This window comes from Cryptomeria japonica, chromosome 7 (assembly GCF_030272615.1).
Source record: "Cryptomeria japonica chromosome 7, Sugi_1.0, whole genome shotgun sequence".
In the NCBI taxonomy this organism is placed as follows: domain Eukaryota; kingdom Viridiplantae; phylum Streptophyta; class Pinopsida; order Cupressales; family Cupressaceae; genus Cryptomeria; species Cryptomeria japonica.
Window position 1 is genome coordinate 646,481,450 of NC_081411.1, and position 144,179 is coordinate 646,625,628.

General features: G+C 35.9%; 1 protein-coding gene across 1 annotated transcript; it reads left to right on the forward strand.

The window, feature by feature from the left end:
* The first annotated feature begins 14,805 nt into the window (after window positions 1-14,805).
* Window positions 14,806-116,124, forward strand: LOC131057410 (fatty acyl-CoA reductase 3). The gene is made up of 10 exons (XM_057991588.2): window positions 14,806-15,051; window positions 15,165-15,268; window positions 15,354-15,553; window positions 15,654-15,754; window positions 15,899-16,112; window positions 16,204-16,365; window positions 115,072-115,153; window positions 115,283-115,552; window positions 115,626-115,759; window positions 115,858-116,124. Exons 1-10 carry the CDS (start codon window positions 14,976-14,978, stop codon window positions 116,006-116,008), a joined length of 1,494 nt encoding a protein of 497 aa, XP_057847571.2. The 5' UTR covers window positions 14,806-14,975; the 3' UTR covers window positions 116,009-116,124.
* Window positions 116,125-144,179: the final 28,055 nt, after the last annotated feature.

Here is a 144,179-nt window from a genome sequence, read left to right on the forward strand (position 1 = left end):
TATGTAGAAATGACGATTGCCATTTCCTGGTCTCTCTCAAATGAAAACCTACTATACACTTTTGGCTCTCCTTGACAATCTCCAAAGATCTTGTGGAATTTCAAGTCAGGGCGATTTGATTATTGCAAATAGGGAACAAAAACTGAAAAAGGAAAGCTTTATTTACATATCCCGAATTTATTCACGGGTTCAAACCAACAACTGATAGAATAGAGAAATGAAACAATTACATTAACAACATACATGAAACGAACAAAAATGAAACTCTAATTGAAAACCAGAAAATGGACTTCTCTATTGCATTTCAGAAAAACAAAATGTGTTCTCCGAGGCAATCGGCAAACAACGATCAATGATCTACGATTAACCATTAGCCTCTTACAGATGCCCGTTGGGTCTTTTTATACATACATCCCCTATTTGGAACTCCTCCTATTGGACGAGATAAATCTCGTTACCAACGGTCTCCATTTGCAACTGCACCAACGGTTTGAAATTTAACCGTCAGATCTTCCTTGATCTCTTTCTGCACTCTGCCACGTGGCACCCCCTGATTGGCTATAGTGTCCCTTCCCTACCACCTTAGCACAACCTCAGTAAGCACCTGGAATGAAGTTCTTCTTTGTCATTGGGTCGTGATGGATATTCTAACAAGTAGTTTCCCATCGCAACCTAGCGATCACCGTTGGATCAACCTTGATTTGCTTGACTATTATCTCCCCTGAGTTGCTCTCTTTTCGGGCCCCACCACTTGGTCACCAAGTCATGGGGAATAAATTTCATGCATCTCTCCATTGCAGTATAGTGACCGTTGTTGATCCACCTTCAACCTGCATGATTATTAACTCGCCTCTTTTTGCATGTGCTTTGTCGCCAAGTCGTGAGGATTATTTGGCGATCATCTTCCCATAGTAGTATAGCAACAGTCATAGGATCATCTGTGATCACCATCTGAATACAAGTAAAGTTAATCATTGGGGTAACTTGAAACCCCTCCTTCTGATACTCGATAGAACCACTCCAAACTCTGGTGAACTCATCAGGGTAAGATTTGCTGATCAAGGTAGGTCTTGCCGATAAGAGACATTTTAAAAACTGCAACTAAACAACCATACAAATGGACTAGAGCCAGTACTTATGTATTTACATGACCACTAGAAGGTCTCACAATCCAAAAATTGGTTAAGGGAATTTCAACCCTTAGGTGCTCCTGCACTAGTTTCGTTCGGCACGATGAAAGATAAACTCCCTCAAGAGGCTTCCCAATCATACAAAGGATTTTCGTATCTCAAGGATACTGGGGGAAGACTATTAATGCACATTTCCATTAGAGGGGATTTTCATCATCCTCCACATTTGATTATAGTAGGTTGGTAAACTCGACTTTAAAGCTATTTCCCACTTAGGTTGTTCCCCTCTCACTGACCTTATGGCCTTCTCGAGAGGGAGAGACAGGAGACATGCATCTAGCGATGGGGTCATGGGTCCTCCACCACCACCAGATAGAGGGGCAGGAGAGATGATCATGGGGTGGGTCCTTCTAGTGCTTAGACTCCATTGAGGCCAAGCGGCTCCGAGGGAGGGAGTTCATCATAGTTTTAGAGGGCTCCCTATGTATCAGTTTTGTACCATTTTGTATGATGACACCTTCAGGTGATTGTAGCCATATGTATTTTGACATCATTGTATCATGACACTTGTGATTTTGAGATATATATATATATATATATATATATATATATATATATATATATATATATATATATCTATATATATATATATATATGAGATGATTCATCATTGTGGAAGCTATATGCATCTGTACCTATATGATGTTTCTATGTGATGCATGTATCTATGTGATGCTTATGATATGGATGTAAATATGTACATGATGCAATGCAATATTTTTGTTCTTTTATGTTTTTAATATGTTATGTATGATGCAAATGTAAATGTATGAAATGAAAATAAATATGACAATGCAAATAACTATTGACATGATGAGAATGTTAAATGTGCTAACATGTGTTGCGTGCAAGATGTGATGCAATTGTGATATCTATATATATGTATGAAATGCTTAATATGTCGTAATGCAGGTGCAAACTACATGAAATGCAAATTTTTTTGGTGTGTCATTATACTCAATCATGTGATAGTGGGCTACATGGACTCAAGAAGGACTATGGAGATCAATAAAGAAAGGGGGATGGAAGGTAGAAGATATGGAAGTGAAAGAGATTCTTGTGCATTATCATCATTGAGCTTTATTATGGCAAACAGGTTATGACAATCCAGATATATGTTTGACCCAGGAAGTCATTGTACCCATTTGCATGGAGATCAGATAGTTACAAACAAGGAATTCCCCAGTTCATACTAGACTCACAGTGTCCTCATATCCTTGGACAAGTCATAGCATTACTAAGAGACAATCCACAGACAACAAAAAATAGGTGACGATACCCCATCATCGCCTTTCTAGTCAAAGACATCCTAGAGATAGAATTTCTACTCAGAGACATCCCGAAAAAGCTAAAAGACATGTCACCAAAAGATAAAATCAAAAGAAAACCAAGACTCGACACCAACATCCACTGTAGTTCTCAAGTTTAGTGTCTCTTGTCACTTGTATAAGTCTATTTGATTGTGGTCACACAATGTTTACTTTCACAAAAGGATAGATAGCACTCAACCATAATGTTGTCTGAGTCTATTGAAAGATTTGATTTGTTGAAGCCCATTGCTGTTGTGTCTCATCTGAAATTGATTGAATCCATGCAATTGATACTTTATTGTGGAGAAGATGAAACTTTATTGCGGATTGGTGATACAAATGCTTCTTTATTGTGGATTGTGCGCGGATAGACTGAAGAAAACTTGGAAGAAACTGTACTCCTTGAAAGATGTGATGCTCTCAGTTCCACACCCATCACTAGACATAGGATTTTCCTTAGCCATAGGTAGAAGTTGATTTATTATGAATGGAAAGGGTGAAAAGGAGGGATTATTATGAATGGCTAACTAATCTTGGGTAGATTAATAATAAGCCATGATGTGAATGGGTAAGTTTATTATGGATGAAGAGGTTGTGAGTGTGTGCAAAGTGAAGGATGAAATGGAATCCTGAAGGAGGGAGGAGAAATGTCTCTACACATGGCATCGGTGACCTGGTTTTCACCATGGTACTTACCCAAGGCGCCACCAAAGTGGTTTTCACCGTTGGACAAAATATTTTTCTGTTTTTACTTTTTTCGATTTTTTTCCATTTTTTTTGTGTCACAAGGCGCCTATTGCCAGGTTTTCACCAAGTAATGATTTTTTATGTTTATGATTTTTTTGTTTTTTTTAATTTTTTTTGTGTTTTTTGATTTTTTTTTTATATTTTTGAATTAGGATATTTTGAAGAGCTATGTGTAAAACCTGCCAAGGTGCATGTTGTTGATAGGATCCTCCAAAGGTTCTCCCTCTGGGGTTGAGAGCTGATATGCACCAGATCCATAGATTGTTGTGATGATGTAAGGACCAAGCCAATTTGGTTCGAATTTGTCCTTCTTCTCTCTGTCTTGCTGATTCTTAGGATTTTCTCTGAGAACTAAGTCACCTACCTCAAATGTGTGAGGCTTAACCTTGTGATTGTAACTGCGACTCATTCGTTGTTGATAAGCCTTGAGATGATTAAAAGCAATTTGTCTTCGTTCATCCAATAGTTCTAGTTCCTGTAAGCGAGAGACCCTGTAGTCTTCATCACTGATAATGTTTTGCAAAGAGACTCGTAAAGATGGTAACTCGACCTCAATAGGAAAGATAGCTTTAGTGCCATAGACAAGTGAATAAGGTGTGGCTCCTGTAGGTGTGCGAATGCTTGTGCGGTAAGCCCAAAGTGTGGGACTAAGTTGGATATACCAATTGCGGCCAGCGTCATCAACTGTCTTTTTGAGGATTTTAAGGATAGTTTTATTAGATGCTTCAGCTTGACCATTATCTTGGGGGTAATAGGGCGTAGAGAAATGATGGGGAATATGGAAGAGATCACAAAGTTCATGAACATCTTGATTTTTGAAGGGACGTCTGTTATGGGTGATGATGGAAATAGGAATACCGTACCGACAAATGATGTAGTTGAGAATGAATGTAGCAATCTATTTTCCAGTGACTTGTGTAAGAGGCATGACTTCAATCCATTTTATGAAATACTTTGTGGCAATGATAATGAATTTGTGGCCATTGGAAGAAGGAGGGTGAATCTTGCTTATGAGATCGAGTCCCCATCGACAAAAGGGCCAAGGAGTTGCAATTGGTTGAAGTTCTTGTACTGGTGCATGAATAAGGTCTCTATGAATTTGACATTGCTTACATTTCTTGACAAACTGATATGAGTCTTTTTCCATATTGGGCCAGTAATATCCAATCCTGATGAGTTTCTTGGTTAAGGTAGGACCACTAGAATGTGGACCACATATCCCTTCATGAACTTCACGTAACACAATCTGAGCTTCGTTCCTTTCTAAACATCTAAGAGGAGTGCCATCTAGACCTAGACGGTATAGGATATCAGCTAAAATGACGTATCGAGAATATTGGCAACTGAAAGTGCGATGTTGGTTGTTGGATAAGTCAGAAGGAAGGATATTATTATGAAGGTATGTGAAAATGGAACCGTATAACTAGGAGTCAAGACCAACGATACATATCATCTCAGTAGGAGTGATCTCATACGAGGGAACCAAAAGGTTATCCACCAAGAACTCATAGTGGGTTTCATTCTGTGGTAGATTGATCAGCGAGGCAATAGTAGCCATGGCATCTACAGCTTGATTCTTCTCTATTGGTATCTGCTCAAAGGTTAACTTCAAAAAATGTTTCTTTAGGTCATCCACCATTTTTTTATAAGGCATTAATTTTTCATCCTTTGTTTGGTAGTCATCAGTTGCTTGATGAATTACAAGTTGAGAGTCCAAAAACATGAAGTTCCTAGATATTCCACTGAACTGCAATCCACAATCCAGTTGTTAATGCCTCGTACTCTACTATGTTATTAGTGCAAGGAAATGATAATCGATATAATTTGGAATGGAATCCCCTTGAGGTGTGATAAAAAGGATGCGAACTCCTGCACCATGTTGTGTGTATGAGTCATCAAAGTATAGTTGCCAAGGCTTTGTGTGTGATACCATCAAGATGGATTCATCTGGAAATTCTAAAGTTAGAGGAGCATCATCTATCATAGGAGCATTTGCTAACTGGTCTATGATAGCTTGTCCTTTTATTGATTTTCTATCTACATATTCAATGTTGAATTCACTCAGAAGCATCACGCATTTGGCTAGTTGGCCAGTAAGCGTCGCTTTATTGAGAAGGTACTTCAATGGATCAATCCTTGTGACCAACTTATTTTTATGAGTTAGCATGTAGTGTCATATTTTATGTGAAGCAAAGACCATAGCGATACATGAATGCTCAATTGGTGTGTAGTTTATCTCATAGCCTACTAGAGTACGACTAATGTAGTAGACTACCTTTTCTTTGCCCTCAACATCTTGTTGCGCTAAGAGTGCCCCTAGTGTTGTTGATGTAGCTAATATGTAGAGTAATAGGGGTTGTTTTGGAACTGGTGGCATCAAGACTGGTGGATTCAAAAGATAATCTTTGAGTATCTGAAAATCCTGTTGATAGTTATCATCCCATTTGAATTTGATGTTTTTGTAGCAAGTGCTGTAAAGGATGACATTTATCTGCAAGTTGTGCTATGAATCTTCGTATGGACTAGAGTCTTCCTTGCAAATATCGAAATTTATTGATATTTCGTGGTGGTGGCATCTCCAGAATCGCCTTGACTTTTGTTGGATCGGCTTCAATTCCTCTTTTTGAGACAATGAATCCTAGGAGCTTCCCAGAGGTTACTCCAAAGACACATTTCCTGGGGTTTAATCTTACTTTGTATTATTCCAACTATTCAAAAATGACTAAAAGTATGTCCAAATGTGTATCTTTGTCTATTGATTTTCCCAAGAGGTCATCAACATAAACTTCCACAGTTATGTGCATGAGATCATGAAAGATAGTAGTCATGGCTCTTTGATATGTAGCGGCTGCATTATTTAGCCCGAAGGGCATGACATTCCAGCAGAAAGTTCCCCAGGGACAAGTAAATGTTGTATTGTGCTAATCCTTGGATGCGATTCTTATTTGATTGTACCCAGAGAATCCATCCATCAATGATAACATCGCATGACCTGCTATGAAAACTACGATCAGGTCGATATTTGGTAATGGAAAATCATCTTTAGGACAAGCTTTGTTGATGTCTCTGAAATCTGTGCATATTCTAATGCTACGATCTAGTTTATTGACTGGTACTAAGTTGGAGATTCATTCAGGATAATCAATTGGGTGTATGAATCCGACATCCAATAATTTTTCAAGCTCCATTTAACTAATAATGCCACTTGTGGATGTATCTTTCTTAATTTTTGTTTCACTAGTTTTGCCCCTGGTTTAACTATCAAATGATGCATTACTAAATCCAGATCCAGTCGAGGCATATCAGCATATGACCATGCAAAATTAATTTGTCACTTTCTGAAGAAACTTATGAACTTCGGTCTTTCTTTCTCTATCAGAGATTGTGCTAGGAATATGTTATGTGGAATTTCTTTTGTACCAATGTTTGTTTTGATGGTCTCCTCTACTAACATAGATGATTTTTCTTCATATGATGTTGGGAGAATGTCGAGCCTTCCATCTTCGGGTGCCTCGAAGAGGTTTTCACCCTTAGATACGTCCTTTCTTTTTACTTTTTTGGGGTCAGACAGTGCCACAATGTGGTTTTCACCATAAGACCCATGATTGGTTTTTATTTTTACATTTTTGCGACTGGAAGGCCCTACATCCTCACCTAAATATGCCACGTTATTGAGTTCTATAGTTTATCCTGCCTTATGGTCCCCAAGTGAAAGATCATCTCGTATACCTAAATAGTCAATAAAGGCTTCATCATTTTGGAATGTGTCAAATTGTACAGGTCCTTCATGGTCCCAATCAATAAGTTGGTGGTGAACAAGGGGAAGGCCTTCAATGTTTTCAAAGTCAGCAGGACTAAGGGTGAAGATGCAGTTATATTCAGGTATGTTGAGGTATTTGTCGAGCTCATCATTGGCACTCTCCTCATCTATCTCAATCATGAACGAGTCCGAAATGTCATCAATAAAAGCGCATTCGGGGACGGGTGTCCTCATCCTTCGTGATTTTGACCTAGAACCTAGAGGCAAAGACTGTGTGGGATCCTTAGGGGTTGTTTCTTGACTAACTTTGAATTTTCTATAAAATTCCTCTTCTTCTGTGGGTTCACCTAGTTCTCTGAATGTCTCCATGAGTTCATAGTCACTGGAGGATTTGTCCGAACCCCATTCTCATTCACTAGGTCGATGGAATAGTGGTTCTCTTGTTGATCTTTGGAAGCTTTGATTTGTAATGCTTCTTCTGCCTTTCAAGTATTTACCCTGGAAGATATGAAACCAAGCCCTTTTGAGTGCTCTTTTTTAAATGTCAATTCTGGTTGTAAAGGTTGAATGATACCTTCCTTTCTTAAGCCGAGAGGACTTTTACCATCATACCCAAACTTTTGTAGGAACTTGAATCCTTTTCCATATTTTTCACATGGTATGTTGATGTGATCTTGTGCACCATCTTCAGGGTCTTTGTAAAGCATTTTGTATGTCTTCTTGTTCCATTTCACCCCACTTTTGGAAGATAGTAGGATCCCATTTGAGTGTAATGATAGATACCCATTTAGAAGGATGTGGTCGTCCATATTCTTTTGGTGAACTCATAACTTGTCGTAAGCACATGATTTAATTCAAAGTGTATTCACCCATGCCTTTGTCCTGATATTTCCCTTTAAGCTCACCTTGTTTTGATGTTGAAGGTTTTAATGATTCAGGGTCAATGTATGCAGAAGAAGGGATAGCTTCTCTATTACTTGGAATGATTGTCTCAGTTTTTAGTCTCAAGTTATTGCAATATATAAATGGATTAGGATCACCATTAACTATTACTTCAACTCCATTGTGAGGAAACTTAATGCATTGGTGGTATGTAGATGGGATTGCCCTCATCTCATGAATCCAAGGACGTCCTAGCAATATGTTGTATGTGAGATCGAGGTCTAGGACTTTACAAACCACATCCTTTTTAATTGGCCCAACTTTGAGAGGCAAGGTGACTGTGCCTTTGGAGGATCGCTCTTCATCATCATATGCCTTGATGGTAATTTTGTTTGTAGCATTCACAACTTTATCAGAATATCCCAATTGTATTATTGTGTTCAAAGTACATATATTGAGACCAACTCCTCCATCTATTAAGACTCATTTTATTCGATGTTTGTGTAGGAAGGCTTCAATGTGTAAATGTACATTATGAGGTTGGGTCACAGAGATATCGTCAAATTCTATGAATGTAAGAAAATGTGGAACAGAAAGGTATCCCACCATGGCTTGAAACTGGTCCACGTTCAGATCAGTGGGGAAAAATGTTTCTCTCAAAGTTTTATCAAGGATGGCTTTATGTATGGGGGATATGCGTAAAAGCTCAAGGATGGAGATAAGAGTTGGCATCTACCCTAATTGTTCTATTAGGTCGTACTTAGGTTTGGTTGCTAAGGAAGCAGTGGTTTTAGCCAGAGCACCTTGCAGGGTGACTTTACCTCAACGAGTTGTGACATTACATTCAGATTCAAAAGAAGGTTCAATGCCTTTTAGGACAATTTTAGGTCTTTGGGCAGAATTTTCAGGCGTTTTGTCCTTTATGATAATGGTAGAGACATAATTATCCATGGAAATGCGATTGACAGTTGAATCATAGTTATAGGATGCTTTGGTATAGTTGGTCTGGTCATCTGTGGCTTTAGCTTTTCCCTTGTCATGTTTTGGGAATGGTTCCTTAAACATCTCATGTTCTTGATTGGATGCATGTCCTTCGATCTCATTGTCACCTCTATCAATAAGATCTTGTATGATGTTCTTTAGTCGATGACAATTTCCTATTTTATGGCCCTTGCTCTTGTGATATTTGCAGTATTCATCATCATTCCACTAGTTTGGTTTGACCTTTGGCTCATATGGAAGCATATATGGAATTGTTATTATTATTTTTTCCGCTAGCTTCTTGAAAGTTGATTCAAGTGGTTCTCCCAATGGGGTGTATTTCCTTCATGGTTTTGAAGTTGTTTGAGTATTGACTTGATTGTTTGTAGAGCTTGATCCAGAAAAAATGATTTTGAGTCGTACTGTATTGGCATCAACAACACCATCATTAACTGTGTTCTTGTTTTTATTCCAAAATCTTGGCTTGTCTTTTCCCTTAAAGTCCTCTCTATTTTCTTTGAATATCTTGATGATGCCTTGCTCAATTAGGACTTTCTCCATTGCTAAGCCTTTTTCAATGACGTCCTTGAAAGTGGACAAGCAAGCTTTCCTCAAGTCATAACCAATGTCTTTATTAACATTTTCGGTGAACATCTCTACCATTTGTTTTTGTGGAATTTTGCAAGAGCATCTGCTGGCCATATTCCTCCATCTTTGTAAAAATGATGAAAAATATTCTCCATCCTTTTGTTTGGTGTTGCACAAAGTGGTGACTAATATATCTGTCTCTATGTTGTATGAGAAATGTTGGATAAAATCTTCTGATAGATCAACCCATGACTTAATTCTAGGTGCGAGTTGGGAAAAACATTCCATAGCTTGATCACCTAAGCTCTGTGGGAACAAGCTCATCAAATATGTCTCTTCTGCTACTACCTCAATGCAAGCCATGAAAAACTATCTTATATGTGACTTAGGGTCTCCTTTGCCATTGTACTTATCAATCTTAGGTGTCACGCAATGTGTAGGAAAAGGAGGCATTGGAATACTTTTATCAAATAGATAGGGACATATGTCTCTCATTGTGTAAGTTGTCTTCAGTGTATTTATGTCCTCCATTTTCTTTTGTAAGTCTTTTATTTTCTATTCCAAATTGTTCTTAGGTGGAGATCGACTTCTTAGACCATATCCCATGGCTGAGCCACCGGGTGGAGGAGGAGCATGTTACATATATGGATGGAATTGATCATACACATGTTCATATGGAGGAGGTCTATAATGATGTTATGTATAAGGACCACTTGGTATAGAGTCATGATGAGGAATGGAATATCTATTTTGTCCATTTATACCATACTCTACAGGCATGTCATGATTTTGTTCTAATGTGTTGCCCCCAAATTTGACGCGGGGTTTCCTTGTGTCCAAATTTTGATCATGCCTTTGGATATCCAATTGCTTTTGAGGTTGGTCCATAGCACTTGTATGTGATTGAGTATATTTTTCTACATAAGAGTTCTATAATGGTCTGCAAAGGTGAGCATCATATGCTTGACCATGTATATGTGGGACCTTAGGTTTTTGAAACAAAGATGATGGTGATTCAGGAACAATGTGTGGTCCTCTATTGCCTCCACTATTAGGCCTCCTTTGATCCATGTTGAGGCGAGGTTGTTGCAAAGGTTGATTTTCCATTATTTGAGACATGTCAAAATCATGAGGGATCTTGGTTCCACTTTGTGCCATCACTTGTAAGAAATATTGTCTATCTCTCCTCATTATTTCCTCGACCAATCGATTGAAACAAGGATCCATAATGGAGTCTTCCACTTCTACTGAATGTACAGAAAAGTTGTCCATATTGTCATTGTGTGTAGCATTATTGTTTGTAGTGTCCATGTTCTCAAAATTTGGAATGTTTCTATATACATCCATGTTTCTATATACACACACACACGCATATATATATACAAATACTTCATATAAACATTCACAAATTTGGTAATATTTATGCAGAAATATATATATTATATATTATATATAAACAAAAAATATATATTAAAAAGAGATTTTTAAAAAAAAATTTTAAATAGTAAATAAAAAAAAGGAAACTTAAAAAAAAGGGGGCTCGGCCCCTATAGATATTCACACAAGGTGGCCTCCCCTCTAAGCCAGTGGGCGGAGCCACCGAGGCTGCGGGCCGCGCCACACAACGGTGGCCAAGGCCGCCACTGTGGGACACGACCCGCAGGGCTCGGTTGCGTCCGTCCCTGTGGGGAGACCCCCCCGTGCCCTCCGCCCCCCTTTTACGCCACCGCCTCCTCAACCCTCTCCGCCATTCCTCTTCTATTCGGCCCCTGCAAGATCAAAGGAAAAGTGAAACCCTAACCCAGTGGGGTTAGGGTATTCCAAAGAAAAAAAATAAGAAAAGGGAAATAGTATAAAATAAGAGAAGTATAAAATCAAAGAGCAATTTTATATTATTATAAATTAGGGTTTTAATAGACTTTTCCATAGTGGGATATATATATATATATATTTAAAATATATATATATATATATATATATATATAGAGAGAGAGAGAGAGGGAGAGAAAGAGAGAGAGTTAAAATTATTTGAGTGTTTAGGGCAAAATAAGAGATTAAAAGGAATATAGAGTTGAGAGGGGTTTTGTTAATTATAAATTAATTAGGTTTAAATGTGTGATGCTAACCATATAACTGGAGCACTCATATTTTCTAATGAGAATTTTATTTATTAATATATTAAGTAGGTTTAATGGACAATTTTAATTATTTTATTGATATCCTAGGTTTCTTATTTAATTGATATACTCATAATTTATGACCTTTTTACATAGACATTAAATAAGATGGTTTTTTTTTTAAAGAACAATTGTAATTATTCATGGAGATTTATTACTAGAAAACTTATAATAACTTGATAAAATATTAGTACTATAGGAAATGTTTTAGTCCATCTAAATATAGGTTTTAGAGATTAAACCTTATAGAATGAATTTCGTTATGGATTTGATCGACCCTTCAGTCAATTTAGTTTAAACTATACTTTAGCTATGTAAAAATAAAATATAGACAGTTAAAAAAAAAACCAAATGTTAGGACTAATTTAATTAGTTCCTAAAATCAATTAATGATTATTGAAGATTATTAATGTCTTTGTCAATTATTTTAGAGAGTTTTGATTAAATCAATCTATTGATTAAATTTGATGAGATAATAAAATAATACATGAGTATTCCGCATTTAAATTATTTTATTAAGAAAGAATGTATAAACCGGATGATGGGAACTTGATATTTGTTAAATAATTGATATCAAACCAAGTAAGTTTATTAAAGCCTATTTGAAGAAATGGATCTAATTAAGTACTAATAAGCACAACTGAAATGAAAAGGACTTTCAAGTAAATTTAATATTACCCTTATAAAATTTATTTGTACCGTTTAATAATAGGAGTTATCGTAATTAGTTATGTCCGAATTTAATATCAATTAAGAATTTATTTGGAACAATTTGGTTAGATGTCTTAACTAACTAAGCAATGGTTGCATGAAATTTAGTGTTTTAAAAAAAAAATAAAAAAAAATTGTTGTCTATGTTTTGCCCAAAGTTTGGGCATGATACCATCCATCTCCTAATATTGTTCCATTTTTCTCTATCTCCAAGGATCCTTCAAATCAAGGTGGTTGTCAGCTTGGATGAGAACTTGATCTCTAGGATGGCTACCTAAAGAATGAGGGACATGTAATCAAAGATCTAAATGCAAAGCAACTAAGATCTTAGCATGATATTGATATTAAATTATCTATGATATGGTGCAAGATGATGAGATTAGTATGATATTTAAACTAGCATGGAATGAAAATAACTTGATATATTATGAACATGATAAATCTATGCTATGATGCTACTAAATGATCTAATTACTATTATCAAAGAGAGGTTAAAATGCTTGATGAAATGAGACTATAACTTAGATGCATGAAGACTTGGATTTTTAATAATGAAGGAAATGAAGCCTATTTATAAAACAAATGGGCAATTGGAGGGTTAAGATTGAGTAATCTTAACAAGGGTTAGGATTGAATGATCTTCAATCTTTTTGATATTTTCAACCCAATCCTAGGCTGACAAGTGTCACCCTGAGGAGGCTTGAGAGGAGATGTAAGAGGAATTAAATGCCTCAGAAGACATCGTGGTTACCTTGGGAGGTAAGGTTAGGGTTGAGTTATTGGATAATCCTTTTGTCCAAAGGATAAACTCTTGTGTAAGAGTTAATGGATAACCATGGTCAAAGTGATGAATGCTTGATAAGACTCATGGGTTAGATAAGGGTTAAGTTAAAGAGAAAGTCTCTAACCAAGGTTGAGGTTAAGTTAACCATTAATGGTTATTGAAGACTTTTGAGGTTAACTTGATGGAGACACAAAGCCTTTAATGGTTTATGAAGACTTTGGGGGGCTTTTCAGAAGTGACCATTTTTCTTAAGGAATGTGAAAATGATTATGATGGGGAATATGCTTAATTAGAATGGTTTAGAAGAATCTAGAAGGGGGATTAGACATTGAAGTGGATTTGTTAGGAAGATGCAACTAGGAGAATTTTTGGATTTAATTTGAAATAAAATGATTTATTTCAAAAAGGTGGATGAAACTTGCATTTGTGGAGAATCGCAACTGGGAGGGTAATTTATAAATAAATATTGATTTATTTATATCGAAAGACAAATTTAATTAAATGTAAATTGAATTAAATGTGGAAAGGGGATTTAATCAAATAAATTGAATGTATTTATTTAACATAAGAAAGGGGAATTAATCAAATGATGAATTTGATTAATGGGTGGATAGAAGAAAAGGGGATATTAATTAAACCTTAATTTAATTTATAGGTGGATAAATGATAATTAAATAAATAAAATTCATTTAATTAAGTGTGCATATTTAGGTGTCTACAATATCAAATTTAGATTGTGGATGATTTTTCTAATACAATTAAATTATTAATTCACTAGGTTGTAAGGAGAATTGCGGTCTTTATGTAATTGTTTGGTTTTATCTTAACAATTTGTCGGTGCAAAATAGTCTCATTTATCATTTTTTTACAGCAAATTCATAAAAAACAAAAAAATAAATAGAAGTGCTTGAATCATTTAGGTATACCTACAAGTACTCCATAATAAACGGTTGATGACAACATCTAACAAACCTTTCCATTAATTAAAAATTGACAATTCCATGAAAAGTGGGTATTTTTTTTTATCTTCCATTAAACCTATTCACCTAAAGGTTGACAAATAGAATAGATGCTTTAAGATTTGTTGACTTCTAAGTGTAATTCCTTCTCCTCCAATTGCAATGCTTTTGGATCATTTTCAAGTTTAGTTATTTTACTCAAAATCATTGTTTGATGGACTCCAATTCTATACTAAATGAAAATCAATCTTCAACATATGGATAGACATAACATTCAAGATTGCTACAATGACTCATACCAAGACTCATTACCTTATGTTATATCAAAACATATACATGATTAATAATTATTTTTTTTATTTTATTTTTATGTTGTATCATTTTTTCATAAAATACTATCAAATTTATAAGACATTATATATAAATTATAATCCAAATAAATAAAATACTCCACCTCTTAACATTTTACTGCAAATATATTAATTAATTATCACGTAATCTTCGCACCTCACATATCCTTCTAATACATCTGTCAGTTTATACATTTATGAGAATTGACATTGAACGGAAAAAAAAGCAATAATTTCATTTTCCCTTACCAGTTGCCCTACCAAAGGTGGCAACAGAAAATGAAATCATCGACTATGCTTGGATATTAAGAAAACACGTTTGGATGGCATTAATACGCTCTGACAAGCCGATCTGTATGCTGAAAGTGTACACAATTTAATCTAGAAGCATCAAGAGAAAGGAAAGGAATGTTGGAATGTTGTAGGCAATATTATGAAATCAATTTCGCCTCGCAGGATCTTCGAAACATAAATTTAAACAGACCGGCAGCAACTAATAAAAGTATTTCTACGTCCTTCGAAACTGTGTCCATAGCATGAAAATGGAGACTGCTGAGTTTATCAGGGGTAAAACCATTCTCCTCGTTGGCGCGACGGGCTTTCTGGGCAAAGGTTTGTGTACAACGGGGTTTCCTGTATCGACTACTATACTAATCTTTTAACGTTATTGTATTACTACTCATTTATTGTGCACTCACGCAATTCAACTGGAATGAAATTTACAGTTTTTCTAGAGAAAATCCTGCGAGTGCAACCAGATGTGAGATGTATTTTTACACTCATAAGGTCTACAAATGTGGAGTCCGCTCAAGCCAAACTCCAAAGCCAGGTAATATATTATAGCACAGGTTGATTGATAAACTCAACCTATATAGACGGGTAATTGTTTGGCGTGAGATGTTGTTTCTCTGTAGGTTATATCAAAACAGTTGTTTGGGCTTCTTCAAGGGCGTTACAAGGAAAGCTATGAAGAATTCATGGCAAGAAAGATTGTTCCTGTTGTTGGAGACGTGGCACTTGACGATCTCGGTATCGAGGAAAGTTTAAGGGACGAACTCTGTGCAATAATCGATATTGTTGTCAATTCTGCTGCCACCACGGACTTTAATGAGAGGTCAGATATATATTTGTATATAATTGCATGGATAATTGATGTCAATTCTGTGGTAAACACTATAATCATTTTCTATTGAAATTTGCATTTTAAATTACAGGTACGATATTGCCATGAAAGTGAATGCATTGGGATGTAAGAATGTTACCAACTTTTGTAAACGTTGCTGCAACCTTCAACTTCTGTGCCACATTTCTACAGGTGATTGGAATGTCCTGCATTAAGCACTGATTCTACTTCAGTTATCCGTTTATGTGATCAATATATATTAATATACTTATACGATGCGATCTTATCTTCAATGGTTACTTAATTCTCTTTTTGGTTGATCTCTACGTATGTCAGCTTATGTCAATGTTGGCAGCGTGGGCATGGTGAGAGAAGAAGTCGTAAGGATGGGAGAAAGGGTTTCGTACAGCGGTGGAGAAATATCAGTCCCTGAGATAGAGTCCGAATGCAATTTAATAGACAAGACCATGGAAGAGTTCAAGATTGTTTTAGGTGAAGCATGGTCATACGAAAAGGAGTCCAAATATATGAAGGAATTTGGGGCACAAAGGTAAATGAATTTTGCTTGTATTTCAAGGATCTACATGGCTTGCAGTTCTTAATGAAAAAGAGATTCGACTTACCAGTGTAAATGTGAACAGGGCGATGAACTTTGGTTGGCCAAATGCATATGTTTTCACAAAAGCAGTTGGAGAGTTGATGGTGGATTATTTGAGGGAAGATATACCAACTGTTATCATTCGTCCAATAATAATCGAGTGTAGCCTAAAAGAGCCATTTCCGGGATGGATCGAAGGTAACAGGTACAAAAATTTGGCCAAAAGTAAACAGCTATATGTTCTAGATAGAAATCCATTGTTTCCTTTTGCCATTTGAAATGCATTAGAAGATTTAAATTTTATTTCTATGACTACTATGAATCTAGATACAATATGCAATTATTAAAACTAGCAATTGCACCTTGGTGTGCAATGGGTATGCTGAAGAGGATTAGAGGGTTAATTAGGACAACTTCTGGTCTATTAGTTGCATTCATTTGTGTACTACATGAGATCAATAAGCAAACCCTTTAGAAAATGATTTTGCTTGTGCAATAAAGGGGTCAATGGAGAAGTCCACTTACAATTATCATTTAAAAAATCTTTGAAGGAGAGGGATACGGAGAGGAGAGAACTAAAGAGAGAGAGAGGAGAGGGAAAGATAGATATGGAAGAGGTAAATATACTATGAGTGAGGGAAAGAATGATAGAGAGAGGGAGATATATAGGAGTGGAGAGAGATGGGTAGATAAGAAGATAGAGATAGAGGGATACATTGAAGAAAAAATATGGAGAGATAGAGATAGAAAGGCTGAGAGATATAGGAGAGAGAAATAGGAAGAAGGACAAGGATGGATGGATAGAGATGGGGAGACATTTTTAGAGATAGATGGGAAATAAGACATTAGGGTTAAGATGAAGATAGAGGGACATAGGAAGTAGGCTAGAAATAGATAGAGAGGTACATATATGAGCAAGATAGATAAAGATAGGGAGATATCAAGGGGGAGATAAGGAGAAAGAGTGAGAGATACAAAGGGAGAGGGAGAGATGAAGAGAGGTAAGATATAAGTATTTATAAGAAGATGTTGAGAGAGATAGTGGGGGGATAGAGACAAAGAGTAGAGATAGACAAATAGAGATGGAGCAAGGGATAGAAAGGGAGAGAGAGATAGATCAATTGAGGGAGATAAAGAGAAGGATAGAGAAAGAGGGAAAGATAGAGATATATGGGAAGAGAAAGAGATAGATGGAGGTATATGGGAAAATAAAGAGATATATGGAGGTATATGAGAAGAGAAATGGAGAAAGGGGCAAAGATAAATAGATAAATAGGGGGATATGGATGGAGCAAGGGAGGGAGAGATGAGGAGAGAAGAGAATGGAAATATAGAGGAGAGGGAAGCGAGAGAGAGATGGGTAGAAGCGAAGAGGGAAGAAAGAGGGGGAAGATATATCCTAATATATAGAGATGGAGAGGGAGACAGGGTAAGATATAGATAGAGGGATATATAGAGAGACAAAGAGATAAATACTAGGAAAGATAGAGGGGTGAGAGATATATTTATATATAAAGAGGGAGAGATAGAAGGAGAGAAAAAGAGGGAGAAGGTTAAATAAATATAGAAAGATGGAGTCAATGAGAGGAGGAGATGAAGAGACATGAATATAAAGATATATGAAGTAATACATATAGAGGTAAAGAGAGGGATATACATAGATAGAGAGAGAGGAGGTCTGAGAGACAATATAAATTAATTTTTACTATATTAAAAATATATTATATACTAATTATATTTATTAATATGTAATATATTCTATAATAAGTATAGAATATAATATCAATTATTAAATATAACTATAATATTGTTAATAGAAGCCCTATTATATTTAAAGGTGACCAATGATAAAACTCAAGTAAAAAATCATCATGAAAAACCCAATTATCTCAAGTGAAATTATTTTGAATCAATCAAAATATAAAACTTATAATATATTTTAGAAATAAATATTATAATTTACGCTATATAATATTATATATAATAATACAATTCAATTTGCAATATATAAAATGTATATTATTTATTAATTATGTGTTTTTATACAATATAAATAAAAAATATAATTTATATTAAATAAAATATTATATAAATAATTAATATAATTATATCAATATAATTTAATTTGTAATTAGTTTTAAACTTTTTTTTTTAAAACCATATAAAAATCATTTAACTACATTATCACAATTTTATAAAATTAGTCTTATGTAACTAATTTTTGTATATATATTTTAAAGTGAAAATATACCCTAATAAAGTACATATATTTTGAAGTGAAAATAGACCTTAATAAAGGAAGAATAAGTAACAGTGAACATTAAATTAGAATTAGATTATTAAAATAGCCTAGCAGACGTGGATTTGAGTTGTTCATATCCAACATGCTGCAAATAATATGTTTAATTCGTTATTTTTTGGTCTTGGTTGACCACATAACTATGCTTGACCCTCTCACCCAATCAGAGATCAAGATAAATATACAATGGGTATAGTGAAATCTAAATCTGAATCTAGTGTGTTGTATCCACCCTACTCTAGCGCCAAAATACTATAGCCATGGTTAAATTTTGAATGTAGAGCAGGTTTTAGGTTTGCGCCGCCGCCCTCAATCTCCCTTCCTTTCCATAGTAAAATCATGCGACAGTGCAACACAAAATATGAAAGAATAATGAATTAACCCCCATTTCACTCACCCATCAAATAGTACAAGAGACCTATTTTATTCTAATCAATACTCATGGCTATAAGCCTTTGTAATTATCGAAGACCATACTATTTCCTGACCCTATGCAAGTGGGGTGTTTCGATCAATGCAATCCTGAGGTAAAACATATGACATAGAAATCATAGAGAGATCTACCACATAAAGCAAGTGGTAAGAAAAAATCTTTTTTTTAACATTATTAACATTAATGGGCGCTTAAACCTCAGCGGTGACATCAAATACGGTTGTCATGTCAGTACCATACAATTGTCATGTGTTAGCGAACTTCAAACGCCAACGATCTTTGAGTGCTTGAATAATATCAATATGGTTGTCATGTCACCATTTCCTGTGAAAGTTTTCGAGGAAAGCGCTACCAAAATGTTAAGAAAATCGATCAACGGTGGCAGACGTTTGAATCGTCTTGCATGCCTCTACGTAAATTATATTAGATTATGAAAATAGCCTAGCAGACGTGGATTTGAGTTGTTCCTATCCAACATGTTGCAAATAATACGTTTAATTCGTTATTTTTTGGTCTTGGTTCACTGCATAACTATGCTTGACCCTCTCACCCAATCAGAGATCAAGATAAATATACAATGGGTATAGTGAAATCTAAATCTGAATCTAGTGTGTTGCATCCACCCTACTCTAGTGCCAAAATACTATAGCCATGGTTAAATTTTGAATGTAGATCAGGTTTTAGGTTTGAGCTGCCGCCCTCAATCTCCCTTCCTTTTCATAGTAAAATAATGCGATAGTGTAACACAAAATATGAAAGAATAACAAATTAACCCCCATTTCACTCACCCATCAAATAGTACAAGAGACCTATTTTGTTCTAATCAATACTCATGGCTATAAGCCTTTGTAATTATTGAAGACCATACTATTTCCTGACCCTATGCAAGTGGGGTGTTTCGATCAATGCAATCCCGAGGTAAAACATATGACATAGAAATCATAGAGAGATCTACCACCTAAAGCAAGTGCTAAGAAAAAATCTTTTTTTTAACATTATTAACATTAATGGGCGCTTAAACCTCAGCGGTGACGTACTTGAAATACGGTTGTCATGTCAGTACCATACGGTTGTCATGTTAGCGAACTGTCAAACGCCAATGATCTTTGAGTGCTTGAATAATATCAATACGGTTGTCATGTCACCATTTCCCGTGAAAGTTTCCAAGGAAAGCACTACCAAAATTTTACAAAAATCGATCAACGGTGACAGACGTTTGAATCATCTTGCATGCCTCTATGTAAATGTAAACCATTGCTTTGTAAAAGTTAGCCGGTGCATTCCATAGTAAGAAACGCCTTCGGTGTAAAAATGATTTTTCAAAGTCATACAATTTTTCTTAAAATCTAATAAAAGGTTATTGCTTACTTAATAAGTATATTCTAATGGAAAGATGAAAGATAAATTAATTCTAGTTACAAATGTGCTTGTCCACATTTTATGGCCACCTTTAAGCAACCCACACTAAGCTACTTTGACTGCTTATGTGTGGGCCCGTTTCTATGGCCAGCGCCCCTTCCCATTCCTTTTAAAACTGTACCAGTCATGTATGGTCCATTTCTGTCACCAGCGTCCATTCAAATTGTACTCATTGTTTCTGTCATGACTCACTATAGGCCATTGTCTATGCAACACCAGACTTACCATTTGATCGTGTTTTTTAAATAATAAAAAATTAAAATATAACAACAACCAAAAAAAAAACATAATCAATGATAAATTCTAGATGTTGAATAGACGTTGCCCTTTAAACAATACCCCATAGCCTAGGCCTTAGACTTTACAAATGCTCCATAGCCTAGGCCTTAGATATTGCAACTGCGAATTCCTTGGTAATTCCTCCAGTCCATATACCGTGTACTCCCCTTCACTTCCTGTCAGCGTTACACGGCGGCATGTCGGCCAAAAATTTAGATGCATTCTTCCCTCGGCAGTTTCTCTTCGTTTTTTTCTCTTTGTCCCGCCAGCATGTTGGCTAGGCCCATGAGGAGTCCCACAAGGCAAGTCATGGGCCTCGCCAACATGCTGGCGGGACAACGGGCAAAAAAAACTTTATTTATAATTTAATATTTTTTTATATATTTTATTTAATAAGTTTTTAATTATATTATTAATATTTTTTATTTATTTAATAATTATTATTTTTATTTATTCTATTTAATATTTAATATTTATTATTTATTTAATAAGTTTTTAATTATATAATTTAAATATATATTTTTTTAATTTTTTCTATTATATATATATCTTATATTATTTTTTAAATATATTTTCTTTGTTTTTTAATGAATTTTATTTATATTATTTTTTGAATTTTTTAATAATTTTAAATTTTATATGGATAAAAGCACAATGTCGTGTCACACTTTTATAAAGGCATCGGTCAACAGAACTAAAACTATTTAACTTCGATCGTAGGAAAAGTGAAATTTCTAAATTGAATTTTGAAATGATGTAAACTGATCAAATGTAGAAATATTAATGAAATTTATTTCTGTTATTTTTCAATTTTTTAAGGAAAAAAGTGATATTTTTTTTAGAATTTCAAATATAGATTTTTCATTGCTGAAAAATGATGAAAATCAGGGGTTCTAGTCGGCGTCACAAAATAAAATGAAAATGGACTTATTTTTTTCTTATTTATTTTTCCAAGTAGAGAACATGTATATGGAGTGTTAAAAAAAATTAAAATTTTTGATGTATCTTTTTCTCTTTTTAATATTTTGAAGTCCAACATAGCTAAATTTGACAGTTTTTGGTCAGTGCCACTTCTTTTGTCTAGTGAAAAATATTTTTAAATTTAATTTCATATTTATTTTTTAATTTCTAATCAACTTCTTTTTTTACTTTAAAAAGCTACTCGCAATGTTTAATTAATCAAAAAATATTCAAAATTATCAAAATAGTAAAAAAGTTATATGACAGGAATCGTGACTTCGAGATCTAGAAAAGTGTATTTTTTTATTTTTTATTTTAAAGTTCAAATTGATGAAAAATTAGCTAAAAGTTGAATTTGGCAAAAATGCACAAAAAGTGGCCTTTTTAGTGCCACATGGCAGGGCACCTCGGCTTGTTCGACCGAACACTTGGGCACCAAACCTTGGCCCCCACCCGACCAGGGGACAAAATGATTTTTTTTTGTCTTTTTTTTTTTGTTTTATTTGCAAAGTCAACGGCTGGGTTATCAGGTTGAATTTGACGACCATTTGGACGTATTGGTGACGATTTTTACAAGGTATTTTTTATTCAATTAAAAAAAAATTGATGTTAAATTTAATTTATTAACATTTTAATATTTAAATTATGTGTACAATTTGAGTTTTTATGCATTTTTCGTTTAAATACTATTTGAAATTTTGTCTACATGACTATTTGTTTTTCCTTTTTAGTTTAATTAGACTCACATATTTATTCCATTTTGGGTTTGATTAGCTTTCTTGAAGTGTTTTATGCCTTTGGAATGCTTTGTGTTTAGATAGAACCCTAAAGATGATAACAAAAGTATTTGAACTCCCCTCGTCTTCCATTGGTCATTGGGTGTAAAAGAAATTGTTATCATCTTCCTTTTAGGTAGAAGGGCCTACCCTTCCAAGAAGCCCATAAGGTCGGTGAGAGGGGAACGACCCAATCAGTACTTTCTTCTACCCGCTATATAAATTAATATGTTAGGTGAAAGCCACAATGCCTTGGTGACATGTATCTACACCGACGGTACTCCCTAGTATCTTCACTATGTGTATGCACTTGTCTGGAGAATGGGGAGTGGGTTCTTGAATGAGCTGCCACTGCATGGGTAGACACCAAGTTCTAGAGAAGTTCCCCCACTACACACCTTAGAGTAGTGGCCCACCCTTTTTTTGTCTAAACATCGTGATAGCTTCAGTGCAAGAGGATAGATGGTTTCCCCCTAAGACACTCACCATAAGCCTCCTATGGGATGAAACAAAAATCCTTGGATTAGCATAAGATACTTGTATCTTTCCAAGAAGAGGGTGATAGGGTCATCCTTCCAGTCCTGAAGGCCCCTAGCTGCCCACTCGTGAAAAAGGCAAAATTAGTGAATACACCCCTCAAAGTGTCCCTACACTTGAGCTGACGGAGATTCCAGGTTGTGGGCTGAAGTTACTGCCATTAGAACATTGACCTTAGGATAAGAAAGTGACTGATGTGTTTCCGATTGTGTTTAAAGACCTGTGGAAATTGAGTTGAATTTGGCCTATGAACATACACATTGGTCACGTTAGTTTTTATATTATCACTAGTTGCAATGATCTTTGTGTCTTCTTCTTTGCGATGTTTGAAATGGCTTAGTATGTGTGTGTATATGTATGTGTGCATGTATGGGTATGTGTATGTGTATGTGTATGTGTATGTGTATGTGTATGTGTATGTGTATGTACATGTATGGTTATGTGTATGGATGTGTATGTATGTATATGTGCACATGTGTGTGTATGGGTGTGTGTATGTGTATTTGTATGTATATGTGTATGTGTATGTGTATGTGCATGTGTATGTGTATGTGCATGTGTATGTGTATGTGTGTGCATGTGTGTATGTGTGTATGTATGTGTGTATGTGTGTATATATGTATATATGTGTATGTGTGTGTATTTGTGTATGTGTGTATGTGTGTGTGTATATATGTGTATGTATTATGTATGTGTGTATGTGTATGTGTATGTGTATGTATGTGTGTGTATCTGTGTATATGTACATGTGTGTGTATGTGTGTGTGTGTGTGCATGTATGTGTGTATGTATGTGTTGGTTAACAGATTTGTCCTGTCTTAATTTTATGATGACTGGCTCATGTTACCCTTATTTTTTGAAAGACAAATTAAACCAACCGTTGGGTAAATTAATGAATAATTCACCCTCTGCATAAGGGTGTAGCTTCCCGTATGATATTCAATGATTTTTTTAAAAAAACATACACAAATTCTAACTTCACTTTTAACCAAAAAGCGAGTAAAGGCATTCACATTCATAAGTCAACACCACATGAATAGTACGAAGATAAATATTACGTATGTAAACTCACAGACTTACAACCAAAATAGCTTCACTTCTCAGAAAATTCCTCTTAACATGGATCTGATCGAGTCTCCCTCATGTCTCACAGGACAAGGGGGATCAGAACATCAATGCAAAATTACCAATAGACCTACTTATTAAATTCATTCACAAACTTATGAAAGTGGAATTACCAAAGAAGCAACAGATGCTGCATAAACAAATATATCCCAACAGAGATTTTCTATTCACATTCAAACACACGATTTGAAAGCTGTGGAAAAAGTATCATTTTATTCACTGATAAAATGTCTTCCTTGAAAATTCAACACATTCAAAAGAAAATAAAGTCTGCTAATCTATCACCACCAAAATTTCTCAGACCTTATCAAAGTCAAGTAAATTAGTTTTTATAGTCACAACCTAGCAAATAGTTCATACGGGAAACACGGAAAACAAACAATTTCTGCCTCGCGAATGCAGAGAAACCAGTGTTTAAAGAAAAAAATAAAACTGCTTTCACAACTAACAATTGAAAAGAGACATCACGTCATAGAACATTCCTAAGCAGTTTTGATAACTGCTTTCTTCTTCCAATCTGCGTAAGCAATGACAAAGTGTTGAATGATTGCGCTATGTGGTAGCCCCACGTGTGTCATTCTTTGCTTCCATACTTCCTTCTCGCGGTGTATTTGCGCTACTTTATCTAAATGCTCATCTAGGTTCTGAATGTATAAGAAAAGAAGGGATTTTGTTTTAGACATGAGGCTCGTGTCATTTGAAACCAAGCCCTTGGCTTCTTTGATGTGGTTGATTTTCTCTTCTAACGACCTTGTTATGACCTCAACTATATCTAGAGTTTTTCCATCATCTTTTAAACACTTCAAACCAACATAATGAAGCTCATTGTGCATGGAAGATACCAGTTTTGCAAGTTGATTCACTAATTTGGTAGACTCTTCATGTGCCTGTCTCACCAACAAATTTCTCCATTCTACGTTTCATTGGCATACGTACAGAATATTGTCATCTAAGGCAGGAACTGGCTTCTCTGACAAGAACTTCATTACACCATATTTTTGGACTTCTCTCATCTGAGCTGCCCTTTTCACCCACTCAGCTTCTTCATTCTTCCATTTTACAATTTCATTCTCTAGTTCCTTTGTTACCATGTTTGCATCATCATGAACCTTACTCAAATCCACAAAATATTTCCCTCCTGCTTTTTGAATTTCATCCAGCCAATCCATAACAACATTTGTCATTAATCTGCATTTTTTAATTTTCTCAATTGTTTTTTGATTGGCAGGGGACTTAAGGTCAAAAGATGTAGGAGTCTGAGAAATGGGCTGCGGATTAGGATTATTGATGGCCTCAATGTATTCTACCATGCTCCTCATTATCTCTTTCATTTCAGACTTATCTTTTTCATCCTTCCCGGATCTTTTCAACATCTTCTTGGTTGAAACTTCCAAATATAATGCATTTGTTGAGTTCTTGCCCCTCAGTTCACTTTTTCCACCGTGAAATCTTTACTTGTTGGATCGGCCATAGTTTCATTAGTTTTTGGGCTGGCAATCTCTGTGGTCCAATTACCTGTATCTTCATCAAAATGAATTTTTGATACAGTCTTTAACCTTTTGGCTTTGGAAACCTTTCCTAGACATTTATTGGCCATATCCTCGATTGGGATAGATACTTGAACAACGTCCTTTTCTTACTAGCTAACGCATTCTTCAACCATGTTGTCCCTAGGGTTGTGAGAGATTTGTCTGAACCAATCTCTTCCTCCTTTTGATCCCTCACTACTAAGGTAGTGACCACATTCAGGGCTTCACCTACCTGTTGATTATCACCCTCATCATCTAAATCCTGTCCTCCCAGATTTTGATTTGAAGAAGAAATATCCATCTCGGGTGCGGTCTCAAGGTCAATTATTGTATCAGTAGGGGAAGATTTTCTTCTACTCTTAGTTATAGAACAAGTGATTCTACCCGTTGTTAAATATTCTTTGCTTTGTACCCTTTCTATTACCCACTCACCCCTCTCCTTTTTCCTAGAAGGAACTAAACAAGATGGAACAAGGGGATTTAGTGGGAGAGGTTGAACTTTTTGTTGAACTTTTGCTCAATCTTCGTTCTCTAAGCCACTTTTCTATTCTTTGGATAACCGAGAACGTGCTGGTTCAAATATGCTCCTCTTCATTCTTTCCCCAATCTATTTCTGAAATTATCACCTTCTGCCTATCGTCAACAAACTAGGAATCAAGCAAATCACTTTCATCATCAACAATATTTGCAGTATTCATCTTCAAGCCAAAAAATTCCTAATCTGTTGTACTAAGAGTCTTAAGTGATCTCTTCTTCTAATATCATATTCATCCATGCAATCCGCCCAAAAGTCTTCTAGGTTTGGTATATGTTGAAAATCCTTCCTAAATGTAAGGTGAGCCGCTGCAAACCCCTTAGCATCAAAATCAATTCTGGGAGTATACAACTAAAAGTTGAGTTTATTGAACTCCAATTCTAAATTCAGGGCATCCGAGACATTATTACAAGTGTAATAAGTCAACTCAATGGGGAAAGAAACTACTGTTTGGTGCTTCACCCTATATTTCTTGTCTATATGAGAACATTATCTCCATACTTCAATTAAAACTTGTCTATCAAAGACATATATTGGCAACTTATATGGTTCACCTTCAAAACCGCCAACCCTCAAATAAGTGAATCTAGAGAACTAAATATAGAAGCTCTCATATGTGCTTACAAAATGCATGGCTTCCTCAATCAATCTTGTATGGATATCCCCTTTCAAATCAAACACTAGTTTCCCAAGGAAAACATCATGGAGCTTGTGATAATTCTCAGTGGCTCTGTTCTGTTGCAAATGCGGGTGATAGTCATATATCCTCATGTCATTTCGCCAATTTTCATGATATAAGCCAACCCATTAGCGAGTGTAAGCTAAACAATATATGAGGTAAGATGACATATAGAAATTTTTGTTACCAAAACAACTTAAACCCTCATGCATCCTTTCAGCAATTAACTCCACCCAATCTATGTATCTCTCATCATCTGAAATAACCTGAACAAAGAAGTACATCCAATCTTCCCAAAAGAAGGCCACCTAATTCCCTCTAATCCTATGAAGCAAGATGACAATATCTCGCACCTATCTAATCAAATGTTCCCTGGTTAATGGTCTAGGTAAATGAGAGCCACCCCTCTGATACTTCAATAACTCATTCTGGGCAATAACACTTCGATACATTGTCTTATTTCGGAGAAGAGCCCCCATGACTTAGACATTGTCGAGACTTCATATCATTCTTTCTCAAGAATCTTCATGACTGCAATAATGGTTTCCTGATTCACTTTCAGCAGAACTTCACCATTTGAGTTTTTGACGCTCCTCTGAACAGGGTCATAGTAGTTCATTAATTCTTGGATTAATTTTGGACAAGGGATGGCTGGTGGAAAAGTTGTCGCTTCTATTGACCCACTATCAATTATTTTTTGTATGAGAAGGGAATTTGTAAAATCCCGCACTCTCTCATGAAATTCCTCTAAATCTATTGATGACAGAAAAGTATCACCTAAATCTGGGTGTGAACAAACTAGCCATGAGCTTTGGTCAATTTTGGGAAATGGCGATCTCATCTTGGGTTTCTACACTGGACTTAGAGGTTAAAAAAAAACTTTGCAAGAAAACAAATTAACAGAGCTCCAGAATACATGGAATGACGAGGATGAGGGAAAAAGAAAAAACTCACCTTGAGAGAGGATTTTGGACTGCATAAACATAGGACAATTCACCATGCGTAGCATCCAACACTTGCTTAATTGTGAAATGGGCAACTATGAGAAATGATTTTAAAAAAACTCAAGTAAGGGCGAGATAATTGTTCACACAATTCATTCAGGATTAATTAACTACTTATCCATGCCTTCTTACTCTGAAAATACCTTTTCGTGACATCTCATTAATTATTCAGCTTATTCCTTCCTCTCCATGATTACCATGCAATATAGTACACCTCACAGCTTATTATCTTGGGTTCTCTTTAAATTTGGAATATTATTTTTTCAAAACAAACGCCAACATGATGCTTTCCTTGTCCGCTTGAAGCTACATTCATCCGATGTTGAACCTCGAATCATGAACCTCTTCAACGGTGGTTCAAGGGTTCAAGTTCAATAAAACCAAAATGGTCTATCGACGAACCAACATAAGAATATACAACAGACCTTTCTAAAGACAAGACTTCAGACCAAATTCCAGTCTCAGACATATTGAACCTTGAACCTTGAACTTTCTTCAAATATTATTCAAAGGTTCAAGTTCAAAGACCCACCAGAAAAAACTTTACTTAAGACATGACCACGAAGTGACAAGACTGATTGAACCTGAACTTTGTACCCTGGAGGAGTTCAGCAAAAAGGTTCAAGTTCAAATAATTTATGACCCGACATATAACTAAACTTTACACAAGGCTTCATAGAATTAGCAACACCCTGGAAAACACCCTAGAAAAAATCAACTAGTTTCTCTTCTGGAGTCTGGCTGGCTTTGTTGGCTTTGTGGGGAATTTGCCAGTTTTCTTTGGTTTTCTGTTGGCTTTTCAATGGTCTGTTCCTTTTTATTTCTTGTCACTTTTTCTGATTAAGTTCCGCTTGTAAAGGGTTTCGAGGCGCCTTCAAAACCTATTTTACCTTAATCAAAAACTTTACACAAGGCTTCACTCTAAAGAACAATGCCAAGAATTGTTCAACTTAACAATTGAGAATTAAGGGAGGGTAACAATATGTATGTATGTGTCTTTTTTTTAAGCAGTAGTGGCACTGGTTTTTATAAATTGTAATATAATGGTTCATATTGCCACCTTAGGACGTGCAATATCACTCCTTAGGACACCATATGATGTTGTTAGGGGTCTTATTACGTTCTAAGGGGTCATGTGTGTGTGTCTACATGTATGTGTTTGTATCTATGTGTGTGTCCTTAGGACACAATATGACCCCTCAGGACACTATATTATGTCATTAGGGGTCTTTTGCCTTTTAAGGGGTCATATGTATGTGTGTCTACACGTATGTGTGTGTCCTTAGGACACAATATGACCCCTCAGGACACCATATGATGTTGCTAGGGGTCTTATTATGTTCTACGGGGTCATATGTGTGTCTGTGTCTACATGTATGTGTGTGTCTATATGTATGTCTGTGTATGTGTATGTTTGTATGTATGTGTGTGTATGTGCAATTTTAAAGTTGTGTATGTGTGTCCTTGATAGTCCTTAAACATGTAATTGCATATTTAAAGTTGTGTATGTGTGTCCAATAGTTTTTAAACGTGTACATGCATATTTAAAGTTGTGTGTGTGTCCAATTGTTCTTAAACATGTACATGCATATTCAAAGCTGAGTCCAATTGACTTGACATAAATGCGCATGTGGGCATGTCTATTAGGGGTTTGCAGATTCAGATTGCTTCTCAATAGCAATTTGTCAATGGGCAATACAAGAGCTAGACTACGGAAGTATGGTCGAATAAAAGTGACAAAAAAAAGTCATATGACAACTTCTCAAGAACAATTTCCCATTGACGATGAAGTAGTCCCAATTCAGGAAAGAGAAGTAACTGGTCCCAGTCAAACCAGAAATTTTTTATTTGGTAAGGCAAATTTGATAAAGATGGATGAAGACACTCTTTTCAATGAGATTTTAGATGAGGATATGGTACCGGAAAGCACATTAAAATTACACTCCAAAAAAATTTGGGATAATATTTTCAAGACAAACCTCAAATTGGAAGGGCACAATTGTTTGCAAAGTTTTTTAGGAGAAAATAAATGACTGCCATTTTGGAGTTTGTGGGTGTTGATAACAAGAAGAAATCATCAAAGGGATCAGTAAATTAGACAGTGATTGAAAATTTTTAAGAATCTTTGAAATGTATTGAGAGCATGAGTCGATACACATACACATACACATACATGTATGTATGCATGCATGTGTATGTTTGTATGGGTGTGTGTATGCATATGTGTTAATGGGTGTATGTGTGTGTATGGTTTAGGGTGTAGGGTGTGTGTATGTGTGTGTGTATGGGTGTATGTGTGTCTAGGGTTTAGGGTTTATGGGTGCATTGGTATGTGTGTATGGGTGTATGTGCGTACACATACACATACACATGTACACACACACATACACATACATGTATGTATGCATGCATGTGTGTATGTGTACATGTACATATGCATGCATGTGTGTGTATGTGTACATGTATATGTATGTATGCATGTGTGTGTATGTGTATATGTACATGTACATATGCATGCATGTGTATGTGTGTGTGTATGCATGTGTGTATGGGTGCATGTGTGTGTATGGTTTAGGGTGTAGGGTGTGTGTGTGTAGGGTTTAGGGTTTATGGGTGCATGTGTATGTGTGTATGGGTGTGTGTATGTCTGTATGGGCGTATGTGCGTACACATACACATACACATACACATACACATACACATACACATACACATACACATACACATACACATACACATACACATACACATACACATACACATACACATACACATACACATACACATACGCACACACATACACATACACATACACATAAACATACACATACATATGCATGCATGCATGCATGTGTGTGTATGTGTACATGTACATGTACATATGCATGCATGTGTATGTGTGTATGGGTGTATGGGTGTGTGTATGCAAGTGTGTTTATGGGTGCATGTGTGTGTATGGTTTAGGGTGTAGGGTGTAGGGTGTGTGTATGTGTGTATATGGGTGTATGTGTGTGTGTAGGGTTTAGGGTTTATGGGTGCATGCATATGTGTGTATGGGTGTGTGTATGAGTGTGTATATGTGTGTATGGGCGTATGTGCGTACACATACACACATACACATACACATACATTTGTATATGCATGCATGTGTGTGTATGTTTGCATGTGCATGTACATGTGCGTATGCATGCATGTGTATGTGTGTATGGGTGTATGGGTGTGTGTATGTGTGTGTGTGTATGGGTGCATGTATGTGTATTTTTTAGGGTGTAGGGTGTGTGTGTGTGTGTGTGTGTATAGGTGTATGTGTGTGTAGGGTTTAGGGTGTATGGGTGCATGTGTATGTGTGTATGGGTGTCTGTATGTGTGTATGGGCATATCTGCGTACACGTACACATACACATACCAATACACATACATGTATGTATGCATGCATGTGTGTATATGTGTACATGTACATGCATTTATGTGTATGTGTGTATGGGTATGTGTATGTGTGTGGGCATGGGTGCACATGTGTGCATATGTGTGTGTGTTTGTATGGGTGTATGTTTGTGTGTGTAGGGTTCATGGGTGCATGCATATGTGTGTGTGTGTGTGTGTGTGTGTGTGTGTGTGTGTGTGTGTGTATGTGTGTGGGCATATGTGCATATGTGTGTATGAGTGTATGTGTGTATGGTGTTTTATGTGTGTATGTGTCTATGTTTTTAAATTTTGGTAAGTTTAATTTTCCTAATGTTTTAAAACAATAAATAAATAACTTTTTTAATTATAACTACAAAAAAAATAAAAACAATAAATTAATTAATTTTTTTAATTATAACTACACTAACAAAAAATAAAAACAATAAATAAATCAATATTTTAAATTATATTTACAAATAAAAAAATTTAAAACAATAAATAATTTATTTTTTAAAATTATAACTACAAAACGAAAACAAAAAAACAAAAAAAATAAAACCTACTTGGCAAGAAGGGGGTTCGAGTTAAGCTCTTTTTATGTTTGGTGGAACTCCCAAGGAGCTCATAGTGCAAATGAGGGGGGTCGACCGAATTTTGGGTTGATAAAGACTTTTGTCCGGCTGAACTGAGTTCAGCCAGACAAAAGGGACCATGCGTCACCCAAGGAGTCCTACTGAACTAAGTTTCGTCGAACATGCCCGAGTTGGCCCCATGTGTGACACACCTTTGTGCTTTGGCCCATATATTTTATTTAATAAATTTTAATTAAACTTTTAGTAACTTTTTGTTGTGATAAAAGTTGTTGATTTTATATCCATACTTATTGATTTAGTGTTCAAATTTTTTTTGACAACATTGCTCCAATAATCGTTACTTTAATACCCATAACTGAATTAAATGTATGCCTAGTTGTAAAAACTAACCAATCATGTGATGCCACATCATTTGCACAAGTATGGAGGGCCCTTGTGCTGACTATTGGTCTCATCTTTTTTTTGGGCTTTTTTGGACACCTTGGAAAAAAGCATGTTGATGTGGCATCATATTTGATGGTGTGGCTCTGAAACCTTAGTTATAAGAAAGGGACTTGCCAAGTAAGCTACTGTAAAAAAATTAGGAGTAATTTGAAATATCTATGTAGGATAGAAGCACAAAGTTAGGGTGATCAACTACTAGGTCCTCTCCCCTATCTATCATATCTAAGTTTGTATCTACCATTATCTTGGATTGGCATAAGCCTCTAATGAACTTTGTTGTTTGCACCTTATTATATTTATTTATTTATTTAACATCTAATTAGTACCATAATTATTGAGATATAGGTCCTCTTCAAGCAAGTGATATCAAGAACATCTATAATTGTAGAATTTGTCATAATTACATTTTATACAAACATAAAGTAAAATTAAATATTGAGTAGATTGATTAAAATTTATCACCTTATATTTTAGCCATAGAAGAAAAATTCAAAATCATGTCAATAATTTTATTAAGGTTTCTTAATTATGGCATTGAGATCAAGGTTCATTAATGACTACATTACAAACTTTCCTTAAAATGTATAGAAAAATAGAAAATTTAAGCTATCTTTGCCTAGAACTCTTGAAAGACTTTGTCAATCTCTAGTCCCTTGTAATAATATAGAACAAAAAATGAAGACAATTCTATTAATGAAGTTATCCCAACAACAAATAAAATAGTGTTTAAACAATGAGTCAATTTAGTCAATGAGTCAATTTTATAAACAATTCTATTAATAAATATTACATTAACTATAATCAAGACAATGAGCCAATTTTGTACATATATAATAAGTCAAAAGTATAATACATTAATAATGTCTCTATCTTGAATTTTCAAGCTATCCCATCCAAGCTCCTGTTGTCAAAATGGAAGGTAATTACACATTCACATTGAAAGAATATCTTTCTTCCCAAACATTAGTGTAGCACAAAGTATCTAATAGACTATCAAAATTTTGAAAGTATAGTACACTATATTTATTATTTGTAATAATGTTGATCAGGATCAGCCATTGCAATGTCATCAAAACCTGTACATTACATGAATTAGTTATAAAATGTATTTATAAATGTAAATTTAAAAATTGTTAGAAAATAATTCCAAAATTGTTTACCATCTTCTATTTCAATTGCATCCACTATCCGAGGTGTCTGGTTAAGATCAACATGAAATGGTAACCTATGTTGTCCACTATTTTGCTAATCATCTAAAGATGCAAGGACATTTATATTTAGCAAATTTGTTAAACAATTCAAATAACTGGAAGGCAACTGAGAGGGGGGGTGAAACAATTGTCACATATTGTCGGAACCTTAAGCAATTTAAACTTTAATACCGGAACCCAAAAGATCAATACTAGAATACTTAAACCAAATACCAAAATAGAAGATAAACCAATTAAGCATAAACAATAATCAGAGAATAAATACCATCCACATGACAACAAGATTTATACGTGCAAAACCTGATAAAGGGAAAAACCACAGTGGGAAGCCTACCCATAGTCAGATAATACTTCTGTAGTAAGTATGTGAATTACAATTGATGGGCCTACACTTGCAGGAAGGCCAATAGCCTAGAACACACTGTTCATCACAAAAGGAGTCTCACTGACTACATAGAAATTCATACTGCAATCTGGAAGAATGAATGAACTACAAAGATAACATCTCCTATGTTTGAGTACAATTCTGGTTAAGCTTAATACTGGAGGACTAAATCCTCTTACATAAACCCAACTGGATCATCAATGATCAACCAAATCCTCTGCTTGAATGATTATTACATTATTCGCACATACACATCCTCGTATCTCTTTCCAATATGATCTACAATGAGATCTTACATCAGATATATACAAACCCTCGACCATAAACAATAAGGTCAACCACCAGACAATAATACTATTACATAATTACAAAAAAATGTCAGCCTTAGACAAAATAAATAATATCCAACCCATAAGACATCCCGAAAACACATCAAGAGGTCCAATCCACACGTTACATTAAGTCAATCCATAACCTAGATAATACCAGGACCCAATTTAGGTCCACACACTAAAGCAATGATCTCAATCCACCAAGCCTCGAACATGATCACCATCAGTATCTTGAATCCATACTAGAAGTCACACCAACACCACTTATGCATATAATCAAAGATATTCATCAAAGCTCTGTTGGTGAAACACTCACCGGAACAACAAACCAAGCTTGCTAGCAAACATGATAACATTCGATCACTAGATCAAAACCAATTGACTGAACATGAATTTGAGTAGCATGAATAAGACAATTCCATAACCCAAACATATCGCAGCATACCCGATCATACCAGATCCAATCCAAGAAGAAACCACATTACCTACCGAGACCAAAAGGGTGCCGGTACAACATCGAAAACAACTAGTATTGACATTAATGACAAAACATCAATGCAAAACATAATCAATTCGTCCAAATGGCCAACAATCTCCCCCTTTGGAATTGATGGCAACACTAGATGTGAAAAACATCTAAGTATCAATAAATGCCAAATAGGTCTCCCCCAATGCAAGGCAGTCAACAATCTCCCATATAAAGATATAAAAATGAAGTTCAGAAACAAAGACCAAACTCCCCCTGTGAATGATATCTCTATAAAGCTCTGTATTACACATATATCTCTCCCCCTAATGTATACAACTCCTTAAGTTTTTCACATTAATATCTCTCCCCCTTTGACATCAATGCCAAAAATTTGACAAAAATATCAAAGCAAAAACCAAAAACCACTGAATCACAAAGCTAACTACTCCCCCTGAGCAGTAGCATCCCCACATCAATGCCAAAATGAATGATATCTCTGATAATACATACTGGACTAATGCCAAATAACATCAATCAGTTCTCTGCCAGAGGGGCAGAAACTTGTAATCTGCCTCTGAGGTACTCAAATGATTCCTTAGGCAAAGAATTAGTGAAAATATCTGCAATCTGCTCTTTAGTGTTCACATAAACTAGTCTAACTTCATTCTCTTCCACCTTCTCCTTCAAAAAGTTATACTTGATAGATATGTGCTTTGTTTTAGAATGAAATACTGGATTCTTTGATATGTCAATAGCAGCAGAGTTATCATAGTGAATAACTACCGGTCCAGTGCAATATACTTTGATATTCTTCAACATTTGCTTCATCCATAGAACCTATGTACAGTTAGTAGCAGCAACAACATACTTAGCTTCAACATTAGATAAATAAGTACACGATTGCTTCTTGTTGATCCATGAAACCAACTTCTTTCCAAGAAAAAAATCTCCACCGGAAGTACTTTTCTGCTCACCAACATCTGTATATGTACATTAAGTAAAGTCATCATCCTTAGGGTACCAAAAACCATATTCAAATGTACCTTGCAATTATCTAAAAATTATTTTCACCGCACTCTCATGATTTTCTCTAGGATCACTCTGATATCTAGATGCAATACAAACAACATTCATTATTTCAGGCCTAGTTTGAGTCAAATAAAGAAGACCTCCAATCATAGATTTGTATCTTGTAGGATTTACCAGTGTAGAAACATCTTTCCTTGTCAATTTATCACTTGTAACCATAGGAGTACTTACGGGTTTAGAATCCCCCATACCAAATTTCTTCAACAATTCCCTAGCATACTTAGTTTGACAAATGAAAATACCTTTATCAGTCCGCGTAATCTGCAAACCTAAGAAAAATTTCATTTCCCCAATCATAGGCATTTCAAATTCTTTCTCCATATTCTTAGAAAATTCCATGCACAACTTATCTTCACCTCCAAAAATGATGTCATCAACAAATACTTCAATAATCAGTATATCATCATCAATGACCTTCTAATATAGATTACTGTTAGCATTACCCTTAGTGAATGCAAGCTTCAAAAGATATTTATCCAATCTTGCATACCAAGTTCTAGGTGTCTATTTCAATCCATATAAAGCTTTCCTTAACCTGGAAACCATGTTTTTATCATTTGAAAGTGAAAAGCCATCAAGTTTCTCAATATAAAATTCATCGTCAAGATCCCCATTCAAAAATACACACTTAACATCCATTTGATAAACCTTGTAGTTCTTATGGGCAACATAGGCAATAAATAATCTTACAGCTTCAATCCTAGCTACAGGTGCAAAAGTTTCACCATAATCAATTCCTTCCTTCTGAGAATATCCTTTACAAACCAATCTGACTTTATTCCTTACCACTTGACCATCTTCATTCAATTTATTCCTAAAAACTCATTTAGTTCCAATCACATTCTTATTTTTAGGCCGGGGAACTAAAGTCCATGTGTTATTCTTCTCAATTTGATCTAATTCTTCTTCCATAGCTTTCAACCAACATTCATCTTTACGTGCTTCAATTACCGATACTAGTTCAACTTGAGAAATTAAACATACCTCATTAGATGTCGGTCTCCTTCTTGTCATCATTCCATTGTTCTTATCCCCAGTGATATGATCTTTTGAATGATTCAATCTCGCATATCTAGGAGTCTTCTGACTCTCTATTCCTCTTCCCAGTTCTTTAGTTACTGAAGAATTTTTTGATACTACTGGATTAACTGGTTCAACATTCTATTCCGGTAACGGTGATACTCAATCTGATATAATCATTTCCACTTTCAGTTCTTACTCATAAACTCTGATTTGACCTCTATTAAGCTCATCCACCTTGACATTAGGACTCTCCACAATTCTCTGCAATCTCTTGTTATAACATCTATATGCTTTGCTTTCATTATAATAACCAGCAAATATTACTTCATCACATCTAGGATCAAATTTGCCAATCATATCATCTCTCCTGATATAGAATTTACTACCAAAGATTTTGAAATACTTAACTGTAGGTGTATTGCTAAACTATAATTCATAAGGTGTCTGACCGATTTCTCCTTTGATATGTACTATGTTGAATGTATAAACTGCTATGCTCACTACTTCTCTCCAGTAGATATGAGGTAGACTAGCTTCCATCATCATTTTTCTAGCAGCATTCAAGATAGATTTGTTTTTCATTTTCACAACTCCATTCCGCTGAGGTGTCCGGGGAGCAGAAAATTATCTCCTTATACCATGCTTCTCACAAAAGTTATTAAACTCATCGGATGTGAATTCTCCACCATGATCTGAGCTCAAACATTTAATCTTCAATCCTTTCTATGTCTCAACTTTAGCTTTAATTATTTTAAACTTTTCAAAAGCCTCAGATTTCTCCCTTAGAAAAGTAACCCACATCATTCTAGAATAATCATCAATGATTAGAATAAAATATCTATCACCTTGAAAACTTTTAACTCTAGCAAGGCCACATAAATCAATATGAATAAGATCAAGAACATCATTAGATTTATCTTGTATACTCTTAAAAGAGGTTCTGACCTATTTTCCCATTTGACATTCTTTACATACCGGATTGTAGGGATTCACAATCTTAGGTATATCTCTAACTGCCTTAGTTGAACTGATCTTCACAATGCAATCAAAATTCACATGACATAGTCTTTTATACCATAGCTAACTCTCATCGATTTGTGCAATCAAACATGTCTTCTCACCAGAATTCAAATGAAATATATTACATTTTTTTTGTGTACTGGTTTCAATCTCCAAACCAAATCTATTAATGATTTTGCATTTTCCATCCTTGAACTATAATTGAAATCCCTTATCCACCAATTGTCCTACACTCAAAAGATTATTCCTTAAACCTTCAACAAAATAAAGGCTATCAGTATTGTTCTTACCATCCAATGATATAGTTCCTTTTCCCTTGATCATACATGCTTTGTCATCTCCAAATCTAACAAGACCGCCATCAAATTCTTGCAAAGATAGAAACTTCCTTTTATCTCTAGTCATATGATGTGAACATCCACTGTCAATTACCCATTCAACCTTATCTTCAATTTTAGCAGCAAGTGCCTTCTCTTCAAGTACATTCTCTTCCAGTGCCGAAACATCTTCCTTGATAGCCAAGAACACCCATTCCTTTCCATTGCCGGAACCACTAGCAAAGTCTTTTGTGAGTACATCATCAAAATCAGTCACACCTTCCTCGTCTGCTATGTAGCATGATTTGTCTTTGTTTTTCCTGTACTTATACTTGTTCTGATATCCATGGTTAGTCTTAAAACATCTTCTAACTCTTTCTTCAAATCTTGAATTCCTTTCAATACATCTAGGTGCATTATTACCTATCTTATTACATACAAAACATTTAAAAGGTAATTTTCCTTCATACTTACTTCCCACCGGTCCTTTAGGTACTCTTCTAGCAAATGGGGCTTCAAGTTGCTCAAATTCTTCCTCGTCTCTCTTCATATCATCCAATTCCTTTGCATATAAAGTTGTCCAATCTTTCTTGCTGGTTGATGATGTTGATGCATGAAAAGAAAGTTCTCAACTCATTAATTGCAGTAGCCTTCATCTTGTAAGCTGGTGGTAAAGTAGAAACTATTTCATCTTCACTCAGAATTCCACCACAACATTGAATTCCCATAACAATCTCATTTACCCTTTCCATGAATGCAGTAATCCTTTCATCTCCTTCCATCTTCAATTTTTCCTATCTCACCCAATAAGCATCAAGTTTAGCAATCTTCACAGTAGGATCACCTTCATTAAGAGTCTCCAACTTATCCCATATAGCCTTTGCAAATGATTTGTCAGTTAATCCAATTATTTTTTGATCAGTAAGTGCACATAAGAGGGCTTATCTTTCTCTACAATCATTCTCAAGCTCCTTATCCAAGTTTGTCAAAGAAGGGTTGCCAGATGTTGGATTATGAGGTGTAACACCATTCTCTATGATCTCCCAAATCTCCTTGACAAGACATCTCAGATGAGTCTCCATCCAAATCTTCCATACTCTATAATTTGTTCCATCAATCCTAGGAATATCTCTCTGAAAGATAGCTCCAGATGAACTAAATGAACTTGAACTGTTAGTCGCCATAGGATCTTCCTCAAATGGTTAAGCTTTCTATAGAGAGGACCAGAGCTCTGATACCAATTGTTAGATACTTCAACTAACCGGAAGAGAACTAAGGGGGGGGGGGGGGGGCTGAATCAGTTGTCATAGATTACCAAAACCTTAATCAATTTAAATGTTAATACCGAAACCCAAAAGATCAATATTAGAATGCTTAAACTAATTAAGCATAAACAATAATCAGAGAATAAATACCATCCACATGACACCAAGATTTATAAGTGGAAAACCTAGTAAAGGTAAAAACCATGGTGGGAAGCCTACCTGCAGTCAGATATTACTTCTGCAGTAAGTATGTGAATTACAATTGAGGGGCTTGCACTTGCAGGAAGGCCAACAGCCTAGAGCACACTGTTCATCACAAAAGGAGTCTCACTAACTACATAGAAATCCATACTACAATCTGGAAGAATCAATGAACTGAAAAGATAGCATCTCCTATGCCTAAGTACAGTTCTAGTTAAGCTCAATACTGGAGGAATAAATCCTCTTACATAAACCCAACTCGATCACCAATGATCGACCAAATCCTCTTCCTGAATGATTGTTACATTATTCGCACATACACATCCTCATATCTCTTTCCCATATGATCTACAATGAGATCTTACATCATATATATACAAACCCTCAACGATAAACAATAAGGTCGACCACTAGACAATAATACAATTACATAATTATAAAACATGTCAGCCTTAGACCAAACAAATAATATCCAACCCATAAGACATCTTGAAAACACATCGAGAGGTCCAATCCACATGTTACATTAAGCCGGTCCATAACCTAGATAATATTGGGACCCAATTTAGGTCCACACGCTAAAGCAATGATCTCAATCCACCAAGTCTCGAACATGATCACCATCAGTATCTTGAATCCATACCAGAAGCCACACCACCACCACTTATGCATATCATCAAAAATCTTCATGAAAGCTCTGTCGGTGAAACCCTCACTGAAACAACAAACCAATCTTGCTAGCAAACAAGATAGCATCCGATCATTAGATCAAAACCAATTGACTGAACATGAATCTGAGTAGCATGAATAAGGAAATTCTATAACCCAAACATACTGGAGCATACCGGATCATACTAGATCCAATCTAACCAGAAACCACACAACCTACTAGGACTAGAAGGGTGTTGATAAAGGATCCAAAACATCTAGTGTTGACATCAATGACAAAACATCAATGCAACACATAATCAATTCCTCCAAATGGCCAACAAAATCAACATAAATAAATCGCTAAGTGTAAGAGTACAATATCTAGTTAATGTAAATAATATTGAAATGTAATAACCTAGAATGGCTTGTTGAAATGTTTGATTAGGGATAACATTGATAGTTGATGAGGGTTGAGTTCCATAAATTTTACCTAGTAATTGTTTCATTAAGTGTAAAAAAGATGTTATAAATAAATACTTAGCAATATTACAATTAATGAATCAACACATTTAAAAGTTATAAAATTACCATCTATAATTTGCATTTCATCTATTACCGACTGGCTCAAATCAATAGAGAACAACAACCGATGTCGTTGACTACTCTCTTGATTTTCCAGAACTACAATCATATATTACTTACATATTAGATAAAAGGAATAATTATTATGATGAAAAATACTAAAATTAATTAGAGTAAATCTACTCACTATGTTGTTCCCTAATAGTAACCATTTCTTCTTGTATGGCTATGCTTGAACGTCTTAAGACCCTTTTTTTCTTTTTTTTTCTACCACTTGTAGAACAGAACGGGAATTCATCATTCTCCACTACTCTTTCATTTAATTCTTGATGAATGTCATTGTGTATTTGATGAAGAGAATGGCATTTGCAAATTTTTCTTGGGCTAAACCATGGTGATAAATTCATCTCATGGGCATGTCCTCTGAGCCAGGGATAGATGTAAACTTTGAAGAGGAAGCAAGAGATGCATGGAACTCTTTTTTAAATTTCTCAACACATTCAATAAAAATGAGTTTTTCATTTTGTCCAGTTGGTAGATTTTGGAGTACTGAATTCATATAGTCAACAGAACTTTGAAAATTATCATTGAAAGCACTCGATGAATTTCGGTCATCTATGATAAAAATAATGATGATTCATTAAAATAATATTTAAAAATATATATTTTATTCAAAACATTGTGACATTGAAATTTACCAATTCTTTGGTCTTCATTTGTTGCAACCCCAATCACATCTTGATCTCTTTCGATACATTACAAACATCTGCAATTGGAATAATAGTTTATTAAGTTTACAAACCATAAAAATCAATAAACTTTTTTACCATGAATGCTAACTTTACCAATGATATTATTCTCATGACTAGAAGTCCCTCTAACATCATGATTATCATAAGCCGATGGAGTAACATCAATTGTAATTCAATAAATATACTTTATTTAGTTTAGAGAATAAATAATAATCATTAAAATATATAAATGTAATACTTGAAGGTCAAAATATTCTTACCAACAAATTCATCTTGCTGATTTGTTTGGTTTCTCTTTACAAGATCTAGAATCTTCAACACATGCTTGCATGTGTTTCATCTTTTTTCCCACTGACAATCACACACATGCAAATTTGGTCCAAATTTCCTTACATGGTACCATTTTGTTCGATCTGTCTGGCTTCTTATCTTATATGTGTCAGGGAGGAGATCATATGGACAATAGTCTACATCTGCTATTGTTTTTTATCTCTAAAGCAGAAATGTAAAATCTTTCCTTTTTAAAGTTAGTTAAAAATCTAGATAACTACAAATATCTTTTATTCTTATAGAATGGTTCTACCTTATGAAGAAGTGTATGTATTAGCCAATCCATCCTCGTGCATTTCTTAGAATGACCACTTAAATGGCGACTCTTGATTTGGAAGTGGTATGACTCTATGGATGCATTGGTTTCTTGATTTGCATGAGAGAAGCCTCTAAAAAAATTTTCCCATATTGATAAACAAACAAACATAACGATGTCTTAGCATACACAATATACAACTTAAATAATGTAAATGCATAAATACTATAAAGAATATTTTAATGTTCTTACCGATACGACTCTCATCATGACACCAAGTTTTTTTAAAATAATCAATAAATTTTTTCTCTTCTTTGAATTCCTCAATGAAATTTCTTATCAGGTTAGTAGTGATGTCTTTGTTGTCACTCATCACATGCATTATCTCAACTAGTCTACGGAACATATTTGTTCCAACATCCTTATTACTGACATACTTGGATTGTAAATCATAATACCAAGCTATGATGTTCAAAACTGTAATTTTTTATATATTCTAATTAAATATTGACTTACCTATACACGTTCTTCATCCATACCCTACGAACATGCCATAGATATAAAATGACTCGACAACAAAAGGATAATCTACATGTTACATTATAAAAGTTCATTAGTAGTATAAACTAAATATTAAGTATATACAATATGATAAATATAGATGGAGGGTAATAAAACCTGATTGCTTCAATCTCAACACTCACATCATCTTTCATGAATGCGTTGACATTCCAATCTTCTTTACATTGTTTGCCTCTTTTATAAACTTCTACTAACCATTCATTTATATCCTCAACTTTATTTCTCGAGGATATGGCCCATGCAATAGGTACACCAACCTCTTGTTCATCAAATACAAGCAGGCTATATAACTGGTACTTCATATTAACAAAATAAATAAATTACTTTTTAGATAAAATATACCAATAACCAAATAAAAATTTATAAATACATTTAATATTATTCTACTTACGTCATATTTATTTGTTGAGAATGTAGAATCCATTGCAATTACTGAGTTGTTTGAATGCTTCGCCATCATTTCTCGCATCAATGGTGTTTGAATGCCTATTATAAATTGACCATTTTCCACATTGTTCGGTGTTTTATAGTAGAAGAAATTATATTTCTTCTTTGCATACCACAAGTCTACACTTTTTTTATCATCTTCATTTTTTTGTTAATGAAGGGAGTGTACTCTTTTCCATTCATTCAATACATCTTTCCTCAACAAACATGTTCCCCTCTTAATCAACAACTCTGTCAAACCACGATCTAAGTAGTGTTGTTCGCATATTATGTCAATCCCCACACCCATCAATAATAAGGATTCAATATACGATTTACATTTATTTGATAGTCTTGGTGCAATAGTGCTCCTTGGATCACCAGAAGGGTCATTCTTTCCATGGCAAAATTCACCATTGGCATCCTAGTGGTTAAAGTTATTATATGTAATTATTGCAACATCAAGTCTGTCATACATAACCCTAACAGTAAAGTGGGTTTGACAAACCCTTTTTTGAGTAAACTTTTGTATCCTTTTTACTTTTTCAGATTTATTCCTTTTATCCTCGAGACCAAAAGTACAATAATATTTGTTTATACATGTACAAAAATATATTTATTAATATATATTGTAAATGATAAGTATAAAATGTGACATGCTTGATTATTATATTAAATATAGGCAAACCTTGAATACATCTTAGTAGCATGATTATTAGGATTGGTCAAGTTAGTCTCTTTATGATCTTTGTGTATAAATTGTGTCTCTGCACTATCCAATAAACCTTTTCCTTTGACAAAGTGAGAGTCTCTCTCAAGAGAAATAGCGGCACATAAATCCAGATCTTGGACATTCTCATTTCCAATTGGTGTCCATTCAATGTCATCACTTGAAAAATGTTTTCTTCCTTTGGGAATGTCTTGCACATCTAGTTTGACGAGTGATTCCCATTTCCATTTCCTCCCCATTCTGAATAATATTAAGATGGTTACTGGCCCTCTATCTTGTTAAAAAATGTAAAAACAATTATATTGATAAACAATATATCCTCAGTTAAATCATTTACTTCATAAAAATCATGTATATTTTGTTATATCCTCGATAAAATAAAATGTCATTATCACATGGTTAAAGGATTTCTTCAATATTTTATTGCAAGTGAGTCTAATATATTTTGTTCCATGTTTGTTTTATGAGGATGCAATCAATTTAGGGGATGATTCTGTAGGAAAGTTAAACCATAGTAAGTGTCAAATTTCTCCCACATCACCCTTAATTCTTCTATAATATGATGAATAAAATATTATTGGACATCAATATTCTATCTTCACATGAAATTTGATTTTTTTTGTTACACATATATGGAAATTTGTCTATCGCTTTGAATTTAGTAGATCATATAGTTAGCCCACATTTTGACACGAATATTTAATCCAAATTTATTCCTTACATGCATGCGTAGTTGGCATGAACTTTTCTTTTGCAATTGACAAAGAGACCCCAACAAGTTATTTATAGACTAATTTCACTATCAGCAATGCTAAAAACATATCCACTAGGTGTCAACATCCCAAACGCAATATGAGTCCACCATGAATAAGAAGATAACTTAGACATCTCATTAGTTTACTACTTCTTACGTCAAGTAAAGTTATCATTTAGATGATAAAATCAAAAGTTTCAATGCCTCTTGCTTACATAATCATGTTTTACAATATTCCTTTCAATGTAATGAATATCCTAGGGCAAGTAGGATATTTCAAGTCATGAATTATAAAGGCAATGATCTATGCCTTTATGAATAAAGGATTATGGACCTATATAGGTTTTAGCAAATATAGGATCATGGTGGTTAAGACACATGTCTTTTCATGAGAAATCTAATGATCTTAGTGATACTCTTATGATTTGTAAAGACGTTTTGTTTACAATCGAAACTAGTTCTTATTATAGTATTTACAAAGATGATCTTCTTTCCACCGACTTGTTTAATGAAACCATCATGTCCTTACCGTCATTCTTGACATTTAATACCCTAAACTTATCGAATGGAATTGATAATAATACACACCAAAAGATTAATTTTGGATTGATGAAGAGTTTGTAGAATTTATGGGGCATCAAGATGATATATCATTAGGAAACCATAAATAAAATATCAATAAAAAGTGAAGTCGCCTAGTGAAACCTTCTTGAGATACTATTAGACAAAAAAAAATGTCTATTAGTAAAAATCTCTTTAAAGAAATAATATTTAAAAAACTTAATCTGTTTTAGAAACCTGTATTAATAACAATAAATGTGCCTTTGGTGTTACATTAGAATTTTTTTTGGATCTCTCATGAAAAAATAAGTATACTAAATTTGATCAATTTTACCACAAAAATCCCTCCTCCAAAAACATCAAACAACTATGTAGTTTATAAGGAAAAATTTAAGCCATTAGAAGACTCATTTCACAACATGTAGGTAAATATCATGCATCCTTTAAAGGAAATATTTATTGAATCAAAATTCTGTAATATATGCTTAATTATTTTTCATATATATTATAAAATGTTAATAATATTATTATTTAACTTTTTGGAAATATACATAAATAAATAATAACACGTTTTTAATTTATATTATAAGTATATTTATATTTTCTCTATATTTTAAAATATTGTTATGTCTATTTGATATGGACGATTTACTTTAGATGATCAATGATTGGTACTGATTCTTAAGCATTGAAGACGATAGAAATCATCTTGTCTATTCAATTTACCCAATGAGTGGCTTCAAGGCAATCTTTTCAAAAAAAATTCATTTTTTTTCCTTATTTGAAGCCTCTTTCATCCTTTATCTTATTATCTAATTTTAAATGGTATTCTTAAAGTAATTCAACCCCAATAGAAGCACAATTTTATAAACTATTATAGCCAAATGATATTTTATATTTTTTGTCATATAAAACTTCAAATCTAGATATGAGTAGTTTTATACAAATTCAACTAAATGGGGATAATCTTTCCACCTAATGTTTGATCTATATCATATATTTATTACATATCATCGAACACCTAGTTGTCCTTTTATTTGGTACATCAATATGTAGATTGTAAGCATGACTAAAATTTAATCTGGTTATAAAGGCAACCATCAATATGGTCCAGAATCATGATGTAAATAATTTACCCCAAACATAGGTAATCATATCTACAATATCACATAACCTTACCACTTCTTTAACCAATTTATATGCTACAATAATATCATCCTCATTAACATTTCCTAGCAATGAAAAGAGCAACTTTAGTTAGCTTGTCTACTACTACTAGAATAGTTTTACATTTATGACTATTTTTAGACAAACCTAAACTAAAATCCATGCTAACCACCAATCATTTGTGTTCTAGAATGTCATGTGGGTACAATAGATCACTATACTACCCATGTTTTTCTTTTGCCTTTTAGCACTCCAAATATCAAACCCCAAATTGAGTCACAATAGCCTTCATTTTAAGCCAAAAATAATGTTATTTCAAACTATGCAACATTTTAGTCATTCCTAGATGAGTAGAATATGGCATTTTGTGCACCTCAAATATAATTATATGACTTAAATTTTATTTTCTTGAATATAAATGCATCCTTTGTATCTCAATCGAATATTAATATAAAAACTAAATCCTAGTTTTTCAAATTTTATAAGGCCTAAAATATATGATAAAATGAATCTAATTTTATTGAACTTAGCTATCTTTTTATTAATTTTTTACTTTCCTATCTAAATATGTAAGCCAAACAATGACAATCTATTTTTAATTAAAATGTTTTTCCCAAAAGGAAATGACTACATAAATTAAGATCATGCATGATAGTGACCAACTCTAAATCATGGTTACATATTTTTTCTTATGATACTTTTTTTTTTTGCTCATAAGCCACAACTTACTCATTTTGTGTCAAAGTTGTCCAAATCTCTCTAACAAGAAATTTATCCACACAATTAACTACCTATTGTTCTAATATAGACTCAAGAGACCCACCATTCTTATTCACTCAATCTTTCCTACTCTCTTTGCATCCCTATAAGTGGAAGCATAATTGATTTGAAGCTAATAGTTATCCATTGATACCTTTTTTGTTCAAACAAAAACATTTACTTAATGACAAACCAATTTAATACATGTAATGCACAATTGTATACAAAAACTAGACCAATATTTTTTGCCTAATTAACCTTCTACACCTCTTTGGTGTACCCATTGCACACCAAGGTGCAATTGCTAGTTATCTATTCTAAACTTTGGTATCACATGAGCTCAAATACAACCAAATTAAGAATACATGTCTAATGATTATTATTTAAAAAAAAAAATTCAAGCCTATATGATCAATAATAAAACTAAGCTTATTCCCAATGTTGATCCTTGTAGTGTTGGAAATTGTACACCCTTGCAAGGGTGGTACAATTTCACACTTAGGTTAGCACCCATCTCGGTGTGTCTTGCATCTTTCATTTCTAATTCCCCTTTAAGCATTTAATTAATTAATTTAAATAAATATAAATTCATGCTTCATCACTTTACATGTTATAAAGTTGGGCCCTTTACTTGAAGCATGCCCCTTTTCATTTTATTCCTCCAATGAATCATTTAATCATAAAACCTAAATATGTCTTATTTCGACCATTTAGGCCCAATTTCCCATATCAAAACATCTCAAAATCAGCTATAACATTGGGATGCGCTCTAATATCATCATATCTAATGGCCCCAAACATTTGGTGAAAAGTTGGTCGGACTATGGTGGGAATGTACATGGTCCTTGGCTTTTTCCCCAAAATTTTGGGAGAACAATCCTATGATATATCTATGCTTAACCCCAAAATATCAGTGGGAAATTAAAATCCTAGGTTGGCGTAACCATGAAATTAAGATCTAGGGTTTCATACTTAAGAGCTCTCTTTCTTCATTTCAAGGGGTATTCTTCTAAGAATCTAAGAGCAGGTTTTTGGAGCATTAGAGCCTTCTTTGCAGCGAAAGAGTAGATCTTTAAAGTCTTCAACAACATTCAACATTCATCCATCAAACATTCACCAAGCATTATTTAATCAATTAGGGGCTTTTAAAGATGTAGAAGAACAATAGGAGATCATCAACTGACGATTGGCGTATACCTCTCCCTTGGGGTTGGGTATGGTTTCATGTTGTTTTCATTTCTTTGCATAAGCTTCATTTTGATTCATATTCATGCTTTAGATCACTTTGCATTGTGTATTTAAACCATTTACTTTGTCAATTATAAGCAATTAGGGTTTACTCTTTAGGGTTGCTCAAGATTGTTTGCTTTCATTTTAGGGTCTTGCACACACACAAGGTTCTTGCACACACATTTTCAGTACATTATTGGCTATTTGTGGAGATGGGAATCATGAACACAGGGGTTTGACTAAGGAAAAACCCTATATAGCCAGCCCAAACCCTATTTTTCAGCTTTAGGTACAGGTTTGGATCCAAGCATCGCTGGAAGTTTTGGGACCGGAAGAGCACACAGGGATAGTTCTTGGATGTAGATCTCAGAAAAAACCCTAAGGACAGGGGCGTGACACTCTGGTCCTACCTAGGATAGTGGCGTGGCGCCATGGTCCTACCCTCTATTAGTAGGATCTGGCAGAATAGTGCCTTGTAGGCTCCATAATCCATCTTGTCAGTTGCAACTCCAAAATTGCATAATCAGGACAATGGCATGGCACCCTGGTGCTAGACATTTCTACTCAAATTTCAGACACTGGTGAACGTCTAATTTTTCCTTCTAATATGTACTTTTCAGTAGTATATCAGTTATCCTTGGATTTGCATTCTCAGATTAGGGTTTGCTTTCTTACTTGCATTATAGGTTAGATTGCATTTTTGCATTCCTCTCTCATTTACAACAAAGGATTACAAAACCTAAGAGGTAATCCATGACTCTCTCTTTCTCATTACAAGTAGCCAAAGTGTGCTACCTCCCTAGGCTCTTTCGTATTCCATGAGTGTGTATGAGAGTGGGATTAGGGTTTCCATACTTAGTCTCACTTTTTCCCTTACATATCTTTGGTGAACCCGACGTGAATCCAATTTCATTTTCGTTGCATTGCATTGTTAGATCTAGATCTAGTTTATTTCATTTTCTTTCAAAACATAAAAAAAAAGATAGATTCCTTTCATTTTCCTTGCATTGTGTGTTTAAGTTTCATGCAATTTTCATTTCCAAATGTCAGATTTCTATTTGTAAGATGTCCATGCTTTTGATGATGTATGCATTTTTCTTTAGTACGAGTTTAGAAAGGATGAATTAGATGAATCTCTAGATGAGTTTTTGAACCCTAAGCCTTCTAAACCCTCATTTTGCCAAAAAATAATCAACCTTGTTACTATGCCATTTCATGCTGATGAGAAAGATAAGTTGAATGATTCCCCTCATGGGTACACTCCTATCAACTCCTCCACTAGATCTAGCAACATGGTTGACTCCCATAATTCCCTCTATGATGTTATGTCTCCTTTTGAGTCTGAAGATAAGCCTTTCAATCACTATGATCATGCTTTATTGGATGATGCCCTTGATGACTTTATGTCTTTTCCTAAACTTTTAAACAAGAATAATGTATCTAAAAGGATAATCAATATGATCAATGTGAATGAACATAGAAAACCACTTTTTATTGTCCAAGGTGCTTGTCCTTCTCCAACTTCACCTCTTCCTAATCAACCTCTTTTCACGGTTCAAGGTGGATATAGTCATGGTTCCTTTAGCACTCCAAACAAACCTATCATTACAGTTCAAGGAAGGAATCCCACTAAGAGTCCTTATAGCTATGCTAGACAACTAACTAAGGAGAGTTATAATTCAGTTGCCCATACCTATAACACAAGAAGCAATAGGCAACCTAATCCTCCTCTAGTTGTTCCAACTCATCTACCTGATCCTCAACCCATTCTTCCTCAAGCACCTCGTATTTCACAAACCCTAGTAAGGAATATGATCTTGTTGAACAACTTAAATCTACTCCTACCAAGATATTCCTTTGGGATTTGATTCAAAATTCCTCGACTCACCATGGAATGCTACAAGATGCCTTAAAAAAATTGAATGTCCCTTCTGTAGTGACATCCAATAATATGGCTTCCTTGATTAACTCTATTATAGCACCCAAGGCTCAGATTGTGTTTACAAAAGATGAGTTCCCCTCTAGTGAAACTCAACAATAATACGATCCCTTAATTATTATGGTTATTATAAATGATAGTGCGATAAGATGAACACTAGTGGATAATGGTTTTAGCCTTAATGTCTATAGCATTAACTTGTTGCACAAGATCAATGTTGACACATCTCTTATTAAGCCTGATTCTCTTACTATCTGTGGCTTCGGTAATGTTGTTAAATCTTCACTAGGTATCATCACCTTGCCTATTAAGGTAGGTCATGTTACTTTACCCACACTTATCTATGTCATGTCTGGAGAATTGACATACAACTTGTTGCTAGGGAGACCTTGGATTCATAGCATGAAAGTTGTTCCCTCTACATTGCATAGGAAAATTAAATTTATTTACAACAATACAACATATACCTTGCTAGGTGACACAAGATTTCGGGCTTGTTTACAAACATCAAGTTCTAAATCCTCTTCAACCAATTCTTCCCCAACTATCTTAGATAATTCCTCTAAAGCTTCTACTCTGATTAGCGTGACCACTTCATCAAACCTGTCTCCTATATCTGAATTGAATCCCAATACTTCCTCAAGTGGACCCAAGGTGCTTGAGGAGCTTGACTCAATGATTGAGAATACTTTCTCTCCTGAAAAGGTTCTTGCAGAAGATGATTGGGGATCCCTTGATTTCAATCCTACTTTTATAGGGGAATAAAAAATTCCCCCTAGAGAACCTAAGGTTCAAAAGAAGAAAGAAGAAGAAGAAGAACCTAAAAAATAATATACTTTGTTGGGGCCATTGAGTAATAACTTGGTGGCGGCTTCTCAGACTTCATCTCCCTTAGTTTTTGGTCTAGAGGATTTTGATTCTTCCCTTTTTGCAAATCCTCCATCTTCTTCGGAAATGACTAACCTTTATGGTCTTGGTTTTCACATCCTAGCTAGGTGTGGATATAATGGAAATGAATGTGGTGCTCAAGAACAAGGGATTAAGGTTCCCTTGGAAAACAAATTTTGTGATATGACATTTGGGCTTGGTTATAATCCTTTCAAGCGTACTAAAGCCTCTAAGAGACCATCTATTAGTTTTAATGTCATTTCTGCTTCTCTCTTGCTAAAATATCCACAATATATTGATTGCGACCCTTCTTATGTCTTTTCTTTGGATATTTTTTCTACTGATGATTCCTTAGCTAAATTCAAGGGAGATTATGACAACCTTCCTCGTTATCACCATAACCGCAATTTTCCCTATTGTCTAAATGTAGAAGCTTACTTTGGGAAAGAAAGAAATAATGATGAGATAGTTAAAGAATTTCCTCAATTAAAAGATACTCCTCATCAAAGCAATCTCCTAATAAATGACACCATTGATATCAAGATGGTTCCTTGTGTTGAAGATAAAATTATCAAGATAGGGAAATGTCTTGACAAAGAAGAGCAAAAATAGTATGCCAAGTTGTTACATGAATTCCCTAATATCTTTTCTTGGATATATCCTGACATGCCTCGCATAGATCCTAAGATTGTCACTCATAACATTGTCCTAATTCCTTATGCTAAACTTGTGAAGCAAAAGATTCGATAGATTCACCCTAAAGTGGCATTACTTGTTAAAGCTGAGATTGAAAAATTGTTGGATGTTGGATACATTCGTCCTATTGATTATTCCCCATGGATTTCAAACATTGTGGTTGTGGCTAAAGCTGAAAAAAAGATTAGGATGTTTACGGATTTCTATGATTTAAACAAGGCCTCTTTAAAGGATGACTTTCCTCTCCCGAATATATATATGATAGTGGATTCGATAGCAGGGCATGCTTTATTATCCTTTATGGATGGTTTCTCGAGATATAATCAAATCTTCATTAATCCTCAAGATCAATATAAAATTGCTTTTATCACCCCTTGGGGAACGTTTTGTTCGATTGTGATGCCTTTTGGATTAAAAAATGCAAGCGCAACCTATCAACGTGCTATGACTCTCATCTTCCATGACTATATGCATAAAACCTTAGAAGATTACGTTGATGACATCTTAGACAAATCCGTTCTTCGTACAGATCATATTAATATCCTTCATCAAATTTTTGAGAGAATTCATAAGTTTAATATTTGTTTCAATCCCACAAATGTGTTTTTGGTGTGGATAATGGAAAACTATTAGGATTCATACTTTCACATCATGGTGTTGAGGTGGATATGAAGAAGATAGATGCTATTGTTAACATGCCACCTCCTAAGAATGTCTCCCAACTAAAAATTTTGCAAGGAAAGATCCAAGCTATTCATAGGTTCATTTCTCAACTTATGGATCGTACCTTTCCCTTCACGCAATTGCTTAAAAAGAATATCACTTTCCAATGGAATGAGGATTGTCATCAAGCATTTGAAGACCTAAAAACCTATTTGGCCAATCCTCCTATTCATCAACCTGCTAATCCTACTAAGCCTTTCCTTTTGTACACCGTTGCTTCTCCTCAATCTCTTGCAGCCCTATTGGCACAATATGATAAGGATGGTAGAGAATGCCCAGTTTATTACATAAGCTGCACTCTACTCATTTACGAAGTTCGATATTCTGCAATAGAAAGACAATGCCTTGCTTTAGTCTTTGCAACCCAAAATTTAAGGCTTTATCTCTTGAATGTTGAGGTCTATGTTATCATTAAATTCGATCCTCTTAAACATGTTTTTTCCAAAACTGACCTTTCTGGATGATTAGCTAAGTGGTTTATGATGTTGACCAAGTTTGACCTTAATTTTGTCTCACAAAAGGCAATAAAGGGTCAAGCGTTGACTGACCACTTAGTTGATGCTCCTTCACCCTTCTCCCTACCTAATCCAGAGTCCTTTCTCTGTGAATTCATTTTTTCCATTGAGGTTGATGAGACTTGGGAATTTTACGTTGATGGATCTAAGTGCCGAGTAGGATCCGGGGTAGGGTGGTCTTAATCTCTCCTAAAAAAAAGCCTATTCCTTTATCATATCGTCACAATTTCTTATGTACCAACAACATTACTGAATATGAGGCTCTTATAGATGGAATTAAAGAATCCTTGGTGTTGAATGTGAAACATCTACATATTTATAGAGATTCTCAACTAATCATAAGAAAAGTGACATGATTTATCAAGCTAAGGAAGACAAATTATCACAATATAGAGATCTATCTATATCCTTGTTGCAAAAACTTGATTCTTATACCATGGAGCCTGTTCCTAGAAAAGATAATTGACATGTTGATGTGATAGCATGTGTTTCCTCTCTTGTGTCTCTAGAGGACCCCTTGGTAGATCTTAAATTCACTATTCACAATCTCACTACCCTGACTATTGCTAATAATCCTAGTGATTTGGCATATTGTTGTATTATAGATTGTGATGAATGGTACTCACATATCGTGAGATATTTGAGTGATGGTACCTTTCCTAACTCTGCGAATAAGAATACTAGGGCTAGGATTTGTAAATTGGCTGCTAGATACATTATCCTTTCTAATGTTCTTTATAGGAGGGGTTATAATGGTCTTCCCTTTCGATGCCTAAACAAGGCTGAAATCCCTATTTCTCTTGAAGAAGCACATTTAGGTGCTTGTGGGGGGCACTTTGGGGGTAGATCTTTCGTTTAGAGATTGCTCTGAATGGGATATTATTGGAAAACCATGGAAAAGGATTCCTTTATGTTTGTTGAAAAATGTCATCAGTGTCAACAACATAGCAATTTGATCCATGCCCCTGCCCAAGAACTTTGATCTCAAGTGGCGTCTTGGCCCTTTTCTACATGGGGTTTGGATCTCATTGGTAAAATATCTCCTCCTTCATCTCAAGGACACACCTTCATCTTAAATTCCATTGATTACTTTATGAAGTGGGTGGAAGTCGTTCCTCTTCGATCCACTATTGCTGAGGTAATTTGTCAATTTATTTTGGAATACATTATTTCCCGGTTCAGAATACCTTCTTAGTTTTAGATAAAGAAACGTCATTCGAAAATAAAGATGTGAAGAAGTTTCTCAAGAAATATCATATTCAACATAAGTTTTCTACACCTTATTATCCTCAATCAAATGGTCAAGCTAATTCTTCTAATAGGATAATTGAATAAATTCTTTGAAAGACTGTAAACAAGCATGGTAAGGATTGACATACTCAATTAACCTATTCTCTTTGGGCCTATCGCACAAGTGTACATTTTTCTACGGGTCGTACTGCTTATAATCTTATTTATGGTGTTGATGCCATTATGCCTTTGGAGTTAGAAATTCCTTCTTTGAGAGTTTCTCTTAGGGGTATAGTGGATGATGACTCATATAGAGAGAAAAGACTTCAACAACTTGAGATGCTCAATGAATGGCATATAAATTACCTCGAGCATATTCAAGCATATCATAAAACTTTGCAACGAAGCTACAATGATAAGGTTGTTCAACGCTCCTTCTTAGTAGGTGATTTAGTCCTTTATGAGAATCAATGCAACATGAATGCCTTACCCAAGGAGAAAGGAAAATTCAGCCCTAATTGGCTTGGACCATAAATTGTTATCGAGGTCTATGGATCAGGTGCTTACAAGATAGCAGATGTGGAAGGTACGCCTCTCAAGGAAGCCATAAATGCTATACACATTCATAGATACTATGCCTAGTTCTATTTTTCTATTTCTATCTCTCTCTATCTTTCTAGTCTACTTTCTATTCTCTTTCTGTATCGTTTCTTTCTTCAAAATTGGGTAATATGTTAGCATGTCTTCATTAAAGTATGTAGGATTAAATGATGTTATATTATTTGATCAACATTACTTCATTCTTGTCAAGCATGTTTCATTACTTTATGTTAGAATAACTGGTGGACAACTGAGATGGGGGGGGTCAATCAATTGTCAATAGATTATATTAATCAATCCACTTTATAACCTTTAACTAGAGCACATAAAAATTGAATACCAGAATAGCAGAAATAGATACCATTAAGCAATAAAACTTAAGAATGAAACAAAGAATTAACACAATGCAACCATACCACATAACACCATGATTTGTATGTGGAAACCTGATAAAGGGAAAAACCATGGTGGGAAGCCTACCCACAGTCAACTAATACTTCTACATAAATTATGTGATACAATAAGGGGCCTACATACTATCTAGAGCATACTGCTCATTACAAAGGAGTCTCATTGACTACAAAGAGATTATAACCACTTCAATATAACTGGACAACAATCCAAAAGAATGAACTACCAATGATAGCATCTACCATGCCTCATTACAGTCTCAGTTAATCTCAATACCGAAGGCCTTTGACCTCTTACATAAACCCAATTCGATCACCTATGATCGACCAAATCTCCTTCACATATGCTATTTCATTCCCTGACCACAACCATGATCTACAATGAGATCTTACATCAATTTATACAAACCCTAAGGCCTAAACCAATTAGGTCGGCCACCTAAAAGATATTACAATAAGATCATTACATACATCCACATTACAATGATATGCCATGTCAACATTAGACCAAAACAACATTAACCAATCTATAAATCATCCAGATAACATGTAGAGGACACATTACATGATACCGGTCCATAACCTGGATAGGTACCAGACCTAAATAGATTCACCATGCCAAAGTGATGTCTCCAATTAGTTGAGGCATGAACAAAGATCACCTTCTACATCCTGATTTCCATCTAGAAGTCGCACCAACACCACTTATGCATCCTATCAAAGATTCTTAGTAAAAGCTCTATCAATAAAACCTTAAACCCTTATAGGTATAGGCTTACTAGAGTGTATGATAGCATCCGATCATCAATTCAATACCAACTGACCAAAATATACTCCAGAAACATCAAACCAAACATATTCCATTGATCCAAACATGTCGATAGTATCCAACCGATAGTCCCTTCTATTGATAACACTAGTTATTCTACCGATAACCAAAATATATCTATCGGTAGCAACCATAACAACTAGTGTTGACATCAGTGACAAAACATCAATGCGACACATAATCAATTCCTTCATATTGGCAACAATCTCCCCCTTTGGCATTGATGGCAATACTATTTGTGAAAAAGAAAACAACTAAGTGCCAAGAAATGCCAAAAATTTCTCATAGAAGATATAATAATGAAAAACTGAAAAATCCCAGTGACTCCCCCTGAGGAGTGTAGCCCAATCTGAAACTGATCTGAATCTCTCTCCCATATGACATATTATGACATTATTTTTCACATATAACTCTCCCCCTTTAATATCAATGCCAAAGATATGGCATAGATATCAAAATCACATGAATCTCAAAGCTGACTACTCCCCCTAAGTAGTAGCACCAACTCATCAATCCAAAATGAATGATAGTTCTGATAAATCCATATCGGATTGATGCCAACCAACATCATTTAAGTCTCTGTCAAAGGGGTAGATACCCCTAACCTGTCTCTCAAATATTCAAATGATTCCTTAGACAACGGTTTAGTGAATATATCTGCAATCTACTCTTTAGTGTTCACATAAACCAATTTGACATCCTTTTCTTCCACTTTTTCCTTCAAAAAGTTATATTTTATTGATATGTACTTAGTCTTAGAGTGAAATACCAGATTCTTAGATATGTCAATAGCTGCAAAGTTATCACAATAGATAACTACCGGTTCACTGCAATTTACCTTGATATTCGTCAACACATGCTTCATCCACAAGACCTGAGTGCAATTAGTTGTTGCTGCAACATATTCGGCTTCTGCAATAGATAAAGAAATGCATGATTGTATTTTGCTAATGCATGAAACCAATTTATTTCCAAGAAAGAAAGCTCCACCAGAAGTGCTCTTCCGGTCATTTGTATATGCATTTAAAGTGAAGTTATCATCTCTAGAATACAATAAGCCATATTCTGTTGTTCCTTGCAACTACCAAAATATCCTCTTTATTGCACATTCATGATTTTCTTTAGGATTACTTTGATATCTTGAAACAATACTTACTGCATTCATAATATCCGGTCTAGTCTGAATTAGATATAACAAGCCACGAATCATAGACTTATACCTTGTCAAATTTACTAGTGCAGATGTGTCTTTGATAGATAATTTCTCACTTGTAACCATAGGAGTACTTACCAGTTTGGAATTATCCATACCAAACTTCTTCAACAATTCCCTTAGATACTTAGTTTGATAGATAAAAATGCCTTTGTCAATTTGAGTAATCTGCAAACCTAAGAAAATCTCATCTCACCAATCATAGACATTTCAAATTCATTCTTCATATTATTAAAGAATTCCATGCACAATTTATCTTCACCTCCAAAAATGATATCATCAACAAATAATTCGATAATCAAAATATCATCATCAATGATCTTGTAATATAAATTAGTATCAGCACTCCCTTTGGTAAAACCAAGCTTCAAAAGATATTTATCCAACCTTGCATACCAAGCTCTAGGAGCTTGTTTCAATCCATATAATGTTTTCCTTAACCTTCAAACCATATCTTTGTCATCTGTCAATGAAACTCAATCAGGCTTCTCAATGTATACTTCTTCCAAAAGTTCACCATTCAAAAATGCACATTTAACATCCATTTGATAGACCTTATAGTTCTTGTATGTTGCATAGGCAAGAAATAGTCTAACAACTTCAATTCTAGCTACTGGTGCAAATGTCTCACCATAATCAATTCCTTCCATTTGAGAATATCCTTTACAAACCAGTCTAGCCATGTTTCTTACAACTTGACCATACTCATTTAGTTTATTTCTAAAAACCCATTTAGTTCCAATAACATTCTTATTTTTAGGCTGGGGAACTAAAGTCCAATTTGTATTCTTTTCTATCTCATCTAATTCATCTTCCATAGCCTTTAACCAATATTTATCTTTACAAGCTTCAATAACAGATGTCGGTTCAATTTGAGAAATAAGACATACCTCTTCATTTGCCAGTCTTCTTCTTGTCATAACTCCCTTGTTCCTGTCTGCAATGATTTGATCTTCAAATTGATTTAGTCTTACATACCTCGGTGTCTTCTGAACTTCAGGTTCACTGTTCTAATCATCAGTCACAATTGAATTTTTTGATTGTACCGGTGTAACTGTCTCAGTGTCTTGTACCAATTGAGGCTTTGCTGGATAAGTTATGATCAATTCCACTGTCAGTTCCCTTTCATATAATATAGATTGATCTCTGTATTGCTCATCCACTTTCACATTTGTGCTTTCCATAATTTTCTACAATCTTTTGTTATAATATCTATATGCTTTTCTTTGAATTGAATATCCAAGAAATTTCCCTTCATCACATCTAGGATCAAACTTCCCAATTGAATCATCCCTTTTTATATAACATTTACTTCCAAAAATTCTGAAATATTTAAGAGTAGGTGTATGTCCAAACCATAATTCATAAGGAGTCTTACTGGTTTTACCTTTGATATGAACTTTATTGAATGTGTAGACTGTTGTACTCACTTCTTCTCTCTAGTAGATGTGAGGCAATTTGTCTTTCATCATCATGGTTCTTGCTACATCCAAAATGGTTCTATTCTTTCTTTCCACTACTCCATTCTGCTAAGGAGTCCAAGGTGCAGATAATTGTCTCCTAATTCCATTTATCTCACAAAACTGTTAAATTCATGAGATGTTAACTCACCTCCTTGATCTGATCTCAGACATTTGATTTTCAATCTAGTTTTTGTTTCCACATTTTCTTTAAAGATCTTGAATTTCTCAAAAGCTTCAAACTTCTCCCTTAGAAAAGTCACCCACATCATTCTAGAATAATCATTAATTATTAGCATGAAGTACCTATCACCTTCAAAGCTTCTAGTCCTTGTTGGACCACATTAGTCAGTATGAATCAAATCAAGCACATCATTATATTTATCATGTATGCTCTTAAAAGAAGTTCTAACTTGCTTTCCCAATTGGCATTCCTTACATACCGGATTATGAGGCTTTATAATCTTAGGTATATCTCTAACTGCCTTTGTTAAACTAATCTTAACAATAGAATCAAAATTAACATGATACAGCCTCTTATGTCATAACCAACTCTCATCAATATGAGCAATTAAACATGTCTTATCACTGGTGTTCAAGTGAAAGATATTACCTCCAGTTTGAGTACCGGTTGCAATCTCCAAGCCAATTTTGTTAATGATTTTGCATTTTCTATCTTTGAACTGAAGTTGGAATCCCTTATCCACCAATTGACCAACACTTAAAAGATTATGCTTTAAACCTTCTATATAGTAGATATTATTAGTATTATTCTTTCCATCCAGAGAAATAATACCTCTACCGTTGATCATACATGTTTTGTCATCCCCAAATCTGACTTGACCGCCATTGTATTCTTGCAGGGACATTTTTTTCTTTTATCTCCAGTCATATGATGTGAGCATCCACTATCAATTACCCATTCATCCTTGTCTTCAAATTTTTTTGCCAGAGCCTTTTCTTCATTCTTGATAATCAGTTAAGGTTCATCTTCCTTTATAGCATAAAACACCCAATCCTTTCCATTTCCAAATCCACTAGCAGAGTCTCTTGCTGGTTCATCCTCTGAGTCATGACTTACTCCTTCCTCATCTTCTATGTAGCATAGTTTATTTTTCTTGAATCTATATTTGTTCTGATTAGGCTTAAATGATTTCTTTACTCTTTCTTCAAATATTGCATTCCTTTGAGGACATCTAGATGCAAAATGACCAATCTTATTACATGCAAACTATTTAAAAGGTGCTTTCCTTCATACTTACTTCTTGTCGGTCCTTTAGGTATTCTTCTAGCAAATAAGGCTTCAAGTCGCTCAAATTCTTCATCCTCTTTCCTCATATCTTCCAATTCTTTTTCATATCGGGCTTTCCAATCACTTTTGTCGGTAGATGATGATGCATGAAAAGCAAGTTAAGACTTTGCAGCTCCAGAGGGTCCAAATTCTTCAAGTTCAAAAGCAGATAATTTCCCAATCAGAATGTCTCTGTTAACTGAAGTGTTTGCCATTGTTGTCAATTCATTAATTGCAGTAGTCTTCATCTTGTAAACTGATGATAGGGCTCTCAAAACTTTAAAAACTATTTCATCTTCACTCAGAGATCCTCCACAATATTGAATTCCCATGACAATCTCATTTACTCTTCCCATAAATGTAGCAATTATTTCATTATCCTCCATCTTCAAGTTCTCATATCTTACCTGGTAACCATCAAGCTTAGCAATTTTGACAGTAGGGTCACCTTCATTCAAAATTTGAAATTTATCCCACATAACCTTTGCATATGATTTATTAGTCAATCCCATGATTTGTTGATCAATGAGTGCACACAAGAGGGCTTCTCTAGCTCTACAATTATTTTCAATATTTTTGTCCAGGTCTACAGGAGCAAGATTTCCAGATGTCGAATCATAAGGTGTATATCCTTTCTCATTGATCTCCCAAATATCCTTGCCAATACATCTAAGATGAGTCTCCATTCGGATTTTCCATATCCCATAGTTTGTTCCATCAAGCTTAAGGATTTCTCTTCTGAAAATAGCTGTCGGTGGATTTGAAGTATTAGCTGCCATAGGATCTACCTCAAGCAGTTAAGCTTCTGCAAAAGAGGACCAATTCTCTGATACCAATTGTTAGAATAACCGGTGGACAACTAAGAGGGGGGTGAATCAGTTTTCAATAGATTATCTTAATCAAACCACTTTATAACCTTTAACCGGAGCACATAAACATTGAATACCAGAATAGCAGAAACAAATACCGATAAGCAATAAAACTTAAGAATGAAACATAGAATTAACACAATGCAATCATACCACATAACACCATGATTTGTACGTGGAATACCTAGTAAAGGGAAAAGCCACGGTGGGAAGCCTACCCACAGTCAGATAATACTTCTGCAAAAAGTATGTGATGCAATAATGGGCATGCACATGCATGAAGGCACACTACCTAGAGCATACTACTCATTACAAAGGAGTCTCACTGGCTACAAAGAGGTTATAACAACCTCAATATAATTTGACAACAATCCAGAAGAATGAACTGCCAATGATAGCATCTACCATGCCTAATTATAGTCACGGTTAAGCTCAATACTGGAGGCCTTTGACCTCTTACATAAACCCAATTCGATCACCTATGATCGACCAAGTCTCCTTCGCATATGATATTTCATTCCATGACCACAACCATGATCTACAATGAGATCTTACATCAATTTATACAAACCCTAAGGCCTAAACCAATTAGGTCAACCACCTAAAATATATTACAATAAGATCATTACATACATCCAATTTACAATGATATGCCATCTCATCTTTAGACCAAAACAACATTAACCAGTCCATAAATCATCTCAGTAATGTGTAGAGAACATGTTACATGATATCGGTCCATAACCTGGATAGGTACTAGATCTAAATAGATTCACCATGCCAAAGTGACGTCTCCAATCAGTCGAGGCATGCACAAAGATCACCTTCTCCATCCTAAATTCTATCTAGAAGCCGCACCAACACCCCTTATGCATCCTGTCAAAGATTCTCAGTAAAAGATCTGTTGGTAAAACCTTAAACCCTTACCGGTATAGGCTTACTAGAGTGTATGATAGCATTCAATTATCAAGTCAATACCAACTGACCAAAACATACTCTAGAATTATCAAACCAAACATATTACATTGATCCAAACATGTCGGTAGTATCCAACTGATAGTCCCTTCTGCAAGTAACACTAGTTCTTCTACCGGTAACCAAGATCTGTCTGTCGGTAACCAACCAAAACAGCTAGTGTTGACATCAATGCAACACATAATCAATTCCTTCATATTGCCAACACTTTATTGTTTGTCTTGGATTGTTTTATGTAAATTGTAGTAGATTTACATTTTCATATGTGCTAGCATGTTATACAATTTCTTATGTGTTAAGTAGAATTATATCATGTTGCATTTAATTAAAGTTATTTAAATCACATTACTCATATAGTTCTTAGGCTTAATACATTTTTCTTTTACATCGTCAAAGTAGCATTTAATTAAATACTCAGTTATTTAATTAAATCACACATGTATCAATTTAATCATGAAGTATTGAGAAATCAATCACATGGAAATTAAATTAGACATACATGTTCATCACTAAATATGTTCTAATATAAGCAATGAATATATTGTTTAAGCATTAAAATAACATATCCATGAGTATCATAATATATACATCAATACATCAAGATCATCTCCTATCCCTAGGACTAGTAGCTAGAGGATGGTGGCTAGATGCCCCCTCCTGATCTAGCCATGGGGGTGGCCCAATGGGAGTGTATTGAGATATTGACCGCGAGTGACTCTGCGAGGAACTCCTATGATCCCTCTCCATCATAATCCTGCGGTATGTGGCTGCCTCTGTCTGTGACACTGCTAGGTCACGCTCTGTCTGTCGTAATCTCTCTCGTAGGACCTCCATCATTTTACGAATAGGGGAGAAAATGTCCTCGTGTCATCCTCCACTCCTTTGGGATCTATGCAATATCTGTGAGGAACTAGGAATGTGCACAATCACAATGAGGTCTGTCACTGTATTCTAAATAAGAGAACACCACTCCTAGATGATAGCTACAAGAAAGAGAAATATTTTTATCAATAACATTCTATATCATCAAATCCTAACAAGTAAGATACATAAGTTAATCAATAACAAGCCACCTTATGTGGATCTCCCTCTCACCAGTAGGGATCGTGGAAAGAGACCGCCTGAGACTGGGACCCGCTAGGCTCTCTGCGCTTGTACTGTCTCTATATAGTGGGTATGGGCCGATGGGGAATAGGATCAAGACCCCTTATAGGGTCCTTCTCTACCTGTAATGGGAGGCTCGATGGATCTAGGGCTATGGTTTTCTCCCCCGAGTGATGAGGAACTGCATCTAACTCATCCTCCTCCTCAATATCCTCCTCATCCTCATCCTCATCCTCATCCTCCTCTTCCTCCTCATCCTCCTTGTCCTCCTCCCCCTCATCCTCCTCCTCCTCTCCATCCTCCTCGTCATCTCCATCCTGATCTCCCTCTCTGGTATCAAGATCATCTCCATCTTCGCCTACCTCGTGCTCTCCTGCATCATCATCTTGATCATCTGAGTCTTCCTCAGATGTATTGGATCCCTCTCCATCGCTTTTCTATCTCCATGGTACGAGGTTCCCTCCTGGGATGTCTACTGGGAAGATGAATCCAGGGTATGTTCTCCCCCACCATGTGATGTACCATTGGTGCGCGCCCGAATCATCTCTATAGTCTGTCGCAATGTCCTGATCAAACTCGTCTAAATCTGTGATGTCGATCTCATCATTGGTAGGACTAGGAATGGCTCCTAGCCTCAACATCATGCGTGAGTGTCAGATGTACAAAGGCACATCAGTAGGAACGCACTACTTGAACCTGAACTACCACCAAACTTGGTCAAAGTAGAAGGGAATGACTATGTGGTTGTATCGCCCCTCTAGTAGACGGTTCCTCTGTATGTTGAACAACTGCCAGTGTATCCCTACCCACATGTATATCCTAAGGTAGGGTCTCCATATGACTCTGCCTGTTGTCAATCTGTCTAAGCTCAACCTCTAATGCAAGAGATTGCCGAATCACCACTCATGGGTAAGTGGATAAGAAAATACCCTAGGCTGCTCTGGAACTAAGTATATAGGGGCTCCAACAAGCCTCGTGCAGGTAATATGCTTGAACATCCACACTTGTAGTAGCATGCATGTCATCAGGCTACATCCTTGCCCAAATACATACTCCCCCAGGTTGTGATAGAGATGCGCAAGCATGCTCGGACCCCAATAGTGTACCCTCCTATGTATCTCCATCACTCAGATAGTGTAGATGATTCTCCATACATGTGTGTGTCACACCCATTAAGGCACACGACTAATGTAAGGGTCGTGATCATGAATTGTCTCACTAGTGGAACCTCGTCGGTAGGGTGTAGGAGCTAGGTGACCATGATACGGCCCCTTGTTTCACTATGTATTACTCTCCCCACAACATACACCTGCTCTCTCCTATAATCCTCCTCAGTATGGTCAGATCGACATCTCACGGTCTCCCCCCTAATGGGAAGGTGCAAGATGCAGTATACATCCTCGAAGGTGATTGTCATCTCCCCCACAGGTAATAGAAACATCGAGGCATTTGTATCCCATCTCTCCATCAATACCATCAACATCGTAGAATGGAATATGATGGCCTACATGGTCATCGCATACCACAAGCCCACTATATACAACAACTCCCTCCCACCCATTGTCAGCCTTTGGGATCTACTCCCAAAGGCTCCAGAAGGTGATCCCGACCGTATGCTCACGGATGTATGGAATGTCTACAAAAATTAAGGCATCCTATCATTAGTAATCGATCATCATGTTTATCATCTAATCAATGTATTCATTATATCTATTCTAACATTCAATTGCCTGATCCCGTGTCGCCACTGGTCACCCCAAATGGGACCAGGGTGCCTAGGAGGACCAGGGCACCCCCTTGGGACCCAGGTTCCCTAGGGGGACTAGGATGCCCTAGGACCCCAAGATGCCCGAAGAGGGGGCTCAGACCTAGTCTTGGTGATTACATCACCATCCCTAAATCAATGAAAGCATTAAAATGTTAAAAGAGAGTCAACAAAAGGTCAACTCACCTCGTCGAGTGGTCGGCCGATGAGTACGAACTAATGTAGGATCTCCATCCCTATAGGTCACTCAGGTGAGTGTCGGGGCATGATGGCTAATATGTGGGCTCCTCTACAGTGAATAGTGCCAAAAAGTTAAAAAGTGACAAATGAAGGTGCCACTTTCATATTTATGCGTTATGAACTTTTTCACTTTATGTTTTTAAGTTAAAACCCTAATTTCTGCACTTTTTCTTCAATCTATCATATCTTGAGCTACGAAGCTCCGATTCTCACACCATTGCTAGCATTGGAATTGTGAGTTCACCCTCTCACTCCGTATTAGTTTCATAACATGATTGTATGAGTAATCAAGCCTTGTTACAAAATTTGTTCATCAAAATCTTTATCACAATTCGATGTGGTAAACATGATACCCTGTTTCACGTCACTAATAAGCAAGCCAAAACAGGGGGGCATATACCTACCCGCGAATTTCATCACCTTCCTTAGTAAGAATTAGGTGATTTTGTGATCTAACATGTGGTTTTGTAGGGTGTGGTTACTAATTTTGTACTACAGATACTGTTAGGGGCTTCGTCTGACAACTTCTGGCTATATCCTTTTTCAAAAAAATGTTTACTTTTTTGTACTTTATCTTGCATATACATAGTGTCATATGACTGCTAAAGTGGGGGTTAAATGTAGTGTCCTAAATTGTACACCCTTGCTATGGTGGTACAATTTCACACTTAGGTTAGCACCCACCTTGGTGTTTCTTGCATCTTGCATTTCTAATTCCCCTTTAAGCATTTCATTAATTAATTTAATTTAATATAAAGTCATGTTTCATCACTTTACATGTTATAAAGTTGGGCCCTTTACCCTAAGCATGCCCCTTTTCATTTTATTCCTCCAATGAATCATAAACCCTAATTATGTCTTATTTTGACAGTTTAGGCTCGATTTCACATATCAAAACATCTCGAAATCGGATGTAACTTTAGGATGCGCTCTAATATCATCATATCTAATGGCCCCAAAAATTTGGTGAAAAGTTGGTCGGGCCGTAGTGGGAATGCACATGGTCCTTGGCTTTTTCACTGAAATTTCGGAAGCACAATCCTATGATATAACAATGCTTAACCCCAAAATATCAGTGACAAATTCAAATCCTAGGTCGGCCTAAACATGAAATTAAGATCTAGGGTTTCATACTTAAGAGCTCTCTTTCTTCATTTGAAGGGGTCTTCTTCTAAGAATCTAAGAGTAGGTTTTTGGAGCATAAGAGTCTTCTTTGCAATGAAAGAGTATATCTTTGAAGTCTTCAACATAATTCAACATTCATCCATCAAACATTCATCAAGCATCATTTTATCAATTGTGGGCTTTCAAAGATGTAGAAGAACAATAGGAGATCATCGACTGACGATTGGCTTCCTTGGGGTTGGGTATGGTTTCATGTCTTTGCATAAGCTTTATTTTGATTCATATTCATGTTTTAGATCACTTTGCATTGTGGATTTAGAGCATTTACTTAGTCAATTATAAGCAATTACAGTTTACTCTTTAGGGTTGCTCTAGATTGTTTGCTTTCATTTTAGGATCTTGCACACACACAAGGTTCTTGCACAGATATTTTTAGTACATTATCAGCTATTTGTGGAGGTGAGAATCACCAACATAGGGTTTTGACTAAGGCAAAATCCTATATAGCCACCCCAAACCCTATTTTTCAGCTTCAAGTATAGGTTCAGATCCGAGCGCCGTCGGAAGTTTCATGACCTGAAGAGCACATAGGGACAGTTTTTTTTTGCAGATCTTAGCAAAAACTCTAAGGATAGGGGCATGGTTCCCTAGTCCTACCTTTGATAGTGGCGTGGCACCATGGTCTTGCGCTTTGTTAGCGGGATCTGGCAGAATAGTGTCTTGCAGGCTCTAGAATCCATCTTGTCAATTGCAGCTCCAGAATTGCAGAATCAGGACAATGACATGGCACGCTGGTCCTGGACATTTATGCTCAAATTTTAGGTACAGGTGCACCTCTGATTTTTCCTTCTGATCTGTATTTTTCAGTAAATCGGTTATCCTTGGATCTGCATTCTCAGATTAGGGTTTTCTTGCTTACTTGCATTGTAGGTTGGATTGCATTTTTGCATCATTCCTCTCTCTCATTTACAACAAAGGAATAGAAAACCTAAGAGGTAATCCATGGCTCTCTCTTTCTCATAAGAAGTAGCCGAAGTGTGTTACCTCCCTAGGCTCTTTCATATTCCATGAGTGTGTATGAGAGTGTGATTAGGGTTTCCATACTTAATCTCACTTTTTGCCTTACACAATCCTATAAATTATTTTCTACTAACACTAGCTCTCACAGTTCGGCATGTGTTGAAAACCTCACCAACTATCGTGACAATTATGACAATGATACAATATCAAATTACATATTAAATTATTTAAAAATAAATTATACAAACAAATAATTTTAATACGAGAGCTTCATTTAGTGAACCTAGGTTATATCACGTGCATTCATGGCATACTAAAGAACCCCCCTATTTTCTAAAAATATTGCCCTAAAATCCTTTTTTTCGACCCCCTCCCAATACACACAGCCTAAATTTAAAGCCCCCCTATTTTCATGAAATATTGCTTTTTTTCATAGCGCGAATTTAAAACCCTCTTATTTTCACCAATAGGCAATATATTGTACCCTCATTTTTGGGATATTAAACCCCCCAATATGAACACATGATATGATATTGCCTAGCCAGTGACACCCCCGTGAATTCTAATTAGAACAAAGAATAAAAAACCAAAAAAAAAAATTATATAAGATATATACATATAAATAATAAATAAATTATTGAAATTTTACCCAGAAAATTCTAGTTCTAGAAAACTTTGATTTTGGTTTGTTTATAAAAAATTGATAAGATTTTTTATGGGCAATACTTTATTTGAGTGTTTTTGGTCAAAAAATGTTAATTTATGTTTTTTGAAGGTGAATTATCAGGGCCTAAAGGACATTTTTTTGAGGAGAGAACTTTGTTTTGTATTCATTATGTCTAAAAACATGAAAGAATGTCATTTACGACTTAAAGGTGAATCTTTTCATTCAATTTTTTTTAATTTTATCCATTCGGTAAGAAACTTTTACAAATTTATCAAATGTGATAAATATATTCAAAAGACTTATAATTTATATACAATTTAAATAACTTATTACTGCAAACATTTTGAAAGGAAAATAAAACTTTATCGATACCTTTGAAATGCAAAGATGAGATGTTGTGCTTGCTTCCAAACAGACTTTCTTAAACACTCTTCCTTTTGTTCAGAGATTTCTGCTCTTTAACATCCCAGAAAATGTCTTTTCTTTTCCAAGCTTCTACAGTTCACACCATTGAATATCAAATGAGACTCACAAAAATGTTTCTGTTAAAATTTTTATTATTACTGCCAGAAAAAATAGAGGGAATAAAGTTGGAGGATGCATTCATTTCTTCTTTCTTTATGTATTTTGCGGGCACATTTTTGGGCACTGGCGGTCATAAATAATTTTTTTGGCCCGCTGTCCCGCCAGCATCGCAGTCCCACAGGGCAAGTCATGGGCCCCGCCAACATGCTAGCTGGACAGTGGGCAAAACATGGAGAGAATCCGTCGAGGGCAGAATGCATCGAAATTTTTGGCTGACGTGCCGCCGTGTAAGGCTGGCAGGAAGGGCAGGGGCATACACCATATACAGACTGGAGGAATTACCGAGGAATTTTGAGCAGTTGTAAGGTCTAAGGCCTAGGCTATGGGGTTTTTTTTTAGAGGGCCCCATAGCCAATGTCATTCAAATTGTTGAATTATTATTGTTTCTATGTATACCAAAAATAGAGTAAAACAATAAAAAATAATGCACAAACAAATATTCCTATTTTATACCTTATAGGCACACCTACAATTGAGAAAACGTATGTAAATAAATGATAAAAGTCGTGTTCTTAAGATGGTTGATTGTAGTTGAGAGGGAATGTAGCTACTTAATATAACAACAAAACCTTGTCTTTCATCCCGTTCCTATTCTAGAAAATGTTACAGCTGGTATAGAATGCTCTGATATCATGTCAGAGATGAAGATTAGCTCACACGCCCTAAATTCACTTCTAAAACAAAATATAAACTGAACAATAAGAGGGTATGATAAAATAAGAACTTGCTTGATATTAAGATCTATGATATGATCTTTTGACCTTAAAATACAAAGTGTACAAGAGGCCTTTCTTATATAGACAAGAATGAGAGATAGGAATATAAAAGATAATGGCATGCATCATAATCCTCTAATATAAGGCAACTAACATAAAAAATATTAAATAATCTAGGACATAAGAAATAAATAAGATGATATACCATTAACAACTAAGACTTGTGGAAAGATTCCTAGAACTACGTATTTAACTTAACATGTGAAGAGGAACTACTAGTAAACTAGTAAAGTAAAACACCTAATTTGCACCAACATCCCCCCTAATTCACACCAACATCCCCTCTTAAGTGCAATGTAAGGAGGAAAAAAAAGAATGTGAATGATGCAAGGATGTAAAGGTGGGTACTGACTATGAGACCATGTTAGGTACCCATTCAGAATTGATCTTTAATAAATGGTGTAATGTCATAAATTGTATAGCATCTATAATTTCACGCCACATTTGGCACTCACTTTGGAAGTAGTGTTTGATCCAATGAAAACATACCTAATCGGGTCTATATTGGTTGCATTGGTCTCACCCTTAGTGCCTTCACCTTTCTATAGCCTAATTGGGTTATACATAGGTGGATAGCACCCCTGTCTTCCCAATTTGGCTCAAAATTCAAATATTTAAATATCAGCATCAAGCTATTAATGATGGCATTTTTTTGTCAGCTTCTCTCTAGATTATTATTAATAAAAAGGTGTAAGTCACATATAAAGGTGACTCCCTCTCTCATATTAAATTAATGGGGATCTATATTAATATCCATATGGAAGATCACAAGAAAGGATTTAAAATTGATGAAATTTTTTTGGAGTCGTGAATCATTAAGGAAACTGACTACTACCAACATCTCTATAGTGATTGTATCAATCAATAATTCTAGTTGAGCATAGAAATGAGCTTAATATCTATGAATATTTTTTATGATTTTATCTTTCATTAAAATCCTTATCATTTGAACCTTGCATCATCTACCCACTTCTACATAGATGTTAGAGAAAGACACATCATTTTTCAGGATTCAAAATAAAATCAAAGTCACTTTAAATACTCCTAAGGTTGTAGTTTGATGGAGGGGCTTCAAGAACTATTTCTATGGACTAGGGGATTCCATGAGGCCAAAACAAATGCTACATGAGCGATTAGAATATTTTCGTGGTAAATAGGAGCCCCTACTTTTAGTTTGTAACTTTAAGCGAGTGCATTTGGGGTGGGCTTGAACATTTTTCCCACAAGCTTTGGAAATTTTCAACCATTTGGAGTTTACAATTTTCCAACAATTAATTTTTTGATCATTTTGTATTTATATATTTTGTGAAATTTAATGTGCAAAATAATTAAATTCATGAGACCACTAGTTTTTGTAAATTTTTGAGCTTAACTCCTAAGCTAAGCTATAGTATAAAATTCATAAGACCAATCACTTTAAATATTCGTAAAAAATCTTAGTACCACACATTGAATTTTTTTAGGAAGGATCTTTCATGAGAGTGCAACTTAAGCATATATTCATATGTGATCTGTAGGAACCAAGAAGGCACAATCACACAACCACCATAGTTTTAGCTGGTAACATCATAATAATAAAGTTTAAGGTGTCCCCAAAATAGTTAGCGTAGGCAAAAAGGTCGACCATGCACACATAATAATTAGTTGTGCATGTAATGCAATAAGAGTTACATGTGACTGGAGTATGTAGAAACTTCATCCACTAAACATGCATGGTTGCACATACATTGACAAGAAAAAATTAATGTCAAAACATGTCAAGAGTGCTTCATTAAATTAAAAAATTTGAAGGCATTCTTAAAAAAAAAAGTTGTGCATATATTACAATTACTACATTCTATCACATTTCCTTGAGGCATTCTCAAATAGTTCACATGCTTTCTCTATACCCACATTGATGAATGGGTTCTCTTAAGTCAAACCCCTTTGGTTGGTGGGATTAATAACAATGAGAGATAGTAAAGACAACATTCAACATTATGTAGTTGGCCTTTATGGAGATGTGGATCTATCCCTTTAGAATTTGACTTGTATTATGATGAAATTCCTATTAATTCCCTAGATCAAGTTAAGTGCACATTGAGTGTTTTTTAAAACCATGAAATAGCAACATACCACACAAAAATGTGTTAAGTCCACTCACAACAACTAATAGAAAGGGATATTAAGCTTAAAATTTAAATTTAAAAAACATAAATATTAATTTCATTGTCACACATCACAAGGTTGAAGTAGGTCAATCTTGGGCCACTCAAATTTGCACCTTTGGGTAAAATGATACTTGTGAGGCAAGGAAAAATATATGAAAGTGTAATTAAGGGTGGAATAATAATGAGTAAATTGAAAGACATCAAATTAAGAAAATTAAGTGTGAATGGTCGTAATTGAAGGTTGATAGAGAATTGGGGCATGAGCTCAACCAAGCATGAAATTATACCACTTATGGATATGTTATTACTTTAATTTTAATGTTTCGATCATTTTCTTTTATGACTATAAGGTCATGATATTCCTTATACTAGTTTTCATTTTTATCATTAGAAGTGTACTTCATGTGTATCATTAAAACATGTTTACTATTCATTTCTTTGATAGAAACTATTTTGATTTAATACTAAAATAATTTTTTTAAGGTATATCTAAATTTGGTCTAAGATTCTTTGATGGTCAATGTAGACTCTACTTAAGCATCACACTCTTCAATAGTTAAATCATCAATAACAATCTTTCTCATCATCCCTATTAATAATTGATAAATAATTATACTACTTTTTTAAATTTAAGAATAACTTTGTGTGTATACTAGCTTATATATAATAATTTTATGTATATAAAATACATTGAGAGACTGTTGGCAATATGCTAGGTTTGGTTAAGTGTTGTCATTGATGTTAACACTGTATCCCGATTGGAGACTATCTCGGTTAGATCTATCCTCATTAGTCTTGGTGATCATTTTGGTTGTGATTCTGATTTGGTATGATCAAACCTCTAGAATCAGTTTTGGATGCTTATTTTGATGGTTATTTGCTTGCTATATTCTGGTGGCTTCACGGTTTGGTTATCGGTTGGTTTATGCCTTTATCGGCTAGCTTTTGGCAGCTTCTAGCATTCCCGGTTAGCTTTAACGGTATGCTGTTTTGGTGACTTGGTCAGTGGATTTTGGGTTCGACTTATGGAATAATTTTCCTTCATGTTGTTGGTGCTTCTTGATCATATCCCGAGCATTCGGAAACTTTGCAATAGATGGTGTGCTATTATGGTGGTCCTATTTGGATCCAGTTAAACTTTCACTAAGGCATTTCTACCGGCAAGTGAAGCGTGTTGGATTTTGGTCTTAACGGATATAATTATTTGGTTACTTGATTTAGGTCCATTCTATGTAATGTAAATTATAATTTTGGTCCGTTGGTATCATATGATGTAATTTTTATAATCATGGGTCTATGGGTTTAGGGTCTAGCCGACCTTGTCAATAGGGTTGATGATCTGTATTTATAAGTGACTTGGTCATTTAATTTACATATCGATGGATGTTTAAGTCTGCATTATCAGAGAAATATTAAGTGTGAATAAAGTCATATCATTCTGGTGAAGGTTGGAAAGGTTTTTGTATTGCAGAGCAGACATCAGTGCTTAACCGGAATTATATCAGGCATTAGTAGATGCTACTTTCATAGTTCATTGTTTTCCAGATTGTAGTCCAATGATTTTGTAAGTTAGTGAGACCTCTCTTTGTGATGACCAGTGGGCTCTAGGTTGTTGGCCTTTCTGCATGTGCAGACCCCATTGTAATTATTCACAATATTACTGCAAAGTATTCATCTGATTGTGGGTAGGGTTTTCCACGTCAAAATATTGGTGTTATGTGTGTTGTTCTTTCATGTTATATTCTTCATTGGGTTGTGCTCCAGTTTAAAGTTTATAATTGAATTGATTATTGTTATTGTTAGTAAACTGATTCACCCCCCCCCCCTCTCAATTTACTGGTGGTATCAGGGCATTCCAACAATTTGTATCAGAGCAAGGTCCTCTCTGTAGAATCTTAACTGCTTGAGGATAACCAATGGCAACTGCATCAAATTCTACATTCAATCTTTACCAGAAGGAGAGTCCCAGATTTGATGGTACAAATTACAAGATATGGAAGGAGCACATGAAGATTCATCTTAGGTTTCTTGGAGCTATAGTTTGGGAGATAGTGGAGAAAGGGTATATACCTCATGATCCTAATTCTGGAACACTAACACTTGCCAATGAATAGAAGAGAGCTGAAAATTATGTAAGAGAAAAAGAAGCATTGTTAAGCGCCCTATCTGATGAAAATCTATTGAATGTCATCGAGTTGGAGAATGAAAAGTTGATCTAGACAAAGCTTGAAACTCTTTATGAAGGTGACCAGGTTGTGAAGATTGCAAAACTTGATGGTTTCCGTGTAAGCTATGAAACTCTAAAGATGGAAGAAGATGAGAAGATAAGTTCTTTTATGGATAGAGTCAATGAGATTGTCATGGGTATAAAATATTGTGGCGGATCTATTAGTGAGGATGAGATTGTGTCAAAAGTTCTAAGAGTTCTATCTTTGGCTTACAAGATGAAGGCTACTTCTATCAAGGAACTCCAGACCATGTCAAGTACCCCTGTGACCAGAGATACACTACTTGGGAAATTGACTGCTTTTGAACTTGAAGAAATTGGAGATCAAAGTGTTGCTAAAACTGAGACTGCATTTAGAGCATCTGCATCTGGTAAACTAAAGATAGATTGGAAAGAGATGTATGCTAAGGATATGGAGGAAATTGAAAAAGAAGAAAAAGAGCTTGAAGAGCTGGAAGCCCTGATTGCTAGAAGAATTCCTAAAGGACCAACTGCAAGTAAGTATGAAGGAAAAATCCCTTTTAAATGTTTTTCATGCAAAAAGATTGGTCATTTTACATCTAGATGTCCTGAGAGAGTTGCTAGGAATCATGAAAGATTTATGAGGAATTATAAGCCTAATCCTGAATATCAGAATAGACCTAGATTTAGAAGAACTAAAGATAAATCATGTTATTATGCTGGTTATGATGATGATGATGATGATGATGATGATGATGAACCTGTGAGTGGATCCGGTAATGGTGCTTCATCTGGAAAAGATTGGGTCTTTATTGCTATCAAGGATGGTTCTCCAAAATATATCATTGAACCAACACATACTAAGGAAAAGGCCTTGGCTGCTAAAATTGAAGAAAATGATGAATGGGTTATAGATAGTGGATGCTCACATCACATGACTGGTGAAAAAATAAAGTTCTTATCATTGCAAGAATTTGATGATGGATTGGTCAGATTTGGAGACAACAAAGCATCTAGGATCAAAGGCAAAGGAACAATATCATTAGATGGTAAGACTAATTCTGATAATGTTTATTATGTTGAAGGCTAAAAGCATAATATTTTAAGTGTAGATCAAATTGTGGATAGAGGATTTCATTTGCAATTCAATGATGGAAAATGTAAGATCATTAATAAATTTGGATTGGAGATTGCTTCTGGAACTCAGACTAACGGAAATATCTTTCATTTGAACTCTGGTGAGAAGGCTTGCTTGATTGGTCAGATTGATCAAAGTTGGTTATGGCATAAGAGAATGTGTCGTGTTAATTTTGATTGCATAGTAAAGATCAGTTCAATATGGGCTGTCAAAGATTTGCTCAAGATTGTTAAACCTCATAATCTGGTATGTAGAGAATGTCAAATGGGTAAGCAGGTTAGAACTTCCTTCAGAAGTGTACATGATAAATCTAATGAAATTCTTGATCTTATTCATGCTGATTTGTGTGGATAGGCAAGGACTAAAAGGTTTCAAGGTGATAGATATTTTATGTTACTCATTAATTACTATTCTAGAATGATGTGGGTGGCATTTTTGAAAGAGAAATCTGAAGTTTTTGAGAAATTCAAAGTCTTTAAGGCTATGGTTGAGACTGAGATAGGACTAAAGATAAAATTCTTAAGGTTAGATCATGGTAGTGAATTTACATCCGATGATTTCAACAACTTTTGTGAAAGGATTGGTATTAGGAGACAACTTTCTGCACCTAGAACACCACAGCTGATCGGATTGGTGGAAAGAAAGAACAAAACAGTTTTGGATGTTGCAAGGACTATGATGACTGAAGCTAAATTGGAGAGAGGCTATTAATATCATTGTATAAACTTTCAATAGAGTACACATTAAAGGCGATACCGGTAAGAATCCTTATGAATTATGGTTTGGTCATAATCCTACTATCAGATATTTCTAAATTTTTGGAAGTAAATGTTACATTAGAAGAGATGATGCATTAGGAAAGTTTGATCCTAGAAGTGATGAAGGAATATTTTTGGGTCATTCTACTAAGAGAAAAGCATATAGATGTTATAACAAAAGATTGAATAGGATATTAGAAAGCATAATTGTCAAGGTGGATGAGCATGGAAGTAATCAGATTAGAGCATATGATTATGGACTAAGAGATGAATTTATCAGGCCTAAACCGATAATGCAAGAATCAGTTCAAAACAGTGAACCTATGACACTGGTAGAATCAAAAAAATCAACAATGACAGAGGAACAATGGAATGAGTCAACAAATCAAGAAAATTCAAAGACTCCCAGGTATGTAAAGCTAAATCATTTTGAAGATCAAATTATTGGAGATAAAAGGAAAGGTGTGATGAGTAGGAGAAAGTTAGTAGCTGAAGAGGTATGTTTAATTTCTCAAATTGAACCGAATTTTTCATTGAAGCAAGTGAGGATGAAAATTGGTTAAAAGGAACAAAAGGGGAATTAGATCATATTGAAAAGAATAAGACATGGGAACTTGTATGTAGACCTAAAGACAAGAACATTATTGGAACTAAATGGGTTTTTACGAAAAAATTGAATGAGGAAGGTCAAGTGGCAAGCTAGATTGGTTTGCAAAGGTTATTCACATGAAGAAGGAATTGATTATGGGGAAACTTATGCTCTAGTTGCTATAATTGAATCGATAAGACTTTTTCTTGCTTATGTTGGACACAAGAACTACAAAGTATATAAGATGGATGTCAAATGTTCTTTTCTGAATGGAGATCTTGAAGAGGAAGTTTACATTGAACAACCTGGTGGATTTTCTTTATCAGAAGACAAAAACATGGATTGCAGATTGAAGAAAGCTTTATATGGACTAAAACATGCTCTTAGAGCATGGTATGCTAGATTGGATAAGTATCTTTCAAAGATTGGTTTCAGTAAAGGTAATGTTGATAGTAACTTATATTACAAGATTAAGCATGATGACATATTGATTATTGAAGTCTTTGTGGATGATATCATTTTTGGAGGAGAAGAAGGTCTATGAATGAAATTTGCTAATGATATGAAGAATGAATTTGAAATGTCTATGATTGGTGAGATGAAATTTTTCTTAGGTTTGCAAATTACTCAAACTGATAAAAGTATTTTCATTTGTCAAACTAAGTATGTGAAGGAGTTACTTAAGAAATTTGGACATGAGAATTCTAAACTTGTCAGTACTCCTATGATAACAGGTTGCAAATTGTCAAAGGATGATGAATCACCTAAGGTGAACCCGAGAAGATTCAAATCAATGATTGGTGGTTTTTTGTAACTAACTCAGACAAGACCTGATATAATGAATGTTGTTTGTATTGCTTATAGATTTCAGTCCAATCCTAGAGAAACTCATGATATTGTTGTCAAGAGGATATTCAGATATTTGGTAGGTACAACAGACTTTGGGTTATGGTATCCAAAGAATGATGACTTCACATTATGTGCATATACAAATTTTGATTAGGCAGGAGATGTGGATGACTAGAAGAGCACTAATGGCGATGCATTCTTTCTTGGGAAGAGGTTGGTTTCATGGCTTAGTAAGAAACAATCATGCACTTCATTGTCTACAACTGAAGCGGAATATGTTGTATTTGCTACCAACTGTACTCATATTCTATGGATGAAATAGATGTTAAATGATATAAGCATATGTTATGACGAGCCTATTGTTATTCACTGTGATAATAATACTGCTATTGATATGTCAAAGAATCTGGTATTTCATTCCAAACCAAACACATTTCTATAAGGTATTATTTCTTGAAGGAAAAGGTTGAAGCAAAGAAAGTCAGATTGGTTTATGTGCATACTAAGGAACAAATTGTAGATATTGTAACGAAAACATTGCCTAAAGACACTTTTGAATATCTTAGTTGCGAGTTACCAACCCTCCAGAAGAGACTTAGTGATGCAAAGATGCATCAATCCAGTGAGCTTATCAGACATACTTTTCTTATCCGGGTTGATGAAGATGGTGCTACTACTCAGGGGGACCAGTCAGCTGTTTGGCTCAATATTCTTGGTTTAGTATCCATCCTTTGTCATTGATGTCAAAGGGGGAGAAATTATTCATGTGAAAACTGCTAGATCTTTTGATGGTTTTGGAGTTTGTTGCCATTCCTTTTTCAAATGGATGCTTTTCGCATTCAGTGTCTCCATCAATGCCAAAGGGGGAGATTGTTGGAAATATGTTGGATTTGGTTAATTGTTGTTATTGATGTCAACACTCTATCTTGACTGGAGACTATCCCAGTTAGTTTTGGTGATCATTTTGGTTGTGATTATGATCCGGTATGATCATACCTCTGGAATCAGTTTAGGATGCTTATTCTGATGGTTATTTGCTTGCTATATTTTGGTGGCTTCATGGTTTGGTTATCACTTTTGGTATTTCCAGTTACCGATTGGTTATGCCTTTACCGACTAGCTTTTGGCTTTACCGGCTTTTGGCGTTTCCCAATTAGCTTTACCGACATGCTGTTTTGGTGACTTGGTCAGTAGATTTTGGGTTTGGCTTATGGAAACCATTTCTTTCATTCTATCGGTGCTTCTTGATCATATCTCAAGCATTTAATGACTTTTCTTTGGATGGTGTGCTATTATGGTGGTCCTATTTGGATCTGGTTAAACTTTCACTAAGGGGTTTCTACCGACAAGTGAAGCGTGTTGGATTTTGGTCTTAACGGAATCCCCGATGGATATAATTGTTTGGTTACTTGATTTAGGTCCATTCTATGTAATTTAAATCATAATATTGGTCTAGTGGTATCATATGATGTAATTTTTGTATTTATGGGTTTATGGGTTTAGGGTTTAGCTGACCTTGTCAATAAGGTTGATGATTTGTATTTATAGGTGACTTGCTCATGTAATTTACATACTGATGGATGGTTAAGTCTACATTATTAGAGAAGGATTGAGTCTGAATAAAGTTATATCATTCAGGTGAAGGTTAGAAAGGTTTTTGTATTGCAGAGTAGACAACAATGCTTAACCGGAACTGTATCAGGTATTAGTAGATGCTACTTTTTATAGTTCATTGTTTTTCGGATTGTAGTCTGATGATTTTGTAAGTCAGTGAGACTTCCATTTGTGATGAGCAGTGTGCTCTAGGCTATTGGCCTTTCTGCATGTGCAGACCCCATTGCAATTATTCATAATACTACTGCAGAGTATTCATCTAATTGTGGGTAGGGTTTCCCACCAGGGTTTTTCCCTTTTTGATTTTTCTACGTCAAAATATTGGTGTTATGTGTTTTGTGATTTTATGTTATATTCTTCATTGGGTTGTGGTCTGGTTTTAAGGTTTATAATTGAATTGATTCTTGTTATTGTTAGTAAACTGATTCACCACCCCTCACCCCTCGGTTTACTGCTGGTATCAGTGCATTCCAATAGAGACATCCTTCTTGAGGCACCTATTTTTCATTAGGGTATAAAATAGGCACCTTGAGAAGGATATTTGTCAACGTATTTTATATATATAATCTAGTAGTAGTCACGGTGCAAAATGGAAGACATAATTAAATAATTTAATATATAATTATAATATTATATTATTAGGGTTAGGGTTTATATCATTACTAGGTTTAGGATTAGGGATAGGTTTTTGTCTATGGTTAGGGTTAAGATTTAGAGTTAAGTTTACAATTATGAACTTAGGGTTAGGGTTGGGTAAAGGTTAGGATTATGGTTGGACATAAGGTTTAGGGTTATGATTAGAAATATGGCTAGGGATAGGGTTTACATGATGGTTAGAGCTACGGTTAGGTTTAAAGATAGGGTTAAGCATTAGGGTTAGGATTATGTTTAGAGTTTACATCATGGTTAGGGTTAGGGATAGGGTATGCTTAGGATTTATATTATTGTTAGGGTTAAGATTTACATCATGGTTAGGGTAAGGGTTAGGACTATGGTTAGGCTTAGGGCTTAGTGTAGACTCTAAGTCTCCCCTACCCATTTTTGGGGAGTTAGCTTCTTTTGTTTTTTCTCGGGCCTTAGTCCATTTTTGCTCGAAGAGTTTTTGCGTCCCCCCATCCATGTGGTAGCACAAATAGTAATGTTCAAGCTACTCCTTTCCCTTGGCCATGAAGTCGAGTGATGTTGACATGTGGCAATGTGCCTTTTTCGTTGTCTTGGTGGTCCTCTGTCTTTGAGCCCGCACGTTCATAAGTTATCACCCACACCATGTGGCAGTTCCCCACAAGGGACTTTATGCTTTTTTGTTGGTCCTCAGGACGCTCCCTCCTACTACCACGTTGGAATTGATGCAACCATCGGAAGTTGTTGTTTGCTTCCTAGAGGAGATGGTTTTGGTCACCAGTAGCTTGTAGTTTCAATGGTGGTTGCGGATTCTTTTATTTTGATCTGTCATTAGAAGAACTGATAGTGGTTTCACGATAAGCCGAATCTTTTTTGTTTTAGCTTGTGGGAGGTCATTTCACAGTTGCTAACAACATTGCTAGCAATGCTTGTGGTTTTAAGTGCTCTCTTTGTTTTCTTCGTGAGGCCGTTAGCTAGGGATTATTTAGGAAAATGCTTTTTGATTTTGTAAATGTTGAGAAAATTAGAAGGAAGAAGATATATAATGGACTCGTAGAATTATGCCTTTAATTTATAGTTGTGCATTGGAGACTCTATTCAAATTGAGCCTTTGGCCTTTTATGATAATTGTGCTTTTGTACAAAGACTTGTTTCTATGTAATTTTGTAACTCTGTATGACTTCAAGAAATTATGCCACAAGACTCCGCAAATTGAATTATGTTTTTATGGACTTGTTATCTAGTGGATGAATGTTATGTATTTCTTTATGTCAAACAAGTTATTGTGTATGTTTCATTTTCAAATTTTTGGGCATGTAGATTGTTGAATGGGCTTTAGAGCTGCATGTTTGTGAAGTTATATTTTTGCCTTAGTTCTAAAATTATCTCAACGCATCGCTATAGTGTAGTTTTACTTTTAGATATTCTCTCTATCCCTTTTCACCCCCCATATATGAAGAGCCAACTTATAAAATCCCAAAGGTCACTTAGTGAATACGCACAAGTCCCCCATCACTATGTTTCCCATAAGGTTGTATTCATAAAAGCAATTTTATTGATCAACAGTTCCTTTTTCTGGAAGGCTCGGTCAGACCATTTCATCCTAAGTCTAAAAGGGTGAATGAGCCATAGGCTGGTCACTAGGAGTCAATTTGCAGCCAATCTGAGCTTATTAATACCACCCCTAATTACTGTCCAAGCAATATCAGGTGTCAGAGTGCATATACCTTTCCAAGAAGATCATGTACCAATGGAAATCCAACCCCTAAGAAACTGTCACTTGGGATAGCGGAAGTCCTATTATTGCGCCAACTCCTCATGCTCAATGGGGCGCTATCCCCACGTCTTCCTTAAAAGAATTGCCAAAATTCACAAGGGATGATTCCAAGACCCCTAAGGAGCATTTACAAGAAATGGCTGACATATGTACTCTACACAATGTCATGGAACAAAATCTAGCTCTACAATTTCTCGTAGCTTCTTTCAAGGGAAAAGCTCAAGACTGGTATAAATCCCTCATGCCAAACTCAATAAGAACCTGTAACCAGTTGAGAGACCGTTTCTTTGAGCGGTTCACCAAGAAGGGAGATTTGTCCTCCCTGATGCAGTAGTTGATAATGATAAGGAGAGCTCCACAAGAGGTTGTTATCAATTTCAACACTAGATTCCAGAAGACGTGGTAGAGGATTTCCTTGTCTGCTCCACCTCTTGTAGATATGGCTTTTGTCTTCTACTTAAAAGCTTTCAATTCAAATATATCTATGATTATTCAATCTTAAGGAGGTAATACTCTTCCCAATACCTATGAGCTGGCAGTTCAGGCGGAAAACAACTTGATCGATGCGTGGAAGCTTCCTCTGAGACCACCTATACTATTTTTCCCAGAGTTGACCAACCAACCTCTCGAGTTGCCATCCCCAAGCACCTCTACCCCTCAATCCATGTATATTTACCCTAATTCTCAATAGGTGAGTACCTCTTCTCCCTCTTCTCTAGCCACGAAGGTAAATGATATGAAAAACTTGCTCAAGACCTTATCCAATGAGATCATATACCTCAAGAGGCAACAGGCTCCTGCTAGACCCCCTTTCCAAAATTACTAAGGCGAGAGACCTCCTTACCAGCCAAATCAGTATCAGGATGGTACAAGAGCTAACCAAGGGCAACCTAATAACCAACTCATCCTTGTGTTGACCCCTTTGCAGGCCATTCCCCCTAATCAAAATAGAGAGTTCATTGTTGGCCAGAATAATCTAGCGGATGATACCAACTCCCGGTGCTTTCCTTGTAATGATGCCCACATGCCACAGAATTGCCTCAAGAGGAAACTTACAGCAAAAGGTTGCAAAGTAGAGAAGTTAAGGAATGAGCCCAGATGCTGGGGTCTATGCCTCTTTGGGAATGGATAACACCTCACTGACTTCTCAAATGCAAGGTATGTCAAAAGAACAAGAAGCCAAGATTGCCCTAGACCACGCCCTATTTTCATGGATGGAGGTTGAAGATTCAATTCTCACAAACAATGCTTCCACATCATCTACCCAGATGTCGCAAGAACAATCTGATTATAATATTTGCTCCAAGCATTGGTTTATAAGGGAACTCATGGCCCAATAGTCAAAAGAAAATGCAAAGAGGCTGACAGAGCAACTTGTCATGGTCACTAGCTCTCAAAACACAAAAGGTTTTGTACCTTACAAGGCTAAAGATCCAAAGGCTTCCATCCCTACAATTCTTGATATAGTGGAGTAGTTGAAGAGATCTCCCATGAATGTATCTCTATGGGACATCCTCAATATCCCCGAATGGAAAGATCATCTGCGGGAAGCACTTGATGGAGATAAAAGGATACCCGTAGAGCAAGCGACAGTCAGAGCACCCGCGAAGAGTAGTGGTCCTATTTTAGGGGGCCATTTGCGAACCTCTTCTTCATGAACCTCCATTGTACTTACCAACAAGGGACCCGAAAGCTCTAGTGATACAGAGGAAGGTAAGCCTAAACCTAACCCTTTCTTTCTGACTCTCATTTTTAGAAATAAGTTTCTCCACAATTCTATGATAGATTCTGGTGCTAGTACCACTGTAATGCCTAAATAGATAGCGAAGGTTTTAAATTTAGAATATGAACCCATAAATAGAGGGGTCATGCAATTAGATGGGCATAGATTCTAGACCGTAGGTATTATAAAAAGCCTTATGCTCACCTTGTTTTCTTTCCTTAGCATTACGGTGACTCAAGAGGTAGCAATCATTCATATCCCCCATGTTTTTGGCCTCTGCTTGTCCCGTGATTTCACTTCCAAGGTCGGCAGGTATCTATCCCTAGACTAGTCTCACCTTATAACCAAAAGTAGGCATGGAGCGAAGTTAAAAATATTGTCAGAGTCCCTCCATTCAGAACATACTAATGATGAAGCTATGATAAACTTTGAGGCCACCCACACATCCATATCAGGAGAAGAAATGAAGTGTGTGGAGTTAAAAGAAGATGAAGAGGTAACTGGGGACCGATTCACAGATCAAGAAGCCTTCCTGAATGAATTTATAGATGCAGACCCTTATGGTAACTATCATGCTACTGGACTTGGGACATATGTAATTTTTTACGAAGACCAACCGATTCCTAAGGTATCAAAGGACCCGCAAGATATAAAATGAGAAAAAGAAGACCAAGTTTCTAAACTATGGACCCTCCATTTTGATAGAGCTCGATGCAAAATAGGATCTAGAGCAGGTATTTGCCTTACTTCACCTTCCAATGAACAAACTTTGAGGTCTTTTCACCTCTATTTTTCTTGTTCTAACAACGAGGAAGAGTACGAGGGCTTGGTCCACGGTCTAAGCCTCACAGATCGCCTCAGAGTTGGTAGTCCATCAAGTGAGGAATTTTAGCAGCTAAGAATGTCCACATGCAGTCGTACATCATCATAGCATCTAGGACCTGATTGAGAGCTTCAAAGCTTTCACTATTCAAAGCACTACCCATAGAGAAAATGAAGTGGCTAATCACATGGAAATCATAGGATCCCATTTTGATCCTGCAACCCAATTACTGGAAAATGAGCATTCAATCCGGGTAGTTACGAGACCCAGTGCACCCAATAATGATATCCATTAGAAATTTTTTGAAAGCGATGAACATATAGCGATGTTCATTCAGCAATCGAAGGAGTTTGTGGACCAATTGCGGACTAAAGTGTCTGAGGCATATGAGGATCAGGTAATTCAACTGAATACAAACAAAATCCCCAAGGGTTTGATCACTCTTGAGAACCTTTTTGATTGTGAAGATGCTAGAAATGAGATAAGGAAGTTCACAACAGACAAGCGAGATTACACCGAGCTCCAAGTCGGAGATGGTCAAAAACTCAAAGTGGGAAAAGATGTCCCCAACATGATAGGGAGAGGCTCATCCACATTTTTTATGAATATGTAGGGGTGGTCACATGGTCATATGATGAGCTGAAGGGTTATCTAGCATACAATCGAACTGGAGGAAGGAGCAAAGCCTGTTCAGTAGAAACAACGTCCAGTGAAAATAAAAGTGAGTCCCTCATGTCACAAGAGCTAAGAAAACTGATTGATTCTAAGATCATATATCCCATTAAACACAACACCTAGGCTTCCAACTTGGTGTTGGTCTGAAAGAAGAATGAAGATATCCACCTTTAAGTAGATTTTTGGGATTTGAATGGAGCCTCCACGAAAGATCACTATCATTTTCCTCCGATGGAGCAAATCTTACATACAGTGGCCGGGTCCAAAATGCTTTCCATGCTCGACGGATTTTTGGGCTATAATTGAGACCTCGTCAAGCTGGAAGACCAACATAAAACCACATTCACCACTAAGTGGGGAACATTCACCTACCAGAAGATGCCTTTCGGGTTATCTAATGCTAGTGCTACATTTCAAAGGGCCATGGACATAGATTTCCGTGATCTAATCAACAAAATTATCCTGATTTATTTAGATGACCTAACCATGTTTTTGAAACACAAAGAAGATCACTTTGACCACTTGGAACTGGTTTTCTAGAAATGCTTAGAGTTTGGTGTCTCCTTGAATCCAAAGAAGTTCATATTTGGGGTAAAATAAGGAAATATTCAAGGACATGTGGTGTCCAAAAAGGGAGTATCAATCGACCCACATTGCATAAATACCATCAAGGAGCTTCCCCTGCAAGTGAACAAAAAGGGTGTCTAGTCCTTTTTGTTGGCATTTGACACTCAATTGGTTGATTTCACTATGTTGTCAATGATGACAACATGGTATTGTGTTCCAGCTTCATGTTTTGGTTAAGTGGTGTACCAACAGGCACTTCATAGATACTACACCGATACCAGCACCGACACCAGCAAGACAAAACGATTTCTATGGTTACCGACAATGCAGACCGAGATGGTTTAGTAAAAGTTATCGGTATTGGAGGCCGACATCTCTTGGACCTGGCATCGCCAATTGGTTTTAATATTTATGTATTTATGTTATCTGGTTGACATGTAATTTGATATTGTATATATCTTTGTAAGCCGACATAAGGCATGATAATTTGTATAGGGTATATAGGTCAATTTGATAGATCATTTTGATATAGACATGAGATAGGAGATTATGGATATGTGAATGTAATATGATGTGAAATATATCAGAAAGATCATGTATGTGAGGAAATTCATGTAAGGGTTATTTTGGTAAAGGGTTTAGGGTTTCAGACCGGAACAGACAGAGCTTAAACCGGAACTGTATTCTGGCATAGAAGATGTTATCTTAGCAGTTAACACTTCACCAAATTGTAGTTTGGATTTTTATGTAGTAAGTGCAACTCCTTTTGTGATTGAGTAGTGTGCTCTAGGCTATAAGCCTTCCTGCAAGTTTTGGCCCCTCATATTTTGTAATATCTCTTCATATGGCTAGTGGATTGATATTGTGGGTTAGAAATCCCACCATGGTTTTTCCTCTTTGAGGTTTTCCATGTATAAATATGTGTGTTATGGTTCTCATTTATGTGATTGGCTTATTGGTTGCTTTACTTCTTTCAATTTTGTATCTACCGATATACCAGTTGGTGTATGCATGCTTTAATAAGGCTAAAATTAATCATTCTGGTATAACACTGATTAACTCCCCCCTCTCAGTTTTATTGGATTCAAACAATTGGTATCAGAGCCTTGTGCCTTGGTGGAAGTTTAACAACTTGAGGAAGATCCTGAAACCAAAATCTATGGATATGGATTTGGAGAAGAAACTTGAGATGGCACTTGAAGATTATGATGTTGAAAGGTGGAAGAACTTAAAGATACAAGATGAATTAAATTCTGCTAAGGAATTCATTCTTGTATTACAAGAGAGGCTATCATCTATTCATGCTAGGAGGAACAAACTTTTTCAAAGTCAGGATGATGAAGAGAAAGATGCACTTAAGGAACAATGTCAAAAATTGAGTTAGGAGAACATGGTTATGAAAAATGAAATGCAAGTTATAACTATGAGGATATCTAAGGAGATTGAAGACATAAAGAAAAAGGAAGAAAATTTTGTTGTATCCATGAAGAAAAAATTTGAAGAATGTGGTAAGTTGGTTCATGAGAATGATATGTTGTGAACTGATTTGGTACAATCCCAGAGTAATGAACAAGAACTTGAGAGACAAATGATTAGCTCAACACAGCTAGATGAGTTATTGAAGAGACAAAGGCAGATTGGAGATTCCAGTGGACTTGGATTTGAGCAAGGACAGAGTTCCGACACTGCTAATAAAGATCAAAACCACAATGCACCGGTCAGGCAATTTAATACTTATAAATTCAATGGTAGATGTTTTGTTTGCAATAGATTTAGTCACATGGCTAGACAATGTAGAAACAGAGCAAATCAGAACCCCGATTCTAGTCCCATTAAATGTTCTAAATGCAATAAGTATGGTCATAAAATAGAAGATTGCAGAATAAATGTTAAATTCTATGCTTGTGGAAAAGATGGATATATGGCTAATTAGTGCAGGTCAAAAAATTTCACCGGTTCTAGAAAAGCAATTCAGAGAAACAATGTTACATGTTATGCATGTAATGAGGTTGGACATATTTCTAAATTATGTAGAAGTAGAAGTCTACCGGTTAGTAATGGAGGATTAAGTGAGAAAGGGAAAGAGAAGGTTAGTGAAATATGACAAGATCATACTCAGAGATGGGTTAGGAAGACTGAAGAACAATCCTCAGATGGGAATGTCCCGATTACTTACCTGGTAGAAGAGGCTTCTCCTGCACTAATAGGTAGCTTATTTGGTAACTAAGGAAGATACCTTAGGGGTAGGCAAAATTCATGAAGATGCTGCATATGCCCCGGGAAGAGGTTTTGGAAGATGTTCCAGGTAATGGAGATGATTATCCGGCATGGATATGTTCTATGCGAGATCCGGTATCTTTCACCCACGATCATTTATGTCACTAGAAGATTAGGGCTTTTATCAGAGGTTAAAACGTCGAATTGACTTCATTGTTGATCACCTTGCATTCAAAGCGATTAAGACCATCTAAGAGCGATCAAAGGCAATTCAGAGAAATTAGATTTCTTCTTGAGCGATTTCACTGGTGTTTGGAAGAATTTGTTGGAGGTTTTCACCGAGAGCGATCAAAAGGTATTTATCTTTAAATATGGAAGCATGATCATCATCTATTCCTATTTTTGTTGCAAACCCGACTGTGGTAGAGGTCAAGGACTACCTCGAGACAATTTTGAAGTGGTATCCACATGTGGCTACCCTGGAAGATTTGGTTGGAGTATTTTATCATGTTCCAGAGGGAGTTGTCTATATAGAAGATGTTAGGGCATATATTCACTATCACATTGAGGACTTGGGAACTTCTGTAATTAAGTGTATGTATATGAGTGAGCTGATGGGAGAATCTGGAAAGATCAAACCAGCATTCAAGCATATTGAAGACCTAGGGTTTACCGACTTTCTAGATATTCCAAAATTTGAAGATGAGATAATCAGATATGTTTTGAGCAAGGTACATGGGGAATTTATATGGTTAGACAGACCTTATAAAGTCACCAAGGAAGTCATCCGGGCAATCACTAGTTTACCATCAGTTGGGCAACATCCAGACAAGAAGGTTTCAAACGATTTGTGATCAAAATCACTGACACAACATCTGACAGGAGATCTATGAGAGTGAGCACTATTACCAACACAGACATCAGATTCGATAGCATGATCATTGGGTATAAGGTAACTTAGTCAAACCGACTGAATTCTATTTCCATTTCATGCATTTTGGCTGCATACAAAATGATGAGAGAGAATGTAAAATCAGATCTATGTGGTTGGATGCTAGATGAGTTGTTGATAAACTTAGGAAAGATTAAGGGTGAAAGAAGGGAACCTTCCGATATGGAAACTTGATAGTTTGCTTAATGTTATATTTCATGAAAGATACACCCAGTTTTGGTAAAAGGCAATGGGCATTTGACATCCCGATAGGGAGATAATCGAAACAGTCAATTACTTCTTTAGGAAGTCAAAGAGATGATAAGGTATGGGGATATTTCAAAGCATTCTAGAAATCTATGAGGTCTAGGGTAAGGTTACCTGAGCATATTGTAGAAAAATATTCAACAAACATATGCTTCATGGTAAAGAAGGATGAAACACCTATATTGAAGAGATGGGATATGAGGTGGATGCACAAATTCTTGATGCCTATGCAAAAATGTTGATTGATGCACCTATTGATGAGGTAGAGAATCCCTATGGTACTGCACAACAAAAAACACATGAGGTTGAAACAAAGTTCAACCAGAAGAAGAGAGAAAAGCAAGAGGGAAAGAAAGAAAATTTATGGAGAAGGTCTCGAAGGACATCAAAGCATTAATTGGTGTTGTCCCGAAGAAATGCAGGAAGAGGAAGAATCCTGAAGTATAGATTGAGCCTGTTACTACAGAATCAAAATTTGAGGATGACACACCGTTGGCATTTAAGAGGGCTGTTAGGAAGAAAATAGAGAAAACAAAGGCAAAAGCTAAGAAGCAACTTGTTAGGAAGGTTTCAATCAAAATACCAACACGAAGCAAGCACCAAAGGCAACACCTTTAACTGCATCTGGTACTGCAAAGAGGAAGAAGAAGAGTGACATCAATTTAGAAATTCAATCCGGTAATGTGACTATCATACCACCTAAAACTTATGCATAATTAGTAGATGAAATCACTAAGGATGGCATGTTGAAGAATGTTCAATTTTATGATGAACACTTAGAGGATGATGAACAAAGAGAGGTAGAGGAAGCAATCTTATTATACTTCGATATTTAGAAGAAAGCCTAGATAGAAATAGAAAATCAAATACCGGTTGAATTTTATAATATGGTAGATGCTAGAAGACTGTCAGCTATGCAAGAAGATAAGCATATTAAAATTCACGAGCTATTATCTATTTGTGTTACTATTGCTCCGATGAAATGGAAAAGACACTTGAGGTGGCAGATAGAAAAGTTTTTAATAGGAAACATAGAATAACTAGTCTGATGCTAGGAAGAGTAAATGAAATAATAAAGGAGACTCAAAATGCATGGGCTAAATTCCTTGGAGATAATAGAGGATTCTTTACTTCACCAGAAACCGAGACAGACACTGCAGATACCTCAGTTGAAGGAAAAGGAAAGGGGATTATGGGTACTTCACCCTCAGTTTTCAAAAATATTAAGATAGTGGAAATTGAGCCCTTGATAAATACAAATGTAAAGACAAATATTGAGATATCGGTTAATACAGAGAGTGAACAAGTTAATATTGTATAGGATACTACTATTAAGGATAATTCTCCTCTGGATACAAATGTACAGGTTGAGTTTACAGTTCCTACAGAGGAATTGACAGTTATATAGATTGCACCAAGTGGCGAAGCCATTGGTGCAAGTGAGGAGGTTATAACAGATAAAACTTCAGAGGAGAAGAAAGGAGAGTCTAGCAGGGAATTGGTAGTTGGTCCATCATTGTCAACGCCAATTGACACCTCACATGTAAAGAAAAAAACATAACAGAGATGAGTCCCACTGAACTCATGATGATGGTAGCACAAAAACTAATGAAGGAGGGATCCACAGATAAAGGGATTATTGATCAATCAATCACTATTTTACACAAACTGGTCCCAGAGTGCAAAATTAATAATGAAGTGAGCCCATCTGGAAAGCTTAAAATAATTACTGAGCATATTTCAAAGGATTTTCAATCCTTACAACAGATTTCAAACTAGCAAGCATTGGAGAGGTTTACTCAAGCTAAGAGAGTTGCATTTGATCAACTAATGTGGATAAGAAGATAAAATAACTTCAGGAGAAAATTGCAAATATAGCTAATTCTTTTGACAGATTGATTTCATTGACTACATCAATTGATGGTCAAATTTTGATTTTGGAGAACCATATTTCTGTTCTTGAGAAGGAAAGAGACAAAATAATAAGAAGAGCCAGTAGTCTAAGAGGCTTGGTGAGTTCCTGGTTGGATTCACTCAGTGTACTTAAGAAATAATGCATGGATATGGTGGGAAAGCCCACACCTGCAAAGGTAAATGAGAAAGTGTCATTTGCACATAATTAAGTGGACTTGTATCTATTTTTGGCACATTCAAAATAGGTTGGGATACTTATCTTGAGCTATTGGAGAAGGCTTACCCAGAAATTTTGAAAATTGTCAAGCTCCGGTAAGATATTATGGGATATTCATTGTACAGTTCTTTTTCTTTGACATTATTTTTAGAATTTTTGATGGCATTGATGTCAAATGGGGAGTGATATAGATGTGAAAAATAAAAAGGATTTGTATACATTAGGGGGAGTTATGTTGATGTGGAGTATTTTGCATTAATGGATATTCAACTCAGGGGGAGCAGGGCAGGATGAAACCGATAGATGAATCCATGACCATTTTTCACATGAGTGTTGCCATCAATGCCAAAGGGGGAGATTGTTGGAAATTGACACTCAATTGGTTGGTTTCACTATGTTTTCATTGATGGCAACATGGTATTGTGTTCCAACTTCATGTTTTGGTTCAGTGGTGTACCGACAGGCACTTCACAGATACTACACTGGCACTGGTACCAACTGGACATAAGGATTTCTATGGTTACTTGCAATGTAAGTTGAACATGGTTTAGTAAAGATTATTGGTATTGGAAGCCAACATCTCTTAGATCCGGCATCAAAAATTGGTTCTAATATTTATGCATTTATGTTATCTGGCTGACATGTAATTTGATATTGTATATATCTTTGTAAGCTAACATAAGGCATGATAATTTGTATAGGGTATATAGGTCAGTTTGATAGATCATTTTGATATAGACATGAGATAGGAGATTATGGATATGCGAATATAATATGATGTGAAATATATCAGAAAGATCATGTATGTAAGGAAATTCATGTAAGGGTTATTTTGGTAAAGGGTTTATTGTTTCAGACCAGAACAGACAGAGCTTAAACTAGAACTATATTCTGGCATAGAAGATATTATCTTAGTAGTTCACACTTCACCGAATTGTAGTCTGGATTTTTATGTAGTCAGTGAGGCTCCTTTTGTGGTTGAGCAGTGTGGTCTAGGCTGTAACCCTTCCTGCAAGTGCATGCCCCTCATATTTTGTAATATCTCTTCATATGGCTAGTGGATTGATATTGTGGTTCATTTTAGATTTCGCTAGTATGGTAAGTCCTTTCACGCTTATGCTAAAAAAGGATATGCATTTTAAGTGGACCCCTGAAGCCAAAGAAGCGTTTGAAAAAATTAAAAGAGCCTATCTCATCCGCTCCCATCCTAGCTAACCTGGACATGTCTTAGGATTTTATAATGTATGTCTTCGCCAATGATTTTAGTATTGTTGGTGTACTAACTCAAAAGGATGCGGAGTCCAAAAGAGAACACTCGATCGCTTTCCACTCCAAAACACTCAAAGCATATGAGATCAAGTACAATTTTTTTAGAAGAAATCCTTTGCCATTGTAAAAGGTTTGAAGAAATTTAGACATTTTATCACTTGCAACAAAATGACAGTCTATGTAGCTCACCCTGTAGTCTGCGAGTATATCATCGAAGGGGACATCACAGAGAAAAGAGAAAATCGGATCACTAAGATCCTCGAGTATGACATAAATGTCAAGCCTACCAAAGTGATCTAAGGCAAAGTTCTTTGCGAGTATTTAGCTCAAGAGACAGAAGTGTAGACACATAAAATTTTCCATCTTAATCTCGAGTGAATCCATCTCATTTTTTATGCGTTATTCCATCTATTGTCATTTATCACCATTTATCCATTATTAATATTAGCATTAATATTATTATTATTCATCATTAATTATCTATTATTAATATTATCATTAATTATTATTATTATTTATCATTTAATATCATCAATAATATCCATATTATCATTAATATTATAATTCCATTTATCATTTATTAATATTATTATTACATCACCTATTTATCATCGATCACCTATATATTTAATAATATTATCATTTATCTATTTTCACAAATACATGCATTTGCATTTATACTTTCTCGTCTACCCACTTACATTCACCTCCAACATGTGGGATCAAACTCTCAAGTCCAATCTTTTATCTCACATTCATCACATAACTTGGATTCACTCGAAGAATGCCTATAAAAGTAGATCCCCTCTCCCATTTTGAGATTCATGACTTTTGCATTCAAGCTCTTGCATTTTTTTAGTTTGACCTTTCTTTCTTGCATATTGTCACTTTCACGTTTATTTGCAATCATTTTAATCTCCATTTTCTCATACCTTTCATAGAAGTGCATCTGAGAGCAATAATCATTGAATATGAAATCTTGAGTCGAATAGGAGGACAATGGAGTAAATTCCCATTGCATGCATGTGTATGTGTGTTAGTTTAGACATTTGATTTTTGCAAGCATGTTCATTGCAGGTACTTCATTGTTGGGTGATTGATCTATCTGAATCTTCTCTCATAATATTTTAGATCATATTTTATCCACCCACAAGAAGAACTGAAAAAATCTCTGCTCATGCATACAAGAGCAGAGGAAGAGGGCTGGATGGTTGATCGCTAGCATTTCATGCAAACCAGAGATTTCCCCCCAAGTCTACCTACGAAGAAGAAAACATTTTACAGCCTCCAAAATAGTGGCTATTAGTTCTTGGATGGTGTTTTGTTTAAGCAAAATTTTGATGGAGTCTTACTCTATTATGTTGATAGACAACAAGCTGATAGAATTTTGTGAGTTTCATAGTGGATCTGCGGGAGGCCATTTCTAAGCCCAAAACACTGTCATGAAGATAATCTACGAGGGCTATTATTGGACCTCATTGTTCAAATACATGCATGCTCTGATCTAGAGATGCAAAGAATGCCAATTATATGATGGGAAACGCAAAAATGGAGCCATGCAACTCAGTCCTATAGTGGTAGATGAGCCTTTTGCTTAGTGGGGGCTGGATTTCATAGGAATGATTAATCTAGTGTCCTTTGTAGGTCATAAATGGATCCTTACAGCCATGGATTACTTCATCCACTGGACAAAGGTGGTGCCCCTTAAAAATTCTACCCAGATGGAAATTGTAAGTTTCCTCGAGGAGCTAGCCACACATTTTGGTTCACTTAAGATCATTATACCCGATAATGCTAGAGTATTCACAGGGTCCAAAGTTACCTAATTTTCTCTTGATCACAACATCTATTTAAATACCTCCTCAAATGATTACCCGCAAGGGAATGGTTTGGTTAAGTCTACGAACAAAAATCTTATTTGACTTATCAAGAGGATTGGAGCAGAACATAAAAGAGAATGGCATCTTCATCTCAAAAGTGCTCTTTGGATAGATAGAGTCACCCCTAAGAAGGTGATGAAAAACTCCCCTTACAACATTGTATACAGGAGGGAGGCACATTTCCCAATCTCATCGGAGATTCCAGCACTACAACTCCTGAAGTCTCTTGAATTGGAAGAAAATGAGCCCATGGAAGTAAGGCTAGTAGAGATCATGGAGCTTCAAGAAGAAAGGGAGGTGGCCTTTGAGTGACTCTAAAACTGACAGCAAACCGTTAAAAGATGGTTTGATAGAAAGATTTTGGACCGTGGCTTTAAACTGGGGGATCTCGTCCTAAAATACAATGAGTGCGGTGCTTAGTCGAGACATCATGCCAAATTCGACAGTCCATGGGAAAGCCCATTCCGCATTGTCAAAAGAAAAGGTTTTAATGCTTTTGTATTAGAGGACTCACAAGGTGAGCTATTAGGGATCCCAGTTAATGGGATCCACTTGAAGGCATTTTTTTAAAGCTTATCCTTGTGTGTATGTAAATATTGTAAATAGTGTGCTTTTTGTCCTTCAGTGGTCTTTTGTCTTAGTTCTTTGTCATTTTTTAAGTTATGTTTGAACCAAGAAAAAGAAAAGCAAAGTAAAGAAATAAGAAGCATTTTCAGCCCAAAGAAGCCATGATTAAGTCAAAAGTAAAGCTATCTTTATATTATAGAGGTTTCTTTATATATTTACAATGCAAAATAGGCTCTTAGGCCTCTATGTCTTCTTGACAAAATGCAAAAAGATGGAGAGAAAATAAGAGTAGTTGCAAATAGAGGGATGGTCTAGTCTTCCTCCTCAGAGTCGAGCTCATTTTGGTCGTACTCGACATCATCATCATCATCATCATCATCTTTTCCATTGTCTTCATCCCCAAGGCCAAGATCTAGGTCCGAATCTGAATTCGAGAAGCGCATAACCATATGCAAGATGGGAGGCTTCTCAAGAGTGAGAATTCTCAGGAAGATGTAATCCCAAAAATTAGAGTACCAAGCCACTCCAGTCACTTCAATCAACATATGTACTCTCAACAAGAATTCAGCTGCCCTCCGCGCTCGATAGGGGTGTGTCGATATGGACATGGTTTTAAAACTAGAAATTAAGGGCAGCCATGGAACCACCTCATCCCCATCAATGAATCACCTCAAATCTAAGTAGTGGGGATATCCTAAATAGGGTTTGCATGATGAACTACCTCCTCTAGTCAACCTAAATATTTTTCATGAAAAATCTCTTCAGTAAGTTTCAAGACAAGGTGCTTAGCCATAGCTATGTCGAGCAAGGAAGCTACAAATATGGAGGTAATATCCGTGTTTACATGATAATGGTCCTCGCATCCTACGAATTCTTCTCCCAGAACCCACTTAATAGCAACTATGATAACGGGATTATTATGGTTCGTCATCCTCTGCAGACGACGGTTTGAGATAGTTCCTAAAAAGGCAACTTGACTACCTATGCTTACTAGCCTAATGGGGGTATCCATCATTCCTATTCTAATAAGATACACAAGCTTGTCCTAAAGCGCTAAGGATTGTTTCACAGTATGATCAAAAAATGCCTTCTCAAAGCAGTATTTATACAAAAGATTAGGGCAAAAGAAGCTTCAGATGACTTAGTTATTAGCACAAGTTGGTGTTTAATGAAGGTTATTTCTGCACAGATTAGCCTTAATCATTCCTCCTGCACAGTCTTTTGGTGATTGTGTGAATAATGAGCTACTACCATGCATCCAACTCAAATATTTCCCTTTGAAGCAAATCTTAGGTAATCTCTTGCATTGGTATGTGCGACAGGCTTTTGTAAATGTGTCATAAAGCAGGAGGTCCTTAATCCAAGGAAATCGTACAGGCCAATGCTAAAAGCTTTTAAAAAGTGGCATTAAAAGGTACGATTGTCATGCTCTTCAGTGAGTTGGCAGTAAAGCATGCAGTATGCTAATTAATCTCACACATATGTGTGAGTTGGCCTTTCCATGAAGTTAACTCTCAGCTAACTTATTGTGCAACGTGATTTTCAAGGGCTCCTTACTCTTGAAAGAGGTTATTAAAGATAGAATGCATGCAACAGCAAAGTAAAATGAAACAAGTTTTAAATCTCTAAACATTGACCCTGGGAAAATACAAAAAGGCATCATTTGCAGGAGTTTCTGGAACTGTTTTCAACAGTCAATATGTGGACATTTTCCAAGAGGCATCTTTTGCTTCTCATATTATGCCTCCTAAGCCTGACCGCCCTTTCACAAGGCCAAAGGAAAAGAGAGATGTAAAAGACACGGCTATGGTCGTGAATAGATTCAAAGACATTTTTGACCCAAATCTCCATGTTAAGCCGAAAACACTCTGAGAAGCTTCTTATCAAAGATGGAAGAAGGGTTGTTCAAGTAGGCCTATTTTTTAGCTTTGACACTCTAGTCTTCAACAGTACATGGTTCCTTCGGTTCCACATTGCACTGATTTCATTGAAGCATGTGCTGAGAAGTTTACCCTAGAACCTCTAGCAATTGAGAGAGAAAAACTAAAGGTGGTGATAAGTGTTGAAGCCATCAGAGATATGTTGTGTATTCCCCATATTGACAACCATACAGTGATTTTTAAGAAAAAGAGCTCAAAGGGTTATTGGAGAGACAAAGACACCACTGTTATCTTCTGCAACGATTTGATGAATAGGAGTAAGGAGAATGTCGAACTTCCTTGGTTCCCAATAGCTTATGGGGCATTCCATCAACAAGATGTAAAAGATGCTACCTCCATGCTAGCATACATTTTCGGTCTATATAATGACCAGAACATTTACCCATTTTTGTTGGTGTAAATAAATATTCATTATGGATATTATTACACTTTACTTAAGTTAACTTAGGATAATGCATTTCTTCGTAGTTTGGATTTGAGACACTTAGGGAAGTGTGCACATTGGGATAGAGCTTGTAGGAGAAATTCCACCTTTTATGGTGTTGTTTTGTTGTTACACTCCACATTAGGTGGGTCATCCACCTCTTGTGGAATATTATATTATTTCTCCTACATACCCCTAGTATTTCTTACCTACCCTTGTTTCTCATTGAGCCACATGTCATGATTGTGTGCTCATACATCCAGATGGCCTTGCCTATATAAGAAGGCCTATATTCATTGTATTGGAGAATCTAGTTGATCATTTTCATATTGATGAGAATACAGTTTGTTCTTGTCACTCTTTTGTCTCTATTTTAATACTTTTCATTGTGCCCTTGATCTTGGAAAAATATCACATGGTATCAGAGCCATTGGGGCTTCATTGATTGGTTTTTGGAGACATCGTGGAAGGCTTCTATTTTCAGATCTGCATTTTTTGGAGGCATCTTAGAGCGTTTTCAACTTCACCATTGCGTTCGGGAGGCCATTTCCATAAAAATTGAGTATAAATTCGACCTATTTTGGCGAAAATCGATTTTTGAGTGTGGAGGAAATTTTTTGCCCAATTCGAGCAGTATGATACAGAATTTTCGGATTTTTTTTCAAAAAAAAAAAAATTCTGAAAATTATTTTCCAGTTTGAAAATTTTCAAAATTATTTTTGGGGATCTGTACCTTCTGTCTAGTCAACTTCTGCCCAGTCAGCAGTGCACAGTCAACAACACCCAGTCAGTGCCCAGTCGGCACCTAGTCAGCATTTTCTTTGAAAAATTTTAGACCCCTCTCTGTTGAGTAGTTTGGATTTTTGGGTCAACTTTGAAGGCCCATAACTTGCTCAAATTTGCTCCTTTTTTGGTGCAATTTTTTTTTATTTGGGCTGATTTTTCATGCTCTTCACAGTGGTGTGGTTATTTTCTAGTTTTGGTGCACAGGTTTTTCTTAATTTTTAGATTCTCTCAGCTGTACCTGTCCAATCCTCAATTCTGCAACTTCAAAGGCCTTGTTTGAGCTCATACGACCTCCTTTTTAGGTGCCATTTTTTTGAAAGTGTATGTTTTTTCATCTACTTTCATAATATATGATCAGATTTCAGATATTTTAAGTAGAAATTATACTTTCAAATATTGGTCTTATTTGGCCTATATGGTACTTGTAAATTGCTTGGATCTTAGTTTATATCTTTTGCACTATTAGTTTGAGTCTCTTTTGGCCCTATTGAGGCAATTGTAAAATTGAAATCAGAAGTTCACTTTGTCATTTTTTTCAAGTGGCCCATTGTACACGCACTAAGTATAAAATGTCAAAACATCACTTTTGGGGGGGGTTCTTTGATTGAGTGAATTTGGGGGGCTGTCTTGTGTGATTGTGCCTCTCTTTCCTTGTGCTATTTCATTTTTGTTGCAATGAGTCCTCATAAATTTCCACCTTTAACTCCACATAATTATGCATCATGGAAAATTAAAGTATGGAGCAAATTAATGGAAAAAGGTCTCATGCATTACATAGATGGAACAATAGCAACACCACCTGAACTTAAGGCTAATCCTAATGCTCAATTATAATGGCTCACTAAGTATTGCATGGCTCTTGGAACTTTGCGCAAGTATGTATCAGATGACCTCACCTTTCATATTGAAAAGTGTACTACAATCAAAGATGCTTGGGATATGTTTCAAAATTTGTATGGTCAAGTTGATGAAATCAGAGGTTATAAGATTGACAATGAGCTCACCAACTTGGATCCCAAGAGTTTTGATACAATCCAAGATTATGTCACCAAAGCAAATGAGCTAAGAGCAAAGCTTAAGGATTGTGGAATTGACAAAAAGGATGCTTAGTTGATATTCAACTTGTTGGACAAGCTTGCACCAGAATATGCAGCATTTGTGTCTAGCTTCTAAACTCATCGTTTGATAGTGGGGAGTTCCTATGTTATGCCTTCATTTGATGCTTTAACAGAAATGTTGATATTGGAACAATCTAAGTTGTTGAACATGGGGCTTCTCAAGTCTTCAAGTCCAAGGCTTTGGTGGCTAATCAAGGGAATCAAGGAAGTCAAGGCAAAGATTCCAACAAGAAGAAGAAGCAATCTAAGTCATAGCCATAGTAGGAAAAAGGACAATCATCCTCTCCATCACAAGGCGATTTTTCATCCTCTTCCAAGAAGGGGACACCACCTAAGAAGGATAAACCAACTTGTGCATATTGCAAGAAGTATGGTCATGATGAGTATCGATGCCACATAAAGCAAGTTGATGAGTTAACTAATCTTCTTAAGAAAAACAACATCAACTTGCCATCCACCTACACAAACAAGGATTCATCTCCTTCCTCTTCCTCACAGTCTAAGGGAAAAGGGCAAGCATTTGTGGCTACAACAAGTTCTTCACAGCAGTGGATACTTGACTTAGGTGCCTCATATCACATGGGTTCTACAAAGGAGTAGTTTTCTTCATTGGAGCCATCTAAGGTACCTCACATTTACATAGGTGATGATACACAAGTAGAGGTTGAAGGGAAAGGTTCAATTGACATGGATGATGGAACATTTGAGAATGTTCTCTACGTTCCTAACTTGTCTACCAGCCTTCTCTCTATCTACCAAATCACTCACTATGGGAATGGGAAAAAGGTTGAGTTTACACCAGATTCAGTTGTGGTAAAGGAACTTGATGATGATGCCTTGGTAGCAGTGGGACAAGTCAATAACAACTCAAGGCTTTATTCATTCTCCCACTTTGTGCCAAGTTCACCTTCTAGGGCCTTGCTTACTCATTCAAATTCAGAAAGTAAGCTATGGCATGAGTGGTTTGGTCACCTCAACTATCGCTATCTTCAGTAGCTCAGCACTAAAGACATGGTCATAGGTCTACCTCGAATCAGTTTTTCAGAGGGTGTATGTTCAGGTTGTTCCATGGGCAAGCATCCCGAGGAAAAGTTTGATAAAGGGAAAGCTTGGAGAGCTTTGGAAGTTCTTCAACTTGTTCACAGCGATGTAGCAGGTCCATTTACAACATCTTCATTTAGTAAGACCCGCTATGTCCTCACCTTCGTTGATGAATACTCCCACTTCACTTGGGTCTACTTTCTTATTCATAAGAGTGAAGTATTTGACAAATTTCAGGACTTCAAGACTCGTGTGGAGAAGCAATCCGGGAAAGTGGTGAAGATTCTTCATACAGATAATGGAAGGGAATATGTGAACAAGAGACTTGAGGATTTTTGTACATTTGAGGGGATTGATCTTCAACATTCTGTAGCATACACTCCACAGCAGAATGGAGTTGCAAAATGCAAGAATAGAACTCTCAAAGAAATGGCTAGCTGTATGATTCATGCACATTCTCTTGATCCCACTTTTTGGGCCGAGGCTATCAGTTGTGCCACACACATCCAGAATCGAGTTCCTCACAAAGCTTTGCAAGGTATTACTCCTTTTGAAGCTTGGGCTGGTAGGAAACCGATTGTGAGACATTTCAGAGTCTTTGGGTGTCTAGCATGGGCTCGCATACCTCCACAGAAACGCAAGGCATTGGAACCACAGAGTCGACCTTGCATATTTGTTGGATATCCTGAGGGTGGTAAGGCATATAGATTGATGGATCCTGAGACACATGAGGTGTTCATTGAGAGGAGTGTTCACTTTGAGGAAAGCTCTCCTAGCTTAGCCTCTCTACCTCCTCCACCTTACTCCATTATGGATAGTGATGTTAGTGATTTAGATGATGAGACTCCTTCAACTCCGACTCACAAGATTACACCTCCGCAGGGTCCACTTGCAGTTGAGGAGCCTCGTACTCCACCTCCACCTAGACCTCATTGGGCTCGACAGACACTTGAGTCCATGGGTTCTCTTGTTGGGGATCCTTCAAATACATGGAGGACTCGATCACAGCATCAGAGTCTTCCACATGCATTCATTGCTACCGCTTCCGATCCACAAACATTTCGGGAAGCATCAGGGGTTCCTGAGTGGGACCAAACTATGGAGGAAGAGTATAGTTCCTTGATGAGGAACAACACATGGGATTTAGTCCATCTCCCTAAGGGGAGAAAGATGGTTCGATGTAAGTGGATCTATCGGACCAAGTATGTTGCGGATGGTAGTGTGGATAAGTATAAGGCTCGACTTGTTGCAAAAGGTTTCTCTCACAGGTTGCAGGTGTTGACTATACTGAGACCTTTGCGCCCGCAACCAAGATGAACTTCATTCACTTGACACTTTCTATTGCTGCAGCTCATGGTTGGGTTGTACATCAGATGGATGTGAAGAGTTCTTTTCTTCATGGTGATCTTGATGAGGAGATTTATATGGAGCAACCACAGGGTTTCATCCAGGATACTTCCCTGGTTTGCAGACTAAGGAAATCTCTCTATGGCCTTAAGTAGGCCCCTAGGGCTTGGTATGCCAAGATGGATTCCTTTCTTCTCTCAACAGGGTTCACCAGGTGTCATTCTAATCCAAATGTCTATATTTTGCGACAGGATGAGTCTCACTTGATACTTGTGCTCTATGTTGATGATTTGATCATTATAGGGAGTACTGCATCCATCATTAGCAGGGTCAAATCTACTTTGCATGACAGATTTTCTATGACTGACTTGGGTCTTTTGCACTACTTTCTCGGGATAGAGATTTCACAGTCACCTTCCGGGATTACACTATCGCAGCCCAAGTATGCTCTTGATCTACTTGCACGCTTTCATATGGCTGATTGTAAGCCTGCACCGACTCCCTTTCTTTTAGGAGTCAAGCTTGAGGCTCAGTGTTCTTCTCCACCAGTTGATGCCACTTTGTATTGTCAGCTTGTGGGTAGTCTCATCTACTTGACCCATACACGCTCTGATATTTCATTTACAATTGGCATGGTTTCCCGCTTCATGCAGGAACTGCATGAGCTTCATTGGAAAGCCGCCAAACACATCCTTCATTACATCCAGGGTACACATCACTATGGGATTCACTATGCATCAAGCACAAGACTTCACTTGGTTGGTTACACAGACTTTGATTGGGCTGGCGATCTTGATGATCATAAGTCTACTTCCGGTTATAGTTTTCACCTTGGTTCGGGCCCCATTTGTTGGTAGAGCAAGAAGCAACATGCTATTTCTCTCTCTTCGATTGAGGCTGAGTATCGAGGTGTTGTTAACGCAGCGACTGAGACCATTTGGCTCCAGCAGATTCTCACAGAGTTTGGGTTCACCACTCCACGGCCGACAGTTCTATATTGTGACAATTAGAGTGCTATTGCAATCTTGAAGAACCTGGTCCAGCACCAGTGGACCAAACACATCGAGATTCATATGCACTATATCTGAGAGCTCATTCAGGAGCAGGTCATTGATTTTCAATATTGTCCTACAGCGGAGCAGGTTGCTGACATATTCACCAAACCTTTCACTGAGAGTAAGTTCCAACAGTTGCGAGCTCTCTTAGGGGTGCAGGATGTGTCATTAGGGGGGTCAGTTGACTTCTCCTTCCTCTCTTATGGGGGGGGACTTTTTCCTCTTGGAGGTTTTGTCCTTCTTCTTTGAGAGTCTTTTGTACTTTCATCTCTCTTTTGGGGGGGAGTTTTTTCCCAATGGGTTTTCTCCTTTTCTCCGTTTGTGAGAGATTGCATTGCATGGTTTTGCTTGCATTTTCATATTGTACATGGGTACCTATCATGGCCTAGTAGCCGGGACCCATCTTGCATTGTTGACTTGTCTTCATTCCCCTAAGATGCACTTAAGGGGGGTTGTTGGTGTAAATAAATATTCATTATGGATATTATTACACTTTACTTAAGTTATCTTAGGATATTGCATTTCTTTGTAGTTTGGATTTGAGACACTTAGGGAAGTGTGCACATAGGGATAGAGCTTGTAGGAGAAATTCCACCTTTTGTGGTCTTGTTTTGTTGTTACACTCTACATTCGGTGGGTCATCCACCTCTTGTGGAATATTATATTATTTCTCCTACCTACCCCTAGTATTTCTTACCTACCCTTGTTTCTCATTGAGCCACATGTCATGATTGTGTGCTCGTACATCCATATGGCCTTGCCTATATAAGAAGGCCTATATTCATTGTATTGGAGAATCCAGTTGATCATTTTTATATTGATGAGAATACAGTTTGTTCTTGTCATTCTTTTGTCTCTATTTTTATACTTTTCATTGTGCCCTTGATCTTGGAAAAATCTCACAATTTTTAATGGGTTTCCTGTTCAAATTCCATAAGCAAAGAGAAGTTTTCCATTTTGAATTTGTAGATATTCTAGTGTGAGAGATGGTAGAACAACTAGTGAATTTTAAAAGTCATTACAGGTTCGGGTACACCTATTTTCTTGTCCATATGTTTCTGCACCAGAATCTGGATTCCTTTAAAGAAAACATGGAGCTTGTAATGTATGATAATACAAATAAAAAGAAACTGGTAACAGTGTGGACTCACTTGTTGCATGCCACATATGACGCTTATGCATTTTTGATTGCCTTCTTGGTTCCGACAATGTAAGATTTGAGTAAAAATGATACAGACTCGATCACACGCTTTTCAGATTTGCAAATTGCTTGGATGACATCCAATTTTCTCCCATGCGATTGGTATCAAGGGTCAGATTTTTCTTTTGTCACAACTCATGGGTTCACTGAAGAACCTTTTCGCCTCCTGCAATCTATCTCAAATCGCACTTTGGATTTAGAAATGTTCAGACAACTAGTCATTATTGAGCAGCGTATAGGGTCTAGAAAGCATGAGCTTGGCATTTTTAAGGACAACACAATTATTTGACCAATTATTATCGTCAAAATATGTGAAGCCGAAGGCGTACTCACCTCAAAGATAGTTCAACTAGGCCTGGTGGTTATTGATTATAGGTGGAGTTATGACCTAGACGGATGTCTAACCAAAACGAAGAACCCAATAGTGCATATCTCACGCGGCCCTATTTGGGATTCTTGGAGAAACCCATAGAAAGATGAACCGATGATATTCGTGAACCTTCATGCCATCCCAAAGGAAGAAAGACTTCCCTGGTTGGTCTTCTAAACCGTGAAGGAGAAGTATGATCCTGCTAGGAAGTTACCACTTCACTTAGTCAGAAAGATGGGGGAAGATAACTTATAACTGGCCTAAAGATAAGAGACAAGATTTTTGGAGATATAGAGAAGAGAGTAAAGAAGTCAAACTAGGATTGGGAAATCTTTACAGCGACAATGAATTTGAGCTAGAGTGGCGGAAGTATAATAGTGATTAAGATGATGATTATAATCCTCCTCCTGGTGCCACTGATGAAGGAGATTTTGTAGAAGTGGTTGAGAAACCCAGAGGCAAAGGAAAGAAAATCCAAATCATCTCCTCGGGCGCCACAACTGACACTACCTTCCACTCTATAAAGAGGCATGTCAGTAGGCCTAAGTCTCAGATCTCAAAGAAACGGTCAAGTCCATCGCAGGACAGAGTAGAGATCCTAGAAGAATTCTCGGCCTCTCAGAAGAAGCAGAAGAGCATCCCTAGCAATTTGGAGGCTTTGTAGACCCAGACGCCTGTATCGACACAAACTTCAATTTCTCCAACAACCGCTCCAGCGTAGGTACTATTTTCTGCCCCTCTTCTTTCTTCTCAATCTCTTGTTTTTGTATCAGTGTCGCCCTCCATCAACCCTGCCTCCACGCTAGGTAATCCTGTAACAGTCGCTTGTTTTGTGCTATCTATACAAAACTCATTCAATTGCGACCTCTGCAAGCACATTTACATCCTCCTCACCTAGTGTTGATGCTTCTGATAGCTCAGCTAGCATGCCTCACTCTTTCCATACCCCAAGTCAGTCGACTGATGTGTCATTTGCTTCACATGTCCTTGGGTTTGCAAGTTTTTCGCCCGCCACCTCGTCTACTATTGGGTCATTGTTCTCCTTACCTGTTGGTTTTTTCCCTAGGATTCCCCATTTTTCCCCAACTACACTTTCCTTAACAACTCCAGCCCAATTGCAAGCTAGTATGGCTTCTATTCCTTTCTTCCCAACCCCAGGAGCTCCTTTTGCAGGACAAATGATCTATGTACCTTCAAAATTCCATCAGTATATGGACCAAGGCAAGCTCACCCGTGCTCAGAGGTCATAGACAAGAAAGGCTCAAGATTCTCATAAGCCTATTGAGCCTTGCATTCAAACTATCTTCAAGGAGGATCATCAGAATCTAGTGTTCGCGCCTATTACACCTAACATTGTCAAGCCAGTAAATCAAATGTAGCCTAAAGAATATTCCATGCATGCCATTAGCATTGATTTGAGGAGAGCCCGACCACAAGATAGAGTGGAAATCATGGAGGATTTCAACAAGGTGGTCTCTTTAGACTATCTTAAGCATTCCCGCCGCCTGGAGAAACTCACGGTTGAGCTAGGAAGAGTAAAAGCTACAAATGAGCAGCTGATGAAGGAAGGGATGACTAAGGAATCAGAGATAACAAGATTACAGTCTACAATGCTTCAAGAAAAGGCCGAGAGAGATAAACTTCAAAAGGCATTAAAGGAGTCTAAGGGCTTGTTGCATGCAGAACAAAATGCTAAGCAAGTAACTTTCTAGGAGCTACTTGATAAAATGAGTGAATTGTCGCACGTCCAATCTGCCTCTTCTAATATGGCTCAAATTCAAAATCAGTTGCAGGAAGCCATTTCAGAAAAGGAGGAGGAGCATCAGGAATTGGTTGGCACTCAAAGCCTTATGGTGGAGGAGAGAGCAGCAAAATATTTCCAGACCTTGCAAACTCAATCTTCCTAGAGCTTTGTGAATCTTAAGTGGCCATTTAAAATCAACAGGCAGAAATAAAGTGAGTACAGGATGAGGTTTAGGATAAACAAACCCGAATAATAATTCTTCAAGATCAAGCAACAAAATAGGTGAAGGATTTAAAAGAGATCTGTGAGTGGTTAGAATCCAAAGAAGCCAAATAAGAACTCCTCTCCAAGCCATCAACCCCTTGTCCTACTCCTTCGGCGGACTTCACTTATCTAATGTGGGAGCTTCATAATGCATATTGGGAAAAGATAAAGCAATCCTCTATTCTCCTAGAACCAGCTTTGTGTTTCTTAGTAGTCTCTCAAAGTTTGCATGCGAAGGTTGACCCTTTCGTTGAGCGCACCATGCAAGTTCTATCTTCTAAGGTCCCAGAGGCTTAGAGGTTATTTGATTGGCTTTATGTCATTGCTCCCTAGGAGTTAGATACAGTGAGAGTCAAAGATCCTGAAGGAATAATTCAAAAGACTAACCACTTCATCAATTGCGGCAAAATAGCCAAACAGGCTGCTTAGAGTCTATCGACTTTAAAGGACTCCATCAGCCTTATCATAGAGCACCTCGAAGACTTTGTCAAGCTCGACCTACCTTCCCTTTTCCTTCTTGATGGTGCAATCATGGGAACCGCACAACTATCAAGTTTGATAGTGCAGAAGCAACAAAATCACGCATCCCTTCAAACATTGAGTGACCCCCCTGAAGTAGATGAGTTTGTGGCCTTGTTTCTTCCCTTGGCTAAACTCCTTGTTGTGCTCAAATGAGCTTATAATGAACCAAAAATAATTCATTTCAAGGATGTCAGCAAGCTAGATTATGGTTATCGAGCTCTCAAGGCTCAACTTATCCCTTCCGAGGAAGATTGGTCTCCCCTGCAGCAACTTTTTGATAGGCTCTTCAAGACATAAGCATAAGCCTGGTCGACGAACCAAGATTTTTGGGTATTGACATCCCATAGGAGAGATTTCCCTAGAAGTCGCCAAGAAATGTAGACTTTAAGTCTCCCCTGCCTCTTTTTGAGGAGTTATCTTCTTTTGTTTTTTCCCGGGCCTTAGTCCTTTTCTGCTCGAAGATTTTTTCCTCCCCGCGTCCATATGGCAGCATGACTCGTAATCTTTGATCTCCTCCTTTCACTTGGCTAGGAATTTGAGTGGTGTTGACATGTGGCAGTGTGTCTTTTTCCCTGGCGAAGGTGGACCCATGTCTTCGAGCTTGCGTGTTCGTAAGTTTTCACCCGCATCATGTGGTGGTTCCCCGTGAGGTACTCTATGTTTATTTGTTGCATCCTTAGGACGCTCCCTCCTACTGCCACGTTGGAATTGATGCAACCATCGGGCATTGTTGTTTACTAGCTAGAGGAGATGGTTTTGGTCACTAGTAGCTTTCAGTTTCGATGGTGGTTGTGGATTCTTTTATTTTGATCCGTCGTTAGAAGATTTGATAGCGGTTGCACAATAAGCTGAATCTTTTTCATTTTAGCTTGTGGGAGGCCGTTTCACAGTTGCGAATAGCATTGCCAGTAATTCTTGCAATTTTAAGTGCTCTCTCTATTTTCTTCGCGAGGCCGTTAGCTAGGGCTTATTTAGAAAAATGCTTTTTGCTTTTGTAAAGGTTGAGAAAATTAGAAGGAAGAAGATGTATAATGGACTTGTAGAATTACGCCTTTAATTTGTAGTTGTGCGTTGGAGACTCTAGTCCAATTGTGCATTTGAACTTTTATGATAATTGTGCTTCTATACAAAGACTTGTTTTCGTGCAATTTTGTAATTCTGTATGACTTTAGAAATATATGCCATAAGAATCCGCAGATTGAACTATGTTGTTGTGAACTTTTTATCTGGTGAATGAATGTTATGTATTTCTTTATGTAAAATGAGTTATTGTCTATATTTTATTTTTAAATTTCTTGGCATGTAGATTGTTGAATGGGCCTTAGAGTTGCATGTTTATGAAGTTATCTTTGTGCCTTAGTTGTAAAATGATCTCAGTGCATCACTATAGTGTAGTTTTGCTTTCAATTATTCTCTTTATCTCATTTCATCCCCCCCCCCCCTATATGAAGAGTCGTCCTCTAAAATCCCGGAGGTCACTTAGTGAATACGTGCAGGTCCCCCATCACTAAGTTTCCCAGAAGGTTGTATTCATAAAAGCAATTTTATCGATCAACACTTAGCCTTATGGTTGGGAATATTAGTTCCGGGGTTAGGGTTATAGTTAGGATTATGGCCTGGTTAGCATTAACAACATGGTTCCAGGGTTAGGGTAAGGATTATAGTTAGGGTTAGGATTTACATCATGGTTATGTTTAGGATTTAGAGTTAATTTTAGGGTTATGACCTAAGGGTTAAGTTTAGGGTTAGGACAAGATTATTGTTAGGGTTAGGGTTAAGGTTATGATTATGGTTAGAATCATGTCTAGGGTTAGGGTTTACATGATGGTTAGAGCTAGGGGTTGGGTTAGGGATAAGGTTAAGGGTTAGGGTTAGGGTTAGGGTTAGGGTTAGGGTTAGAATTTATATCATGGTTTGGGTTAGGTTTATGGTTAGGGTTAAGGATAGGGTATGGTTAGGTTTTACATCATGGTTGGGGTTAAGATTTAAATCATGGCTAGGGTTAGGGTTAGGATTATGGTTAGGCTTAGGGATTAGCATTATGGCTAGGAATATGATTATGCTTGTAGGGTTGGGATTTACATCATGGTTGGGGTAAGGGTCAGGGTCAGAGTTATGGTTAGGATTATGGCGAGGGTCAACATTGACGACCCTATGGTTAGGGTTAGCATTAACTACTATAATTATAACTATAATAATGATTAACACTATTTATAATCCTAATTCTAGTAGAAACACTAAATCTAATAGAAACCCTAATTCTAACTATAAACCTATTTACACCCTAATCCTAAGCATTTTTAAACCCTAATTTTACCCTAATTTGAACCCTAACTTAAATATTTTTCTCAATTGTAGCCTAACCCTAACCCTAACTATATTAGAACCTTATTGATAATTTAACTCTAACCCATAACCCTAACCTAACTCAAAGATTTTTCTTGCAACCCTAATTGAACACAAATCCTAACTTAACTCTAGTCCTAACTCTAAACCCTATAACTCTAATGCTAACTTAAATCAAATTAAACCATAATTCTGACCCTAATTAAACTAAATTATAATTTTTTAAATTCATAAAATGTTTATTTTGTAGTTATTAAATAATTAATGTAATTATAATAATATTCTGATTTACAAATTAATTAAATAAAAGTACATATTCATTTTAAAATGAATCAACACTTATTAATTATTGTTTGAAAATAAATTAACAAGTAAACTCTCTATATAAAAGCAATATTTCTATTCTATTTTTATTTTTTGTGCAAATCATTCTATATCCTAAAACTAAACTAAATTCTAATTAAAAAATATTTTTAAATATGAATTGTTATATTTTGAAGTCTTCAAATTAAAATTGTTTCGTAATATCTCTAATGGCATTGCCAAGTTTTTTAATTTCTAAAAAGGAATGGAAAATTACAAGTAGAAGAGATGTGAACTATTGAAAAACTATATTCTTATATAAAATTTTCATGAGAATTTTTACATAAAAGCAATTGAAAATACATTTTAATATCTAAATGGCTTCATGAACTAAATGTACATTGAACATTAAATATTTTTCCATTTTTGTTTGTTAAATAAATTTAGTATTTTAGCTTTGTTTGCATTAATCCTTTGCAAATATTTTTGCATGCAAAAATGGATGGTCATAAGCAAACTATTTTTTTATGATTGATATTAACTTGCACACAAATATTGAACCCTAAGTTTACCCTAAGCTAAACCCTAACTTAAATAGTTTTCTTGATTGAACCCTAACCCTAACCCTAATTATATTTTAACCCTATTGATAATTTAACTCTAACCCATAAACTTAACCTAAGTTAAAGATTTCTCCAACCTTAACTCGACACAAATCCTAACTTAACTATAGTCCTAACTCTCAACCCTATAACCATAATGCTAACTTATATCAAATTAAAACAGAGCAGAAAACTGGCAATGCATTTCCTTGGTATTAACAGAAAAATAATGAGAGAATTAGAACATAAAAAATGTACACAGTTTTAAAACAGCATAAGCATAGGGAAAATGATTATACATACCTCTATAAGCAAATAGTGCTCATCAAAACTATGCCGGATCAAATAGTTTTCAATGTGCGAACTATTGGTATTCAAAAGTGCGCGGGATTTTGAAGCGGGAAATGGAAGAGTTTAAACCCTATGGTGGAAATCGTAAATGCAAACGGCTACGGGAATGTTGACAGCAAATGTGATGGGAATGTTAACAACAAATGCAAAAACGGATAGAATGTTGCAGAACAAGAAAGGCCCGGATTAAAGGGACTGTGGGCCCGACCACCTAAGCAGTCAGAAGCTCAGTGTGTGTCATTTAAGCCATCCCACATTTTATTAATATATTTGATTTTCAACTTTTTACAAATAAATTAAAGTCACATTTCAACATTGAAAAATAGGACTCTTTCTTCTACTGTTACTTGTGCAGATTCCTGTGGGGAGATCACTAGAACCTTTTTCTCCCAGGTTAGTCGATCTGCCCCGTCTTCACCTATGGAAAAAGAGAAAGAAGAATGGAAAGAACCAAAAAGAAAGACTCGAGGAAATAGGAAGGCAGACGTTGGTACTGACTCTAAACCGGGTAGACCTTCTGAGAGGACCCTCAGAACAAAGGTAATGGCTAGAAAAATTGCCAGTGGGCGACAATTAACTCTGGAGACATCTCAAAAAGGCAAGAAATAAAGTTCCCTTCTTCGAACTTAAGGGGCTTAAACAACCCTCAAAGTAGTATGCTCTTAAGAAATGCATTGTAACCAATAAGGTTGATATTATTTTACGTATCAAAACTTTGCTTCTCTTGTGGACAGTTTGTGGTCTAGTGCTGCCTTCTATTATAGTGAGGCAAAGGTGCTTCGGGTGGTGCAGCAACTCTCTGGAACAAAAGTAAGTTGGATGGGACTGTTGTTGCCTTTTCTCACAGCTTTCTTTCTATAAGGTTTACTTGGAATAACTTCTCCTGGTACCTTTTCAACATATATGCTCCCAAGACTAGAAATGGTCAGGCCCTAGTCTTGGGGGAAGTCTCTAACTTCATGGTTGATAATAAAGAGGCCACGTTCATGTTCGTCGGTAACTTCAACACCCCTCTTTACCCCTCAAAGAAGTTGGGTGGTCTAACTGATTATAGTGATAGCATGCTTGACTTTGCTGACTTCATTAGGAAAAATGACCTGTTAGACCTAGATCTTCAAGAGAATACCTTCACGTAGGCTAATAACAAAAAAGGCTCTAATCTTATTAAGGTCGGGTTGGATAGAATTTTGGTTTCAGCTAAGTGGGACCTTGGTAACAATTCCTCTCTCACGACCCTCCCTCGCACTATTTCTGACCATTCCCCGATCCTCCTTTCTTAGGCTAATAGGCCGATCTCGGGCCCCATACCTTTTAAGTATGTGATTATGTGACATTCTCACCCAGAGTTTAAACAGTGCATCCAAAATTGGTGGAACACCCCTGTTCAAGGTTCTACTATGTTTAGAGTTTCTAAAAAGCTAGAAATAATTAAGAGGGAGGTCAAAGCTTGGAATAGATCATCTTTTGGAGACATCTTTAAGAGAAAGAAGAAGATTGAATCTAAATTGGACCAACTCTAGAGAGACATTGTTGAGGGTGACACCTCTATGGATATCCACAAAGAGGAGGAACGATGGAGACAAAATTGGAAAGACATTATGGGCCTCAAAGAGATCTACTGGAAGCAAAGATCCAGAATCCAGTGGCTAAGTGAGGGGGACAAGAACTCCTCCTTCTTTCACAGGTCAACATCTAAGCATAAGAGGAGAAACACTATTCATTTCTTATTCAATGAGAAGAATGAAGAATTGGTGGGGACTAACGAGACTGGGCAATGGGCCTCACATTTCTTCATTAATGCTTACACTATCGACATGGTGAGAGAACTTACTGAATTAAGAGATAAGCTGCTCAACCTTATCCTTCCAGTCCTAAATGACACTGACAATGACCTGCTAATGTGTCAAGTTACTGAAGATGAAGTTAAAGAGGCAGTTTTTGCTATGGCTGCCTATAAAGCCCCAGGCCCCGATGGCTTCCCCCGACCTTCTTTCAGGTGTTTTGGGAGATTGTGAAGTATGATTTGATTAAAGCCACTAGGGATTTCATTCGAACGGGGAACCTTCTGAAGAAATTGAATAATACTTTCATTGTGCTGGTTCCCAAAGTTCCCGATCCAAAGCTTATAACTGATTTCCATCCTATCAATCTGTGCAATACGGTTTACAAGATCTTTTCTAAAGTTGTTGTTAACCAAATCAAACCTCTTCTTGATAGATGTATTAACCCCTAGCATAGGGGTTTTGTTCCTGGCAGGCAGATCCTCGATGCAGTCATCACTACTCAGGAATTCATTCATTCCATGGGGAAGAGTCGCAACCCAAGTATGGCTTTTAAACTTCACATCTCTAAGGCTTATGATAAAGTTAACTAGAATTTCCAGTATGTTGTCCTATCCAAGTTTGGGTTCTAGGCAAAATTCTTCAAAGTTATCAAGGTGCTTGTGGAAAGTGTTCATTACTCCATGATGGTCAATGGCACTCCTTGGGGTTTTTTCAAGGCTAGGATGGGCCTAAGACAAGAAAACCCCATGTCACCTTATTTATTATGGTGGCAGAAGTTCTGAGCAGGAAATTCTCCTACTTGATTAGGAATAGAAGAATCTCGGGTGTGAAAGCGGCTTCTACCCTTCCCCCAGTGGTTATGCAATAATTTATCGATGACACTTTCTTGTTTGGCCATTCTTTTGTTGTTGAAGTTAAAGAATGGAAACACATGTTGGAGGATTACACCAAGGCCTCAAGACATCTTATTAACTATAATAAGAGCAAAATTTATTTTTTCAACACGGCTAGTAATCTCCAAAATAAGTTAATCCAAATTCTTGGATGTTGTTATGCTAATCTCCTCGATTCCTACCTGGTTCTTCCCCTCACAATTAAGGAGGTCACTCCCCAGTTCTAGGACTCTATTCTGGAAAGAATGCAGAAGAAACTTGCTGGATGGACAGGTAAAACTCCGAGCATTGTTGGAAAACTCCAGCTTCTGATGACTTCTCTTTAAGGTATCCCTGTCTATTTTCTATCTTTATTTAAGATCTCTATGGCTATGGCTGAGAAACTTGAAAAAATCCAAAGGAGCTTTCTGTGGACTAGTATGGAGAAAAAATCTAGACTCACTCTTGTCAACTGGGAGGTGGTTTTCAAACCCAAGTATATGTGAGGCCTAGGGATTAGAAAAATATCGGACCTGAATAAGGCCTTGCTAACTAAAATTGGTTGGAATCTTTCTATGGGCAGTGCTGACTGGTGTAAGATTATGTGAGATAAGCACTTCAATCACACCCCCTTTTCTTTCCTTTTATCCTCTCATTATCTCCCTTTAGGCTCTAAAATATGGAACAACATTGTCAAAAGCTGGAAACTGCTTAAGGAAGGCCTAAAATGGCAGGTGGGAAATGGTGAGAAGATTAGATTCTGGGAGGATAACTGGATTCGAGATAGACCCCTGGCCTTTACTCGCTTCAGCTACCTCATGGGGAGTCTCACAGACTCGCTTGGTCCTCTCGTGGTGAATTACGTATCCCGCCTTCATCACTGGAAGAGGCTTTCTGATGTCCTAGGGGATAACACTCATTTGAGTCATTTGGCAGGGGATCTTCAGTTGATTCTTGAGGAGGTCGGTATTCCTCTATCCCCCCATGCTGACAAATTTTTTTGGGCAAAGAATTCCTCCAGGTTCTTTAATGTCAAGTTGGCCTACAATATTCTCATCACTCATACCAATGATTGCTACAGTTGGAGGAAAGTTTGGAATTCACAGCTTATCCATAAAATTAATTTTTTCTAGTGGACAACTCTCCATGGGAAGATCCTAACCATTGATAACCTTAGGAGGAGAGGCTTTTTGATGGTCAATTGGTGTGTGTTATGTAATCGTGTTGAGGAAATTATCAATCATCTCTTTATTCATTGTCCTTTTGCCTCCATGGTTTGGTACAAAGTCTTACAGAAAATAAACAACACCTGGACCTTCCTAGAAGACCTGCAACATTTTGTCATCAATAGGGAGTGCCCATCATCTCACCCCCTGATCAAACAGTTATGGAAATTTATCCCTCCTCATATCTACTAGAACATCTAGAAAGAAAGGAATAACCGGATCTTCCGTGATGCCAACAACACTATGGACAATGTGGTCGACATAACAGAGAAGCTTCTTAGGGAGAATGCTCTGGTCTGCAAATGGAAAAGCCCGCAATACGTCCCTTTGGAGATGGATTGCAGTTGGGCTAGGAAATGGAAATTTCCTGACAGCTTCCTCCACTATGAGAATTCTAAAAGGTTGGAGAGATTCAACACTAGATAGTCGGCCCCTTCCCCCTCATGGTTTAAACTCAACTTTGATGGCGCCGCTCGCAATGGGGTTGTGGTAGGAGCTGGAATTATAAGAGACAATTTGGGTAATTTGGTTTTGGCCTATTGTGGCAATTTTGGTTCAACCTCGAGTAACCTAGCTGAAGCCTTAGCGCTCTTGTGGGGTCTTAAATTGGCTCTCACTATTGACTCTAAAAGATTGGTCATTGAAGGAGATTCTAAGCTGATCATTGAGGTGACCAAAGGTGTTTCTAGGATTAGCTAGAAAATTCACAACATTCTCAAGGACATATGGTCTATGCTTATTTGGTTGGATGAATTTCATATTCAACATATGTATAGAGAGGGCAATACGGTGGCTGAATCCCTGGCTGCGGCAAGCCTTGAGCTGAAGGGTATGAGGTGCTAGAGACACTTGGCCTCTCTTTCTGACAAACAAAAATCCCTCATAGGGAGAGATCAAAACTATCTTACCGACCAATGACCTACTATGGTTTATTTTACGAGTGGATATACTGGTCTATTTGGGAAGGGTGGTAGTGTTAGTTAGTTTAGTGTTGGTTTCTTTGTGGTTATCTACTTTTTTTAGATTATACATGGACAGGATTGTCATCAATCTTGTGTTGTTCTATAATAGTAGGTGGAATATATTTTTGATAGACAAGATAGGGATTGTCTGGTAATCCGCCGTTTGTTTGATGTTAATGTGTTGATAATGCTCTCTTTGAGACTTGCTTTGTACTCTGGGTCAGCCCCCTAGTTTGGCTGCTTTTTTATCAAAAACATTGAAAAATAAGACTTGCTTATTCTAAATTTTATATATTATATTAACTTCCATGCAACTAAATTTTGAAACATATTCAAACCTTATATAATCAGAATATCCAAAAAAGAATGAACAACTCAAATATATTACTATTAACTCTCATTCCATCTTTCTAAAAATTTAAGTATAACTATTAAATCAAAATCATAAAAAAAGAATTGAAAATTATATGATAATTATATAAAACAGAAAAAAAATTATTTTAAATAATTAAGACTATATTTCAATGCATTTGTTTCCAAAATCATTCCTTCATTTTTCTTATATAACCAATTAACAACCTAAATATCTAGCCTACACCTAACCATGAGAGTTCCTTAATATATTAAACATAAAAAACAATTAAATTTTAAATCATCATGATTAACAAAACTTTCCATATATATTGGTTGGCGTATTCTACCACTAGATTAGGGTCCTTTCAATAAGCTCCCATATCTTATATTTGTTGGGATATCATACTCATACTTCCTCTGAGTTATGAAGGACTTTTTAATAAGCACCTTATTAGAATTTAAATTTAACTCAATTCTTACTTTTTAATGTGTCTTCAGTTTGTTTATATATGATGTTTATTGGTATATGGCTATAGGATGATTGACCCTGTGGTGATTGGATATGGAAAGGGGCGAATCTCATTCTTCCTGGCTGATCCCCACCTAGTTGTGGATGTAGTAAGTACAAAGTCTTACATTAATATTATATCTTACCCGGCTTAGTCATGTTTTCAGGTGATGTCATATGCAGCTAATTACAATTGTTGAAGAATATAACATGTTACTCTTTGTTCTTGGCTAAATCAGATTCCAGTGGACATAGTAGTTAATTGCATGATAACATCAATAGTGAGGAACGCTTCACAGCAACGTCTATGTGTCTATCATGTAGCTTCCTCAAATGTTAACCCATTAAAATACAGTGTGATTGTTGATGCTATTTATGACTACTTTTCAGCACATCCATGCACAATATCTAAGAATGGGAGGATCGTGAGAGTGAAGAAATTACGGTCTCTACAAAGCATGGCCACCTTCAAATTATATATGACTCTCTATTACCGAATCCCTCTCCTGGTAATAAATCTTTAGCTTACATTCCATTGTAGATTTCCACTTTGATGACTGGGGCATTGAATGATTATGGCAGATACTCTACATTGTGGATAAGCTTCTGTTGGGCTACTTTAGGCTGGAGCCGCTCTACACTCTTTTGCTTGAGAAGTACAAATTTGCATTGAAGCTCGCTCAAATCTACGAACCCTTTCTTTTCTTCAAGGGAGCGTAAGTCACCAACTCGCGTCTCTTGATTGTCATATATAAACTATATATTGGAATGTATTTTCTCAGAAATCTGAGCTCTTGGTTGTCATGATCTACAGGTTTGACATCTCACATATGGAAGATCTGTGGAACGAAATGTCAGAGAGAGATCAGGAGAATTTCAAGTTTGATATTAAGAGCATAGACTGGAAACACTATTTCATCAACTGTCATATTCCTGGACTTGCAAAATATGTTATGAGAGGATGAAAATATGACTTTTCCTTTCTATTAATATGCTAATATGCTATGGCATCTTAATAAATACAATATTTTAATAAGTTGTAATGTTAAGATATTTAATGTTTATTATGTATAAGTTAAATAGGATAGTTTAAAATAATAATTAGCAAATGTTAAGAATTTGCATTATATTTAAATATTATAATTTTTTCAATATTCATTTTAATTTCTTAGTATCATAGAGGTTATCTTCTTCAATCTAAATAAATAAGACATAAATATAAGATAATTCAATATTTATATCTTAATGTTTGATATTTCGTTAATAGTTTATTTTAGAATAATAGATAAATAATTATTTGTTATATTAAAATTAATATTAGTAATAAATAAATTGTTTAGTTGCAAAGTTGTATTCTTGTAGATTAGTCGTTTAGTTGGTTGATAGAGAATAAATTCTTTATAAGCCATTCAATTGTATTGTAAGTTCATCATCCATTTTGAATTTTGATCAAATTATTATATTCTATTTTTTGTGTTGTTGTTCTACAATGGTTTTCTCTATTTTTACTTTGTGATTCCTCTATGATTTTTTAACATGGCATCAAAGAAAAAATGACAATGGGTTGTCAAGAAAAGGAGGATTTTTCTTTGTCTATAAGTGTTGGATATTTTGACAAAGGCATCCAATCTATTTCTTTAGGAAGTTAAGTTTCATTGTTAGGCATTCTTTATTGCTAAGCACTACATTTTAATTGCGTATTTTTCTATCTTTGGTAATATTTACTGATTGGCATGGAGGGTTATATTTTGTTGTCTAAAGGTTTATGAGAGATAAGATAAAGTTTGAATACTTCAATAAATTTGTTGCGTAAAGGAAGGCATGTATATACTGATAGAGGAGAATCAATGTTGATAGAAGATGTATAATCATTAAATGTAGTCCATACCATGCTAGAAATAACCTTAAACTACATTTGATTTTTTGGACTAGAAATTCATGAGTTTGGTTGAATGAATTTGTGTTAAAAGAAAAATACCCACTTGAATGAATCATGTTGTATTTTTTTTTATGCAATGCATTTGATCAGTGTTCTTGCACAAATGGTAGTCCTTGTAAGTGGGTTTTCCATGAATTTTTGGGTGAAGATTAAATAATCTTATCTATATTCTTATTTTGGGACCAACTTTAAATTTTTTAAATGTGAAGATAAGAGGATAGATTGTACATGAGTTAAATTTTATTCCATACATGGCACATGGAAAAGTTGGCTATTTTAGTACATTTGAATATTAGTTGTTATGGGGTCAAATTAGAGTATACATTTTTTGAAAATAAGTTATTAACATATGATTTCTATGAAGATATTTCATTAGGTGATTATCTTTAAAACAAGTTTGAACATTTATGGAGTTTATTTTTCTTTCAATTTTTGGAACACATTGTAAAAGGTGTATTGTTAGTTGAGTCCAACACTTTGGAATGAATAATTCATCAGATCACTTTATTCTTATACTCTTATAGCCATATGTGCTACAGTTGACAAAAGTTTTAAAATATTTGAAAATTCATATGCTATGTCTATTGACTACAGTATAAAGAAAATCACATTGGAGGTTGGAGGGAATGGAGGCATGAATTTATGTATCTTATTGACTAGCTTCTCACTCAAGGGTAATTTATTTCATGGGAAGAAAACTCTCATTTGTGTCCCTAAGGAAAAGGGAGGGGGGCTTGATATTATTTGGGTCCCTTCAAGGAGCAAGGGTTACTAGGTTTTTTATATGGGTTCACTTGATGTATCCACATTGGTTTAGGTTTTGTATGGTAGAGGGATTGTTTCCACAATACCAAATGAAGGATTTGACACACTTACATGAGATGTGGCTCTCAAAGGAGAGTTCACTCATGTGCAACACAAGAGGAGAAATTTTGACACACTCAGGGGAGATGTGGACTTTCAGAAGAATTCTTTCTCATTATGCAAGGATGTTGGGAATACTTTTTACTCTCTCATGTTGTGTAGATTTTTGTATGTTCGATTTTTATGAGATCTATTTTAGTTCGTTGTTAAGTAGGTGAATGCGAAGGATTGGTGAATGTGCGTCATCAAAGTTTCTAGGAGGGTTGTTGTGATCAACTCTTGAAATATTCCACCTTTGTTTTAATTGATGTAATAAGGGGGGTGGGTTTAAATTATTACATCTATATATTTTGATTAATTAAGAAGGGTAAGGGACAGGATCCCAAGACAGAACCAAAAAGAAAAAAAGCATAAATGTAAGCTAAATAGACGTCACAATCTATTAACTATTATATTCATAGTTAATAATTTAGTTTGGAATAATAAACAAGCCATAAATGTTATATTAAATTTAATGCTAGTAATAAATATATTAATTAGTTGGGAAGTTGGATCCCCATAGGCGAGTTCGTTAGTTAATTGATGTGAAAGAAGGATTTATAAGCCATTGAATTGTAATCTAAACGTAATTCATTTTGAATATTGATCAAATTAAAATTATTTTTTTATGACATTCTTCAACAATTGTTTTATTTTTTTGTATGTTTGATCTACCATTTTTTAGCATTTTAAAAATATTTTATCATTTTATTTTTTGTTTAGATTGTTGAAAAAATTTCAATATGGATTTAAATCTACGATTTTGACAGCTTAGGATTTTATCTATAAAATAAGTTTATTTTTTATAGGACCCAAACCTCATTTTAAATAGAAATAATCTAACAAAATAAAACCAAAAAAATGTGGCCATGTTTTCTAGGGCTAAATAATACTTGATCCATTCCTAAGATTGCTCACACACAAACTCGTGATGTTAGGATGAGATAGCATCTTAGGAAAAAAATTCTCCCTTATTTCTATAAAATTCCATGAAAATTTTACATCCATATTTGTATACATACAGGAAGAGGGTGGAGACACACAATAGAGAACCCATCAAAGGATACTACACAATATGAGTAACAACATGGAGTTGTTGATTGACAAATGATCATATTGAGAATAATCAACTAATTTCTAAAGTTGATGACAAAATAAGATAAATCAAAACATGTTGTTGAGGTTCACTAATATTAGCTGGATGAATAAAATTTGCCTCACCAGGAACAAAGAGAAGTTTATTGAATGGATGAGAGAGGCTTTCAATCCCCTAAATCAACTATCAAATCCTTATGATACACTATAATATGGTTAAGAGTATTTTTTCACCATGTTGAAGAAGAATTATTTTGTAAGCAATGAGAACAATATGAGACCAAGTTCATAATAGAAAATTAATGGCTACATATCAAAGAAATTTCCTCATAATTAACCAAGTGAGACTAAGATTGAGCATTTACGTATAGAAAAAAATCACTTGGATAATATCTTGACATATAAACTTCCATAGTTTAGTAAAATGTAACAATTTTACAATTTCACACTCTATATTGGCCCCTTGCTTTAGTGTTCTCTTTCCTAGTTCATTCCAAGCCTATTTATGTTCCTATCACATTCAAACTATCATCACATACTAATATTATGGTCAATTCTTATGTATAAGGACCTTTCACCCTACAACCATCCTTCTTTGGTCCCTTTTGGGGTGGACTAGGGTGCCTAGCACCATAGTCCTAGTGGGCTAGAGTTCCCAACACCATATTCATAGTGAATAGGGTTTCCACTACCATATGGTCTCTCTAAAAGGAATCCACAATATGATATGTAGTAGTGTTGGTTCTTGCCATTTGTAATCCAATCCCAATATTTTTATATAACCATTAAAGCTAGCCTAAAGTAGGAAATACCTTATGAATCCTATATAAGGAAATAATTTATCATTCATATGGAATCCTATAATGACCTAAGAAGTTACAAGTTACATCATTCAAATTGAGTAAGTATCTTTAGATTTGATCATTATAGAAGAACATGCTACATCAATCTCTATAAAACTATGCTTTCATGACTGATATGTTGCAAATGTGAAGTTCATTGATGTTTGAGTATGTTTGTCATTGATGTCAACGCACTAATTCCATTTTAGTGTGTAGCATTGCTCCCAATGTTTTTGATTTATTGTATATATATTCATGATGTGTTGATATGTTGTTGGAGATTGTCTTCAGATTCTACTCTCATGCTTTGGTGGTCTAGAATTTGTGCTTCAAAAGTCTATGCAGTGATGATGATGATTGCCTGGAAGAGTTTGCAGAGATCGGCATTTTCATTATTCCTGTTGCATTTTTGGATTTATGCTTCTCATGCATGTATCTTTGTTATTCCTATTCGGCACGTGTTGATGTGCTTCGAAATTATATTTTTGACCATGTTCTTCTCTGGTCCAATTAACCTTGAATACTCTATCTTTTTGTTGCATTGTGGTGTGGTCCACTTCTCATTCCTTTCCACTATGGGAATGCTTAGTGAAGACCTATTTTGAAATATATTTTATTATCTCCATGGGTGACTTCAAAATCTATTTTGGAGATTAGTATATAAATATAGAGTGATTGTAATGTAATATCATATAAGAAGGATACCGAAGGGAAGTTGATTGTAAAAGGTTCAGATCTATCTTTGGTAATGCAAGGTTGATCAATATAGTTGTTTGTTGATGTTGTTTGGTATCAATGGCAGTGAACCTAAGGTTTCTTTCGGCATTGCAATGTTTTTGCAGTTGTTCCTTTGTGGTGGATTCTTTCTTTCTTCCTCTGGGCAGTGAACCCTCTTTCATTTTCCGGTGGTTGTAGTTGGGCAGTAAGCCCACCTATAGTGAGCAATTTTGGTAGTGAGCCATCTTGTAAAAATCACCCTAACCGGTATCACCCTAATAGGTGTTTTCATATTGAGAACTAACATTCTCCTTGTTTTTTCCCTTCTTGGGTTTTCCACATCATATATAGTGTTTCATGTGTGTGATTTTTCATTATCATGTATGTTTGTGGTTGTGTAATATATGTTTTAATTTGCCAGATTTGTTTATGTGGGAAAACCAAATATTTTAATAATATAATGGATTCAGCCCCCCTTAGTTGTCTGAAACATTCATCAATTGGTATCAGAGCTTTGGTTCCTAAAATGTAATACTAACCACTTAAGGATACCCGATGACACATAAATTGACTATTCCTCCCTTTGAAGGATGTGACTATAGTTTATAGAAAGTAAAGATGCAAAGATATTTGATTTCTCTGAGTTACAAGACCTGGAAAGATATGGAGACTAAGTATTCACTACTGACAAATGGACCTACTACACTGGATGAGATTGAAGCCTATGAAGAGAATGAGAAAGCAAGGTATGATATCTTTAGTGCTTTATCTAAAATTGAATTAGCAAAGATTGCCACTATAGATACTGCTTATGAAATTTTGGAAAGATTGAAAAGTATATATGTAGGAAATGAAAGAGTTAAGCTAGCTAAGATGTAGACTATTAAGGGTACATACGAGAATGTGAGAATGGAAGAAGGTGAACGAGTAGCAAGCTATTTTTAGAAGATTGGCAATTCTATAAATGAGATCAGAGATCTTGGTGGTGTCTTGGATGATAAGGATGTAATACAAAAGATTATGAGGACTTTATCGAAGAGTTATAATGACAAGATTTTAGCTATTGAGGAAACCTATGATCCATTGAAATTCACTAGAGAATAGCCATTCGACACCTTGACTACATTTGAGATGACGAAGTTTGGTAGAGATAAAGAAAAATAAAAAAAAGTCTTTAAAGCATCAAAAGCTATGGAAGAAGATTCAGATGATGAGAAGAGCCTAGATGACATGAAAGCAAACTTTGTAAGAAAGATGAAGAGAGGAATCGACAAGTATAAAGGTATGTTACCCCTTAAATGTTGAAAGATTGGTCATTATGCATCTATATGTCCAGAAACATGATCAAAACAAAATTTTAAGGAAAATAAAGGAAAATTCAATAAGAAAGCCTACTATGTTAGAGATGATGTTGGTATTTCATATGATGAGTCAGATTATGAGGATGGTGATTATTTGTTCATGGTAGAGAAATATGGATCTAAATATAATAATTCTAAGATTGTTGAGACTGTTTCTTCATCCTTGCATGTTAGGAGAAATATAAATGAATGGTTAATTGAAAATGGATGTTCAAATCATATTACTATTGATAAAAGTAAGTTTGTAAAGCTTGAAAAATATGATGATGGTTTTATTAGATTTGGAGATTATCAGACTACTCAAATTGTAGGAATTGGTTCTATTACCTTTGATGGAAAGAATAAAACTGATAATATTTACTATAATGTGAAAGGAGTACATCATAATATCTTGAGTGTTGGACATATGTATGAAAATGGTTACAACGTGGTCTTTCAGGATGGTGGCTATGAGATCTGAAAGAGATCCAAAATTGTTATTAGTGCGGGGAAAAAATATAGGTGGAAACATGTATCAATTAGAATTTGTTACAAGACATTGCTTATTATCTCAAATTAATGAGAGTTGGCTATGGCATTAGAGGATGTTTCATATCAATTTTGATAGTTTGGTGAAGATTAGTATCAGAAAAACTATGAGATATTTACCAAGACTAACTAAACTGGATAATAATATTTGCAAAGAGTGTCAAGTGGGAAAGAAAACAAAAGGAATATTTAGAGGAAAGGAACAATCATCTACCAGATTGCTAGATCTGATACACATAGACCTATTCAGTTCAACAAAAACAAGGAGTTTGCAAGGTGAGAGGTATTTCATGCTCTTAATTGATGATCAGTCTAGAATGACTTGAGTTGTCTTTCTAAGAGAGAAGTCAAAAGCATTAGAAAAGTCAAAGATATTTAAAAATAGAGTTGAGAATGAAGTTGATAGAAGACTTAAATTCTTGAGATCTAATAGAGGACAAGAATTTATTTCTGATGAATTTGATACTTTCTATGAGAAATATGGAATTAGAATACATTTATCAACTCCTAGAACACCTCAGCAGAATGATGTAGTTGAAAGGATAAACATGACTATTCAAGAGGTGCAAAGAACTATGATCAACTTGAAGCAAATCTACTGGAAATTTACTGGAGAGAAGTTGTACACACAACTATGTATACCCTTAACAGATTTCTATGTAGGAAAAAATTTGGGAAGACATCATATGAGTTATGGTATGTAAGTATCCCATCTGTGAAGTATTTCAAAATCTGTGGAAGCATATGCTATATTCGGAGAAATGAAGAAAATCTTGGAAAGTTTGATAACAGAGAAGATGAAAGTATATTTCTTGGTTTTTCTACAAAGAGTAAAGCTTATAAATGTTATAACAAGAGGTTGAATAAAATCGTTGAAATTGACAATGTGAAGGTTGATGAGAACATTTCAAAAGAAACAGGTATTCAAGTAGGGTATGAATCTGATGAAGAAGAAGAAGAAAATAAAAAAGATAAAGGCAAGTAGAAAGAAACTCGGGTTGCTTTGGCAACTATACCAAAAAATTTGAGATATGTGTAGACAAATCATTCCGATAATCAAAATATAGGAGACAAAAAAAGAGTCATTACAGGAAGTAAAGTTGTTGAAGAGAAAGTTCTTTTGTGTTTACTTTCTGAATCTGAACATAAGATAGTTGAAGAAGTCTGCAAAGATCAGAATTGGATGAAAGTGATGAAGGAAGAGCTAGATCAAATTGAGAAAAATTAGACTTGGGAACCGATACCTAGACCAATAGATAAGAATATTATTTGAACAAAATGGTTGTTCCATAATAAGCTCGATGAATATGGTCAGGTTGTAAAAAACAAAGCAAGATTGGTATGTAAAGGTTACACTTAGGTTGAAGGTATTGATTTTGAAGATCTATGTACGCTCATGTTGCTAGAATGGAGGCTATTAGGATGTTTTTGCCTTTTGCAATATATAAAGATTTCAAAGTTTATCAAATGGATGTGAAGTCAGCATTTCTGAATGGAGAATTGAAAGAAGAAGTCCACATTGAACAACCAGAAGGATTCAAGTTATAAGATGAACTAGATGTTGTTTACAGATTGAAGAAGGTGTTGTATCGATTGAAGTAAGCTCTTAGAGATTGGTATGGAACGTTAGATAAGTATCTACTGAATCAAAGTTTTCAAAAGGGGCCTGCTGACAAAAATCTTTACTTAAAAGTTTGATCAAGTAAAATCTTAATTATTGTTGTATATGTGGATGATATAGTTTTTGGAGGAAATGATGACATGTGCAAGATGTTTGCTAGTGAAATGCAAAAGGAATTTAAAATGTCGATGATTGCTGAGTTAAATTTATTTATTTGAATGCAAGTGAATCAGAATAGTAAATGTATTTTCATTTCTCACTCAAAGTATGTTAGAGAATGGTTAAAGAAGTCTGGATTGAAAAATTACAAACTGGTATGTACTCTTATGAATACCAGATGCAAGTTGAGAAATGATGATAAATCTTCTAAGACTAATACAAGAAAATATAGATCAATAATTGGAAGATTGTTATATCTAACTTCTACAAGATGAAACATCATGTATGAAGTTTGTCTTACGGTTAGATTTTAGCAAGAACCGAAAGAGTCACATGTTGTTGTAGTAAAGATAATATTCAGATACTTGAAATGAACAAAAGATTTTGGATTGTGATATCCTAGAGGATCATACTTTACTCTCAAATCTTATATTGATGCAGATTGGCAGGAAGTGGTGATGACAAGAAGAGTATAAGTGGTGGATCATTTTTCCTTGGCTCCTAGTTAGTTGCATGGTTAATTAAGAACTAGGATACTATATCTTTATCAACCGCAGAAGCAGAGTATATTACAACTTCTTCATGCTATACTCAAGTGCTTTGGATGAACCAAACATTGAAGAATATCGACGTATTATTTGATGAACCTATCTTAATCATGTGTGATAATACAAGTACAATCAGTATCTCTAAAAGCCTGGTATTGCATTCTAGAACAAATCATATTTCTATTTAGTATCTTTTCTTGAGAGAAAAAGTTTTACTTAGTGAAGTAAAACTTGAATATGTTCCTACCAAAGAGTAAGTTGCAAATATTTTTATGAAGGCATTCTGCAAAGATACTCTTGAGTACCTTTGGTAGATGTTAGAGGTTATACTCCTTCCTAGTTTGAACTAAGTGCATTTGGTAATGTTGGGCCATTTGGAGGAATTGATTATGTTTTGCATTCATGTTTTGTCATTGATGTCAACACTAGCTATTTTGGATGCTTTACCGGCACCCTTCTAGTCCTGGTAGGTTGTTTGGTTTCTGATTGGTTCGGATTCGGTATGATCCAGTATGTTCCAGTATGTTTGGGTTATGGAATTGGCTTATTCATGTTGCTCATGTTCATGTTTAGTCAGTTGGTTTTGTTCTGGTGATCAAATGCTATCCTATTTTCTTGGAAGCTTGGTTTGTGGTTCCGGCGAGGGTTTCACCGGTAGAGATTTTATGAAGATCTTTGATGAATTGCATAAGTGGTGTTGGTGCAGCTTCTAGTGGAGATTCAAGATGCTGATGGTGATCATGTTCAAGACTTGGTTGATTGGGGATCATTTCTTTAGCATGTGTGGACCTATAATAGGTCCCAATGTATCTAGGTTATGGACCGATTTAATGTAACGTGTGGATTGGACCTCTCGATTTGTTTTCAGGATGTCTTATGGGTTGGATATTATTTTTTTGGTCTCTGGCTGACCTTATTGTTTGTGGTCAAAGGTTTATATATATATATATATATATATATATATGATGTAATATCTCATTGTAGATCATATCATAGAATGGGATATGGATAGAGCAAATAATGAAAGCAATCATTCAAGCAGAGGATTTGGTCGATTATTAGTGATCGAGTTGGGTTTATGTAAGAGGATTTAGTCCTCCAGTATTGAGCTTAATCGGAATTGTATTCAGGCATAGGAGATGCTATCTTTGCAATTCATTCCTTCTTCCAAATTGTAGTTTGGATTTCTATGTAGTCAGTGAGACTCCTTTTGTGATGAGCAATGCGATCTAGTTTGTTGGCCTTTCTGCAAGTGCATGCCTCTCAATTGTAAAACACATACTTACTGTACAAGTATTATCTGATTGTGGGTAGTCTTCCCACCGTGATTTTTCCCTCTATCGAGTTTTCCAAGTATAAATCTTGGTGTCATGTGGATGGTATTTATTCTTTGATTATTACTTATGCTTAATTGGTTTATCTATTTGGGTTCCGGTATTAAAGTTTTAATTGCTTGAGGTTCCAGTAATCTGGTGATAATTGATTCACCCCCCTCTCAGTTGTCTTTCGGTTATTTGAGCTGTCTAACAATTGGTATCAGAGCTTTGTTCCTCTCTGTAGAAAGCTTAACTTCTTGAGGAAGATCCTATGGCCACCAATAGTTCAAGTTAATCAAGTTCATTTGGAGCTATCTTTCAGAGAGATATTCCTAGGCTTGATGGAACAAATTATACAGTGTGGAAGATTCAAATAGAGAATCATCTGTGATGTCTTGGTAAGGAGATTTGGGAGATCACATAGAATGGTGTTACACCTCATAATACGGCAACTAGAAATCCTCCTCCAAAAAACTTGGAAAAGGAGCTTGAGAATGATTTTAGAGCAAGAGAATCCCTCTTGTGTGCACTTTCTGATCAACAAATAATGGGATTAACTAACAAATCATCTACAAAGGCTATATGGGACAAGTTGGAGACTCTTAATGAAGGTGACCCTATTGTGATGATTGCTAAACTTGATGGTTACGGAGTGAGATATGAAAACCTCAAAATGGATGGAATAAGATGAAAGGATTACTGCATTCATGGAAAGGATAAATGAGATTGTTATGGGAATTCAATGTTGTGGTGGAACTTTGACTGAAGATGAAATAGTTTCTAAAGTTCTGAGAGGTTTGCCACCAGCTTACAAGATGAAGGCTATTGCAATTAATGAATTGAGAACAATGGCCAATACTTCTGTCAATAGAGATACCTTGGTTGGGAAATTATCTGCTTTTGAGCTTGAAGATTTTGGACCCTCTCGAGCTGTGAAGACTGATCTTGATTTTCATGCATCTGCATCATCAACTGACAAGCAATATTTGAAAGCTTTATATGCAAAGGAATTGGATGATATGAAGAGAGAAGATGAATAATTTGAGAAACTTGAAGCCCTATTTGCTAGAAGAGTACCTAAAGATTGGTAGGAAGTAAGTAGGAAGGAAAAAAACCTTTTAAATGTTTTGCATGTAATAAGATTGGTCAGTTTGCATCTAGATGTCTTGAAAGGAATTCAAGATTTGAAGAGAGAGATAGAAGATCTTTTAAGCCTAACCCTGCATATCAGAACAAGTATAAGTACAGGAAAAACATAGACAAATCATGCTACATAGTGGATGAGGAAGGTGTGACTGGTTCTGATGATGAATCGATAAAAGACTCTGCTAGTGGTTCTGACAATGGAAAGGAATGGGTGTTCCTGGCTATCAAGGAAGATGTTCCAGCATTGGAAGAGAATGTACCTAAAGAGAAAGCTACTTGATACTAAAATTGAAGATAAGGATGAATGGGTAATTGATAGTGGATGTTCACATCATATGACCAGAGATAAAGGGAAGTTTCTATCTTTGCAAGAATTTGGTCGCGGTTTGGTTAGATTTGGAGATGACAAAGCATGTATGATCAAGGGAAAAGGAACTATATCATTGGATGGTAAGCACAATACTGATAATGTTTATTATGTTGAAGGTTTAAGGCATAATATTTTGAGTGTAGATCAATTGGTGGATAAGGGATTTCAATTACAGTTCAAGGATGGAAAATACAAAATCATTAATATATTTGGTTTGGAGATTGCAACCGGTACATAGACAAAAGGTAATATATTTCATTTGAATTCCAGTGAGAAGACATGTTTGATTGCACAAATTAATGAGAGTTGGCTAGGGCATAAAAGGCTATGTCATGTGAATTTTGATTGCATTGTAAAGATCAGTTCAACTAAGGAAGTTAGAGATATACCTAAAATTTTGAAGCCCTATAATCTGGTATGTAAAGAATGTCAAATGGGAAACCAGGTCAGAACCTCTTTTAAGAGTATACAAGATAAATCTAATGATGTTCTTGATCTTATTCATACTAATTTGTGTGGCTCTCCTAGAGTTAAAAGTTTTCAAGGTGATATATATTTTATGCTAATCATTGATGATTATTCTAGAATGATATGGGTTACTTTTCTAAGGGAAAAATCTGAGGCTTTTAAAAAGTTTAAAATCTTTAAATCTAGATTTGAGACAGAGACAAGATTGAAGATTAAATGTTTGAGGCCAGATCATGATGGAGAATTCACATTCGGTGAGTTTAATAACTTTTGTGAGAAGCATGGTATAAGGAGACAATTTTATGCTCCACGGACACCTCAACAGAATGGATTTGTGGAAAGGAAGAACAAAACTATCTTGGATGTTGCTAGAACAATGATCATGGAAGCTAGTCTACTTCATATCTATTGGAGAGAAGCAGTGAGAACAATGGTTTATACATTCAATAGAGTACATATCAAAGGAGAAACCAGTAAGACACCTTATGAATTATAGTTTGGCAATACACCTACAGTTAAGTATTTCAGAATCTTTGGTCGTAAATGTTATATTAGGAGAGATGATATCACTGGAAAATTTGATCCTAGATGTGATGAAGGAATTTTTCTTAGCTATTCAGATGAAAGCAAAGCATATAGATGTTATAACAAGAGATTGCAGAGACTTGTGGAGAGTGCTAATTTCAAGGTGGATGAGCTGAATGGAAGTCAATTCAGAGTTTATGAGAAAGAACTGGCAGTGGAAATGATTATATTTGAACTGGTATCACCTTTACCAGAACAAAATGTTGAACCAGTTACTCTGGCAGTATCAGAAAATTCAACAGTAACTGAAGAACTGAGAAAATGAATAGAGAGTCCGAACAATGGAGTGATGACAAGAAGGAGATTAGCAACTAATGAGGTATGTTTAATTTCTCAAGTTCAACCGGTATCAGTAATTGAAGCATGTAAAGATGAATGTTGGATGAAAGCTATGGAAGAAGAATTAGATTAGATTGAGAAGAATAACACATGGACTTTAGTTCCCCGACCTAAAAATAAGAATGCTATTGGAACTAAATGGGCTTTTAGGAATAAATTGAATGAAGATGGACAAGTTGTAAGGAATAAATCTAGATTGGTTTGTAAAGGATATTCTCAGAAGGAAGGAATTGATTATGGTGAAACTTTTGCACCTGTAGCTAGGATTGAAGCTGTAACATTATTTCTTGCCTATGCTGCACATAAAAACTACAAGGTTTATCAGATGGATGTTATGTGTGAATTTTTGAATGGGGATATTGATGAGGAAGTTTATATTGAGCAACCTGATGGTTTTTCACTTTCAGATGATAAAACCATGGTTTGTGGGTTAAGGAAATCTTTATATGGATTGAAACAGGCACTTAGAGCTTGGTATGCAAGGTTAGATAAATATATTTTGAAGCTTGGATTCACTAAAGGTAATGCAGACAGTAATCTATATTATAAAGTCACTGATGATGATATACTGATTATTGAAGTATTTGTTGATGACATCATTTTTGGAGGTGAAGATAAGTTGTGCATGGAGTTGTCTAAGAATATGGAGAAAGAATTTGAATTGTCTATGATTGGTGAAATGAAATTTTTCTTAGGTTTGCATATTACTTAGGCTGATAAAGTTATTTTCATCTGTCAAACTAAGTATGCTAGGGAATTGTTGAAGAAATTTGGTATGGTAGATTCTAAACTGGTAAGTATTCTTATGGTTACAAGTGATAAATTAACAAGGAAAGATGTTTTTGCACCAGTAAATCCTACAAGATACAATTTATGATTGGAGGTCTACTATATTTGACTCAGACTAGGCCTGACATAATGGATGTTGTTTGTATTGCATCTAGATTTCAGAGTGATACTAGAGAAAATCATGAGAGTGTGGTGAAAAGAATTTTTAGATACTTGCAAGGTACATCTGAATATGGTTTGTGGTGCCCTAAGGATGATGACTTTACTTAATGTGCATATACAGTTGCAGATTGGGTTGGTGATGTTGATGACCGGAAAAGTACTTTTGGTGGAGCTTTCTTTCTTAGAAAGAAGTTGGTTTCATGGATCAAGAAACAATCATGTACTTCTTTATCTTTTGTTGAAGCTGAGTATGTTGTTGTTGCTGCTAATTGTACACGTGTTCTATGGATGAAGCAAATGTTGAAGGATATTAAAGTGCATTGCATTGGACCGGTAATTATTCACTATGATAACTCTGCTGCTATTGACATATCATAGAATCCAATATTTCACTCTAAGACAAAGCACATATCTATCAAGTATAAACTTTTGAAGGAGAAGGTGGAAGAAAAAGAAATTAGACTGGTTTATGTGAACACTAAAGAACAGATTGCAAATATTTTCACTAAACCTTTGCCTAAGGAATCATTTGAGTACCTGAGAGACAGATTAGGGGTTTCCGCCCCTCCTGCGGAGAACTGATTGATGTTATTTGACATCAGTCTGGTATGCATTATCAGATATATTATTCATTCTGATATTGATGTGGGGATGCTACTGTAGACGTATAAAAATGACCATATTCCTAAATGAATATTCAATGTTTATTTTATTCGCATTCCTCTATTTAGTTAAAACTAATTTAATTAAATCACCCACATTCTTCTATTTAATTAAATAAATTATTCGATTTATTTAGTTAAATTCACTTAATCCCTTTATGTCATTTAATTGAATAAATCATTTTATTTAATTAAATCCCTTCTCCTTACTTTTTAATTAAATTTACATTTAATTAATAGTTTACCCCAATTGAATAAATCTAATTTATTTAATTTCCCAACTTGCAACCAAATTGAAATAAAGCAATTTATTTTAATTAATCCTATTATCCCTCATCCACTTGCATTTTCCTACATCTCCCACTTGCATCCTAACCCTATTCCTAATTTCTTCTAGAATCCATCTAATCCTAATCAATTAACCTAAACCCATCAATTATCCCCTTTCTCTAAATTTGAGGAAGTCACTTCTCAAATTTGGAGTAAAGTCTTCAAAAGGCATTAAAGCCTTTATGCCTTCAACAAGCTAACTTGTTGAATACCCCCAAATTTGGAAGGACTCTTACAAATTTGTCCCCAAAGTCTTCAAACCTTTAATGGTTAGCTAACCCTTAGTGGCATGGTTAGAGACTTTTTGCCTAACTCAACCTTCATCTAACCCAGGGGTCTCATCAAGCATTCATTGCTTTGACCATGGTTATCCCTTTAACCTTTGCACAAGAGTTTACCCTTTGGGTAAAAGCTTTATCCATTTGATAACCATAACCTAACCTTAACCCTTACCTTCTAAGGTAACCATGAGGTCTTCTCAAGCATTTAATGCTTCTTTCATCTCCTCTCAAGTAGTCTTAGGTTGACAATTGTCACCATTTCATTGGTGAAAATTGTAAACATGGATTGATAACTTTCAATCCTGACACTTGATTAACTCCAATCTTGACCATCCATTTCCCTATTTTCACTATAAATAAAGCTCTCATTCCTCCATTTTAAGGATCCATGCAAGCTTTTAGTATCTCATTTATGCTCAAATATTATCAATACATCTAGCTTCTCTTTGTAATAGGAATTAATCTAATAAGCATTTTAGACTATTTCCTTTATCATTAGCTTAAATCATTAACTAGTATACCATGTTAGGATAGTATTGCTACTAACCTTGTCATCTTATAATCTAGTTTATTTCATTTGCAAATTCATGCATAGATAGGATGTATTTCATGCTAAAATAAATCTAAAGCATCCCTCATTCTTGCATTCGTCATCCCTAAGTCACTTTGCTCAGTGATCTGAGAGCAAAGGCATTGGCTTGAGGGACCTTATGAGATAGAGAACCATGGAACCTACCTTGGGAAGTTGAGTCATTCTCCATAACTTGCACCAAGAAGTCCCGTGGGTGTGTGGACAAGTCCCTTTGAACAATATTTTCACATTTTGAGTTTCATTGACCCGCTTTTCCCACACACATTTCTAGCACCCACCGTGGGGTACTACCCCATTAATCAAATCAGTTTTTGAATATAATCACTTTTGCAGGTACGTGGAAAATAGGAATCAGTTTGTGGGGAGCATCCCTTAGCGCATCTGGTTAATCTTCCAGCGTATCTGGCTCACTGTTTAGCACATGGGACTCATTTCCCAGGGCGTGCAAACCATAACTTAGTGCATCAACTTTACTAACATTTTCCTGTAGGTCTCGGTGTAGAAAAACAACAGTTCAGCGCATCGGGTCTGTCCAATAGCGCATCCTGGTTGTTTTGTAGCGCACACAGTCCTTTCTATAGCGCATCACAAATAGAAGACAAAAATTAAAATTGTAACCGAGTTTAAAGTTAGACTTGTTGAAGTCCACAAAAGCCAGTATTTTTCTAACTACTTTGGTGGGTATTTTACAGGGTTTTTTGACATCTTATTGCAGGGAGGAGCTTAATGTTATTTTAGAATTATAAATAGTTTAAATTTTTACTAACTTGTTTAAGTTAGTTAGAATTTAAAGTCTTTTTAATTCTTGTTAAGTAAAATTGAACTCACCTTATTTAGGCTATAAAAAGAACCACAAAAAAACAATCTTTTCTTGCTTTTCCTAGGAAGACAAAATTTCATTTTGGGCTTTAAAAAAGATCAAAGCAATTTTTTATTTTTGCAAACAAAGGTGTTTAAAAAGAACTTCACCATCCTTTGGTGCATAAAAGGCTTCACTTCAAATTTTTGCAAAGTAAAAGAATCAAACATGTCCAAAGTCATTTGCAACTAAAGAGGGAATATCTTCTCCTTTTGATCGATTTCTTTTGTTGACCAAACATTGAATTTACTTTGTTGACCAGTTCTTTTTCATAGATCAGAAAATCATTGTCTTAAAAGGATAAAATAAACACCATGTTTTCGTGGAGCAATATCTCCATATAGATTTTAGCAAATCATTGCCTTGAAAGATAAAAAGAACCTTGTTTGCCTTGTCTCGAAAGTGGAAGGAATATGCTCTCCCCTTAACTGGTTGATCAAAAAGCCAAACCACTCTTACACTTTCAATGATATTGCATTAAATCATTTAGCAGGCCTGCCTTCCCGAGGGGTTCAAAAACTCTTAAAGCCATTCTTTGGCTAGTGTGAAGGGAACGACCTAAGTGGGAAATGACTTTGAAGCCAAGTGTTCCAACCCACTATAATCAAAAGTGGAAAGTGACGAAAGTCCTTTTCAACGGTTGCGCGCAGTGATTAGCCTTCCCCCAGTATCCTTGAGATACGTAAAGCCTTTGTTCTAAAGGTTGGGAAGCCTTATGAGGGAGTTTATCACTGACGGCCAAATGGGAAGCCTGATTACAAACTTTAGCATAGAAAATTTGAGCCAAATCAGTATCTAGACATTTTTATTATCATAGTGCAAGGGTGGGGAAGAATCTACCCCCAAGATCACTCACCATATATCTCCCAAGATAACTATTCAATTGTGAAGCAATTCACTTTGGGTTAATTTTTGGCAAAAGGCAAAAAAATGGGTGCCCCCTAGGGGGTGACATGGGTGTTTGAGCTGATGGAGTATCGAGACTAGTGGGCTATGATATTGCTTATGACCCTTGAATAAAGAGTCCGACTGAAGTGCATGTTGTATCTAAACCTGTCAAAACATTGAGGATTTGAACACATCCTCACAGAACATACACTCATTGTTTAGATTAAGCAAAATGGTTGTCTCTTTGGTGTTGTGTCTTCATTTGTTACTTCAGAAAATCATCTATCATCACTGAAAACTCAAAACAAAATTCCAAAAATTGTAGAAAAACAACCAAGTCAAAAAAAATCAGGGCAGTTTAGCACATAAGAGCAACCTCTTAGCACATAGAAACCATCTTTTAGTGTATTTGATCTTTACCTTAGTGTGTTAGGGATTAACGTTAGCGCTTCGTAAAAATCCAAGACTAGCAGTTCTAAGTAGCGCCTTTTGAAAACAGTCTGGCATGTTGAAGCATCAGTTTAGCGCATGGAGATCAAACTTTAGCACGTAGAGATCAACAGTTAGCGCTTTGGTGGCCCATATTAGCGCATAACCTTTTAAACCAAGACAAAGTCAAAGAAATCCAGTTAGCGCATCACAGGGGGCAGCGTAGCGCGTGGGGTCTTTTCTCTAGTGCATTAAGGACTTTCTTTAATGCATTGTGTCTCTATCTTAGCGTGTAGCCAAAACTAGGAAAACAGGGGGCAAAATAGAGGTCATTTTTGAAAAATTTGAAAACAATTTTAGGAGCTTTCCTTCCTCAACCTGAACTTCATCAAACAGGAAACCAAAATAGAGTATCCAAAACTATTCTCAAAACAAGTTTTTCCATCAAACAAAGTTGTCCAAAATATGAAAACTAGTCACAAGATAACACATCTCTCTTATCAAAATCAGGAAACCTCATCACAAGTATCAAATAGGTCCTTCAATCAAATGGATTTCTATCCCAAAACACACTTTTTTTAAAACTCCAAGTTGTCAAATCAAGTTTTCATATCAGGAAAGCTCGTATTCCATATCATTTGACACACTTTGTTGTGAGAGGGCATCTAAACCTTCATTTTGATAAAGTAAAACTTGAGTTTCCAAAACAAGCTAAACTAAATCCAAAATAAATCAAAGGAAACCATTGATCGCTTGTGCATGACTAATCCTCATATTCTGAGAAGAAAGAGTATTTATCATAACACTAAGTTGAAGAAACAATAACCCAGTTCTCTGAAACTTGCCAAATGGAAAATATTTTTATACATCAATCGCCAACTCTTCAAATCTCATAGAACATTCCTTCATCATATGCACTTATATCTTCAAGACAAAACAAATGAATTTGACAAGGAACCATTGAGGAGTAGAGCATTCTGTCAAAAGTCAGCATTCAGTCAACGTCTGAATCAAGGAGGAAAGATCAATCCAACCTTCTTTCCCGAAGAGTGCATCCCTTACAACATACCCCAATTTGAGCCACCAACCCCTGAACAAAACATTGAAGAGGAGTTAGTTCCTTTTGTCACATAAAGCTTTTATTAGATGCCTATTGTTACTCACTCTCAAAGAAACAAACAAAGTGAAATGCAACCAAAGTCCAGCATGAATCAAAGATTATCAAATCCTTTCGAGTGTCTGAATCTAGAGGACACCAAAATTTCTGAGGAACTCCTCCAAGAATGTCAAGAAAGCGCTTCATTTCAAAAACTTGTGGAAAGACTCATGGAAAATGACAAGGAAAAATATCTACTCATGCTCACAAGCAAAGGAGTTAAACTTCTTGAAGACTTTGACAATGACATTTTTAGAACAAGGTCTCGACATTATGATTATCAAGAATGACAAAGAGAGGAAGAAACCCATGACCCTGAACAAAACATACATGAGAAAAATCTACCAGAACAGAACTTGCCCGAGAAAAATATCCCTGAGAAAAACATACCATTCCACACACCATTTTAGCTTAGAACTAATACAAGGGAAGAACCCTTCCCTCGGCAAAATAATGCACCTTTGATTGCTCTCACTCAACAAATGCAAATGTTACAAAGACAAATGCAAGACATGCAAAAAGGGACAACAATACGGTACTCCTTAACTAAAATTTGTCCTTATCCTTTTGATAGACGATTAAACATGATGCCTTTTACCCCAAACTCAGATATTCCTAAATTTTACAAATATGATGGGAGAAGCGATCCCCGTTATCATGTTTGTGAATTTTGTACCATGAGTCTTGAATTCGCCCATGATGACACCTATTTGATGAGGTTATTCCCAAGAAGCTTGGGAGGACAAACAATGGAATGGTTATCCAAAATCACACCTCCTGTCACATCACTCGATGAACTAGTCAACAAATTCATAACTCAATATTCCTATAACATTCAACACGCTATCACCATGTTAGATGTCTGTAACACCAAACAAACAAAAAAATGAAATATTCATGGTATTCCTCGTTGGCGGTGTATGGTTTCGAGATATCCTCGAGATGTGCCCGAAAAGGAAAAGATGGAAATTTTCATTGATAACTTGAATAGTGAGATGAGTTACATACTCAAACTTCAATGCATACCATCTTTTGCCAAATTGAATAAGAATGGCATCCAAGTAGAAGAGGCATGTGTCAAGAAAGGAACATTAAAATTCTTCAAAGGAACAAGTTCATCCAATTACAACAACCAAAACAACAACAACTTAGACAAATCCAGATTCTGGACCAGAAACAAAAACATTGGAAATGAAGGAGGAAATGAATCAAATAATGCAAAATCCAAGCAACCAGTGCTAGCGTTATTAGGTAATCCTAAAACTACAAATAATACCAAAGGTTCTAACCAAGGTACTAACACTTATGCACCGAATACCAATCAAGATCAACTCAACACAAACAACACCAACAATGCCCAAAACAATAATACCAATCAAGGACCTAATCCAAACTCACGAGGTAATGCAAACAACTTTCCAAAATGCAGTTACACACCACTAGGGCAATCACTGGAGTCAGCATTCAGAGAACTCCTGGCAAACAAAATTATCTCCTTACCAGCGATCAACAAATTTGAACCACAAATCAAACCACCCTGGTGGAATGATTGCCACTTTTGTGATTTTCATCACAACAAAGGTCATCAAACAAATGATTGCATGAGACTGAAAAACTTTGTTCAAGAAATGATTGATAGAGGTGATTTAACAGTCGATGGTCTCAAGATAAATGGTGACCATGGAGCCTTTAAAAATCCTCTTCCAAACTACAACAAGGATGGAGCTTCAACCTCAAATGATACACGTGGAGCTCATATCAATCACATATAGAATAACACCATCAATCATATATCAGCTAAGGACAATCAAGTCAATGTTATCACAAACAAGGAAAAGCGTGAACATGAATCCATCAACGTAACAACCAGGGCTCAAAAATATGACTTGAAGGGGCATATGTCAACAACAAACATCATACCCAAAATTCAATATGATCTAGTTAGTCAACTGTGCAAAACTCCTGCTCAAATATCTATACTAGAGTTGCTGAAACTTTCACCAAAACACAAAGACATCTTGGAAGAAGCATTATTGGAAACAAAACCTCAAGATTTGGATGCTGACAAATTCCAAGTCATGGTAGCTCATATGACAAGGCCTCATAACCTCACTTTTTCTAAGCATGATAATATCTCATTGAGCCATCCACATAATACTCCACTCCACATTGAAGTCTTGGTCTACAAGCATCGAGTCAGAAGAGTATTAATAGATGGAGGAGCTAGACTCAATATCTGTACCTTGAAACTTATCTGTGCATTAGGCTTCTCTGAGCAATCTATTGATCCATGCAAAAAGATCACTATCAAAGCATATGATGATGAAGAGAGATCATCCAAAGGAACAATAATGTTACCAGTTCAAGTAGGACCAATACAAAAGGACACTATGTGCCAAGTCTTAGACATAGACCTCACATACAATATCTTATTGGGTCGACCTTGGATACATGAAATGCAAGCAGTACCTTCTACTTATCATCAGTGTGTTAAGTTCCCCTACAATGGGCAGGAGATTTCTTTATCAACAGATCATAATCCATTTCAACATTGTAATGCTATGGGCACAGCCCAAGACAGCTTGGTTCCACATAATAGAGAAAATCAAAGTAACTCACCATCAAATCTTCAGCAAGAAAAGTCTACATCACTATCTATGGATTTCAAGCAGAAAATGAAACTCAAAGAGCAAGGCATGGGATAATATTCTTTGGATCCCATGTGTTTGGCCAACTTACCAACATCACCTAAATCTCATGGATTACCTACAGCATCAACACATCAAGCAATCCAGCCCATCACCAAATTTGATGGCAAATTTATCCAACTAGGCACTCTAGCACATGAATCAGAGGTGAAAGACATCCTTAGTTGGCTATACAAGGATGAGGAAGAAGACAAAGCAGCTATTGTGGAAGTAGCTATACCAACGCACCTGTATGGAAAAGGCTACTTGATCATGCAACAGATGGCATACAATGGTAAAGGACATATTGGTAAACATCAGCAAAGCGTCACTGAACCATTAGATCCTCCTTCACAATTCAGTAAAGACAAAAAAGGATTGGGCTATGAATACATTTTACCACCAAGGAAGACACCAAGAAAATACCAAAAACCTCAGTGGAAAGCAAAAAAGAAATACAAGGAGGACTCCTGGAAGGAGGCACTATCTGATTCAGTAGAGACAATATTCAAAGAACGTGAAAATCAAGAATGATTGCAACATCAAGAGAAGACCATCAAACAAAAGAAGGAAACATCTACTACAGAAGCACATCATATTCAAGCACTAATATCTGAAAAAGAGGAATCACCTCCTGATAACATCATTCCTCCCCGAGGAGAGACAATATATGAACAAATGCAAAGAGTGGAAGCAGGATCTGAGACAGAATCAAAGAAAACTATTAAGCTTGTATCAATCATCAAAGACCTGTTCTCACCCTACAACATACCAGTCCACAACACTGCCAGAATCTAGGATAATACCTCTGAGAATGATTCCAATGAATATGGATGGGGTATTTATTCTAATGTTACAAAAGATATTGGTGCAAATGACAGTCATGCACCCATCTCTCAAGAAGAACACGACATAGAATCTAGACCACTTGAATTTGGTCCACAAAATATCTATGATGTCAAGGAAAATGAGCAATGACATTATGAGCAAGTCTATATAGAAGATGATACCATTGAAGGCCTCGATGAAATCCTTAACTTCTTTAACACCCAGGCCAATCATGATGATACCTCCATCCTGACACTTACAGCAGCCGAACTTGATCCACCTAACGACTCCTTACCACTTGTCTTTCCTGACCTCATAGACTGGGACGAACCCGAAACTCATGATATACCAATTTTCCCAAATGATGAATCCATTATCCATTACTTGTGTACCGTTAACCCAGAAAAGACTCTACCAGTGAACAAAGTAATGACATATGCAATCAGGGGAGTGCCAAGTCTCTCAGTCGCAAAAATGAACAACATAAAAGATCTACTACTGAAAACTAGTCAATGGCAGCAATAGATCACAAAAAAGTAAAAATAAAGGACGCATCTAAGGGTGAAAACCTTTTTAAGGCACCTTAAGATGGGAGACTTGACACTCTTCCTGAGCATTATCATGAGTGATCACCCATATTGATTGAGCCCACTCAATCAATCAACATTGGTACTACAGAAGAATCCAAAAATATACACCTTGCAGAATCTTTGACAGAGGAAGAAAGATCAAAGTTTATCAAATTTTTTAAAGTTTGCTTGGTCATATGCAGATATGCCTGGCTTTGATCCAAAGTTAATCATGCATCACTTATCCATTACTCCAGGAGCTAAGCCAGTCAAGCAAAAACTGCAAAAGATGAATCCACATGTGGCGCTCATGGTTAAAGCTAAGCTGAAGAAACTATTAGATGTCAGATTCATTTGACCTATCGACTATGTTGAATGGATTTCTAACATTGTACCAGTATCAAAACCAGATGGCAATATCAGAATATGCACTGATTTTAGAGATGTCAACAAATCCTGCCCCAAGGATGACTTTCCTCTACCCAATATTGACATAATTGTAGACCTCACAATAGGCCATGCAATGCTATCACTAATGGATGGTTTTTTAGGCTATAATCAAATCAATATAGCCCTAGAGGATCAATTTATAATAGAATTTACATGTCCCTAGGGAACGTACTGTTGGAATGTCATGCCTTTTGGCTTAAAGAATGCAAGAGCAACTTATCAACGGGCAATGAAAACAATCTTTCAAGACATGATGCATACCTTCATGGAGGACTATGTGGATGATTTACTAGCTAAATCATTCACCAGGGCAGAACATTTAAGCATCTTAGAAAAGATTTTTGACAGATTGGAAAAGTTCCAAGTCAGGCTCAACCCTAAGAAGTGTGTCTTCGAGGTTACATCAGGCAAGTTACTAGGCTACATAGTTTTAGCTAAGGTTATTGAAGTGGATCCAACAAAGGTACAAGCCATTATGGAGATGCCACCACCAAAGAACATCAACCAACTCAGATCTCTACAAGGATGGCTCCAATCAATCAGGCGATTCATTGCTCAACTAGCAGATAAAAGTCTACCGTTCAATTATTTGCTACATAAAAATGTACTGTTTAGATGGGAAGCCAAATGTGCAGAATCATTTTATCAAATCAAGCAATATCTAATGAATCCACCAGTTCTAGTACCACCAATAGCAGGGAAGCCACTCATTCTCTATATTTCAACAACAGATATATCACTAGGGGCATTATTAGCACAAGCGGATCAACAAGGCAAGGAACGAGCTGTATATCACATCAACAAGACATTGAATGGATATGAACTCAACTATACATTCATTGAGAAGGCTTGTCTAATAGTAGTATTTGCCTCTCAAAAGTTCTGACACTACATGCTAGCTCACACAATTAAGCTCGTTGCAAAAATTGATCCTCTCAAATATTTACTCAACAAAGCAACTCTTATAGGCAGATTGGCTAAATGGGTCATGATTCTTAGTGAATTTGGTATCCACTACACAGAGCGACGAGCTATCAAAGGACAAGAAATTGCGGATCAACTAGCTGAAGCACCACTACCTGGAAAACAACCTATGGAGTTTGAATTTCTAGACAGGGATGTTCTTGCTATTTCCACCAAACAATGGCCCCTATACTTTGATGGATCCTATACTCAACATGACTCAGGTGCTGGCATTATGTTCATCACTCTTGAAGGGCATACCATACCAAGATCATATCGGCTTATGTTTCCATGCACAAATAACGTTGTTGAATATGAGGCACTGGTCATAGGCATCAAAATGGCTATGGAATGGAGAATCACATAATTAAAATTCTATGGAGATTCACAACTAGTCATCAATCAAATCAACAATGACTACCAGACAAAGGACGACAAGATGCTACCATACAAGCGAATGGTGGATGATTTTAAACAATATTTTATACACATCACCTTCGAGAAAATACCAAGGTTGGACAACAGAGTAGCAGATGCAATGGCTACTATCACTTCACTACTGCAAATTCCAGAGCAACAGAATCGTTACGAGTTTCGGGTAGAGCAACTGTTCTCCCCAGCCTATGACCATTCTAATTCTCCATTGTATGGACCGATATACGACTATCTTAAGAGAAATATCCTACCCATTGACCTATCCCGAAACTAAAAATGCAACTTTATCCGTCAAGCCGCCCATTATACTCTCACTACTGATACTTTGTATCATCGAGGTCTAGATGGTACTCTTCTTCATTGCCTTGATCGTAAAGAATCTGACTCCGTTTTACAAGAGATTCATGAAGGTATCTGTGGCACACATTCAAGTGGTCCTAATCTTGCTAAAAGCTTCTAAGAATGGGATATTACTGGCCAACAATGGAAAAAGACTCTTATCACTTTGCAAAGAAGTGTCCTAAATGCCAAATCCATGGCAATCTTATACATGCACCAGCACAGGAACTACAGCCATTCACAACATCCTGGCCCTTTTGCCAGTGGGAACTAGACTTAGTCGGCAAAATTCATCCTTCATATTCAAATGGACAAAAGTTCATTATAACTGCAACATAGTACTTTACCAAGTGGATTGAGGTGGTTCCCATGACCACAGTGACTGGAAAAAAAATTGCCTCTTTTATCCTTAATTATTTGATCTGTAGATATGGCATTCCAAGTTCCATCATCACAAATAATGGACGACCTTTCAAGAAACAAGATGTGCGAGAACTATGTGAAAAATTCAAAATCCAACATCGCTTCTCTACACCTTACTACCCACGGGGGAATGGTCAGGCCGAAGCATCCAACAAAACAATATTGAAAATCCTAAAGAAAACAGTGAATGATGCAGGCAAAGATTGGCATGTACAACTCAATCCAGCACTTTGGGCATACAGAACTAGCATCTGCACACCTACGGGAGATACACCATATTCATTGGTATATGGATCAGAGGCAATTTTACCATTGGAGGTAGAAATTCCATCTCTCAGAGTCTCTTTGAAAAGCCTAATTCCAGATGAAGAGTATCGAGTCAACTGACTGCTGGAGCTCGACCTTCTAGATGAAAGACACCAACGTGCCTACACTCATCTCAAAGCATATCAATAATGCATGTGCAAAAGCTACAACCACAAGGTCATTCCCAAAAAATTTTAAATTGGTGACCTAGTACTCAAGGAAAATCCTAGAAATCAGCAAGATCAGAAAAAGAAAGGGAAATTTGAACCTAACTGGTTAGGTCCCTATGTCATCATATCAGCCTATGGATCGGGGCTTATTAGATAACAACTTCAGAAGGAGATGTGCTCGACGAACCCACTAACAACATCCATATGAAGAAATACTACACTTAAGCAGTCTAATGCATGGAAAAGTCAAAAAATCAAAAATATCAAAAATTAAGAAAAAGCAAATAAAAAAAAGTACAATAAAAGCAACTGGTGAAAACCTAGCAACAGGCGCTATTGTGAGAGGATAGCTCCTCTATCTATATTTTACCATTATATCCATAGTTAAGCACTATCGACCATCGCTCGACATTTTATCACAATATCCATCCAAGACATACTTAGCGTAGTCACTATCCTGGTTTATCCGCATATCCTTTCACTGCATCTCACCATGGCTTGGTAATCACTGTACATATCTACATTAAGAGGAACACTTAGCTAGGGGTAGCATTGATCAGCACTTACAACAAATTCAAGAAATCAAAACTTGTAGCAAAACTCAGAACATCATATCCAGCAAACAAACTCAACAATCACAAAAACCACACATTAATTACTTAACGAGATTCACAAAATATGATGGATGATTTTCTGAAGTATCAAATGTTGCATCTTGCATAAAGTTTTGACTAGTTTTTCACTTGAACTTTTTGAATTATTGGATCCTCTACATTTTCTCAACAAACGCTTCAAAGCTAGAGAAAGTCGTGGGGACTCCAATATTTTTTTTAGTTTCTTGTTTGTGAGGCGATCATTTGTATTGTGTAGATACTTGTCTCGAGACGTGATTCAAAGCATATCACTGAAGACATTATCCCACATTGCACATACAAATGGTTTAATCTTGTATGTTTATATGCAATCCACACTCAGGTCATCCTGGTTCAATTATATGTTGACGCTTGTGCTATCTTGCAAAATCAAAAATCATGTAAATTTTTCTCAGGTCATTATGGTTCAATTATATCATTATGCTTGTATAAATTTTCAACATATCCCAAACAAATCAATGCTCAATGATGATACTTACAAAGAAAGCAAAAACATGTGACTATACAGGGATGGCCAATGCAGAATGAAGATGCTCAAATCAATTAGTTGTATATCATTTTACAATTAAATTGCATATCATTTTAATCCTTGCATTATTATCATATCATACATCTCATTTTCAAGATACATCTCACAGCATATCATTATCATACATCTCATTTTCAAGATACATCTCACAGCATATCATTATCATACATCTCATTTTCAAGATACATCTCACAACATATCAAATCATACATATCATTTTTAAGATACATCTCATAAGCATCATACATTAACACATCATATTCATCAACTCTCAATGCACATACATCTAAGCATCGCATCATCATAATAGAAAAATCAAAATCACATAGAAAGCATAATCCATAACACATCACATAAGGATCAAAGAAAATGGTGTCATATATATCTCAAAAATGATCAATGTGCAAAATATGTCATGTCTGTACCAATACAACAAAATGGTCAAAATACAATAGAGACAACGTCTCTTAGGTATGACTATCTCTTGAAGGAGACGACCTCGCTGTAGATGTCCCAACACCTGGATCTCTAGGTGGATCCTGTCTAGGAGGCCCTATCATGCCTCTACTCTCTGTCCTTAACCCAGTCTCTCGAGATCGACTGGATCTCGACGCTATGAAACTCAGCACTCGGCGCTCCCTGGGCACCGCATCCTCATTATTCCTCTTGTATTACTCCACCTCCTTGGCTCTCAAATCT

What these genes read in the sequence shown, in the direction of transcription:
- LOC131057410 (XM_057991588.2), top strand. Translation starts at nt 14,976, where the DNA reads ATGAAAATGGAGACTGCTGAGTTTATCAGGGGTAAAACCATTCTCCTC. An exon ending in AAGGAATTTGGGGCACAAAG is followed by an intron (nt 16,113 to 16,203) that starts GTAAATGAATTT and finishes AAATGTGAACAG; the next exon opens with GGCGATGAACTTTGGTTGGC. An exon ending in TTTCTTTTCTTCAAGGGAGC is followed by an intron (nt 115,760 to 115,857) that starts GTAAGTCACCAA and finishes CATGATCTACAG; the next exon opens with GTTTGACATCTCACATATGG.